A 144,179-nucleotide genomic window follows, 5' to 3' on the forward strand; every position below is an offset into this window, starting at 1 on the left:
AGATTTTAATGAATCTCTGGTGTTAAAATGGCCTTCACTAAAGAACATACAATCCTTACAGAGAGAGGACGCTCAATTTGACCAATCCAAAAATCACGGTAGGCTTCGAATAACCAAATTATCTTTTTGACTGTAACAAGGAAGATGAAAACAGCCTGAATAAAATGCAAAGGAGAATGATAGTACAACAGTAAAACTGCATGAGGTCATACTTTAACAAAATATTTTCTATTTTTCTAATTAATTAACACAATTTAGATGGTATTTCTAAAATTAAGCACAAACACACACACACACACATATATATATGCATGTTTGTGTGTGTGTGTATATAAACATTTAAGGTATGAAATGTTGATTAATATAAAATTGCCTCTATTCAGTAATATTGGGTATGGTCAATGATTATCCAAGCCCCAAGCATTGAGAAAGCGTCATGGACGGCCTAAGATACATGTAATTTTCATTGTTATTAGTATGTTATGATCTTTATCATCATTATTGTGGTTATTGGTTTAGTATAAGCTTGCACGAGTTTATTTGTATTCATCATATACATTCCATTACTATTGTATAAGGAAAGAGAATCCTCAAATATTAATTAATTAAAGTGAGAAACAATCAAATTGACAATTAGATTGACGTATATTTTTATTACTATTATTATTATCATTATTATCAGTAGTAGTAGTAGTAGTAGTAGTAGTGGTGGTGGTGGTGGTGGTGGTGGTGGTAGTATGCTTGTCAGCATTTGTCTATCATTATTCTTTTAAAATTAATTCGCTTTTATCAACGGGTATGTATGACATTTTTTGCTTCACTGAAACTTTTTATTAGTAGTAGTAGTATTTTTGTTATTGTAACTAGGAGTAGCAGCTTTTGCTTTCACATGTTCAACTCTGGAATGATGATAATAATTATAATATAAACAAATACATTTATTTTCTATTAAATTTCTATTTTATTTTTGTACATGAATATTATACATCGGTGTCCGCCAAAATATAAAATGCAAAATATTATATAGACAACGTATACCCATGCTAACTATACGTAGACCAATTCTGGTCTCATAACATACAGGTTAGCAATTGGTGATCGGGATGACTGAGAATCGAGGTCATCATTATGTGTGATCAATCGCAAAAACGAAACAATAATTAGCGCCATGATCAATTTCTAGGTTTTATGTTACAGGGTCATCCTGTACAATGAGAAACAAATTTGAATTCAACTGGTGTATCATTCGTGCTATTTACAGGTGTGTATGTTTGATGTTTTTTTTTAGATGTTCAAAATAAATATCAACGACCTCAAATCTCTTTGTCATTTGTTTATTTCTAATTGAAGAGATGCATGTATTGTACGTAAGGATGCTAAACTAATCATTACAGCGACGTCTCGGTTTAATTTGTGGCGTGCAGAGACTGAAGACAATCAATCTACTGTAGGTAATTTTATTCACAATCTTATGTCTGACAAAGCTGAGCTTATCCTGGCACATGATTGAAAATTATTATGGAAATATGAAGAATGAAGAAACCTTATTTTAAAAAATGTCCATCAATCCGATTGTCGCCAGTAGCCAATGCACTGGTCTAAATTAATAAAGCGTAATAATTATTCTAGACTTGCATATATAGTAGTCCAACCTCTGGAATGTAGTGGCCGAACCATGATTTTTAAACTAGGGGGAATTGAAGCAAACGAACATGTTTAGAGGGTTGGGCAAAGCCCACGAACAGGATGAAACATCGATTTTAACAGTTAAGATGAATGCAAATCGTTCAAGCCTTAAACAATTTAATGGGCAATGATGTTTATTCTTTCCGATTGTTGAAGTTATTTTAATTTAGTCTTCGTAATCTGTATGATGATATTTTATTGTAATATTTCCCCGCTTTCACTTTCGTCCTCTAGAAATTCTCGCGTAAATTTGAGATGATCAGCAGCCATAGTTTATCTCTGTCAGCAGCGAAGCGCAGAGGTGTGACTTCATAGGCTATCGATATCACGATTGGTATCGTTCCTCTATCCCCAGCTAGGTGTTATTTTAATTTGAACCTCATATTATCATAGAACAGTTTTTGTATAGCGCATTACATCTTACATAGGTCTCAATGCGCGTTAGGAAAAAGAAGGAAGAAAAGAAGAGGGGAAAGCTGCTGGTAATGCTATGAAGATATTATTATCAGTTAAATTAATATGTTTTCAATGTCCAATTGTATCAAATTGCTTTAAGTTGTGTTGGATACTATTCCAGAGTTCCGGCGCTGGGTGCGCAAACCCCCGTTTACCATAAGGTCTTAACAATCACAGGAACATTATATAAATCCCTATATACAATATTCAGGACCGAGTTATATGGAATAGCCTTCCTAGTAGCCTGAAATCTTGCCAAAGTCTTTCAACTTTTAAACGAACATTCTGAAATTTTCTTCTGAACACATATTAATTTGCCTTATCCGTTCCTCCCCCCCCCCCTTGGTTTCGTTTTGGTAGATCTTTTGTGTTATAGGGATTGACCTTTGAAAGGTCTTGAGGCCTATTGTTAATCCCACCACTTTCTGTTATTTACTCTATTTATAATGTGCCCTTTTGTATTCACGTTTGAATGTTTTTTAAATGTATTTTGATGTGTTTTTAATGCTATTGTACCTGTATTTTTATCAGATAGTGGAAAATAAATCTAAATCTATGAAGTGATCTAAGATTTCGAACAGGTTCGTATTTTACAAGTAACTCAGACATAAGATGGAACCATCTGACGAAATCTTGAACTTAATACTTTACCCGACCGATAACCAATACATTTCATTCACATTTTCAGATATTGAGCAGAATACGATTTGTTCTAAAATCGGATCATGAACCAGTCGTAAGCTCTGCGGTAGCCTTAATATGCTGGGTCTGCGATATTAATGATACTAGTTTGAATGTCTACATAATAAGAGAATAAATAAAATAAGGTCGGTGCATTGCGTTATTCAAAAAAAAATCAACGAAGACTGAAAATACATGAACATATTGCAAATATACATAGTTGCTATATGAAAGGATCAAGACACTGTCTATATGTCTTGACAATAAAGCAATCCTAAAACCATGAAGGTCTAATTAGATTCACCATTCCCTTCTTCAGCATTCTCTTCTCCAGCATTTACCTCTTCATTACTTGGCAATGGTGCAACCTTCTTCTTACCCCATTTCAGCTTCATCTTTGCCCATTTCTTTTCCCTCTTTTCCTTGTCTGCGAGACCAATCTTGAAGCCCAGTGCACCAAGCGCAATCCCTTCCGAGGTGTCCAAGCCGGTACTGAACAACTCTGCTTGTACACCCTGAGCGGTCCAGATCAGCTTTGTATCGAAAGTGAGACCAACTTTGCAAAGAATCTTCCCGAGCAGGTAGTTGGCACTGCATATCTCGAACGTGCAGTCGGTGATGACAGTTGGGAATTCAGAGCAATTCAAGACGCAGCCAACGTTGGGACCCACGTATTTGGCATTGACGGTTCCATCCCCATAGTCCTTGGATATGAAGCCGACTCCTGCCGATGCCGACACGCAACTCTCCATATTTGTAGGATCAATTTCGATCCCAACACTTGGGCCCTCCTTTTTGACACCTTCCTTGTCGTCTTTATCGTCGCTGGGACCAGCATTGTCGCTCTTCGGTTGTTGCGTCACGACACCCTTCTCGTCCTGTAAAAGGTGGAATATTTAGAATGAGAAGTATATAGTAGATTGAAAGTAACATGCAGAGAGGGGGAGGGAAATAGAAGAAGGAAACAACAACAAGAGAAAAAACAAGAGGAAGAGGGAGAAGAGGAAAAATAAGAAGACTAATAATAATAGTAAGAGGAAAGAACAACAATATTGGAAGAACAAGTGGAAGAAAAACGAGGAGAAAGAAGGAAAGAAGAAGGAGGAGGAGGAAAAAAGAATAAGAAATGGGAAAAGGAGAAGAAGAAGAAAAAGAAGAAGAAAAGGAAGACGAAGAAAATGAAAAAGGAAAAATACAAAAAGCAAGACAGTGATAAGAAAGTGAAAGGGGAGAATATATTCAAATAAATAGTATAAGACAGCGAGAGGATGTGTGTGAGGGTGCACGTGTGTGTTAGAAAGAGTGAGTGGGTGCTCGTGAGCGTGTGTATATCATAAAAAGAAGTTAAAGGGGAAGTTCACCCTGACAAAAAGTTTATTGTAAAAATAGCAGAAAAAATATCTAAAAATATTGTTGAAGGTTTGAGAAAAATTCATCAAATAATTAAAAAGTTATTAGAATTTCAATTACTTGATTTTTGACGTCATATGCGAGCAGCATTCCTACATAGCGAATGGTAAAAAAATCAATGAAATGTCATTTTCTCAGAAAATTGAAAATGGTTTTTACTGTAACTTTTTTATATCAATAGACAAATCATTTCACACCCGATCATGATAAGAAAACAAAATTAAGTCATCAGCATGATCAGGAACCATACAAAATTTGAAATTCATGCATTTTATATTACATAACACATGGGGCAGCTGCTTGTTTATGACGTCACAAATCCAAAATTTTGAACTCTAATAACTTTCTTACTCTTTAACAGATTTCCTCAAACCTTCACCAATATTTTTTTTTACTATTTTTTTCTGCTATTTTTACAACAAAGTTTTCTTCAGGGTGAACTTCCCCTTTAAGCATTTTGAAATTGAGTTTATTTTTTAAGTGAATCATGTAAGATACTTTATTAAGTTTGTAATAAGTATTTGAATTGGAAGAGTACATGTATAATTTGTACATTTGTACAATGTTTGTACATTGTAATTAAATATCATTTAAAACAATTTAAAACGAACGAAAATGTATTTTTCGTATGAGTGTTCTTCGTCGTCGTCGATCATCGCGTACTAGTCATAATCGTCCCATCTTCGTCATGTTCGTAGTCGTCGTTGTTTTTCGATCTCTTCTGTTCTCGAACTCCACATTTACCCGATTGAGGTTTGATCAAGCAATTGATAAACTCTCCAAGACTTTCGGTAACATGATTTATTTTCGGATCGATCTCCTCCCATAAACTTGGGACAATCAACGATGATTATACTCCTCTTATGCATATACGCCATTTTATGATTTCTATATGCAAAGAATTTGGCAATATACTTATGTTCTCAACGATTCAATGTTAATGACTTATTATATTTTGTGACATTAAATTGATCACTTCATTTATATCTTGAATATCCTTCGGTCTTTTATTCAGGGTGGTTAAGTAGCCTTTAGATTAATAAGTTAATTAGAGCAGTTTCGCTCGTGACAGCTGATATCGCTGCTGGTTTGTAATGATTAAGATTTAGGCCTATATCTCGTAAACGATATAACTTTTAATTCCTTTAATTTACTTGTCTTGCATATGGGATTTCTCTCACTTTAGACATGTCTACTAGTAATAATAGATATGAACAACAGACTCAAAGCATTATCAAATTGAATAATTATTCATCGCCATGATGCCACGTACACATTATGTTCATCTCTCATTATTTTCCTAACATTTTTTTGTGTGTGTGTCACGATTTGAAATTATCCTGATTTAATCATGGAAACTTGGAATCAAGCCAATATAGTTTTGTTGAATCTGCCCCCAATTTGTGTATATTTGTGCGAGAAATTTTATATCCTACGATGTAGAATGAGATAAGTGATTGTATTGAATCTCATTTATTTTCCGTCAGTCAAAAATACAGCAATGATACATATTTAAAATAACAAAAACGATCAATAAAAAGGAAGGATTACTCAGCATTGATATCATATCAGCGCTGTTTTACAAAGGGACTCCTAAAATAGCAACAAAGGAAAATCTCACATAATTGACTACAATAAAGACATTAACAAAATGTGAAACAGTTAAGAAGAAACATTTACTGTATATACACAAGATTTTTAAAAAGGACGAATGTACGTCTGAACTGAGATTTACAGAAAGTCTGGAAAAATGTTTTAAAGCTCTTTTTTGATACGTTGATATTTTTATGTGATGGGGCAGGATATTATAATGAGATGCACCTCTGTATTGGAAAGTATACTGAGAATCTTTTGTTTTTGGTTGGGGTAAGCAAATTTATAGGAATTACGGAGTAAATAATGATGAGAAGATGGTTGAAATATTTCGGACATGGTTGGAGACAACTTAAATCCGCATATTCGAAAATGGGCAAAATAATGGCTTTGTAAATCAAATTTTATTGTCTCATTAATGAAACAGCAGAGTCTTCCCAATTATTTGAATAATTAATCAACCTTTCTACATAGGTTTTCAATATGGACATCCCATTTCAGTTTGTTATCAGTTATAATCCCGAGATATTAACATTATTAGATTTTTGCAGTCACTGGTGTACTGCAATAGTACTAGTATTTACACTAATTGTTTTAATTAACATAAGTATGTCTTTAAACCTATTAGTAAAGATTCGGTTTCATCAAAATTTAATATCAACTTCTTATCGCACGTATTGACTCTATATCACGTATATAGTCAATGGTTTTAATTTTCAAAATAAAAATATCGAGGGCTCAGAGATCTGGAACGAGGGTAAACTGGTACACCACTTATAACTACATCACCAATACGTCTTTTCTAGAAATGTTAAGTCGACCGCCGATATATACAGTATAAAAGGCTCATTAGCATGATGAGGCCTGAAGACAAAAAAATCCCATATTTCGTAATTTCATAATTCTCCTTAAACAATACAACAGTTTAATGTAATAGTAAAAATTTATGATTTTTCACAAACAAAATTATATTCTTTGTATGGGTTATAATGGTTATATAACTTAGAAATCCTCCTCTTTCTCTATATCAATAATATTTTCAATAGTTGTCATTTTGTCCTAAATGCAAATGGTCCTATTTTGATACAGGATTTACAATTGAATTATAATATGTTTGTTTGAATTGAATTGAATTACTGCAAGGGGCAAACCCGGGAATACGAAAGAATGATGATGAATGATTCACGAACAACCTCATCAGAGACAATGAACAATGAGACTGAAGGAAAACAGAAAAGAGTGAATTATATTCTTCGACATAAGTGGTTAGCTACCGCAATTAAGGTGATACATTTATACACACGCTCACAATCAGACTGCACGCCGTCGAATCCCATATTCCCTTATCAAATTATTCGACAAACCTATATTAAACAGCTCAAATACAGAATCATGCCATTTACTTTGATTAATATTAATTGAATTGATGGTTTTGCTGATGGTGGATGCCATTGGAACGTAAACCTTTAGCAGTGTGCAGATCGAGTGCCAGTTATTATTTACGTATTTAGAGGCACATGAAACACTTGCCGGACCTCCGATCGAAATAAATTTTGAAATATTATTTGAACTTTTAAAATACATTTTGATTTTACATCCCTTGCATCATATAGCATCAGACTCAAGAGGGATTTACCTAAACTGAAGATTGGCTATTAAAAGTCCACTCTTTTCTCTTAAAAGATTACATCGACTCTGCTAGGGGAACATTTTCCCCTCTCTTACTCCCCCTCCCCCTCCTCCAAAAAAACCCCACCCTCACCCTTTCGGTGCTGCTTCTATGAAAATAATCAAAGTGAACATAATTATACATAACATACCTGTACATCTTCAGAAGTATCCTGATTTTCTTTGGATTGTGGTTCTCGGCCTGTTTCATCATCATTCATGGCGATGATTCCCTTCTTGTCTGCCATTCTCAAAGACTTGAATAGTTTACGGCTCTATTGATCTTTCTGAAATACTGAGGAAAGTTATAATTCATAATTATTATAGCTTGAACCATTAAAAGAATATAATTCTCTAATCAATGAATTCATAGATATTTATTTGATCGGTTGATTTTATGAATGTGTTCCCATAACCATGGTAACCGATAGAATAGGCCATGAAAATGTAATTGAGTGATGTAATATCCAACTAACGAGTAACAATAAAGCGGGAATATGTTTTTACATCGAGTGAAAATAACGACTAAAATTAAATCGTTATTGTAAAAATCTTTTTACAGTTACTAGTATATCTTTTTCTGAACTTTCATTAATCGTATAGCAATGCAATTAGAGTGAGCACAATGGCGAGAGTGGAGAGCACAACATGATATGTCTTATGGGGTTCGTTCGAAAAGCAAAGATCAATTCTTGAGAAAGTCAATGTCTTTTTTTGAGATATAATTGGTCCTCATCAGATTCTTAAAAAGTATAAGTTTAACTGTTAGTGAATCAACCGGATAGTATTATACATCAATGGATTTCAAGTATTGCTACTAACGTGATATATTTTCGACTTTGAAACATTATATATACATGGAATGGAATCCAAACAGCCAAAATATAAAAAGGGTTTGGCTATCGATCCCTTATTTACTATGGTCAAATTTGTTTGACGAGAGAAGAGAAAAGATTATTTTTTAAAAATTCAGAAATAAATCAAATGGACATTATTTTTTTATGATGCAACTTACTTTCAGTAAAGTGCATAATTATTGGATGGTGTATATCGATCAGTTTATCCTCGTCTTGATCGAGTTCAAAAGCATTAATGAAATATGTACGGCCTATTCTCTAGAATCAATCTATGAAATAAAATTTAGTTGCGGAAAATACAGAAACAGTAGAGAATAATCACTTACATAATTGAAAATAATCATAGGAATGAAAAAGAAATTACTCACTTGGATGAGGTGGAATTTGACGTTGCTCAAGAGTTCACGGTTTGTCTTCCTTCTCTATAGACGTCCAATAAGAGAAGGAAAATCAGTTTCAAATGAACGCATCCATATCATTCAATCAATGATAATCGAATGTATGACAATCATTTTGTCGCGGTTGACTAGACATCATTTGGCGAGAGCTCGGAATTTACCTTTCTATTTGATCCTCAACTACACTTTACTTCGGATTTATCTCAATATTCAAATTTATCAAAATTTACAGTAACTTGAAGTTGAATCAGTAAAAAATCAGAACCATTTTCGCATGATAATAACATATTTTCCCAATTTTTTTCTATCAGATTACCCCGAGTGCACCTTTCAGATGCATTTGTAAGAAAATTAATTTTAAAAAACAGTACCTCAATTCTCAGTATATTGTGATTACTTTATTAGATTGATTTGTGCCACTTGATATTATGGAAAAAGTGATATTTTCTGTTTGTGAACGAGAAAAACTCAGCGAGCGAAAAATTTCCACCTATTACATACAGTATATCATCATTGCGTTTCGAGGAGCTTTTCATTTTTCCTCTGTATTATTTTTCCTAATATGCATCGATGCCTTTCTAATAGTTGTTAAGAATATAATCTCTTTTTTATCAATGTTACTATTTTTTATAATATAAAATAAGAATTATTTTTCGAGAAAATGCACTTTGTAAATCAAAAGAAGTTTATATCAAAAAGGAATCATTATGTCATAGTTACTGTCTCCTAACTATTATATACCTCTTGGTTTTTGCATGTTTTTTGTGTATACGGAACTTAAATGGAATGTTCATTTTGATCATAAATCAAATATTGGTAATGGTTGGTTTCCTTGGCAGACTTAGACGATTGGTTAATGAATTCTTCGGTTATCATTCCACACTTTCATTATGCTGATATTGTTTGGCAATTTGCATCAAAAAAAAATATTTCACTTTATTGCAAAAGCTACGAGATCGAGCAAGAAGAATTATTCTAAAATAATTTTGCACCTGAATATATTAAAATGCAATTTTTCTCGTAAATTATACCTATACTCTCTGCGTACAGAAAATCACCTAAGTCTCCCAAAGTCAAATAGCTGTAAACAGACATTTTTGTATGGGGGCTACACTTTAAAACAAATTACCAATTCATTTGTCGTCTAGTTTAACGGTTCAGTCCTTTGAATATAATATTCTTGTCCCGATTCTTGTATCTCGGTTTTCCATATTTGTTTTTTGGCTATTGTTGCATTTTTTTTTAGGGGTATATGGGCTGGGGTGATTTTTTTGGTATTTTCTTTCTTGTAATGTATTCGATTAATTTTTCTGTATGTATTTGTAATTATATATATTTGTTTTATATGCATGTATTTACGTTTTAGAGGACCCCATGGGAGAACAGTGGTATTTTGTAAAACTGCTGAAATGGGTCATCATCAATATGATGTATACGATTTGTTATATTTGAACATATATATATTTAATTATTTTTATATAAAAACAAGAATTATAAAAAAAAACACATAATTATTTTACCAATAAAAAGAATGTGTATGGAGAAGGTATCAGCATGAAAATGATAGAGGGTTTTATTTTCTGCGATGATAAAACACGGGAAGGCATTACAATCCCGTCCACTATTATGACTATACGTGCAAATGGACTTATACAATATTTTGATGATAAATCCGTTTGCCTCCTTGAGCAATATCATGAGTAAAATATGTTTGTTTTATGATCACACTATTATATATATGTTTGTTCCCTTTTCAATATAAAGATGAGAGGCTGAATGTTGGCAATCCATGCACCGTATTTCAGTGTGTTTATACATGCGCTGTTATTTCACCTTTCTTGTCATATTCACTATCCTCTGATATATACCTACCGTGGCCCCCTCAAATCCATTTCCATAATTATACAAATATGCTAAATTTGTATACACTGTATAAGAAAGGGAGTGTAGCTGAATGTGACAGTTGTAAACCTGCAGGATTTAAGAAAAAAAATAAGGAAACGACAAAAAGTGGGCATCCACATTATTTTTGGTTTTATCGTATTTCTCGTTTAAGATTAAAAAAAAAGCAATACCGCACATAATACATTTGTGTTATTTAATGAGGATGTTATGCTCTTAATCTCATTCTAATCAACTTGTGAGATTTGTAATAAGACGTTACCTGCTCAAACCATGCGTGTGGTATTTTCACAAAAGCCTAGTAGCCATGGTAGTAAGATAACAATGTCACTGTGTTTATTCAGTTGTTTCTCCTTTTCTATTCTTTATTCTTACAAAACGAAAGAAATGTCGAAAAGAAAATGAAGATGGGGACTTGAATGCATGTACGTGCACAGTACCCTTAAAAAGCAACTCATTTTTCCTGAAGGCATCACAGGTGTGCTTTGTTTACAAGGACCAGCAACGCCCACAAGTACATGAGCCTATTCTGTTAAAGGTCAAGTCCACCCCAGAAGAATGTTGATTTGAATTCTTTGAAAAGAAAAAAAATCAAACTAACATAATGCTGAAAAATTCATCAAAATCCGATGTGAAAAAAGAAAGTTGATTTTGACATTTTAAAGTTTCGCTTATTAAAAAAAAAACAGTGATATGTACAGCTCAGTGACGTGTTAATAAGACAGTCGATGATGACCCTCACTCACTATTTCTTTTTTTATTATTATACAATATTTAACTTTTTACAGATTTGAAAATAAGGAAAAACTTGACTGAAACATATAGTTTTAAACATTCTAATTCCACATGTTCATGGAGGAATTAATTGTTGCTTCACTTGACAATGAGGAGAAAATTAGAGTATTTCATAAGATAAGATTCAGAAGAAATAATGAGTGGATGATGTCATCCGTTTCCTCATTTGCATACTGACCAGGGTGTGCATATAACTGTTTTCTGAAATTATGCGAAACTTTAAAATGTCATAACTTTCTTATGACATCCGATTTAGATGAAACTTTCAGTTTATGCCTCCCCCCCCCTTTATTCAAATAATCTTTTTGTTTGGGTGGACTTGTCCTTTATATTTGGATTAACCCATTAATTTATTGCCCTTTATTTTAAATTCTTGAACCCCCCCCCAAAAAAAAAAGACGTTTATTATGTTAAAACTGTCCAGTAGAAGCGGGGGTATGGGGATGCTAAAGCACTCATTTTGTCTGCTTGGGGATGCTGTGTATGTTATACACCATCAACACCCCCTTGAAATCAGGTTGGTATGCCTAAGATGTTGACTACATCATGATAAATTCACCCTAACTTCGAAGAGAAAACACTGTTTTACCTGTCGAGTTGTTTTTAAACCAACAACCCGGCCCTCTTCAAACACCTTTCCCAGGTTCCTGCTCAATAATACAACGTTTAACAAACAATGATACTCTCTTGCCCGGGGGCCGCTCCCTCGCAGAAAAAAAACTTGTTTTATTTTGTTGTAGGCATTGATGCTAGGGGTATCACAAACCTCCAGTCGTACGATATATTATTATGTACAAAATACTAATCCACTCACTTGAAAATATCTAAGTTTTCTCACAGCCAAGCAACTGAAAATAATTTTCAGGATGCGGTAATGCAGCCAAAAAATCCACAATTTACTGTTTATCTTTTACCCGATTTTATACGGTATTATAATTATATTGAGAATGCCAAGTTTCTCTCAGTCTGGAAGATGAGATCTTTTGCTTGCTCACAAAGGTCGATCCATGAATGGTTGAAACATATATTCAGACGTGGGATGTAACAGGCCCCAATTGGTTGAATCTCATCCTTCCGGTCATGAAGAGATATTTCCTAGGAAATTCTGATTCTCGCGAGCATAAAATCCCTTTCTCCATATATCATGGATGGTTTGGGGCCACTTGCCGACAAAACAAAGTTTCACTACCGAGTACCCCCCCCCCCGCCACCATGCCCCCTCCGGTAAAACCTTTGTCCTTCATTCACGGTGCCGCCACTATATAGATATTGTGATTTCTCTCTGTGCTCTTATTTTCTGCATTTGTTTTATTACTGTAGGATCGGTTCGGGGGTTACTGATAAGGGATTATTTTATCATTACTCTAATCAATTATTGTCACTAGCATTAGGAAAGGGCCTATTTTGTAATTATTGTTATTATCAAAATCATTATGATTATCTTCATTAGGATAATTATCATTGTAATTATTATCATCATCTCCATCATTACCATCATCGTCATCATCATCACTATCATCCACCTTCAACATAACTATTAGGCCAATGAAGTGGAGAAAGGAAATAAGTTGTGTTTGATTTGTTTCAAGCAATTAAAATGACTGTAAACATTAAACATTACAGAACAGTAATGAAGGTAGTATATAATTCAATGAAAAATGAACATTAATCATAAGCTACACACACAGAAAAGATATTGTTTGTAACAACGACAAATTTGAAGCCAGGGGGTCTTCATCATAAACTGGCTGTCGTGATTTTACACTTTTAACGTGTTAAAATGGTTTAGTTTTCGTTCAATGGATACCAGCTAAGATATCATTTTTAACACGTGACATGTTCATGGAGAAAACGAAATAATGAGTTTCATTGAGATCAATAAGAGTCACGAAGCATCCGTGATACCAACCCCATATACAATTCCTTCTGAGATCGGCATAGTGCCTTAGGATCGTTGTTTGCTTTTTTTAGTGGTCCCCCACGGTGAAATGATGGGGGAAACCCCCTCACAATCCCAATAATCTTGGCAAGGGTAATGTGGGAAACAAAAAGGATACCGGATCATATTTCATGTTAATTCAACTTGGAAAATAATAATAGAAGATTGAAGAAAAAAATCATTTGGAGCGGGACGCTTCCTTCTGAATAGTTTAATTTTGTCGTAGTCATTATTATTCAGTTCATAAGGGGCAAGTTCACCCCATCAAAACGATGAGTTGAATTAAAGGAGAAAATCTAAGAAGCATAACACTGGAAATTCATCAAAATCTGATGTAGAAAGTTGTGGTACTTCAGAGATTCGCTTAATTTATAAATACGGTATTAGGCCTAAATGCACATCTTGGTGATTATGCAAATGTAGGGACCGATGACATCACCCACTCATTTGTCATATTACCGTATATATGAAATATGACATTCAAGGCATGGTCATGTCAATCAAAGTTTTATTTCCCCTGAACATGTGGAGTTACCATTAAGAGGGTCCTTATTGTCAAATATGTGAATATTGGAATATTGTGTAATTCAAACGATAAAAAAAAGAAATAGTGAGTGAGGGGCGTCATCGACTTCTTATTTTTCTTCATCTTCTTCTCCTCCTTTGTTGGTTTGAGTGGCGATTGACTATTCGTCGTCATTGACTTTATCTTATAAATCTCACTTAAGTTTATTATAACAATATTCTCACATTTGCATCACTGATGATGTGAAAGTTAGTGTTCATCAATGGAGGCTGTCAGATATTATAAAATACACATGCAGTATTGAAATGTGGACACTGTGGGGATAGTGAAATTATAGTGGTATTTTTTTTTTATTTCAACTGAAAATGGTAGGAAAAGGGAAAGATAATGGTGTTTTAAGGTGAATATGAATGAATGGAGGGGAAGGGGCTGTGGGGGGCTATATATAATGAGTGAATCTGATCATGGACCTATGATCTGATTATGGGTCTTGCCAATGGGCAATGTTGGTTGATGCAAGATGTCAGATAAACAAACAGTATCGAAACGCGGATGACGGAGTGTGTAATAATGATGTCAAAATGCCATTGGATAATGTTAAGAAAAAGAAATGAGGTGCCAGAATTGATGAAAATGACCAAAACAATATATATGATGAAGATCATAATGATCACTGAAATGTGGATATAGGAATGTAGTTATAGTGATATGAAATAAGAATCAAAATGTTGTGGATAATACTAGGGATTAAAAAAAAGGAATGAAAATGATATAAATTGACAATAATGACAGTGATAATGAAGATGATGATCATAAAACTTATGGATGTAGGCCTATCAATCATGATGTTCATTGAAATGTGGAAAAAGAATGCGGTGATAGTGATCATGAAATGAATGTCTAAATATAACAGTAGTTATGACGAAACTGCATAATGATGTCAGTGACAATGATAATAAAGACGATGATCAGGATAATTACAAAGATAACTATCATGATGATCACTGAAATGTCAGTGGAAGGACTGTGTTGTGCACATGGAGATGTATACTAATTAGGCGTTATAAATTATAATCTCTCTGGTTGTGCATCGCTGTTTTACTCTACAGTGTGTATCAAAAAATGTTTACACTTTGAAAAAGCCCTGTGAATTAAAAAAATATGCAATGTGTGGATGATTTTTTCACATACAAACTTGGGTTTGGGTCTCATCTATCCAATAAAAGTAAAAGTTTTGACAGAATGTCACACTGGAGTGAGCACTGTCCATTTTTGTAAAGTTCGCAGAAATCTGTTTGCGCAGAAAGTGCTCGTTTTCACGCTCATTGTGTCAAGGGGAAATGGCGAATTCAAACTTACTCTGTGAAACATTTCTCTTACATTTCCCTTGCTCTTTTAGTCAATTGAAATAAATCAGATTCATTCAAGCATTTTGTAATACTTTTGCCACCCAAATTGAAATTACAACACTTTGTAAGCATAACCACCTGGGGGGCCACTTACATTGACGAGTGAATACCATGCGCGACCAAAAAAACACGTAAAAAGGATGTCTTTTTCACGATAGGGCACGTTACATACGTAACGTGATAAGGGTGTCAATAACACAAAAATAATGAAAAAAGGGTATCTATTTCGCTAGGAAAATTACGTGTTTAAGGTCGAATTTGCGGGGATGATAAAACAAAATTAAATGTTTTAGAAAGGATGTCCTTTTTGCCCCAACACTAAGTGTTTAGAGTCCGATTTGCGCGAGGTGTAGAAGGTGGGGTCGTACTAAACCAAATAAGGTAAAGCCGACGACCGAAGGACCCGTAACAATAAAACATTCCTGTACTTGATTAGGGGTTCATTTCAACAAGTCACTTATGTATAATTTTACAGGATATTTTCTAAGTGTAAACTTTTTTTGATACGCACTGTATAATACCGGTTTTCCGGTATGTCGCCAGCTACGGCTGAGAACGATACAACAACGCGCGTTCTTCAAAGATGAGAAGTTACTTGTGGTTGCCGTTCCGGATCCGATGGTGTATTCAACTAAAAGAGAATAATGAAGAGGTAAAAATCACACCCCATGATTAGATGGTTATACTCAGTTACCGATGTATTCAATCTAAAAGTCTGTGCGATCGTGAGTAATGTCATGAGTCTAAACAAACGTGAGGAGGCCATCTCTTTTTGCCATTTTGTCGTGTGCAATTTGTTATCATGGTTATGCACACATTTCTTAATGTTGTCACAAGTCTGTGTTTACGGGCACGGTACCATCAGACCATTTGGATTGTGAATAAATGTGATGGTGGGCTCCAAGTCTGCGCACCTAACAATTTGAGTTAAGATTTAACATGAATTTCTTCTTATTTCACAAAATCTTTTAGTTAATATTGTTCCTTATATTATTGAGAGTAAGTGTACCAAATTCCTCATTTTTCAGATTGAAAAAAAATGGTACCTCATCTCATGTCTGCGCACTCATTTACTTTGCACACAATTCAGCGATTTTGATGAAAAAGGCTTCACTTTGAGGCCCTCACATGGCCTAAATTAATTATTTTTCCACCATGTTGAGTCAGATTTTTTTATGAATATCTGTCTGAATTGCATGTGTAAAGTTTGTGCTCGTTGCGTATCTTCTTTTACTAGAAGAATCGCGCAGATACGTGGATGCGCAGACTTGGGAGACCACGCACATGGGGGAACTGATAGGAGCTAAATCCCTGGAAATAGTATTGGTAGTGAGTCCGTATGAACAATGTTATGATATAACCTTGTCCTCTGCTCCTACTCCCTGTTTGCTGAGCTGTGAGGTGAAGTAAGGTTGGCAATGTTTGGCATATTTTCTGTTTTTTTTTGGGGGGGACAAAGTCCGACAAATGCCTGTTTTTTTTTTCAGTGTCACTCGGTTTCCATTGGAGAACAATTTGTAGATCTAGATAGAAATCATTATGCAACAAATACTAAAATTTGATATGTGATTATGAATAATTATTAGTATTATAATTAATAATAATTTATGAATGTATTAGGTTAGTATTGAATTTTTCTTTCCTTCCTTTTTCTCCTTTGTTCTTTCTTACCTTCCTGATTTTTCTTTTTTTACTTTTTTTCCATTCCTTTTTCCTTCATCCAAAAACTTATATATTCCTTTTTCATTCCATCTATCTTTATTTCTTATCATTTCCTAGCATTCCTTCCTTTCTGTGCTCATTTATTTTCTTCATTCTTTCCTTCTTTAAGTCCTTCCTTTTTTTTTTTTTCCTTTTTATTTCCCTCATTCTTTCTTTCCTTATTTATTTTTGCTTCCGTCTCTCTCTTCCTGTCCCCTTTTTTTGTTTGTCTCTTTCCATTATTTTATACCATTCTCTCCTCCCTTCATTCTCCCCCCTCTCTTTCATTCTATCTTTTATTCTTATTTTTTTTTCACTTATTTGCTATTTCCTTCTACCCTTTCTGTTCATTTCTTTTTCTTTCAAAGAATGAAGGAAACATTTTTTCTCTTCATTCTTTCATCCTTGTTTTACTCTCTTTTTCCTCTTTTTCTTTCTTTTTCTTTTTTTTCTTTCAAACATTCATTTTCTCTTCCCTTCCTTTGTTTTCCTTTCCCATTTTCGATCTTTATTTCAAAGAATGACGGAAACCTTTTTTTCTTTCCTTTATTTTTTCTTTCACCCTTCTTTTATTTAAACTTTCTTTCTTTTCACATTTTTCTTTTTCCATTTCATTTTTCTTCACTTCATTTTTCCCTTTCAGTTTTTCTTTCTTTCTTTTCCAGTCATCTCTTTCCTTTCCTCTTTTCTTTCTCTCTTTCATTCTTTCTTTAAACCCATTTGTTCACACTCAATTTCCTTTTCTTTCTATTTTTCCCCATGTATTTTTCTTTCTTATTACTTTCAGTGATTCCCTATTTTATTTTGTGCCATGGTCACAAAAGTACATGAAAATGTATAATTGATATTAATTAATATGGCATATCAACACACTAATTTCTGTTATGGCTGGCAAGATAAAATCACTTTGAAAAAATTACAAATACAAGGTACATCAGTTCATGTTAATAAAAAAAAAGAGGAAAAGGGCAATGGTTCATGTATAGAACAGCACTACTTTCATTTGAAGCAGTAAAATCTTGTTTTGAAAGATTTTTGGGGGCAAGTGAAATAGATATTCTGGCAAGAATTTTTCAACTATTTTGAAATTCACTTGCCCATCTGGGCAAGTGCTTCTTAAAAGTTATGCAGCACCTTGTACAAGGGTCAGTACATTTAACATCTAAAAAATACTGCAAAAAATTGGCATTCGATGCCCTTGGGAAAAGATTTGGCCTAAATGGCCTTGATGCCTTTCTAAAAGGTATTTAAGGTATAAAGGTATTTCAAGTCCAGACTGGCCTTGCCCTAAAAATGACAAAATTTAAGGCCTGAGAACAGATTTCCATTACAGTGTGCATTTGTCAATCTAATGCATTTATGGTTGTAGCACGAAGGGAGCAATTTGTGTACAATTGGCTACATCCAGCATTACAAGATATTGTCTTCAGCTTGTTTCCGATGGTGTTTACTCCAAGAGGACTGTTAAAGTACCACAAAGATCCATCATTGGGAGGTTTTGGTTTGGGCCTTTGCCATAGCCAGTGGCAATTTCAGTTAAGTTTACTGACAAAGTTCTGGAATGAAGTTACAGGACATGATTTACTCCCTGGAATCTCATACGTGTGGCCACTGTTTGACACCTCATCCTGATCTTCTTTGTTACATGTATTCATTGAGAGACGGTCTTTCTTCTTGATGTGAGTCAGGCCACTGTTGATGTTCTTCTCAACTGTAAAGTCGTGAGGTTTCATTCCATGAATATTTTCCTGTCCACGGTTACAGAAGAAGGTTATGATGTCGACAAAAACTTTAGTTTGTTATCCGTATGGTGTTGTCATGTCAAGTTCCTCTGAATTCTGCATCGTTTGCATGTCCGTTGGGCTAATCACGGGTTTGTGCTGAACTGTACCCTTTCTTCCTTTCTTCAAACTAACCAATATGGCTTCGAACATGCGATTTGACTGAGGAAATTTCACTTTGTCACAGATATCTAAGCCGGTCTCCTCCAAATAGTGTCATTGAACTCCATAATTTAGAGTTTGCATAGTCCGTTTTTATTTTTATTTGTCCCATCTTCTTCGCTGATCCCAGCATAGAACTTACAAAGAAAGGAATCTAGATCAGACAGATTAGATTTAAGGCTCTCCAAATTTGTGTCGGAATACTTGGCAAATCCAATTTCTCTCTTGCAAATTTTAAGGACCTCTTGGTGTTGTCACTATCCACCTGTCCCATCAGGTCAGCGTGTTCTTTGTCCGTGGGGACATGAAACGGCGTACATGTATTCGCCATTTTGCACGATTATATCTCAGCAATCCATTTGCTTTCCGAATATTCCGGAAAATTTTTAGCGATATGGCTCTCCCGCTCATTTCTATTTGACTTGGCGTGCCAATGTTACTGGTACTCAAATTCTAGCTAAAATGAGTGCAATGTCAATTTTCATTGGGCGCCTGCTGCACAACATGCAGACTGCGAAAAAAAAACACCAGGTGAACGTCATGTGATGCATTTTGGCTGAAAAATACATAGTTTTTATGATAAATAAGACTGAACTTGTAACTTACCAATCTACTGATATAAATGAGCCAGGAACTTTCTCTTCGGTTCTGACACATATATGCAATTGTTATCATTCTGTCATGGAGCTGCAGCATGTGTTTTCCATTATTCAGTTTGGCAGCCTGTTGTGGTCCTTTCTTTTGAAAAGTTAGTTTTGTCAGTAACAGTGCCATCATACTATCTTGTTTCAGGCTTGTTGAAATCAATTTCAGTTGACTAAAGACTCTCTCCACTGATGCACTTGAGGAAGGAGAAGTCTAAAAGGATTACAGTACACAACTTGTCCTTTTTTCATCACTCAGACAGTATTCATTTTCAGACTGGTGCCTCTATATAGTTCTTTTACCTCTTTTTCCAATTTTATGGCCTTTGGCCAAAGCCACTCACACCAATGCAAATTTAATATGGTAGGGGAGACCGGAGTTAGTTGGAACATGGGGTAAGTTGAAACATTGTAAATTTCTTGAATGCCTGTAATGTAAATTTATGCAATTGTATTATTAATAACAATAAATTGAGGGCAGAATTGCATAAATATATTTTACAGGCGTTATAGAAAATTAGAATGTTTCAACTTACCCCATGTTCCAACTAACCCCGGTCTCCCTATACTACTGGACTATAAAGGTGGACAAATTATAGCACATCATTGGGTTGAATTCTTCATTAAGTATGGCAGTAGCTAGGAGTTTAGTTTTTCATGTCAAAATATGACACCAGCTGAAAAACTTTCAGAATAATGTCAATGTTATTGATTTCTCTTCCGATTGATAGATTGTATGATTCCATGAGCTACCTGTACAGTATATGTGCATAGATGTTTAGTCTGATGACTTTGATCAACATCCTGTGAAAGTATGGGCAAACCAACCAAGACAAGGCCACCCACAAAGGTAAATATTGGCCTACTAGTAACATCTATACTACTAAATACAATAGTTAAAGCAGCTGCCCAAAGTTTGCCTCTGCTCACCACAGGTGGGGCACCATGTGTAGGGATACAAGTAGTTTGTTACATGATTCACCAACTCTCATGTCAGATCACAAAGCCTGGCATGCCGTTGTTGATTCATTCTCAGGTGCGTCCAATTTCTAGTGTAGTAGTGTACAGGCATTGTGTTTTTGGTCCTCTTGTTGCCTATCCCGTTCCAGTTAATCTCAGCAATAAGCTACACATACCTTATGCCAAAGCTACCAGCAAGTTCTGCTGTTGCTCTGGTAAGTTTTGCAAAAGTCAAATTTGACAATTTTTCTTCGGTATAATCAAGAAAAATTGGATAGTTTGCTCTAGGAATGCTGTTATACCCATCATCTGCCTGTAAATCATGTCCTGTACATTTGAATATGATTTATATGCTGGCCCAAGCAGTGCTTACCTTGGGAACTTAATAATCACAATGATTTTTGTTTTTCTGTACACAATTTCCATTTCCATACTCATACTTTGTTATGGTATTCTTCTTATAGATATTTATCTTTTGAATGGTTTCCTCTTTATTCAACTGTAGGGGAATGGTCAGTCTACGCATGGACACCAGTCTTCATTGGATAACTTCTTCAAAAAGGTAAATGTACTATTCATGCTTATACATGTAGCATTCAATTAATAAATATAATGCAGAAAAAAACACATGTAATTAGAATTGGCTCAGTCTCTCCTGATACATGTATGTATTCAATATAGAGATGTCTTTGAGATGTTGATGTTATCTATTCATATTGGCATTCTGTTGGGGGGGTTAGATTAAAAAAGAAATAACATCCTTCATTGTCCAGTAGTTCTGATTGACTGATTCTCCCCTTTGAACCAAGGGTCATAGGTTCAAATCCCGGCCATGCAGAGTGTTACTGTCAATTATCAGTGAGACATTCAACCACATTGTCATGCACTCAACCCAGATAATGAATGGGTATCTAGCAGGATTTGAACAACTTTATGGGCTAACAGACATGCCAACAGTTCCCATTTTAGAGTATTTGTTCCTCTATTTATGCCCCCGCAGATGGAAGTCCGGAGGGTGCATTAAGCGTTGCCCCTGTCCGTCTGTCCCCCCCCCACTTGGTTTCTGCGCAATGACTCGAAAAACATTAAATGGATTTTAAAAAAAATTGGTGTATAGCTAGATGACACCAAAATACAGGCTAAGTTTGAATTTAGAGTCCGCAGGTCAAATGTCACAGCTCATTAAATATGTAAGTTGGTTTCTGCATGTTAACTTATAAATGAAATAGTAAACAGATACCGGTAAACAAAAAATTGGGTTGTGTAGGTTGTGCATTTTATATATATATTCATATTGATTTCTGCACGATCTTAAGTTCAATCATATTGAATGAATTTGGGTTCGCATTAAGCGGCGCATCTGTGTCCTTTGGACACGTCAAATTTCTAGTTTGCTATGAATACACCAATACTTTTTTGTATGATTTGTTACTTTTTTTTATTCCAATCATTGAGTATGTTTTGTACACAGCACTCGACACTAGTCCCAGACCAGTAAAAATCACTGTCAGGCCAGTAACTTTTTGCATGAAAAGAACAAATGAATTCTTGCCTTCGAGATGTTTAAAAGGGTGAATTATCAAGTTTTCAAGTAGAGTCATTTCACATGTTATTTCACTGATCTCACTTCAACAGGCTGGCGATTGTTACGTTGAGACAAATTCTTAAAATACTCTTTTTCGTCAAAAATACTTTTTTTCCTTCTAAGAATACTTTTTTTTGTCGAAATTGGAAGGTCTGGGCTAATCATGCCAGGGTAATGATTGTAATTTATTTGCCTGTGATTTGGAATAAGCAACTACCTAGAAAGCATGCTTAGAATATACTGATTATTATTGTTATTTTTTCTAGAAATCAGAGCTACCATCCCCTCTTTTTACTCAAGTTATATCGACTTCACAAAAAGGTAAGCGATGTATACATGGAGAGGTTTGTGATGAATCCCACTTTCTCAAATTTCTTGAATCTTTATCAATGAATAGCAAGATAATTGGATGTATCTTTTTTCTATAAACTTGTTCTTCTGTTCTACTTGATTATGGGTTTGTTTTCTTTTTAAGTTAAAGGCAATCAATGATAGACTGCACATGTAGATTAGTATGATAAATTTGACTTCCATGATGGCAGAAATATGAAGAAGAACATTCTTCTTTTTTAAAGGAAACCAAAACCCAAGAAGAGAAGCAATCTTATTGGAAAGAGTAAAATGAGAGGAACAATTTAAAAAAAGTTTCATCAAAATCGGTTATGAAATAAGCAAGTTATGGACGATTGAAAAGTCATGTTGTACTTACTATGTGGATCCTCAAATTTCAAACGTGCTTCAAAATGGCTGATTTTGTGGACAACTCTCCATTTATTTTGTACACATATTTTCAGATTTTCCCCTTTATTTTACATATTTCACATTATCTCCTCCTGACCTTGACATATATGATGTGGATTATATTTTCCCATGACATATGTTGTGCTCAGAAGGAGGCAAGATGCAATTTGAAAGATAATGAGGAAAATCTGAAAATTTGTGTACAAAACAAATGAAGAGTTGTCCACAAAATCAGCCATTTTGAAGCACGTTTGCCAATTTGAGGATGCCCATAGAAAGTACAACAAGAGTTTTCAAATTCCCATAACTTGCTTATTTTTTAACCGATTTTGATGAACTTTTTTTAAATTGTTTCTCTCATTTTACTCTTTCCAATAAGATTACTTCTCTTCTTGGGTTTGGTTTCCTTTAACCACCCCCTCCCTTACTGTATTGCTTTTTTTTTGTTATTCTAGCACTTGAAGTACCATCTAATCTTCATGATTTCATTTGAATGCAAAATGTAGTGGTTTTTATTTGCCTTCGCTTTATTCCTTTACTTTCGTGCCTTACATTTAGGTGTTCAAATTGTACCATTTGATTGGCTATAAAGCAACATTGCATGAGATTTTTGTCAATGAAGACAAAGAGATGATAAATCAAACTTAATCTATAGATATACATATTGGTCTGGGGTTTATTGAAACAAAAAATGTCTTTGTTAGCAAAATAATGAAGCAGTGCATATTTGTTGTACAAAAATGTTGTACCATTTATGGCAACCTTACTCCAACGCAACCCACGACATGTATGTTGGTAAGGCAAGATTTTTTCATCGTATTAAGATTAAATGGTAATTGGGAATCACTAATGAAAAAAAAGGATAGGATATGAGATTCTATTCTCCAACAAAACCTGTACATGTCCTTTGACATTTGTATCATGTATTTGTGTTTTATACCAAATATATAAATAAATTAAATAAATAATAAATGAATCCATGCATTTCAGCAATTCAGACAAACAACAGAAGTGAGAGCTTCCCTGGATGAACTGTATCTTGCCCAGTATGCACATGTCATGTTTGAGTAAAACACTTGACCCCTGACCTTGTTTTTTTCTTCCATGTTCATTGAATCACTTGAATCTATCCTTCAAAATATTTCAAATTGAATCAAGAAGTATTGTGTGTGTGTATTTGAGTTTTGTCAGACGTGTATCAATCAGATATGATTATTTACGTCTGGGACAGACCTTTAATGTCGCCATCCAAAAGACGTGACCAGGGCTCAAACCTCTGCATCAATTTGTAACCTTCCCACAGCTTGGATTACAGGCGCACGCCACAACGCCCAAGAAGTATTTTGTTTTAGTTAATCATTTTGTACAAGCATTGTGTGACTTTCAAAGCTTTTGATCTTTTTTTTTTCAATCTTTGTAAATGGAATTTATTATTAGTCGAATTGTTGCTTTTTACTCACAAAAATTTAAACTGCACCCATAAAAATGTATCATTATCATATTATGCACTTTAAAGACCTTTTCCTTCATGTAGGTTTTAAGAAGCAGAAAGACCCTAAATCCTCTGTATGTAAGAAGCCTGCTGCTATTGCACCTGCCAAGGAATTCAAACGACAGCCTGCTTCATCACTGCCTATAATAGACCCACAAGATGTTCTAGGTGTGTTTTGTTTGTAACTGATCAGGGAGAGAGAGAGAGAGACAACATGTTGATATTTGGATAAATAAGAAAAGAAAGAATTGATTCCCTGAAGACACTTCACTTTATCATTCTGTGCTTTGCAACATACTACACTTCACTTTACTGCATTACACTACACTACATTAGATGTATTTACAGGGTAATAATGACACAAAAGATGTTCAAACAATAACAAAAAATATAAAATCAATAATACAGAAAAAGTATGGTATTGAAACTACTTATGGTGTGGAATTCTAGAAAAGAATTTTACTGAAAGCAAATCACTTGTCTGGGAAATGACATATGTGAATGCCATTGCAGTATTACACTACACTACTGTATATTAACCCTAAATAGACTGAACTATTTCGACACTGAAGAAGACTGGGTGACTGAATCAGCCCCCCCCCCCCATGGTCTTGGCTGTCGATCACTACACCCATGGCATAAACTATAAAACTATAAGATCAAATTCTGTGGAAATCTCATAGTTAATTAATCCTGCTGATTTACGCATAAAATAACAAATCTGTTCTAGATAACTAAAATGCTAATGATTGGTTCACAGACTCTTTATAGGAACTTAATCTAAATTCTAATACACTTTTTTTTTAATTCAACATCAAATTTATTTTCTTATGTATATTATTTTTTTCTAAATTTCTTTTGTATTTCCTTTCTTTTGGACTTTTTGTTTTATTGTTTTTTTCAATGGTAATTGTTGGGAACTTTATTTTACCATAAACAAGATGAAATTGATTTTAATCAGTAAAAGGAAAAATCATGATACATTTATGAATTTTTGCTAAAAACACTATTTGTACACTTATTCATGTTTTTGAGCAATTTTGAGTCTGCATGCACTTACGAAATGTTGCATAATTTGGAATCGCATACCCGGGGGTCATGATTTTGGTCTCAAAAATTGCACGAGACTTGAAAATAAACACTAGCGAGGTGGTCAAAAAAATGTATACTATGCTGTAACGCCACAGTGTACACACTATGCTATCTCTTGTCTAAATACATTTAACCACATGTATGTAAAGTCCATTAAAAATGCATTAAATAACTATTGCTTTTAGTTGGGATATATTTGAAGAAAAAAAGTGGAGCAAGAACATGTATATTCTTCACCATTTAAAAGGCTTTTGTAATAATTTATTTGTCTCTGTTTTTTTTTATTTTTTTTGTGTGTGTTCTTTTTTTACTTGATTGAGCTCGTCTTATATTGTACATGTGTGAATACCCATTATTGGGTTTGCATGTACATGCTTAATATCTAATGTCCATCTTGATAAAGGAGAAATATCAGATCCAACATTTAACCATTTATGAATACTATCTTGGTTGATTCCCTTCAATGAATAGTTATGAAAGGCTACAGAAATATACTGAATTTGTTCAAATAAAATGCATTCATTAGGTTTTGCTTTATCTGTTTTCTCCATTTTTACTTAACTGTCAACAGTTATACCAGCAACCCCAGAATCTGTGCAGTCAAGTACAAGGGATTGCTTCCAGTCACCACCTGCAGTTAACAACCAAGATGATTCTCCTTTCTCACAAATCATCATTCCAGACACACCAGACAATGTTATTCCAAAGAAGAGGCCATTTACCAGTCTCCTCAATCACAGTAGCGATATCTCAGGAAGTACCTTCAAAGTAGATGATTTCAGCAAGAAGGACTCCTCAAACAAATCAAAATATGGAAGAGACATTGGGAGTTTCCCTGTACCCCTTCTCCGAGCCACCAATGCAGAACTGCCAAAGATGAAAGTGAATTTAAAAGGCTCTTTGGTAAAGAATGATAGAAAGATTGATCAAAACTGCTCAATAGGCAAAAAGGAATCAAGTGCTTCTGGAGAAGAGAATGTGATTGCTATTAGTGAAAGAGATATCAAAATAAAGCCATCAAACAAACTGAGCAGGTTGTCAAGAAAAGGCAACAAGTTAGCAAAGTCTAGTAAAGAGGTTTTACCAAAACCAACTACTGGACTAGAAAATGGAGAATGTAAGATAGAAGCAGTGGACAACCGAATGGAAGAACTTGAGGATCGTCATGTAAATAGGATGGAGATCAAACCAGCTGTGTGCAGGGTAAGGAACTCCTCAAAGAAGAATACATCACGGCTGAGTCTATCAAGGAAAGTCCAGAAGCAATTGCTGGATACAACTGTCAGAGCTGTCAAGAGATCACCTAGCAGAGGAAACTCCCCATATTCAAAGCGATTCCAGGATTCTGTATGCACCATCGATGACATGGATCATGACAGAAAAGACAGGGTTAAGAAATCTCTCCTTGAAGAGTATGGAGTTGACAGTCATCTTGCCAACGAAGTGCTACCCTGTCCTCCAAAAGAAGAGCCAGAAGAGTTCATCTCAGTCATTCCAGATTCCTGCCCAACACAACTGGCAAGTGAGCAAGATGCATTGATCATTCCAGACACCTGCCCCATGGTAGAAGATACTCCGGAAAAGATCAATCCTCAGGTTTCAGGGTCTCTGATCTCTGAGAAAGTAACTTTATCTGTAAAGAGCTCATGTTTACAAGTTTCATCGACTCAGGAAAAAGAACACAGAGTGCAATATGATTCCTACACTGCCAGTAAAAATGATTTAACTTCAGAACAACAGCGTATTCTGCAGGAGAATATAGAGTGTGGAGTAATTAATGATGATGTCAGTTTAGAGGAATCATTGTATAAACCTGCTCGTTCCAGTGAAGCTACCAGTACAATGGCAGCAAAGATACCCAAGGACCATGGTCAGACAGGACCTACATGTATAGATCATCTAGATGCCCATCAAATGGATAAAACAGCATCCAAGGCTATGGAAATAGACATCATGCAGGATACTAGTAGTTCTGTAGCATTTGATTCCAAGGATTTCAGTACTCCAAGTGAAACTCAAAGTGGAAAGATTGATCATGGAACTAACATCAGCAGTCCAGGAACAGCTGCCCTCTTAGAAGGACTGGATGACTCATTCCTGGATGGCATCAATTTAGATGAATTGGATAACGTGCAAGATGGCAAGGTCAGTGTTTTAACTCCTGGTTCGTCAACATCCCATAAAATTGTGTGTTGAATCTACTTCACAATTTCTTTGATAGACTACACAATTCATTTTCATAAATAACGAAAAGCCTAATATAAGTAGTATAACATAGATTATCATTCAGAGTCTAGCTCTGCATGAGAAGAGTGTACAAATATTTATTCAATGCCAAAATGATTGTTCGGAAATATTACAATAGAATTTTTTAAATGCAATTTAAACTTCAAATCTACACACTGGCAAATTGCATGTACTAAAGAGGGTCCGTGAAACGGTTTTCAAATTGGGGGAGAAGCTGACCATGCAAAAAATCACCATCATATGGTCATTTTTCCGATTTTGTTTATGGTTTTGGAAAGAAGTGGGGGGCTGAAGGCCCCAGCCGCTCCGCTTCTGCGGCCCGTGAAAGATACTTTTTCTTTAACTTCATTACCGGTAATCAATAATTGCAGCGATGAAAAAAAGTGTGGCTACTTTGAAGAATTCAAACTAATTTTAGGCTTCAAATGATTGATTTTTGTGGATGATCCACTGGTGGTATTTGTCTCAAGAGATAGTTTGACAACATTAACATAGAAATAGGTTCATGTCCATTATAATTTATCTTTAAATGATGACTTCATTTTAATTTTCTAGGTTGAAGGAAATGCAATTTCCAATATTGATAAGAAGTTTCGTGAGTTTTCACCATTCAAGATGAAACCTGGAGCAGACAGCATGCTCAATCAACCTCTTGTTGACCTTTGCCGATACGTGGTGACAGGTGTTCAGGACCACATCAAGTAAGGGCAGATGAAATGCAAATATCAGAACTTGTGCAACTAATCATTAGGGAAGGAGAGGCAGCCCTTTAAAATTATTGGGAAAAAATAAGAAATCGATTGTTTTGGGCATGTCAACTCATATTGAATACAGATAATGTGCCAATTTGCTCAATAATGATAATGTGCCAATTTGATCTGACCAAGATTATATTTTTTTAATATATTTGATTTACACAGATGTCTTGTGTTGAGAATGGAGACCAGGGCTCCAAAACACAAATGTTTTAGACGAATTGCAAATATGAAAAAAACGCACTGATTTGTTCATCATAATTATTTTAAACAGAGTGCGCATGCAAGGATGATCTTGATTGGTCATTCATATTTAGCAATTGATTGAAAACCTTTGTGTTGCAGAGCTCAGGTAATAAACTAAACAAAAATTGTAATCACTGGTACATGTACAAACTGACAATAATTATTTTCATTGTTCACTTTTAATGTAAAACAATTGCAATGTTGGGCCTGTAAAATTAGCATTTAATACTTTCCCAATTTTCTTGCTTACACTACCACTACATACAGAGATACGTTGCATTGTCATTTTGTGTTATTTTTTGATAGATGATTCATGTCAGTGTTTAATTATCATTTTATTAAAACCAGTAATAAGAAGCTGAGTGTAAGGAGTATGTCCGACCAAAGTGAGAAGTTCTGCATCCTCAAGGACACATGGTAAGATTATTAGATGGCTTGATGGATTTTAAACTGCCAACGATTTCGCTCCCGTAAGCTTCGGAATCGCGCTCGCAAACCCTATAGAGAGAGCGATCGGGAAAAAAGAAATCGCTCCCATGATCTTGTGAAGTTGTGTACGTGTACAGTAGATCTAGTGTCTTTGGTACAGATACTAGCTCGTCCATACGTCCGACTCCGCCATCTTCCCTTCGTGCGTGGGCCATAACGTGCACGTAATGTACCATTCACTTTCAAAAAGCTCAACGCAATGAGCGCTAGTATGCGATCAGTATGCGATGGATTGCTCGGGATTGTTTGCTAGTCGAATCGTTTTCCGGGCCGAATCGACTGAGCTGAGGCTAGGCAAGGCCGAGATGACGCGGAGATCGAGAAAACATGGAGCGCTTCCTAATAAAAAAAGCACCGGCTCCGGCCTCGTCGACGCCGCCAGATCACGTCGTACTCGCAGACAAATCTTCATCGAAAAAAATACTCGCAGGATGTAAAAGAAAGCCGTTCCAAAAGGAATCAACAATAAAATCATGGAAATTGGACTGGCTTAGCATCGAACGCAGTTCAGGATCCATAGTTGTCTTCTGTCAGGCCTGTCGTCGGTCGTATGCTGCTACCTCCGCCTCCGCCTCCGGTCCCCGTCGGAAAGGGGTAGTTGTAGGGGATCAGTTTGTTTCAGGCTCCTCTCATGTGAAGCAATTAGCATTTGTTCCTAAGGAAACTGCACACCAAATTATGCTTATTTATTAATCAAAATCCATGAGAAGTGTTCTCTTTTCTATTGGATACTGTACAAAAAAAAAAATTGAATACCAGCCTTTCATGTATTATTTTACATTTGTCTAGACATCTCTCATTATCTCTTCTTTCAAAGTTTCAGGATCACTCGCACAGCCATATTAAAAACTTGATGATCAGATTTTTCACAATAGCATTGAATAAAGACAAATGGCAATATATATCTATAAAGTATGTGATTCATTACTTTTATTAGTAAAAGAAATAGTACAGATGGCCCAATAAAACAAATGGCATTATTGCAATCATTACTTTTGTTGGTAAAACAGAACAAACAATGCTTTAAATTCAACATGTGTAAAATGAAAATTACAAATGACATATGTTTCCTTTTTTTTAATTTAAAAAATGGCTCTAGCAAATTAAAAAATGGCTCTTGGAAATTGAAAAATGGCTCCTTAAAAAAAAGTATTTTTTTCCCTGCTAACTTATATACTGAAATGTAGCATCAATTCTTGAAGTATAATGACAATAGCTCTTTTGATATTTTTGTTCAAATCTTGGCTGTTTGTTTTAAAATTGCAGTTTGAATTCCCAGTTGCATGTGGTTTATAATGATAACCACATTGGTCAGATTATGCAAAGGGAAATGTGTGCTACTATGTAATCTTCAATAATGATTACATGTTTGATTACACTATAATACTACATACATGTACACAGTAGCGCATCAGATTGTCAGTGAATGAGATTCATTACACATTGAAATTATCTAATAATAATACCAACATGCTTATATAGCGCATATCACTGCCGAATACGTCCCTATGCGCTTTTGAAGGAGACAGAAAAGGCAATGAAAAGATGAGAAATTTGCTGGAAATTGTGGCACTAACTCATATAAAAGTCTTTTTGAATAAATATGTCTTCAAAGTGGATTTAAACTTGGGTGGAGAAGAGTTCTTTACATATGATGGGGTGGTATTCCAAAGTGAAGAGGCAGCATGGGCAAAGGATCGTTCTCCAAAAAACTTGGTGTGAACACTAGGACAATTTAAAAGATCTTTCTGAGCTGATCGAAGATATCTATATCCAGTTCATCAGGGAAGGGAAATAGTGTAATGATGTCAAGTGCATCCATTTATTGTGACTTGACACCCCCCCCATGCTCACCCTTATACAGCCGTGCATCAGTTATGCAAAGCCAAAGAAGCCTGGGGGCCGTTTCATAAAGCTATTCGTAAGTTAAGAGCGACTTTAAGAACGACTGGTGAACCTTCATTACGCGCTAAACCATCGCCAATGAATATACCATTTGCCACTAGAAATGATCACCAGTCGTTCTTAAAGTCGCTCTTAACTTACGAACAGCTTTATGAAACACCCACCAGATTATGTCCCACATCTCTGCAGTTTAACAGCTCACTTGTTATGACAGTACAATACCCAAATACTCATTATCGAACAGTCCCATTTGTGATATACATGTCTGCTGTCATGGATTATTGGCCACTAATACTGTGTCAATGGTTATAGCACTTTATGCTATAAAGAGAATTGCTTCGAGTACTCTTGATCAAATGAAAATTGTTATTTTCATTAAAATACTGGTGCAAATTGCAGAACCTGCTAGTGAATTGCTGTATATTCTTGCTTGTATCTCAGGCAAGACTCCCTTGTTGAAGAGGGTATGGTGGTAGCTATACATGGGACGTTCAATGCTGATGGTATATGTGAGCTCAACAACCAATCAGGCTATCTTATTATCAACCCTGATCATTTACTCACTGGAACAGCAGTGTCAAACAGCATCAGGTGTATGAGAAGGTTAGTGGCATATGACACCTGTTTTACAGGTGTTTGTAATACATATTGGTAATAACAAGGGTTAATGCATTACTAGACAACACTGTTTGATGATTAGATAGTCATGACAATCTGGCTATAGGATTCATGATTTGAGAGGTCACTACCAACACTTGACTTTATGTAGCATTTAGTTTGGTAAGCTCACCTCTTACTCTGCGTGTGGCTGCGACTGGATTTTAAAAAATAAAATGTGATGTGTTTTTAATGCAATATTGATATGGGAGATTGAAAGTGCTATGGCCCATCTAGTTCTAGAAAATTGCAAAAAGGCCAAGAATCATTATGTTGTCACACCTGTTGCACCGACTGGTATTTTCTTTTGCTTTCCAACCTGAATCCCAAGAATTGAAAGCAATGTTAATGTTTATATTTGGATGTCCATATAGGATCTCTGTCAGGTACAATTTACAACTTGAACTCTTTATTCCTTCCTATATCAGTTTTCATTAAAATCCAGTCAGAGTCACAGTGTGAGGACGGCTTTAGATAATGAATCATTATCTCACATGTTTAATGTTAATGCACACCTGATGAGAATTCAGTTCAGGTGATGCATGTATCGGAAGAAAGATTATATTATTTTTAATGTCTTGGAGAAATGAACAGATTTTTAATCAGAAATCTAAGAAATTTTTTTTCATGAATTCTTGAAACTTGATGCACATGACAACAATTACGTGACATATTCACTGCAAAATGAGGAATTGACGGGTAATCTTTTTTCTTTCTTTCTTTCTTTATTGCAGATCTGTCTTGAGTGAAAATTTTAAGGTAAACACTCTTGTTCTTCCAGGATATATATGTCTGTGCATTAGGATAGTCGCTGGGCCATAAAAGTAGAGAAATTATTTTAGATTTGAGCACCTTGACTTTGTTGTGCTTCATGTTTTTAGCATTATTTTATTTTGACATCTAGTATCATACTGACATGCTACATGATGTACTGTGAGATTTTATTTCAAAAAATTCAAATAAGTTTGTGGGGGAAGGGGTTAATTGTATGAACTTAATCTAAAGTTTTATCAAATTTGTACTGTATTTGCCATACCCTTATAAAAAAAATGATACCAAAGTCCTCAATTTTGAAGATATGCGACTCCTAATACTCCTTATATGTATATCCATGTCACATTTCAAGTACATTTGTAATATTGATATATATATATGTGGTCACTGTTTTGATTGCTCAGGGACTGGAGAGAGGGAATCGTGCCATGCTTCTTGGGTCTCTGCTTCATGAAGTCTTTGATCAGGTCAGCTACAACTCATCTTTTCTTTATCTCTATTTACGAAAAGATTCGTGTCAATACCGTACTCTTCTTGTACATGCACATATTCTCTGTGTCATTCTTTTAATTTGGAATGGAAAAAAAAGATACTTGACTTTGAAAATAAATGTTATCAATTATCACCAGTCATATGAATAGAAATTTATACAGTGTAGGTCTTGGGTTTAAGGTTGTAAGTCACTTTATGTTAATAAACTTTTTACACTTACTTTCTTCTCTTAGTTTGTTTAATGCTCTATCACACATACTTATGTCTTTTGCACATTATCAGTTGTTCCCTTCTCTTTCCCTTTTTCCCCACTCTTATGCACCAGTTTATTATGCCTTTCTTTGTTACCTGTTTGACCCACCTCTCACTAATTCTCTTGTTATTCATATCTTCCTCATACCCTCTATCACTGTTTTGTTCCAGATCCTGTTTGATGTTGCCTGCCTCATTATCTTAATCCCTCTTGGCTTGAGGTCTTTCTTTGGCCTTACTCACACTAACTTCCCTTTGTGTCTGCCTACTCCTTTTCTTTCATCCCCTTCATTAACCTGATTGGTCATCTCTTCGCACTAATGCCCCTTGTCTCCTTGTTCCAGTGTTGCTGTTGAATGTCTGTGGTCTATATTGTGGTTGTTCCACCTTATATGTTTGTCATTTTGCCTCCGAAGAAGATTCTGCTAGGATCGAAAGCTTAGGCCCCTTTTGACTCTCTTAGTTAATAAACTTTGACAAAAATTCATAGTTTGTCATAATTAAAAAAGTTTAGGATTAAACCCTGTGAAATTTATACCTGTGAGTCACCAGTGATTTATGACGACAAAGATTACAATCATTTGTGATTAATAAACTTAATACCTTAAAATAACATACAAATTTTACTATGATGTAGAAATTACATTTTTCATATTCAAATCATTTTTTATGTTCATTGACATATATTCAATTTTTTTCAGTCTTGAGTATTCAACAATTAAAATCTATTTTCTTTCATTTTATATAGGCCATTTTGAAGAATCAGTTTCAAAAACCCCAACTAATGCAGATTGCCCGTGATATACTCAAGCAGCCTGCATTCCTCTGTGACATGTGAGTATTTGTGTGCACATTACTTCACTGCTCGACAATGTGTAACATTCAGTTTGCAAGATATGTTTCCACCTGACTATAGCTGTTGGAGCCTAATATTATTATTAAATGTAAAGATATTTCTCTTTAACAAAGTACTTCCCATAATTATTACAGTGCGAGACTTTCAAATATGCACTTATAATCTAATTAATTCACATATCTTGATACCATGTTAAAGATCAGAATGAGCTTTGTATGCCTCTGCTTATTGAAGGTGATTGCCAGAGGCATTTTGTCTTTGAGCTGTCCATCCGTCTCATTTTCAATTAGTGATAATGAGAGAACTGTTTTAGGAATCAATTGCAAATTAGTTTGTGTGTGGATATGGGAGGGACAATGGTCTGATTAAATTTGGGGGTCATGAGGTCAAAGGGCACAGAATTCATTGTATGCATTGTAATAATTTGTTCTTGCGATAACAACTAAAGGTTGAATCCCCAACTTGGTTCATGTTTGCATATTGGATCTTATTAGATTTTGGTCAAAATGTCAATAGCAAATACTCAATCAGGCCATATACTCAAAAATATCTTGTTCTCGTGATGACTGAAGTACCATTTGAGGGTTTAACTTCAATCTTATTCATTAATGCATATCTGAGCGATGATGAAGTGATTGATTTTTGTTTTTGGTTCAAGGACAGGTCACAGAAGTTACACTTTGAAGATTTTAGAGAATGGGTGTGTAATTCATGTATATTCTTGATCTGGAAATGGCGGAGGCATAAATTTGATTGCATGCAGTTGAGAATCCATTTAGTTTCCAATCTGAAATACAGTTATCCAATAACCTAAATCTAATTTTAATGGACAGGTACTCATTGAAAGTAGATGAGGAAAACCTGCTAGAGGAGGTAGAAGAATATGCTGATACTATTAAAAGATGGAGTGATTCCTATCTGGGATCAAAGCCTCGAGGCAATGTTGACATCAAATGGTAGGACTTTCCTTTTATGAGGCAGTGTTTGTAAGAGACGTCATAATATAGATCCTTTTCTTTTTAAAGAAACCGAGCTCTATTGGAAAATCTGTTATATTTCAAAGTGAGAATTAAGAAAAGTGATTTGGATAATAAAAGTAACATGATAATATGTTATAAAATGAGAAAGTTATGCAAATTTTGAAGTCTCAATTTACTTTCTGTTGCTATTAAGAGCAAGTACTGGTAACATTGCAGCTATTAAATCAAAATCTGGCATAACCATGGAAATTACAATTAATGATGAAGTTTATATTGTAGCTATTGCAGCTTATTAACATGCCAGAGTTGTATATTTGCACCATTTAATAAAGACATATTTATCCCATAGGTCTGTATTCTAGACTCTAGTTGAATTGAACTCTGGTCTTAAGTTGTGGTTTAACCCTAAAAAGACTGGGGCCCCTCGACATTTTTCGCGATAAATCTGCTGCGCGAATTTTTTTGACTGCGTCGCTTGCTGACTTTTTACTTTCAAGTCTCGCGCAACTTTTGAGACCAAAATTGTGACCCCCGGTACGCGGTTCCAAAATTACGCAACATTTCGTAAGTGCATGCAGACCCAAAATTACTCAAAAACGTGAATTTGTGTACAAATCCAATGCAAATAGTGTTCTTAACCAAAATTCATAAATGTTTCATTATTTTTCCTTTTACTGCTTAAAATCAATTAATTTTATCTCGTTTATGGTCAAAATAAAGTCCCCGACAATTTCCATTGAAAAAACAATAAAAAACAAAAAGTCGAAAAACAAAGAAATACATAAGAAATTTAGAAAACAATAGAATACATAAGAAAATAAATTTGATTTTGAAATTTTTTTAAAATCAATTTGATCAGATGCCTATCTAGAGTATGTGAAACAAAAATTAGCATTTCAGGGGCATTATCTTATTAATTAGAGCAAACTTATGATTTTACGCATAAATTAGCATAATTAATGAGACATGAGATTTTTTGCCGAATTTGATGTTATAGTTTTGTAGATAATGCCATGGGTAACGCGTGTGCCAATTTTCGTCGCGATCGCGCGATCAACGGCCGAGATCATAAGGGGGGGGCTGAATCAGCCCCCCCCCCCCCCCCCCCCCCCGTCTTTTTAGGCGTCGAAATAGCCCAGTCTATTTAGGGTTAACTGAGATAAGCAAAATGTGATGCAAACCCTAAACAGTAGAGGTTCAATTTAACATCATATTTACACTCGAATCAATAATATTAACTGCCTGGAAATCATTAAAAATAGTTTTCCTCACCATTATGGCATGAGGAAATAAATGGTTAACATAAGAAACATAAAATGTATACAAAGTATGGGCATTTTTAGCTGCCTATGAATTTAGCACAAAGACCATGACCTAGGTTAAAGTGAGATTCAGAATATGGGCCAGAGAGTTGAATATTTCTCAGGCATGTTTAGAGCTAATACCAAAGTGCACAGAAGCAACATATGTTTTATAAGACCTCATATGAAATATTTTCTTTCTGTTCATCACCGGTAGGCCTGGCTCCTTCAAGTCTGAGAATTGTAACATGAGTGTTAGTAAGGTCACAGACATTGAAGAGACTATCTGGTCCCCTAGATGGGGTGTAAAGGGAAAGGTCGATCTTACAGTAGAGGTCAAGGTAAGAATTAATAGATAGGATGTATCTGTGAAGGGTGATTTTCATGTTTAAATGTATCAGCTCGTTGATCACGATTAATTTGAATATAACGTACATTTTCCTAGAAAATATAACTAAAGGACTAAGGATACTTGTTTCTAAATTTTAGGTTATTTCATGCATTTTGATTTTAAGCAAGGTGCAAATTTATTTCAAATCATAGTTCAATCGATGTGAGGTCATTATAAGCCATTCTCATTAATTTGAACTTCAGTATTCATGTTATGATTAAGAACTAGGCACAATACAATATTTCATGTCTCAATGCTCACATCAAAACATATGTTTAATTTCAAATAGAGTCATTTACCAATCATATGTTTTGTGGTGGCCTTTGCTCTGCTTGATGATGGTCTTGAGCTCTCACCACAGATGCTAGGGTTCAACAATAAGATATTTTTCCCAACATGAATGCTATTAGAAAATCCTAGCAAGAGGTAGGAGGATGTCCTTGAAGATACAAATTTAGAATTAATCGGAGTTTACTTTTCAAAGTATTCAATTATACTGTCTGTATTGTTCATTCATCCTTATTTTTAGATTCACAGACCATCCTGTTCACAATCTGTTGAGCATGCTATGCCTCTAGAATTGAAAACAGGCAGGGAGACCAACTCTATTGAACATCGTAGCCAGGTAATTTTCAAGATTTGAGATTATTCTAATGACCCATGAAAGCAAGCATACAAATGAATCTAGCTTCCAATGGCTTTCAAATACATGCATAAGAGATGAGAAATACAATATATTATAAAATAGAAATCTGTACATAAACAAAATAACATAGCTTTTTTGCAATAACTTAATACTCTTTCGAATTCATAATTCAAGAGTTAAGATGTCTGCATGCTGCAACCCCCATTTGCGGCGGAAGCCAAAAATTTTAGGGGGGGCCACCACAATTTTTGGACAAGCAAAAAAAAATTTAGGGGGGATCTGCCTATGGCAACCCCCCCCCCAAAAAAAATGCGTATATAATGAATGTATTGGTGATAGATTAGAAGGATTATGAGGATGACGATGATGATTAAGATTTATACATTTGTTGCATTTTCATTATCTTCAGTTGATACTGTACAGTCTGATGCTAGGTGACCTTCAAACGACCTCTGACCTTGGGTTTCTTCTCTATCTAAAGACAGCAGCAATGAAATCTGTTCCTGCTAACCATATGGATAAAAGAGGTATTCAATATTAATCACTGGTATTTGACGTTAAATGTACATTCAGTTTAAGCACTCTGGTACAACTCATCTTCGCTAACTGCTTTGGTAATAAAAGTGTTTATTACATGTTAAACCAATAAGGTTTGCCAATCCATCTATTTGCCAACATTTGGACTGACATGCTTATTTCAAAGCAGATCCCATGATGCCCAACAGCCATATCTAAGACAGTACAAGGGATAGACCAAACACTTTGGCAATTATTTTGAAAGGCTCGATTTCGCTCATGGGGAAGGGCGCCCAACAGCATTGGTTGTGAACCATCGCACATCGGCATGCGGCTGTGTATAAAACATATGGGGAAAATGAGAAGGGTTTTCGGAGAGGGCACAAGGGCGGAGATAGAAATGATTCCCCCTTTTATTACTCAGAAACCCCTGAAATTTATTTGTTTCTAATGTGAGAAAAACAAATTTGAAAGATTTTTTTAAATGTAAAAATCGTCTATTCCTCCATCCATCAACCATTTCCCTTATATGTTTTGTACACGACCAAAAATGGCGATACGTGAAGGCTGGCGAAGGTTTACCTACTCCATGCTGTGAAATGCTCTACCCGAGCACTCCATTAAGTGCACTATTGATTATTCAGTCTTCCCTTTGTAGTGTCTTTGGCCATACTGATAACAGGGGAAATTCTCTCTATACTGTTAACATACTTTTTTTATTATACTGTATGTGATTGAAAATACATATCAACAGTATTTAGGCGAATAGTTACCTCAAAGACAATAGTGGAAGAGCCGTGGTGTAGTGGTTCTGACTCTCGCATTGTAAACAGAGGGTCGTGTGTTCGAATCCCACCGCGGTCTAGCGTCCTTTGGCAAGGCGTTAATCCACACTTTGCCACTCTCGACCCAGGTGCTAAATGGGTACCCCGTAGGATGCGAAAAATATTGTATGTTTGATTTTGCCAGCGCCATAATGTGGCTGCGATGTATGCAAGGAATGCTCCCCAGGGAGTGGAAATTGTGCACTTTTAGTGCTTGATTGAAATGAATCCAATGACCGGGGTAATAATATGCTGTAACGCGCTTTGGGCCATTCTGGCAAAAGCGCTTTATAAAAATTGGCTATTATTATTAGTAGTAGTAGAAGTCACAATGTACTTTTGCCAATTATTTAAGTAGACTAGAATTACCCCCATATTTTTTAGAGAAAAAAAATCACTAAATCTAATGAATGCATGTGTTTGCTGAAAATGATATTAATTAGTGGTGTTTTTGTTTTTTCCTATTCTAGGTTGCAATAATGATACCAATCCTAATTGTTTTCTTTAAAATGGAAACCTAAAAACTATAAAAAGTTTACTGTAGTTTTAATGATCTTTCTCTCCAAATCCCTTGGCTTTGTCTTCACAGAGCTCATCCATCTACGTAACCAGCTAGCCTTCTACCTCTCCCGGACTGCCAGGTCAATAACCACATCCACTGCCCCTTCCTCAGCTGACTGGCCATCCCAAACTAAACCTAATCTCATCCCTCCTGTCCTCCCAGAACCAATCCGTGATGATTTCTCCTGTAAGCGATGCGCCCATCTCCAAGCCTGTAGCAGCCTTCACAAGTATGTTGTACCAAATTTTCTTGCCCCACAGGTTTCTCTCTCTTCATCAATGCAGCCGCAAATTTTTGTCAATTATGTTTTGGCATTGCAAGATGAAGAGCTGTGAATATCAAAGAAAAATAATTCATCATGAACAGATATCTTGCAATTTAAATTTAGTTATCCTGTTATTTTTATTAAGTCATTCATGAAAATGAATATGAAATATTATACAGATATTGACTAATGGGGTGTGTAATATAAACATTCTTTGGACCGCTGGATTTATATTTTCCCGAGGGGTTATATTTTCCCCGAAGCGCGCAGCGCTGAGGGAAAATATGATCATGAGGGAAAATATTAATCCTTTAGGCGGTCCAAAGAATGTTTTTTTTTACACATCCCATCAGTCAATATCTGTTATATTAGATAGCCTTTAATGATGAAGATAAAAATGGCCTAACGATGCGTGCAGCCTATTGTTTACGATAGTCAGTGATTGATGGAACTGGTATAGATCTAGATGTAACTTTAGTCTACTACTACTACTTTAATGCAGTGAATGGCCCTTTTCTAATCAACTCAAGTTTGTTTTAGGCCTAGCCATAGATCTAAGTTAGAGTCCAGTCCAGATACTTAAGTCCCACATATTTTATTTCCGTGTAGTTGGTAACATCTAATCCACAAGAGGGCGCGATACACGTAGAAAAATATATTCACGGACCGGTTGGTCAATATATTCATCGAAGGTGGACCGGCTGGGAAAATACACGGATTTCGATCATATCACGTGACGCGCAATTGACCAATCGCGCTTGGCTATCTGTCTTGGCTATCTAATATTTATAAATATATTTGTTTGATAGTAGATTTTATTTTGTATAAAATGATCGCTCTTTATCAATTCAATTCATCAATTCAATTCATCTTTATTTCACAAGCCAATTAAAAAAGCTCTTTTTAAAAACAACATACATACAGTATAAACAGTTCAAAGATAAAAATATAACAATGAAAAGTAGCTCATCGCAGGATATATAAATGTTCCATAAGGCATTGTGGTAAAATACAATACATGTTGACTAATTATTAAAATATAAGGACGTGTTCAGAAAATAAAGGCTTGTGAGGCACACCTAAAAAGGCCTAGAGGCCTGCAGGCAAGGTAGCCTGAATAGGAAAAATTAGCTATTAATAAAAGAAGAGAACACATAGTTGGAGCAGGAAGCTTAGAAAAAAAAGAAGAAGAAAGGGGGTACAAAACAAGAGAAGAGATAAGAGAAGGGGGTAGATGTGGAAAGAAATAAGAAAAGAAAGAAAAGAGGAGAAGTGAAAAAAAAGTGAGCTCCAAAGTAGGGAAGATGAGCAGGAGAGATTGGATAGAGATATGCAAGTATATAGAGTAGACATTCCTTTAGACCAGACAAACCCAGCACAAAAACAAAAATACCTTGATGTAATGTCAGAGCTGCCAAGTAGTACTGATTTTCCGTATTTAGTACTGAAAATAGAGAAGAATACTGATGGTTTCATGCAAAATACTGATTTCTTAAGTTTCAGTTTATGTGTTGTCCTATGGTATTCCTGTGAAAATACTAATTTCCTCACCAAAATACTGATTTTCAGCCTTGAAAATACTGAAATGTTCTTGTTCAGGTTGGCAGCTCTGTAATGTACTTATGCTATTATTCGATGTGAGCTTGTAGAAAAGACTTGTAATATTTTTTGAAAGTATTTAATGAAGGTGAGTTCTTTAAGTAGGATGGCATATTATTCCACAGCTTTGAACCATTCACTGTGATCGAATTTGAAGAAAGTATGTTTGATTTCATGAATGGGGTGCTGAGATGTTTGTTATGTCTTGTGTAGTAAGAATGAAGGGAGTCTGCAGTGGAGAACATGTTGTCAAAAATATGGGGTAAAATTTGCTTGTGGTATTTATACATGAATAAAGCCGTTTGGTATTTAACAATGTCTGGAAGTCGTAGGATATTCAATTGCTTATATAGAGGGGGTGTGTGAGCACGGAAATCTGCATGCGTGAGGCTGCGAATGACCTTCTTTTGGAGGATCAGTGTATGGTTCAAAGCTGTGGGAGATGCTCTGCCCCATAATATGTTACCATAATTTAAGTATGGCAAAAACAAAGTATTATACAGTACATGAAGTGTTTTTAAAGGTAATACATGCGACAATTTATAGATTATACCACAATTTCTTGACAAGATTTGATTAAGACTGTCTATGTGACTTTTCCAATTTAAGTTTTGGTCAATAATCACACCAAGAAATTTAATACAATTGACTCTCTCAATAGTATTCGAATTAAAAGTTATATCATTATTTTTTATCAATTGTTGATGAAAGCCAAAATTCATGAATTTTGTTTTTTGAACATTAATAGAGAGTTTGTTAGCTTGAAGCCATTCTAATAAATTGGCAAGATTATTGTTAATATCCTCTGTGAGTTTTGCAGAATCTTTGTTACTAAATATTAAGTTTGTGTCATCTGCATATAAAACAGTGTCACAATGTGTTAAGGAATTATTAATATCGTTCACATATAAAAGAAAAAACAATGGGCCAAGAATTGACCCTTGCGGAATTCCGCACTTAACAGATAACAGAGGGGAGGAATAAGTATCGACACAAGTGAATTGTCTCCGCCCTTTAAGATAACGTTCTATAAGATACAGGGCGGTACCTCGAATACCATAGTAATACAATTTTTTCAACATGATACCAAAGTCTAGGGTGTCGAATGCCTTGGAGAGATCAATAAAAATGCTTGTACAAAGTTCTTTTTTGTTCAAGGCATCCGACACCCTATTTATGAAATATAAAAGTGCATGTTCAATGGAATGATTTTTACGAAAACCGAATTGGCTTGGATGTAATAACTTATTTTTTTCAATATAGAGTGATAATCTTTTATAAATAATTTTTTCAAGTATTTTGGAAAAGAATGGCAGGATAGAAACAGGTCTGTAGTTATTTACTTCATGTTTATCACCCTTTTTGAAAATTGGAATAATTTTAGAGACTTTTAATTTATCTGGAAAAATACCTTTCTTTAAGCAGTGATTGAAAATATAACATAGCCGGATCGGCTATGGAAAAAATTACATGCTTTATGACTTTTGACAATATACCATCAAAACCACTGGAATTGCTATTCTTCATGCTTTTCACATGTTGAATTATTTCACTGGGGCTAGTAGGGGAGAGGAATATTGAGTTGGGAAAATTTGTGTTCAAATAATCGTTAAAACATTTTTTTGGAATTGGAATATTTTTATTGAGTTCTGGACCAATATTCTGAAAGTGTACGTTGAATAAGTCGGAAATTTTTTGTTTATCCTGGGTTACATCACCATTACATTGAACATAACTAACATGTGAACCTGCATTTTTGTTGAGTGCATGGTTTATTATTTTCCAAGTCTTTGTTGTGTTACCACATGCAGTATTTAATGCATTATGATAATATTGGCGCTTACTGAGTCTAATAAGTGAGTTTAGTCTATTTCGGTATGATACATACTTCAACCGTTTCAGGGTGGTTGGCTTTTTCAAAACTTTGCGGTATAAATCATTCTTCTTATTAATTGATTTAATAATGCCCCTTGTAATCCACGGTTGTCGTGGACATTCACGATTTACAACATTCTGAAGGGGCAAATGTTTATCATATAGCTCCTGAAAATTAGAAAGAAAAATATTGTATGCTTCATTTGGGTCTTCAATTCCAAAAATACCAGACCAGTCATGCATGCTCAAAATTGACGAAAAGTGGTTAAGGTTGTCGATTGATAAATTTCGTTTTTGAAATTTTGTTTTGGGTTGATTTTGTAGTTTAGATTCTGAAATATGAAATAAAGGAAAATGGTCAGATATATCGGAGTATAAAACGCCATTGTTTGATTTTTTATTACAGAGATTGACAAAAATATTGTCAATACATGAAATTGAAGTAGCTGATACACGCGTTGGTTTCGTAATAAGCGGTCTGAATGAGAAAGACGCAAGTGTATCAGAAAAAGTTTGAGTGGATGCATGATGAGGTCTGAGTAAGTTGAAATTAAAATCACCCATGATATAGGCTGGTTTATTTTCCTGGGTTATATGGCATAGACATTGTTGTAAAGAATTAATAAAAACATCTGGATTACAGTCAGGAGCGCGATATATGATCCCTATAATACACGAAGTCTCTTCACATGTACCTGATAATATTTCTATAAATAAAGTATCAATTTTTTCAGAACTGAAATTCAGATCGTCACGTGTATTATAGACAAGTTGATCAGATACATATAAACAAACCCCTCCACCTCTTCGTGGTCTATATTTTTGTAAAAAAGAATAGTGAGGAATATTATACAAAGTGGAAACAGAGCTCTTGAACCAGGTTTCAGTGAAACCATATATTTGAAAATTATGTGATAAACTCTGTAATAAGTTCATGCAATAGGGGAATTTCTTGGCTAAGCTCTGGGCATTCATATAGAATATAGAAAAAGATGAAGTGTTCAAGTTAGATGTACTACATGCATTATTAAAAGAGTCAATCGAGTAGTATTTACAGCTATTGTCATCCCTAAAAGCTACGTCAAAATTTGACTCGTCAAGTAGAGGAGAAGAGAAAATCTCTAGGTTCTCAAAATGTCGAGTTTGTACAGGTAAGCATGAGGAACATGAGACTGCATTAACAAATTCTTGTTCATTTTTGATATTATAGAAAGGTAAGATAGAGGCAAGGCAAGATGGACATGGCGAATATGTATTGATACCGAGTCCTACTTTATTTAGACAAGTGATGTGTGCAATGGACTCACATATAGTACAGTTAGCAGTATCAGCTATGTCATTCACATCATTTTTGCAGATAGAGCAGGTGTATGACATAGGGAACACAAATACAATTAACAAGCAACAACAATTACACAGTAAAAAGAGAAAAATTAAGACTACAGTTGGGTAAAACAAAAATACCTGATATACTCTCAAGACATTAACAATGGAAGATCAATAAGTTCATCGTGTAAAGTACTAAAGTCCAGTCTTAGAGATTCAAGAGATCTTGTTCACATGTGATGAGTTTCTTCACAGTCTTTCCATTAGTGGAGGGTAGTGACACAAATACTCTGCCATCAGTGCTCCAACAAGATAGGATCTTGGAAGTTTCTCTCGATTTGAGGACCTTCTGATAGAGGATTTGGCGAACTTGTGTCAAATCTTCTTGGATACTCATTTTCTTCCTTTCAGAAGCTTTCTAGCACCAATGACCTTAGCTCGGACTCTGTAAGAACAGAACTTTACAAGCACTGGACGCGGGTGGCCATTGGAAGCTCGTTGCTTTACTCTGTGGCATCTGTCGATATCATCTTTGGATACATTGACTTGTAATTCCTTTTTAAACAGAGAGCACACAACATCGTCGACATTTTCTCCTGATTTTTCTGGAATCCCGAAGATACGTACGCTGTTACGCCTTGTATACTGCTCCAGATTATCAATGAGGGAGGTTGCCTTCTGCAGCTTGTTGTTTTGGGTTTCCAGTTGCTCTTGTAGTTTCTTGACCTCTGCGTGACAGGAGACCTGGGATGATTCTATATCCATAATTTTGGCTTGGTTAATCTCAATTTGATCGATCTGGGCCTGGAACTTGGAGATGGCATCTGAGACAGCATTGCTGACTAATGCTAGAAAATCTTCATTTTCTAGAAGATCCTTGAGTATCTGTGTAATTACACCAGTTGAATGGGAACGGGTCATCATGGCAGGTGACAGAAAGACAACATCCACTGAGAGGCTGGTACAATATATCAAGGTGATGTTTTTATCAATATAGCTCGAGTTCAGCTTAAGTTCAGCACTAGTGTCTTATTGGCATACAATAACAGCGGCGTGAAAATGAGATGTAACGTCAGACTGATTTCACAGATGTCTAGAATCTATGTGATAGGTCATGAGAGCTATCGGGCAAGAAGTACAAAATCAAAAAGAAATTACATGATCACAAGTCTAAACACAAAAGGTAAGAGCTATTGATGACGTGTCCCGGTGTTACCGACGCTACCACGAATATATCATAAACAAGGTCGGCACTACATCAAGATAGGCGGGTGGGACCAGCATTAAGATAGTTGAGTTTTACAGCGGTATTCACTTACAAGTGAAGGCTTTAAAAAGAAGGTCCGTGAAGCAAAACCGGAGTCCGGTAAGATGTTAAACCTGGCTTCAGATATTTTCAACACCAATCAGCAGACTTTAGTTCACAGATAAAGATACAAAATAGTATTTTACATTACTTTCTGAAGACTTGTTAGTAGGTATGTTGCAAAAGCGCCCTCAGCAGATACATGTGTTGAATGTCAACTTAAATTGAAATGGATGAAATCCGGAACCTCAAGAAGCGACTCGAATCAAAAATCAAGTCGATCACAAGCTTTCACAAACTGAAGCAAACAAAGTAGCAAGCTTTCACAAACTGAAGCAAACGAAGTAGCAAGCTTTAACAAACTGAAGCAAACGAAGTAGCTATAAATGAATTTCCGTATGTAATCGATAACCAACGCAGCGAGACGAATCTCGGGTCTGAAATTTATAGGAATCCTTGAGCATGTTTACAGCACCCAAATGTTTATAGCTTATCTCAGATTTCACATAAAGCTTGCATCTCAAGCTCATTCCCTCCCCAGTACCCTCCAATCACAAAATAATCCTAGAGCATTCAAATAGACCTCTCCCAATACTTATGCCATACATGTATGTAACTGATTAATGTCGGCAATGTTTAAGTGTTATTCTAAGTAATTCATTATGTTGTATCATTTTTATTTCTGTAAAGTGCATTGAGAGTCCTTTCAGGTCTGAAATGCAATATATAAGAACTGCATTATTATTATTATTATTCTTCATTGTTAGATTAAAAGTTGTTAAATAATGCTCTTCGGGAATAGAAGCAGATGCAGTTGTAACAAAGTAGCTTAGATGATTTATTCATTCCCTTCTGATTGTTTTATATTCTCCCTCTTTTGTTCAGATTGGAGGGTTCCCCCACCCAGCTACCTTCATCTGTTCAAGGTCTATTCAATGAAACCATTGAACATTTACAAGACTCGCATCTCCAGTATTTTGCTCACTGGTATCTCCTCTGCTGCCTGGAGCATGAGGCCACAAAGAAGAGGAACAATAGTAAAAACATCTGGTGCAAGGAGTCTATTGAGCGGTAGGTAATGTGTTGTGTGTGCTACACATTACACTCAGTATCTATTATTTACCTGGAACCAAAGTATCAAAAACTTGATTGGAGGATACCTATCGTAATGTATCATCAACAGATTAGAATCCTATATTGTCAATGAAAGCAAATAACACGTGCAACGAGACACGCTGAATTGAACTGAACTGAAACGTCCCCTGGAAAATCAGACATGCATTGGACGGAGGGGCAATTTATAAACCAATGCCATCTGTGTTTAATTTGTAGAGAGAAAGATGGTGAATGTTGGAGTAACATGGAGTTTGTGAGCTCAACACCCAAAGATCAACAGAATGGAGGATTTACACTGGTTTTTAGAAGAAAACAAGGAGTGAAAGGGTAAGTAATATTGTAGTACCTAAGTAGGTATTATCAGTACTGTTGGTAGTGGTGGTGATGATGGTGGTGGTGGTGGTGATGGTGGTGGTGGTGGTGATGGTAGTGGTGGTGGTGATGGTGGTGGTGGTGGTGGTGATGGTGGTGGTGGTGGTGATGGTAGTGGTGGTGGTGGTGGTGGTGGTGGTGGTGATGGTAGTGGTGGTGGTGAAGGTGGTGGTAGTGGTGATGGTGGTGGTGATGGTGGTGGTGGTGGTGATGGTGGTGGTGGTGGTGGCTAGAGCAGCATCAGGGGCTTTAGCAGCAGTAATGATAGAAGTGGAGTGGTAGAACCAGCAGCAACTGTAAACATAAAATGTCTTTGTAATATGTTTAATGTCATGTACACTACAATTTTTTGTTTTTCGAATCAAGTATGCAATCTAATTATTTGGTGTAAGCCAAAAATTCATTTGCATTGAAATTGTCTCTATTTGTAATTTAAAAAAATTGTGTCTATTTTATTTAATGCCTTTCTGACCATTGAAAAATAAATGGTAGTATTCTTAAAATTGATGTAGACACATTTCAATGTCAGTCAAATATATTACAATTTGATTTACCATCTTAACAGTGTGGAATCTTTGTAAAATGTTTCAATTTGACTGGTACTGGTTAAAAAAAAAATAATAATGCCTTGCTTATTCTTTTTTTCCAGATGTTCAACAGCCAGCTTGGGTAAATGCTTGATGAGAGATGGTGACAGGGTAGTCATTAGCATTGAAGGGAGTAGAAGAGTTGCTATCTGTGTGGGGTTCATTGATACAATTACTAAAACAGATATCAAGATTAGTTCAGACAGGTGGGTTCATAGATATATATATATAGATAGATAGATAGATAAAAAACACTTTCGTAAAACAGTAACTATGAATTAACTGAAATTTGCATGGATAAAAAAGAATTTTTCAGTTTAATGATATCACTATATTTTTTTCAAATTTCGAAAATAACTCATGAAGAACTGAAATGTTTGATTAATTGGACATACAATCATCAAGGATGCATGAATATTGATGCTATGAACTACTAATGATAATATAATTTGATAAGTTACATATGTGAATGATTTTGTTACTTTGTTTTACATCAGCCAATTGAAGAAGGATGGCAAAGAACCCACTCTTTATCGTATTGACAAGGATGATAGCTACAACAGCATGGCAGCTAGTATGGTCAATCTTACCAAACTCATGAAACCTGAACATACCAAGTAGGTATCAACTAACATGAAATTAATTGATGGGAAAATATGTGGAAAATCACCCAGTACTCACGCTTCACATCACAGGAAGTTTTTACTAATTTTGTGGATTGTCTTGAAGATATTAAAAAAATTGTGTGCTATAATGATGTTTATTAGATCTGTTAATTCAAACAAATTGCACAATTTTTTTGTAACTATTACAGGGTATAATATTTGATATGGGTGATATATACATAATTCATGGAAATCTAACATTCATATAGATGGTATTTCATTTTCAAGCGCTTTAAAGATGTTGAGCACATGTAATTTATTTTATAGTTTTGTTATAAAAACTTGTTAATTGAGATTTCTTTGCATTAAATATCATGTTTGATTGTTTTTAACCAACCAATTTCAGGTTACAAAACATTGTGATCAATAAACAGCCACCTACATCCATCAAGAAACCCAACCTGCCTTCTCGAGCCAGAGGTGAGGTAGCAATAATTATGAAAGACTTGAATGAAGACCAACGTGCTGCTATCAAGGCAGTCCTTCGAAGCCAAGACTATACTCTCATCATTGGCATGCCTGGCACAGGTTAGAATCTTTATCTCAAAATATTTTTTTATTTTAAGATAACTTGTGAGATGTACTAATCATTATGTGATTATTTTAGATAAAAAAATCTAGATGAGATTACTCCTGAAAGAAATTGTTTCCCACCCCTGTCAGGCAAGTTTTCATGAGTTGTAATGTTGTATTTTTTTAGTATTTTAGATAAAAATATAACAAAGTAATTCCTGAATAGGACTTTCATTATTAGCACAAAAAGAATAGAAGAGAATTAATGGAAATTCTAACATGATTTGTTCTATCTCGATATTCTAGAATAATATTTTAGAAGAAATATGCTCCTTCTCCTGCTAATCCAATCCTGTAGGAAGTGTAGAAAATCAGTAAACATCAGTTTATTTCTCAGTTAAGTATAAAGAGTATTTTTTGTGTTTGTCCAGGTAAAACAACCACCATAGTAGCGCTTGTGAGAATCCTTGTAGCATGCGGTATGTCTGTTCTTCTAACCAGCTACACTCACTCTGCTGTAGATAACATACTACTCAAACTACTCAAGGTAAGAATACAATCTGAGTTTTTTCCTACATTCATTCATTCACATTCTCTAATTTCACATCCCATGTGTTGTTAGGTTTCCTTACTGGAAATTTACTACCTACTTGTGTGGCAGCTCTTTTTTAATCCATTCAAACACCTAGTGGGAGACTTAGTGTATTTTCTGTGCAAATAATAACAAATTAATGCACCCCTCCCCCTCCCCCTTTAGGACAATACAGCTGGTTAATTAAAAGAGAGATCTAGAGAAAGAGAGAAAATCAATAATGCATACTCATGGGACAATACCCAGGAAGTTAAACCGAAAGAGAGAGAGGAAAAAGAAAATCAATAAATCCTTATCATGAGACAATACAGAAGGAGATCTTTGAAGCCTATAAAGTCATGTTCATTGTCAGGAGCTATGAGTTATAGAACCTTTGTGAAAAGGGGCTTTTCTCAAAGACACTGGGATCCTGATTCAAATTCCTTCTTTCTTTTGTATGGGCTATTTTAGTCAAATTTGAATGCTCTGGTACCAGTGGAAGCTTATGCAATCTGACCAAGTAAATACTTAGAAATCTACTATACAACACCAGTAGAATTTGAGTTGGGCAGTATTTGTTATCTTCATTAAATTCACCCAATACGGAATATTGTTATCCTCGTGGAAACAGCCAAAAACTTGCAATGTACCGCTCACTTTCATATGCGACTGCAATTAATAAAGTCATCCAGATGGTTTCTTACCCCTTTGGCTGAATGAAAAAAAATAAGTCTTTGCACCATGACCTTCCATCTTCTTCTTTTTCATCTTATTTGTAATGTGGTCTCTGTATGAGATGACAAGGTGTCTTCTAAATCTTCTCATCTCCAGGGACTGTACCTTTCTCTCAGTTTCTGTTTTCACTGTCATCGGGTCACATACAGAATATGGACATGCAGGACAAGGGACCGTAACAGTCTGATCTTTGATCTTAGGGCTTTAATAGTGCAATGCTGATGTCTGGGCTGTCCATGAGGGACTTATTTGCATTTTATTCTGTTTATTATAAAGCAGATTTCAGTTGAGACAATTTATTTGACTTCTATTCATTTGTTAGTTTGTTAACTTTAAATTGGTGACTCTCTCTCTCTCAGTATCAATACTGTTTTCATGAGCAGCCTGGTACATAAAATGATAAACAGAAAATTGAGCAAATTTATGATATTTACATGATTGACTGTTTGTCCCTTTTTAGGTTGTATCAATGGTACATGTAGGTGTTTGGGTGTATCATTCTAAATAGAGTAATTTAATAATCATTCTGATGTGATTTTCATTACTACCGAGTACAAGATTGATATCTTACGCCTTGGAGCACAGCATAACATCCATCCTGAATTGAGAGATTTCTCTGATAGCAAACTGATGAAAGAAGCATCCGGCGTATCACAACTGGCTACACAGATGGAGAGAAAGGTATGAAGTCATCCAGTGTCAGAGAGTTCTTTACATTTAGTATTGTCAGAAATGTGAACAGCCTGTGTTGGAGTGAAGTGAACAAGTGCAGTGTGGATGCGTGAGAGGTTGTTCGGGCCCTCTCCAACAGAATGTAACTTCTGCACATCTTACTTTTAGAAGATGCAATGTTAGCCATAATGTACTGCCTAATGCAACACTTATGCTTATAAGCTGAATTGATATGTTGATTTTGAGTAAGTTATCCATTAACTCTTAATCAGTTCTGGTAAAAATTACATTTAGGATCCAAATTCAAATTTGTAGGAAATCCAGGTTCACCATGTATATGAAATCAAAGTAGAATTGTCATTATGCATGTAATGGTATACATGGAAAGAAAAAAAGATTTGGGTTTCTGACTTAAATGTAGACATTTACTGCATTGAATATGCGTAGAGGCACTTCATTATGACACATGGCATAGCCAGTCTGTAGCACATGATCAAATACTCAGTTCATATACCGATTTGTGTCCTCCTATTATTAAGATTTTGAAACGAGGGTGCATGTCCTTGGGACAAGTTGCACTCTTTGATTCCTTCAGTAATCCCATTTGGATGAGACGGAGAGAAACATGCACTCATGGCTTGCACGTTATTATTATTATTATTATTTTATTCGGCATTTCACCAAAAAAGTTTACAATCAATTTACAGGAGAATATACAATTACAAAGTGAAAAGGGATGTTTACAGAACAAGTCCAGGTTGCCTGGAAAAGGAAAAAGTTAAATAAATTACTGTAGCCCAAGAATAAAAACATGTATATACAAACAATAATTCATATAGAAAAAGCATATTGAAATTGATGTATAAGAACAATCCAATATAGTGTGATTGAAACGTACATGTAATTACAGGACAACTTAAAGAAGTTGTAGTAAATTGGTATTTAGATATACATTTAAATTGGCCAGGTAAATAAAAACTTTAAAATGAAGTACATTGTATTGGGAAAAGATGTATAAGCAGTAAAAAAGGAAACCTAATAAGATTTGGAATTAATAACAAAAGAAAATATGAATGTTAGAATAATGTACCGGTAAATGAGTGTATATTTAAACTGAAATTTGTCAGGTTAACAGTTCACTTAGGAATTACAATATATATGTTTGTTTAACGTAATTCAAACTAAAAGTATATAAAAGCAAATGGATTAAAGAACATTAGATTTAATGCAGTGAGTATAGAAAAGAAAAAGCTGACCAATATTCCATTCTGTTGCTCATAGAGCCCCCCCCCCCCTGCAGTAATCATTATACATCTTATTCAAATAACTCAGTCCGTAAGCGACGTAGCCATGGATTTAAAGATCTACAGACCAGGACAAACTCGTTTCGTAGACTAGGCGTTAATTCCTCCCACACTCTTGGGAAATAGTGGATTGGGGAGCAGTGTAACCTTTGGGTCCTAGCCAGCAGGTGTCTGAACAGTAGATTTTCTTGATGACGGTCATTAATGATTGTTTTGGAGATTATGATAGTAGAATCAATTTGTCTGAACAGGGACTTGGCAAAAAACGAAATCAATAGAAATTTGCGTCTAGAAGCCAGTGTTGGCCATTCTGAAATACGAAGACGATCTTCATATGACATCTGTTGTTTTTTCTGCTTTAACACCATACGGGTGGCTCTCCTTTGCAGAGACTCAATTCTGTCGATCAGACACCTGTTGTGTAGGTACCACGTGGGCATGCCATATTCAATAATGGGGAGTACTAGGGCTTTATACAATGCAAATAAAGCCTTTGTAGATAAACCCTGTGACATAGTAGTGATGAGACCAAGCAGTCGATTTGCTTTGGATACTACATATTCTACATGGGAATGCCAGGTAAGTTTAGAGTTTAATATTAGCCCAAGATATTTGATTTGTGAGACAGAGTCCAGGGGCTTATTACTCATGTCATCCAACAATGCGCATGGTTTTTGTTTTACTAACATTTAGTACCATGCGATTTGCTGTAAACCATAAACATATCTTATCTAAATCGTCCTGCAATATCCATCATGTGGCACATCAATGCCATTTAGGGGTGCAGTTCCTATGCTTGATTTTTGTTTTTGTCTGTGAGAAATAAATTTCTGTCACATTCATTAGTGCTACATTGTAAGAACAGTCATCACTTTACTGAGAAGTTTGAATCTCCCAGCTTACTAGTCTGGAAGCACTTCTGATATATTCTCATCTCGTTGCTCTTCTCTTACTCTGTCAAGCAGATCATCCATGATGTAGAATGAACTCCCCTTGAATTCTGTGGCATTACCTAGAACCACAACCTTGTAATGGAGATAGCTTGCTTCTGATTGGGTGTTATTGTGAAGTTGCAGATATGTACTCACTGATGTTTATTATCCTCATTATCTATTCATTGGTCAGCACAAAAGAAAAAAATAAACGCCATAATATGACTGGAACCATAAAAAAGCAAATTGCTTGTAACAAATGGCCAAGAAGACAAAATAACAAGCTACAAACAATAAAATGTAAATTTCAAAATATGTCAAATTCCATCTGCAAACACACGCAAGCACACACACAAACCTGATAATGTTATAGATTTCTGAGTAAATAATTCCTACATCATTTAAAACAGGGTAGTGATGTACATTTTTGAGATAAGTTGGAAGCTGATTCCACATTTTTATAAAAAGCTAGAGAATTTAGAGAGGAAGAAAGTTTCATATGGGAACATGGAAATTATCTCTTTGTTGAGTAGCATATGAATGATTATTGGAATTGAGAGTAAACATTACAATATTTCAATGGAGAGTCCCATTCTTACTCTGAGGCAAGTTCATGCAGAGGCAAAATATTGTGTGAAAAGGGGTTTACTTGCACTTGCACTTTGCATATTGGACTTTGTAATTTATTTTTTTCTGTAGGTTATGTGAATTCTTGAAGTGAGATTTATAGGTATTGGCCAAAGTGTAGTTACAGTAGTTCAGATGTGGCAAGATAATGCCATAATATAGGATATTTAAAACATTAGCGGATAATATGAACTAATTAGAGATGCATAGTAAATATAACCATCAAGTGTAACCATTGTTTGAAGTGAATGGCATTTTCAATTTGATTTGAACTCAGGGCACATGTCTATTCCAAAGCTCTCTCAAACTTCAATGAGCCACTGACCAATCAAAATTATTCTCATTGCATCTCACAGAAAGTAGTTGCAACAACAAGCTTGGGTATGAAGCATGCCCTCTTCACCCGTCACAGCTTTGATGTGTGTATCGTAGATGAGGCATCTCAGATCAGTCAACCTGTATGTCTAGGACCACTCTTCTCTGCCTCCAAGTTTGTTCTTGTAGGAGACCAGTGCCAGCTACCACCTCTAGTACAAAGCTCCAGAGCAAGGTTATTGGTCATTCTTTCATCATAAGCTCACTATTTGTTTTGCCTCCAACAACCTTCTAAATAATGTTTTAATGGACCACTCTACCATTGTAAATTTTAATGGAAAAAAAATTTTATTTTTTTACCATTCTTGGCTCCTGTTTGCATATGATTTTCCTCTTTCTCTTTGCAACTTAATTGTAAAACCTTGTGGGAAGTACTGTTTCTATCTTATTTTCTGAGCAAAGTCATCCATATTTTCCAGTTACACGGGATGGGAAGTTTATTTTTATGTCCAAAACATCTGTGGATCATTGCTTCTTATGTTCCGTCTCAAAGATCTACAGCACAACAGGATGTGATAGGGAAGTGTATTATAAATATGCAGTAATATGATACAGTTGAATTATGAGTCTTGTCTCACCCTGTGGTAATGGTTGCTCAGTTCAGATGTACAGTGGAACAGGTTGTGTGTAATTAAAAGTTGCAGTAGAGGGCAAAAAGCCCATCCAAGAGGATAGGATTTTATAATTTCTATTGCTTCTTGCCATTGCCATTTACTTATAATCTCAATAAAAAATTTAAAAAAAAAGATAATAATAATGGTACACTCGAAAGTTTCTAAAAGGAACAAAAAACATAGGTTACTGTTATACATGTATGTCATTATTATTGTATTGCTAATATCAAAATATTATAACATTTTTTTTTTTTTAATACTATATCTTTTGGTACCATAGGGATCTTGGTATGGATGAAAGCCTCTTCCAGAGACTGGTGTCAGCACACAGCTCAAGTGCTATGAGCCTCAGTCTTCAATTCAGAATGAACTCTGAGATCATGGCTATATCTAATCACATGGTCTATGATGGAGCAATGAGATGTGGCAATGAGGCAGTTGCCAAGGGAACTGTCTCTTTGCCTTACTGGGATGCATGGTGTGAGGTAGGTTTTAAATCTTTTTTAGTTAATTTCTGAGATAATCTGTATTGCAAAGAAGGGGATATAATTATGAAAGAATTATTGCAAAACTAAACACCTAGGTATACCTAGCACCATATTGTTTTTATAGCAATGTACATGGAGACCTCAGGTCAAGGAAGTTTTTTACTTACCCTCATTACAGTCAGTATGCCCAGATTTGTGCAACACTTTTGATGTTAACTGTATTGTAAAACGGTTTCAAATTAAACTCTTTCTGGTATATGACCAATGGGAAAACAATATTCAACCAATAGTGGATTTCATGTTTTGTGTGAAATCTGATATTGGTGTCCGGGCTGACTTTTACACCAGCCACAGCTCTGAACTTGAATTGAAGCTTGTGCTGAGACTAATGTCACTAGGTGTTGAAATACATGTATCAATAGGGCTTATGCATATGACATCATATTCTCATAGCGCCCTCCCTCAGAGGATATAGGAATACACTTAAACAGAGTTGTTAGAGATGCGCCAGCTGCAGATCACCAACGCACACGAGGTAATCCGGTGACATCAGTGCATAAGGTCAATAGTATTATTAGTACCATTATTGTACAATTATATTCAGTGTTGGAGCTAGGCTAAGCATTCAGTTTCACACCCTTAACACCAACACTTTACTGGAAATTATCAATTAAACTGTCACACCCTACTTGACTCCAAATCCTTCCCTTGTGCTCTCCTATAGGAATCCTGTGAAGATGCTTGGTTAGAAGATGCAGTAGATCCCAAAACCGTTGTGTCCTTCCTCAATACTGATCAAGCCTGTGGTCCAACAGATGAAGCGTCTCCAAGCAACACCAATAGGCTTGAAGCCATCCTGGTCAGGAGTATTGTAAAGAGCCTCATGCAAGTATGTATAGCCTTTTGACAATAATTTGTGAAATTTCTCCACCTCCTAAAAATGGTGCCTGTTGCACATGCCCCCTATTAAAGAGTGATTAATTTTTAGCCCTGATTATGTTGTCAACCTTTTCTCTCGTCGAAGCTTCTGATTAAAACTGTAACTTAACTTAACCTAGAATGATTCCTTATTTTGCTATTATAAGGGTTAACAATGTTCTACTGAGAGTGTACAAAACTACAAGATGTGTAAGCCCAAGTGCAATTTTTTTTTGCAAATTGCAAGACAAAGTAATTCCAATAATATTTAAGTGTTAACCAGAGTTTAAACTTAAAGAAAACAATAGCCTAAAATCGTACCTTTATTTGAGGTATTGTATCTTTGTTCAGATGATTTTCTGCTACATACCATTACATGTATGATATAATATAAAGGAACCATTTTCAGCATGAGGTACCCCTTATTATGACTTGCATTGGTATCAGTACACATAATTGTATGTGTCAATCCATATTTCATTCAGGCTGGTTGCACTGCTACTCAAATTGGAGTCATCTCACCATACCGCAGGCAGTGTCAACTACTCACCTCTACACTCGCCGACCTAGGGTCAAAGGTCAAATCATTAGAGGTCAACACAGTGGACAAGTACCAAGGTCGTGATAAGGATGTCATTGTTGTGTCTTTCTCTCATAGCACGACTGATTCTCAGGTATAACTTTTCTTTATTCACTGCTAACACATGATAGCTAGTGCCTTGAGCACTTTTCAGAGTAGATAAAAGAACTAAAAGAGCTAAATTTCATTATCATTATTGCTTTTGCAATAATTATAATAATAATGTGCAACATTTATAGAGCACGTAATACAATGTTTGGAGGTACTGCATGCTATTACCCTTATCCTGAGCAGGTGCTTCTATTGTCGGATGTTTGGTACTTGAGATGGTGTATCAAACATAACTGTGGTAGCATCAAGAAGATGAAATTGTGTGCAAGGATGTGTCCAGAGTGCAAAAAATATAATTGATGAAAACCATACAATCAAAGTTATGTAGCTTCACAAAAGTCAGTGCAGCATTTCTTACTCAGGAATCCTGCAATTGCATATTAAAGGAGCAATAAGCTGATTGGATTTCAGGGTCATGTGGACAAAGGTCACAGGGTCAAATGTCACAGTGGTAAATACATACATGGAAGTATGTTCTTGAGAAAATTAAGAGGTTTTTTAGGAATTGACTTCAAATTAAATACATGTATGCATATTGGAGGAACAATCTGATTAGATTAGTGTGTAATCTTGATTTGACAAATTTCAATTGCATGCATTTGAGAATCCATCTAGTTTTGTCTAATCTCATACTGTACATGTAGAAGCAATATTTACAAACTTACTATGCAGGATTTTTATTCAAGACATGAAGTTAATATCTTATTGATTTTGTTTTTATTCTGTTCATGGAGGTCAGGTAATGTACATATTTGCGTGTTATAAGTTGCAACTAAAACTTTATGATTATTTTAATTCTTTTATCCCCTTGATGTTGCAGGGTGGATCTATTCTGAATGACCTTCGTCGACTCAATGTTGCCATGACGAGGGCCAAGCACAAGTTGCTTTTGATTGGTAGCCTGAAGTGCCTGTCACAGTTTCAACCTGTCCAGAAACTCATTGCTTTCATGCAACAGCATCAACTAATATCCTTGACAATCACTTAACATATGAACTATGCTTCCATAAAGAGTAGAGATTTTCCAAGTTACTCTACTCTTAATCGCATGCTATATTGGTATCTTACCAAGGAGCATCCCCCCCTCCCTGAATATTTAAGATATTAGCTTTTAAAATGGGAGTCATTGATTTAATGCCATATTCTCTCTACTAGCTATTTATTTTGTAGTCTTATTGACTGTGATTATGGGGATATTAATGAGGTTAATGATGATGACGGATATGATTTGGTTATGGTGGTGGTGGTGGTGGTGGTGATATGAAGATGAGGAGGAAGATGATTATGTGGTGCTGGGAATGGTGATCATGATGTTAATATATATGATAATGATGGGGATCATATCCATGATTAAGACAGCAAAATTATCGATATACATATCAACAGCTTGAACAATTCATTTTCTATGTCATTGATAAAAGCTGCAGTGCGGATGTTCGTCTGAAGTAGTCTTGCCAATTTACCAGACCTATTCCCCAGATTTTGTTCTTAGTGAAAGTAAGAAACCTTGACTTTCTTCTTTACATCAGAAATCTCCCTCATGATGCCGGAAAGCAGACAACCTGACAAGACTCCTGAGCATCTAACATGTGGTGATAGATGGTACTCCAGGAAAAGTTCAGGCAAGCAAGTCCCTTTCAGTTCATTATTTAATGTAAGAAATTATAGATGGTTTAATGATGAAAACTATTGTTTTATATGGTGTTTGTGAGTAACTTGGAAGACTTACAAAATCAGTCGTTAGACTGGTTCTATGGTACATGATGTGAAGATACAGCCATCAGAGAATTGGCTAGGTTTGTATGTCTTCTTAAAGGGCCCAGCAACTGACAAATAATGGGGAAATTGAAACAATACGAAATTTGCAAAAGGCCAATTGACTTGGATAATATAATCCGTCCGTCATGAGCGCCCGTCGGACTAATACGATAGAAGTTCGGACAGCACGAATTTGACCGAACTCGTGATGGTTATTTACTTCGGATCATCGAAGTTCCAGTTTCCAACAATCCCAATTCCTAGACTCATAGCAGGTCTCTTGATAGCTAAATCAATATAAATAACCACTGAAGTTACATGTTTCAGAGTGAAAACACACAGTTTACTTCTGGTTGGTTAGTCTACTAACTATTGCTCTCCTATAGACCTCCCAGACATGCCGGCGTCTATTACATAACATTCCCAGGCATGCAGCCGAGTGAAAGACTTGAATCCTCTGTTCTGATATAAGCCTTGATTTCTTTATGATTTGTCAATGAAAGGTCGCCTTAAGAGGAGCAAACTCTACAAAAGAATGGTGCTGATATCATACCTCTCTTACACCTTTATATTAAAATACATGAAAAGCATCATTATGAAAACATACCTACATAAAAATTATAGCACTAACCTTGATTAAATGACATTAGACATGTATCTAAATATATCATTATTGGCAAGTATAAAAGCTTTTTGGAGTACATTACCAGAAAGCATTAGATGGTATCAGATATTATCTTTTCTGTGTTTTCACCATTGTACCTCTTCATTTGTTACATGATTGCCAATACATGTAGTTCAAATACCAGTGTGTATCACAAAACATTGTTGCTATAATCTTAGCCATCGCAAATAAAAGTCACTTGTGGGAAAGGTGACAATACTTTATATATCAGTTTCTCATTTTACTTAGGAAGACCTTTTACCTTTAATTGTTAAAAATTGCACTTCAAATGTCCTCTAATATATAGTGACTTGTATGATGACCACAGCTGACTTGATTGGGACTACCACTAGTGTGTAGTCCCATATATATACATTTCTGTGCTCACTGTACGTGGCTGTCATCAGAATAGAGTCATTTTCTTATCATTTCAGTTGTTATTGGTGCACGGTGCACTTTGAAACCCTTTTTAAAAAGCACTTTATAAATATCAAGCAAAGCACTGTTGATGAAGCTGGTAGAAAAACTCACTTTCGAGGCAAGCAGGATAATTATCAATATGTTTCCAAGGGGAAACTGAGGAAAGATAGCAAGTACATCCAGCTTGCAGAAGAAGTAATAGTTTGCCTCATCACCTGAAATCAAGAGGTGATTATAAGCTTTATATGCCACATCTGGAACCACTTTAAAAAGAGAAATGAAATGGAGGTTTGATTTTACAAAATAAAGATTTTCTAAAAAAACACTCTGATATGCTTATTTTAGTGCTTGTGCATATTTAAACTACATGCAAATATTTAGATCTTTAGTCAAGTAAGGTGGTGACACAACATTTGCTCCTGTGACAAATGCTCGGGGCTTAATTTCATCTCAGATGTAGGATTAGGGTACGGGTTGCAGTAGGTTTATGTTGGATTTAGGGTAGAGTAAAGCGTTAGGTCCAGGGTTGAAGTTAATCATTAAATAAGTGTGTAAAATGTAGAGCCGACAATGCACGTTCATTTTGCGCAAAACTTTACTGCTTGTGCATACGTACACTTTGCACATGCATCTAGATCTTCCGAGATCATCACTACATGTGGAGAAAGATGGAACAAAAACCACTGCATGGCATTGACCTATTCATTTCTTGTGTACAATGTGTTATGACCCTTTGGGGTGAAGTGGTAAGCGAAACACAGAAGTTCCATCACCACGAGTGATGCTTGATAGGTAGGCTACATTTTATAATGTCATTGACTTTTGTCCAATCCTATATAGCAAGATTCTTAGTATCAGAATATTAAATGCATTATTATCATTTTGAATAGTACTACTATGTCACACCGCCAGTATTAGACATATTCTTCCATATTTCAGTATCTTGATCTTCTTGAATACTACACTATCTGATGCCCATTGTGTTTATGCAGGGACAGCTAGTTGCCTGTATTCACTAAGTTGATATTTATATGAGCAATAATTTATTCACGTGCATGTGTAATCATCCAGTACTTGAGCAGGTAATCTATGCAAATATGATCATTACATTGCACTCACATACTCTATGCAATGAGCTTGCACATGCAGACCTCAAGTATGGTTAACGTGTTATCATTGAGGTTTTTTTTTCTCTCTTTTTTGAGGTCAAATTTGACAACTTTTGGTTGGCAGCTCTGCTTTCGACGACTTGTGAATAGGAGAATAAGATTTTGACATGGATAAACTACATGTAATTCAATTGATAGAAAAGTAAAAAAAAATAATTGAAGTTGATAAATAGGAATGATGATAAGTAGAACGTTTAAATTTTCAAATGTGTGATAGAAAATTTAAATTATATTACTTATCAATGTGTGAGAAATAAAAAAAAATATTTATGTAGAAAGAGACTTTGTGAGATAAATTTTTTATTCAAATTACAGTATTTATTACCCAAATGATATTGTGTATTATAGATGTGAATGATTGGATCCTAGCACTGTGATAAGAAGGATATCATTTGTGATCTTGTTTGCATTACTGTTTCTTATTAATAGATCTTAGTGACAGTAATCATTATGGTGAAGAATTGGATAATTTAAGCAATCCATCCTTTAAGTGGCTGAGTTTTACCAAAGACTTTGAATCTTCTGCCTTCCTGCCAAGCTGTACTGTGAAGGGTAGTATGACATGTACATATTATGTTATGCAGTGCCCAATGGAAGATCAGCCTGTACTATTATTATTATTATTATAAATGATAATAGTCAGTTCTTGTATAACACATAATACATTAGGAATAACGTCTCTATGCGCTTCCAGAAAACTTGGATATTATTACCATGACTTTAGCTTGGCTATCTAGGCGCTCAAGCAATCGAGGAATTTCTTCCTACCGGGTACTTATTCACCTCACCTTGGTTGAGTGCAGCACAATGTAGATATATTTCTTGCTGAAGGAAATTCCGCCATGACTGGGATTCAAACCCATGACCCTCCGTTTCATAGTCAGAAGACTAATCCACTGAGCCACAACACTCCACATTGTTATAATCATCATCATTATTATTATCATTATCATTTTCATTATAATTATTATTACACTGATGATGAAGTTTAAAAACAGAATTTGAAAGTATTGTTTTTATCAGCAGAAATAAAGTTATGAAAACAATCATATTTACCTTTTTTTTCAATATTGATGTTTTATTAATATTTGATATGTTCTTAAGTGAATGTCACTTTTATTAGTGATATTTGTTTTGTCATGAACTAGATGACCACTTGAAACTTATATTCATAAGCATGACTAATTACTCTTCGTGTTCATTCCTTATGAAATTTGTAGTTCTCTATCTCTATTGTCTGCCATTTATTAAAATTATCCTATTTTAGAGAAAATTATGTTTCTGAATAACATTTTTTTTACTTAGACCTTGTGACATTATGGGTTGCTGTTGAATGTATAGTGAGGTATAATTTGAATGAATATGATAACTTTTATGATGATGATGATGATGATGATGATGATGACAATGACGACGATGATGATGGTGGTGCTCGTGGTGGTAATGATGATGATAACAATGAAAGATAGTGATTTCATAAACATTCATCATTATACATTTATTGCTTCAAGTGCAGTGACTTATCGTGATCCATGAATTACATTATATTAACAATCTTTAATTAACTACTTCATAGGCTACTGGTAGGCAAAATTTTGACCAAATAATCAATTTATCTGAAGGTTTTGACATTCAAACTTAAAAATCTATGTAGCAAAGCTTCTTTACCTATAAAATCATGAGAAATCAGCCAAGTAAACATCAAGTTAATATTGCAAACAGAGTTTTGAGATTTTAGAAAAGACTTATGCATGTTTTCAGTTAATTCAGATTTCGAATTGTAGGTCTTTCTAATCTGTTATAAAAATATAGTTGAAAAAGAAAATGGAGTTAGATATACATGTATATTCATTATCAAATGTGAGTGAGATCCAAGAGGTAAATGAGTGTACTTTTCAAGTTCGTATGGATATTGTTCAACTTTTCATGTTGATAAATGAAATGGTAAAACTGGCAAATAATAACATTTATGGTTAGGGTCAACAGCTTGCTAGATCTTGTGAAAAGGTCAATTCTAATCAATTTCACCTCTCCTCGTTTCGAGAAGGGCGCCATCTTATTGTCAAGTTGCAAGATTTAAGATGTGATTTTTTTTTTCTGGCACAAGTTGAACTTAGCAATAATGTGATTGTGGAATCGTGTGTGACCTCACTTGATCACTGTCTGAAAGTCTGACTCTTATTAAGGAGAAGTTCATCTGACAGATAGTTGGTTTTAATCAAAAATAACATCTCGCGAAATCCATCAAATATTAACAGAGTTATGGAATTTTTTTTAATATATATATTTCAAATTTTTAATTTTATAACATCACATGTGATTTGCTCCCTCATGTATTATGAAATATGTATATCGTTCACTGCCATTGTCCCAGAGAATTGGTAAAACTGGTAATACTTGTAAATTCATCATATAATAAATATACCCATATAATAGTATTTTGATTCCTAAACCATAAAAATCAAACTTTATGAAATTCATATTACATGCCCTGTTGGACAGATGCTTGAAGTCATAAATTCAAAACTGAAAAAAAAATTAACTCTTATTTTTGATAGGTTTTCATCAGACCTTGAATGTTCATCTTTATTTTCATATGTTTTATGATCTTTATTGTCAAGGTGAACTTTCTCTTTGTCCCTGAGGAATGAATTTCTGCTGCAGTATAAGTATGGGTACAAATGTCCTTTGATAAAGATACCAGTTACCAACCACTAAGAAGCACAAGGGTAATCTTGAACACTCCACCCCCCCCCCCCCCCATTTCCAAGTTCTTTGACTTTCATGCAAGACCGTTGGCACCTTAATGGTGAACATCTGGTTCAATCAGATTGATGATGCCGTAGGCCTATATGTTCAATCAATATTGTGATTTCGGAAGAGGAAAAAATAATAGTTAAAAAAAAGGAAAAATAAGGAGAAAGAGAAAAAAAATCGAACGGGAAAATGAACGATTACGTCAAATTATATTTCTTATAGAAATCGGTAGTAACTATTGATGAAGTCATAGGGATATAGTGAGGGGGCATATCCCCTTGGTAAAGAGTCACCATAATTTTGCCGAGTTTTTTCCCCTTCGAAATTAGACAATCGTGAGAATATTGCCTAATAGCGCCATCATACAACGAGAATGCGTGACCTCGACTCAAACCGAGGAAGAGAAAGACAATGACGTATCGCTTTCGTTCCCTCATTCCATATAAAGATGTTCGATGTGTATTTCCTCCAAGTTTATTCCAGGAGCGCCCATGACGAGTTTTCACGCCTCGTCCACCAAGAGAGGTTATCATGCGCGTAGGGTAAGAGAGCCGCGACGCCCCAAGTCGCCTTACCCGACCGCCCCGCCAAACGGAGCTTTGGTATACTCTCATCCCAATCACCAAAACCCATGTCGGTGAGAAGCATATGCTAAATCGCTCAAGCGCAGCACTACTGCTATCTGATTTTAACGACCCTGTCAAATTTTCCCAAATGAAATGTATGAAAATGAGTGGAAAATATTCCCCTGAGTATGATTGCATCGCCTAAAAGAAAAAGGAGATGCAAACGTTAAAGATGAAAAATAACGTGGCAATGTCTGCGGTAATGATGATTTGCTGGCTTTCACATTTCTCATATTGGCATGAGATTTTTTTTCTGATTTTGAGAGCGGGGTGAGGAAATGTAAATCTGTGTGATATGAGAAGTTGGGGAGTTAATGATTTAGTAATGGGAAGCTTCTCGTCTCGGCCCTCTTCTATAGTATGAGGATGAGGTAATTACTTCTTTTGACGCCTTCTGACGCGTAAGATTCGACCAAGCGAATCCAACTAGCCCATCGACATTTTGTGAGGAAACTTAAAGGCAATATGACGCGTTTTTAAACACAGTCTGTACTCATATTACTTTTCAATCAAACATGCTTGGTTTCAGCCATTTTTTATTCGTTTATAAGAAAGTGTGAATAATAAGCTTTGAATGCATTCATGTTTCAGCATGATGAAAACGTGCTCCAGACAGAGACACAACTCGCAAGAGAGATTGTATACACCATGAAGGAAGTATATTAAAAGGAATAACTGGTGATATAATTAACAATATGTTGTAGATAATTATAATTTTGCTAATGACCCATTTAGTATGATATCAGTCTTTAACATGGACTGATTTAAAACTAATATATGTTCTTTAAAAAAACAAATGTACGCATATTGCATGTATTGTGTAGAAAATGCCATTTTCGCTTCATAGCTCGTTCATTTAAATGTGTATTAACATGATCACCATCATCGTCACCACAACCATCGCCATCATCGTCCCCACAACCATCGCTATCATCATCACCACAACCATCGCCATCATCGTCCCCACAACCATCGCTATCATCATCACCACAACCATCGCCATCATCGTCCCACAACCATCGCTATCATCATCACCACAACCATCGCTATCATCGTCACCACAATCATCGCTATCATCATCATCACAATCATCACCACCATCGCTATCATCGTCATCACAATCATCGTCACCACAACCATCGCTATCATCATCATCATCACCATCATCACCACCACAACCATCGCTATCATCGTCACCACAATCATCGCTATCATCATCATCACAATCATCACCACCACCACCATCGCTATCATCGTCATCACAATCATCGTCACCACAACCATCGCTATCATCATCATCACCCCCACCATCGCCATCATCGTCATCACAATCATCGTCACCATAACCATCGCTATGAACATCACCATCGCCATTATCGTCAACACAACCATCGCTATCATCATCACCACAATCATCGCTATCATCGTCACCACAACCATCGCTATCATCATCACCACAATCATCGCTATCATCGTCACCACAATCATCGCTATCATCATCACCACAACCATCGCTATCATCATCACCACAACCATCGCTATCATCGTCACCACAACCATCGTTATCATCACCACAATCATCGCCATCATCACCACAATCATCGCCATCATCACCACAACCATCGCTATCATCGTCATCACAATCATCGCCATCATCGTCAACACAACCATCGCTATCATCGTAACCACAACCATCGCAATCATCGTCACCACAATCATCGCCATCATCACCACAACCATCGCTATCATCATCACCACAATCATCGCTATCATCATCACCACAATCATCGCCATCATCATCACCACAATCATCGCCATCATCGTCCCCACAACCATCGCCATCATCATCACCACAACCATCGCTATCATCATCACCACAATCATCGCTATCATCGTCACCACAACCATCGCTATCATCATCACCACAACCATCGCTATCATCGTCCCCACAACCATCGCTATCATCATCATCACAATCATCACCACCACCACCATCGCCATCATCGTCATCACAATCATCGTCACCATAACCATCGCTATGAACATCACCATCGCCATTATCGTCAACACAACCATCGCTATCATCATCACCACAATCATCGCTATCATCGTCCCCACAATCATCACCACCACAACCATCGCTATCATCATCACCACAATCATCGCTATCATCATCACCACAACCATCGCTATCATCATCACCACAACCATCGCCATCATCGTCACCACAACCATCGCTATCATCGTCCCCACAACCATCGCTATCATCATCACCACAACCATCGCTATCATCATCACCACAATCATCGCTATCATCATCACCACAACCATCGCCATCATCGTCCCCACAACCATCGCTATCATCATCACCACAACCATCGCTATCATCATCACCACAACCATCGCTATCATCATCACCACAACCATCGCCATCATCGTCACCACAACCATCGCTATCATCGTCCCACAACCATCGCTATCATCATCACCACAATCATCGCTATCATCATCACCACAACCATCGCCATCATCGTCCCCACAACCATCGCTATCATCACCACCACAACCATCGCTATCATCATCACCACAATCATCGCTATCATCATCACCACAACCATCGCTATCATCATCACCACAACCATCGCTATCATCATCACCACAACCATCGCTATCATCATCACCACAATCATCGCTATCATCATCACCACAATCATCGCAATCATCGTCACCACAATCATCGCTATCATCATCACCACAATCATCGCAATCATCGTCCCCACAACCATCGCTATCATCATCACCACAACCATCGCTATCATCATCACCACAACCATCGCTATCATCATCACCACAACCATCGCTATCATCATCACCACAACCATCGCTATCATCATCACCACAATCATCGCTATCATCATCACCACAACCATCGCCATCATCGTCATCACAATCATCACCACCACCACCATCGCTATCATCGTCATCACAATCATCGTCACCACAACCATCACTATCATCATCACCACCACCATCGCCATCATCGTCATCACAATCATCGTCACCATAACCACCGCTATGAAGATCACCATCGCCATCATCAACACAATCATCGCTATCATCATCACCACCACCATCGCCATCATCGTCACCACAATCATCACCACCACAACCATCGCTATCATCATCACCACCACCATCGCAATCATCGTCACCATAACTATCGCTATCATCATTACCATCGCCATCATCGTCACCACAAGCATCGCTATCATCGTCAGTACTGTCATCGCCACCACCTCCATGTTTCATTGCCACCACTTCTGGACCCCTCAGAAGAACAACCTGTAGCTGAAGAGGTCAATCCATCCAACGAGTGGAAAATAAATAAAGAAATAATTAAAACCTCCATGACTATCATCACCACTATCATCGCCATCATCACCGCTACCACCATCGCCATCATCACCGCTACCACCATCGCCATCATCACCAACACCATAACCACTTTTGCACTGGGTTTTAAGTAATCAGTGTCTATTGAAAAAAATTGCGACAAATACTAATTGATATATTCACAATTTTCAACTGGAACAATATATTATTACTTGAATAATTTTCTTCAATTTGTTGAATTTTAATCGTGTTTTTTATTAATATATATTGGATCTACATGTATCTATCGACTCAACAATTGTATCAATTTAAGCAAAATTACTGTCTGTCATCTTTATAGAAATATGTTTATTATTTTCATTTCCTGGCATGTATTACGTTGTATTTAGAATATATTATCAGCTCTTTTTTAAAGGTGAACTACTGTATCTTTTTATTTTATTTTTTTCATATATGAACCTTTTTAAACACAGATTTTCAGCCATTGGCTGCCGCATGTATATTGTTTCTGAAATAAATAAACCATGAAAACTATCATCGTCATCATCACCAACACCACCATCATCATTGCCATCACATCAGGGGCGGATCCAGGTTTTCCACAGGGGGGGGCACATTTTCTGAGGAAAAATTTGACAAGCAAAAAAAAGTCTTCACTTTCAAAAGGGGGCACACTTCTATTTAAACAGCATTTCTACATTAAAAAAAATAATTATGCCTCTCAAAGGGGGGGGTGGCGGTTTTGCCCCTTCCATAAATTTTCATTATCTGCTCTGTATTTTGGTAATAATCAAATCAAGTTTGGAATGAAGAATGCATAATGGAGTATAGGCCTACCATACTAAACTAGACTAATTTATTTGGGGAGGGTGCGTATGAATGACCATCATATTAACGGTGACCCGTTTGTAAAATTCTATGCAATATTCATACTTTTTTATGGAATTTTTTTTTTTATTTACGTCCTATTTCATTTATGTATAATGAAATAAAAAAAACATATATTGGCTTATTGCGTTAAGTTATGTTCAGTTTCTAAGTGACAATTGCTACGTCCCCTAATTGTACTTTGAAGATGATTTTTTTTTCTTACTGTTATTATTTGATGTGAATGAATAGTAGTCACGGTTTTTTCCCCCTTTTCTTCTTTCTCGATTTGTATTCTGATGGTTACTTGGTGCTAGACTAAAAACAAATAAAGAAGAGAAAACTCGTCAAACGTCTTGGAATTCATAGATCACTTTAAAAATTTACATGAGGAATGGGTTGAAGGCCGTCAGAATGTGCACCTGTTAATTAAAAGGGACATCACTTAAACAACTTCCCGTATTTTTCTCACTACCAAATGGCATTGCGCGGGCGCATCAGTTTTCGCTGCACGTATAATCCTACCCTTAAAATCTTAAGGTTGTTTCGGAGTTTTATTCAAAGTGTCATCTAGCGTGATCTATCATGGTATGGCGGTGGCTCATCATTTGATAAATCACCGTATTATTCAATGCGATAACGAGCCACTAAGATTCGTGATCTATCAACCCCATTAGATCCCCCCCCCCCCCCCCTTCCTGAAGATGTGTGTGCGCGGTGCTCGCCAACCCGTGGTGTGATCGTAGTGATGCAAGCGGGCTTAGCGAGGATATGAGAGCTTGTTGGGCCAGCTGACATGGGGAACGAGTGAAAGTGTTAACCGCACAGAGCACACTTGTCCGATCCGATAAGCTTTGCTCATGATTCATACTGTACGTGCTCATTGAAAAGAAAAAGAGGGGAATGGAAGTGTCAAAGAGATACGAAAATTGATCTTTTCATCTTTCAAAAGAACAAAGCATAGATATGATTTCGTCAAAAAAGTGTGTCTCAGTGGTGGTCGGAAAGGGGGGCGGGGCATACTTAAGAAGATACTTCAAGTCAATCAGATGGTGATACAGTATAGGGTCCAAACTTGTTTCAAAATTACTGAAATCTATCTTGAAAGAAAAATGGAATGGTTGTTCAAATTCAACAATAAATGAAATTACTGTCTTTAAATTCTAAAGAAATGCTAATAATGTTTCTAATTTCTACTCTAAATGTCTGCCTTTGAATTTCCCCGGGGTTCATTGGCGGGGTATTTGATAAGGAGACAAGGCGGTCTATTTATTTTCTCAATCAAACAACAGGGGACTGCACGACCCAGCCCTCTTTTTTTTATCCCGTATTTTTTTCTTATACTTCTTTGGTTCCTTTTTCTCGTTTTGTTTCCCTTTTCACCATTTTCTTGGAAAATCAAAGGGGGTAGTCACCCCACCCTGCATGTATAACCGCCCTGAAAAGAAAAAAAAAATATCCTGATTCCAATATATTTTCTTTATATGTTTTTTCCCTTTCAGTATCTCTTTTTTTTGGGGGGGGTGGTCTGTTTTGCAAAACAGCTTCATAATAGAATGTAAAAGACAACTTGACACGAATTATTATCTATTAAACATTTCTAGATGAACATCATCGTAATGTACATCGAAGACAGTGGAAACTGTGCTTCCTTGTCACAGTATATATACATCTTGACAAATCCCCACTTGACGTGGAAAATATCATTGGTGTACTTTGGAATGACCATACTACAACATAAGTAAATTTACCGGAGCGAATACGAAGCTCATGCAGAGAAAAACGTACCGAAGCGGACTCCAGATAAATGTTTTTTGAAATCATATTACTAACACGTTTTCTGTAGCCATGTCTTTCTCATATAGTCACATTTGAGGTTATTAAATGCTTGTAACATTAATGCAATATTATTATAAATGCTTTTGAGATACTTAGGCCTGTGGATTTCTTCTACATGCTGATCCAGTTTTAGTGTCGAAATTGTCGTGGCGAATTTTATATTAGTGTATTTGAAAGGGCCATCAAATGAAATTACAGTATAAATTAATGAATAAACTAATCATGAATACAATTATCATGATTATTGATAAATGCAATGATAATAATTTTGATGATAAACATTGATATATGATGGGCTTAGACAACGGTCTGTCCTTTACAACAACAAAAATGTGTGTAGTGAATTTTAAACAAATTTTTCCAAGTATTTCAGAATCTGTCCCAATATTTATTTATTTATTTTATTTCCAGGCAAAAGACATCAAGAATAAGTACAGGAAGAAGAAATTACCACCGACTAGTGCCTGAGGATGACTAAAAGAAAAACTAGTTTCTGTATTTTTCAGGTATACTGAAAACACGGTAATTATAGGAAAATATGAATCAAACGAGTTTCACTAACATATAGATATTAATTTAATGGGTAAATTTCGTGCTGAAGGAAAACACCTCATGTCTCGGATTCGAATCAACGATCTTCTGATTTCAATATGAGATTCAGACCACGAGACCTCGACGCACCAAATAGGGTCAAGATTTTTACATTGTGACACCAAGAGCTAATCATGTCTTTTTTTCTAACAATATTAACAGTTTCTTCCCCTTTGTCTTCGCTATCCTTGTTCTTTTTCAAAAACCCTTCACATTAAATGACTACTGACCATGTTGGAATAATGTAATGGAGCATGTCATGTACATCGAACGACCTTGATCCGGCGAGGGGCGAGTTTACGGGGGCAGATGGTATGATGGGTGAATATGAATATCAAGGGCACCGGACCGAGTAATGTATGTCTCACCTGTTAAATATATCGACGGCAAACGGAAAATGTTTCCATATTGATAGTCATTGGACCAATAGTTAGTGTAAATATTATTTCAGGTCCTAAAATCAAACCGTTTACTCTATTCATTTGCGATTATGGCAATAGAACTATAATTGGGGAAAATTATTCTACATGATTTTAAAAGTACCTTTACTCCTGCCCCTGAGTTTGGAAAGGTCTTATATCTACCAACAATGAAGACCGCGAAAATAGGACAGCATCATTGCTCAAAATTAACAGTCGGCTGAGACTAAGCAAGCTTGTAATAGCCTTTGACAAGGAGTGTGATATTAAGTATCCGATCGCTCAAGGAAAACGTTGAATTCAAGGAAGATTAAAAGACTCTTGAGGAGGGCAAGACCATGTTTATTAAGGATGAGACGAAATTAGGGTTTGAAGGAGGACCTAAACAGCCTGGATGAAGGAGGAGGCACCGGAGTGAATCGTGTAGAGTACGCCTCGTTAATGAGTCTCTGAAAGGACATGTCCATGATTCATTAAGCGTTGATGTGAACTAGGAGTATCTGTGTCTTAATTAGGATGACACGTCTTACCTTATAAATTATGGTTAAAATTGGAGAATGAAAAATTGCTTATGAAATTCTGACCTTGAAATTGAAACAAAAGAATTATAAGTTCAAGAACAAGAATAAAAAAAACGTGAGATACGCGTCTATATCTCTTGAAAAGTACGTCATCCATGACGAATAAAATTTAATTTCGAATACTGCATGTGCTTATCATTCATTTTTTTCCGTTGATAAACATTGGTTAAGGTGAAGATTAATCAACTACAGAAGACCATTGTAAACCATGATACACAAACATCTTACTGTGCTTAAAAATATTGTATTTTTAATATCTGTTTTCTTTGAAAAGTAAACCGCACGGTAAGGATTGCAACGATAAATCCATTCGTGAAATATAAAAAGCATTTTGTTATCCCTTAAAAAATCTTTAATTAATTCATCAATAAAACAATCAGATACATTAAAAAGGGGTTCTTATGGTCATATAAAGAAAAGGGAAAACGAATATTTGGGAAAAGAAAAGGGTAAGAGTTAGGAGGGAGAAAAGGGAAATTAGGTTAGCTGAGAATACGATGATACAAGTAGATGATTACCCATGGAGGAGGAAGAAAACGAGGGTGACGAAATGAATCTCGGAACGATTATTATTCAGCTTTGAAAGTTAAAGAAAGAAAAAATCGTCAGGCAGTTGAGGGGTCGTACTCTATTTTTGATCAAGGAAGAAGAGAAGGATACGCCTTACGCGGTTAACATATAGCCCACAGGAGGAATAGGAAAGGCTTTTGGCATCATGAATATATTAATATTGCATTAGGGCGGCGTGCACCGCGCGGAACCGTAGTCAAGATACGCTGACTTTTCAGCAATCCCAAAGGTGTAAAGGTGACGAGCGTTCTCTCATAACCGCTTTCATTCCTTCCTTCCATCCTTTTTTTACTTCTTTACTTTCTTTCCTCCTTTAATATATACTTCTCTTTCTTGTTTCCTTCATCCCTTCCTTTCCTCCATCCTAATCGTTCCTCAAATTTTATTTTATATTCATTCTTTAATAATTCCCCTTTTTATTACTTTGTCCTCTTTTTTATTTCACGCATTTTTTCTGCTATCTACTTTATGCCCCCTCAGTCTATTTTCTTCCTTTCTGTCTTTGTTTATTTTTCTTTCTTTTTTTTCTTTCTTTCTATCTTTCTTTCTTTCATTATTTCATTCATTCATTCTCTATGTCTTTCTTTTTTCTTCAGCCTTTCATTCTTTCTTCCTTTCATCTCTCTGTCATCTCGTTTAGTTTTATTAACCGTCTTCTGGAAATCCTCTTTCCTTTTCTATGTAAAATGAATTTTCTTTAGTAGGTGAGTCGTTAAGATGTGCAAGCAGATCGCTTTCTAAATAGATGAGCCAGAATACCATACAGAAAAATAACCGAGATCATGATTCGACACACTTTGGATTCCTTATTTTTATTCAACTTTTTTTTTCAGGTGGCTGCTCGTCTTAACAGTATATAGAAACATTTCAAAACTTTGTTTTGATTCAAGAAATATTCGACTCCTGTCCTGCCTATATATGTCGCAATTTCTTTCAAACAAGAACTATTACTGAGAGTAGCGACGACTTATCACATGAACGCCTTTTTAGGGACTTTTACATTAATGCATCTTCACTTTTAATAAACATATTAAATTTTCGCAGTTTCATTTCAGGGCCTATAATTATGAAACCATACAAATTTATTCGAATCTATTCAAGTTCAATGAGCATCTGTTCATTTTATTTTCTTTTTTTTTTTACTTTTAACTTTTTTCATAAATTGACTAAATTGATACCACCTTCACTCTTTAGTTTCTTCTCGAATAGTCCACCTAATACCTTTTTTCTCAATTCTCTTCTTCTAAATCATTTTAATCTTTCCACAAATATTCTTTTTTGAAAGTTATGGAGCATGATTATCTCCGAAGAGTGAATCCTTTACTGATGAACAATAAATGTAAATAACTTTAGATATAGCGAAATCAGGATTTTGATTATATCGAGGGAGAAAGGGTGGGATATTTTCCCTTTTTTCTTATTCATAGTCGTAATATCCATCTATTTTTTTTATAATTATATTGGTAACGATGAGGATGATGATGATGATGATGATTGTTAGGAGCATGGTGATTACTACTAGCATGTTCATCAATGCGCTTCAGTCGTGACAATATTACTGAAGTAAATTTTTTTCATTCATATAAAATATAAAGATCTCATTACGTGTTACTGTTATTACCAAACGAGATTAAAAAAAAAATTTGGATTTTTTTTTTTATGATAGCACTATGTTACTTAAAGAAAAGGAATTAAAGGAATAAAACACTGAATATTTAATACTTCATTCTCAGTTAATTAAAGCCCGTTTGTTTATAGATGTGTTGCCAAAACTGTTACAACTACTGTAAGGTCCATACAATTAACAACGTTGTTAAAGACTTTAAAGAGTTATTTTAGGGGAATTATCTCTGTCCACGTGGAAATGGGTTGCATATTTATTTATTTTTTTAAATGCTAAAAACAATCTAATTTTCAAGACCCAGACAGACATGTTATAAGATATCAACTTCCGACCTAAAGTAGCCTTTAAATAGAGTGATTTTTTTAAGACAGTTGGGATCTTCAAACCTGAGGCTATATAGAATAAACGGATAAGACACTATTTATGTATCTGATAAGCTCAATAGGACGAACGCCAGCCAAAACCACACAATGATATTAATTTTGTTTGCATTTGGAATCGGTATCGAATTACATTCGCAATGAATCGTTTTTTAATCGAATAATTCGTTGATTAAAGCCAATATTTGTCTCTGGGCCATTCGTTCTGGACGATAGATTTGGTCAAGACACGGACCATAGTGGTCAGAGGTCTGGGGCAGTGGTCAACCTGTGGTTTTAATCTAAATCTAATTAAATACTTATTCAGTATGTAACGGAGCCATCTTTTGAAGAGAATGATGGGAAAAGTGTTTCACGCCTCGCGCGCCGCCGCGACTGCTTGCAATTTTGTAAATAGTTGGCCGAAGGGGATGTAAGACGAAAGAAACTGTGTCTATCTATCATTAAGTGCTAATTACAGGATTGAACCAATGAAAGAAAATTTTGAGGAAACGAGCAATTTCGATTTAAATATTTGAAAATAAGTTTTAAATACAAATCAAGGTTGACGATCGGAGCACTACAATGGTGATTTTATGCTTTTGTTCTGTCAAGTACAAACAACTTAAAAGATGGATTTGTTTTTTATATTGTTGACGCATGTCTGATCAAGGTTCTTAAAGTAAATTCGCAGAATGTTATTTCAAAGACAATTTTGAAATTAGTCAATGAATTTGAATTTCGACTAGGCCCATTTATGAAGGTCATTCTTATTACTCCAATAAAACCAGAATATGCACTCGGTGTCTATATTTGCAAATATAAACCCTTTTTTCGTTTTTAGTCATAAAGGAATACATCTAAATCGAAGAGATTTTGTCTTTAAGAGACAGCTGAGCATCAAGCTTCGTGAACTGATGTGACCCGAAGCCTCCTACAGTCTCGCCCAATCCCAACTCAGGGGCACTTTATGGCGTATCAGACCCGCCGGCTAGCGCAGCCCCCATGGAACCGCCTCGCTAGCTATCGGTTTGCCTGTATTTTCCAAAAACCCGCTCGACTCGCGAACCGCATCGAGTGTGCATGCGATCGGACACGCATTGGTAGCTCTATGGCGTCCCGCGAGGAGTGGGGTGTGAAAACTAAGGGCCGCGCTGGGTCCCTAGCGGAGTTAACATGTCTCCACAAAATAGTCCCACGAGAAAATGCTGTGATTTTGGATTATTCAGGACAATTATTCTCCGTTTCCTCGCGTCTCGTTATTTATGAATAAACTCGTCAAATTCTCACACCTCATGATCTACGTCAGGCACTAGCACGTCTGTTCTTGGCTAAAACTCGATAAATAAAAGCGCATATGACATACATCAAAAGAGTATTTGGATGACTAGGCCTATATTATGCAGTAATTTTGTTCTCATTAATGAGTAAAATTAAAATGAATGCTTATTACGTTTCAGCATATCTTATTAACTAACGTTGCGAATCATTTATGATCGGAGAATAGGTTTAACTTTCCATCAACTACTAAACTGGAACACTAAGTTATGCTGCATTAAACGAATATAACCATGTTCCTTATACTTTATAAGATGTTTATACCATCTCTGATTCACAGGGTCTGCGCTTGTTCATAATACCTTGAATATTGATCGAGATTTCAATATGCTTGGATTATAGCCCGCTTACTTTCTAATTTTGTTTTACGGCCCTTTTGCTACCTGTTTCACTTATTTATGTTTCACTTAAATAAATTTGTTCCCTATTACGACTATATACGGATACAGTTAATTCATAATTATAATCCCCTCGTGAGTAGGCCTTCTATTCTGTACACAGATGACTAGTATATCGAATAGAGCATGTTCCAATATGAAGATTAGAAACAATATTCATCAAAAGTGGAAAGATGCGCTCAAGATTCGCAGGGGTACACCACACCGGGGTGTACATAAATCCTTTCCGTTTTGAATGTATCTGAGCAGGGGAAATTGGTTGAACCATATTTTATTTGCACTGTGGTGAATAATGTTTTTTCTCTAGTTGGGATATTATCATCGCTTTTTTTTTGGGGGGGGGTGGTAGTAATGAAGGAACATCAGGGATAAACTGAAAATCAATTTGCTACATGATGATAACAAAGTGTTGCAAAAAGCCATATTAAAGCATGGGGACGGGTTTACCAGCCTTGCTCAACCCCTCGATTTCCTTTGCCCTATTACGTCATAAAGTAATGTAATTCGTACTATAATCGATGTTTATCAATATCTCATTGAATGAGGCAATTAGCCGTTTTCATAGTTACAATTAAAATGAATAGTTCATTTATGGTCTACCCAAAAAGCGAGAGCCTGGCACTCGAAGAGTTTACAAAACTTTTCATCCAATAGTGCGAAAAATAGCAATTATCTTCCATTACATGATTTAGACCTTTGATTTTCTTTCTCTGGGGATTGGTGTAGATTTCAGCGTTTCATTCTGATCACAACTCCTGAAATACTTGGACAAGGCAAATTATTCAAATACACAATTACAGACAGAAAACCACATCTATGAAGCGTTTTCTTAAATAATGATATTGTAATAGCTTCCTTGGTTAAACCGCACACACCACGTCTTAAAGCATGCGCGGAGACTTCAAAGGAAATCACAGGACGATTAGAGTGGGAGAGTTAAAGATGTAATTATATCCCCTCTCTCTCTCGCCCATCCCAAATTTCTTTTTAAAAACACTTTCAGACAAGGGCCAAAACACCCCTCATAAAGATAGTGGTAAACACTATCATTAAAAGAAGTTTTAAAGTTGACCAAACTCGTATTATCCCAATAAAATCTCCCTCTTAGTCGAAATCCCTCGACACCTTTGGCAGGAAAATGAATTTCTATCGAACATCGAAAATGGGACGTAAATGAGATTGATGAAACGATAATAGACCATTAGTCAGGATAAGGCAAGATATTTGGATATCATTTGGGAATAAGGTACTTAAATATGCCCATTTAAGACCAAATTGGTCCGCCTGTAGAGTTGTAGCAGCAAATTGGGCTCCTTTTCGTTCTAGCAATTGGCGTTTGAATGGTGCGAGGTCGAATGGTTCAATCGCCTGCTATAATGGTCCCACACGTGTAATCTCCTGCTGGACAATAGAGTGAATAGGACTATTTATTTCACACAGACGATATTGAATACATGAAAACTGTTTAACAGGTAAACAACCTCTCACTTAATAAATATCTTCGTGTGTGTTTTGCCCAAAAATGAGAAAAGGAAAAGATTCATTAAATTTTATGTTAGCCTATTTTTTTTCTAAAAGCATGAATAGGTTTCGAAAGGCTTCATTTTCCTAATTAGATAAATGGTTTAGTGGTGATTGTCGTTAGATACAGTTGCATTTTTTCATCTAATAACAAAATATATATTTTTTATTATATCAAAAAGATGGGATTCGTTCTTTTCTTGATGGACCAGATTGGCCTAAAAACGTTACAAATGAAAAAATCGATCATTTGCCCCCAAAAAGAAAATAATTAAAAAAGATTGAATATATTTGCAGAAAAAAGAATATTGTGATATAAGATATGCTCCGTCGATGTTTATTTCATTTTGATTTTTTGTACATGTTACGAAGTACACGTCATGGTCTTAATTAAAATTCGAAATGAAACAAAATAACGAGCATTTACAACGGAAATGAATGATGGATGAACAAATTACGGCCCTATTGAACTAGAAACAGACATTAAAATGAAAAGAGCAAAATCAAAGAAGCATAATGGTGAAAATTTCATTATAATCGGATGTATGATAATAAAGTAATGTCACACACTATTTTGTTTGTATATATAACAATCTTAATTATTTCCATATTTTGCAAATGCATATTTGACAACAAAGAAGCTCTTGATTGAATCACAATAGGTTACAAAACGGTAATTCTACATATCTGTTAATGAATTAATCGGAAACTGGTTTGATGGCGTCTTAAGCTGGTCCTACTGTTATTTAGAGTGCACCTATTGAAATAAAAGACAAGTAAACATCAAAATTCTTTACACCATTAAATGCTACTTATTACATTGAAAAAGTAACGGCCCATTTTGGTAAAGAATAGGCCTAACCACCAGTTTTGTGTGATAGTTTAAATTTACTTGGTTACAAGTAATGTTGTAAATAAAGAGGCTTTAATAGGAGGAAATTATAATTAGAACAAAATCGGCATTACTCCTATGTGTTTAAGATCACATGTTCGATCTGTAATGAAAATCATAAGTCAGAAAAAAATGGAACCAGTGGGATTCGAACCTGTCATCTACTGCTTTCCGGGCAGCGACTTAACCACCGGCTATGCTGGTTCCCATTTTTTCTGACTTATGATTTTCTTACAGATCGATCTCAAACACATAGGAGTAGTGCCGAAAAAAATTGTTTACGAAATAAAATATTGTTTCCATAATGAAATGACCCGAACTGCAAATAACCATGTAGAAGTAAACAAAAACAAACAAAAGAGTCAACCGAATTCGATTCGGACAAATCTCCGCGATGTGATGTGTGAGAGGGTGTTTTGGCGGAAGGGTGTATGTGTGTGTGACCATGTATGTATGATGGTGTGTGCGTGAGGTTGGATTGTGTGGGCGAGCGTTTTTGTGCGGGTGTGGACGAATAGGTGTGAGCAGTGCATTTGCATGTGTGAGGATGTATGTGTGCGTGAAGAGGTGTGTGAGTGTGTGCGTCTAGAACGTCTATTATTGCTGCGGTGGATTGTGTGGGCGAGCGTTTTTGTGAGGGTGTGGACGAATAGGTGTGGGCAGTGCATTTGCATGTGTGAGGATGTATGTGCGCATGGAGAGGTATGTGAGTGTGTGCGTCTAGAACGTCTATTGCTGCGGATGTGATGAATATATGTATGTATTTAAAAACAAAAGATTTTTCATTTCCAGCGATATGTTTGGATCATAGTGAGCAAACCACATCTTTACTGAAAATATTAACAAGTTACAATTAAAAGTCTGATTAGGCATCGATTGCTTGATTTAATGATAAGACACATCGCATATTATGTGAAATGAACATGATTCCCTTTATCATAGAAAAATGAATAAAAATATAGGTAGGTATCTAAGAGGCTTGATTTTAACAACTTCTTTTGATTCATTTGTGATTAAATGTCGTTACACCTTGAATAAGCTTGCCTTATACTGATAGAAGTCTTTAATAATGATGATTATATCGTTTCTATCGTTATTGTGTGACTGTTTTGTCATTGTCATTTATTAATAGGGCTAATATTGTTCTCAAAATATTTTTTTGAATAGTATGTCTTTCAGTTAATATCCTGGACATCGAGACAAATCGTCTGCACAGCATCGAAAATAAAATGATAAAGGGCAACGGCAATAGACGCCAGACCAGTCGCGACAAGGCGAGAGGTAAAGAGAGAATGAAATCTTCTACCAATCAAATAGGTTTGATGCCATGATAAATGATGAAAAAGACAATTTCTGACGTGCAATAAACGCCAGAGTGACCCTTCAGAATACACACAATAGTAGTAGCCGAAAGCCCACCAATTAATATACTTTCTTGTACCGTGATGATGTGGTAATGGTTGTGGGGGCGCTACACTCATACAAAAGCTGTCTTTTAGTGACTCGAAGTTAAAAGGAGACAGAAAGACACGGAAAGAAGGAAAGAGAGAAAAGACTGAAAGGGCTGCTATTTAAATGCTCTTGAATAAAAGTTGGGAAAAATTACGCCTATGGGTGGGACCCTTTCACAATGCCCATTTCCCGGGTCAGTAGAAAAGAAAATAAACAAATAAAATACAAGGGCTCGTGTCCGATTAAGCGCAACAAGCGGATTTGGTGAAAAGTTTTGAAAGGGGACCCCCAAACACTGACGTGTGCAAACACAAGAAACCATAGTATGCCCTCCGCCGAACCAGGTTCTCAAATAGCAAGGTAAACTTAGAAGGTGGAAAGGTGGTGTTGGTTTTTATTATCGGGAAAGTATTTGAGAAAACCAAGATCAACTGTCCCCCGTCCTCATCCCCCATCTCTCCCCTCCCTCCTCGCAATCTTTCTCTATCTCACCCCCCCCCCCTCTCTCTCTCTCTCTCTGCCACTTGTTGATCTATAAAGCCTATCTTTTGTCAGATATACTGGTATACTATGTAGAGCACTTCAATATTTTAAGAATATCTGAATCGGATTTCCATATTCTCGAAAAGAAAAACAAAGCACCGAATTCAATGCTTTCAATGATTGCGTTTACTGTTGTAATTGCAACTTCATTTTCACATATTTCAGACATTGGAAACAATATTGCCATTATCTGTTTTCTCTTCAGTGTATATCTACCTTTATCCCCAATTGTTCGTGTTGCATTAATTTTCTTTACTATCGACTATTCATTCTTGGTTGATCAAAATTACTGATTATTGGCTTTTTTGCCCGACTTCCCTTTGCAACGTAACAAGGATGCATAATAATATGCGCTCGAGAAATGAATCACACGATATCCATAGCTTTATGTAACACTGTTACAGGGGTGGTCGTTTTGGGGAGTTTAATTGGGGGTAATGATCGTAATGCTTCCTTTTCTGATTTAAAACTGCTGATGAATAAACAGTGTAGACGTATAGATGGAATGAAATAGAAAGAAAGGAAACTCAGCCCTTATAAAAATGTCCTTTGCCCTTTTCCCCTTTTTATACTGGTATGTTGATGACTAATCGCTGGCTTTTTTAAAGTGAATAACAAAGCAGATGATCAATGCATCAGGAGTGAAGTGAAAAACATGTTTGTTAATCCCTGCCAACATATTCATCATGTTTTGTTCCGTACGCCTGCATTTTTGTGTTTTCATTCTTTCCTTTCGTGAAAGAAAAATTGGAGTTCAAGATCGCTATTTTGTGAAGTGCACTAACCGCCCGGGTACAGCACTTCGAACTCTCCAGTGCCTATTATCCACAGCTCATCTAAGGGGTTTCTTTTGCGATGATTTAATACAAGTTTTTGAAATTAAATTCATTAAAATAAAATGTTATTATTCTTCGTTTATGGGTGTACGGAAGCGGGGGCTCTTGCCATCCTATATCAATGATTCAAAAGCTTTTTTTGTTGCGAATAAAAAAAAAATCCACTCAAAGTAAGAACAATATTGTTTAGTTCAGAATAAAAGTTAAAAACGTAAAAAGAAAAACCTGGTAATCAAATCGATTGCTTCGCTTCCTTGCTTTGCAATGTAAATGCTTTATATTTTCTTGCCCCTTTGAAGAAAAATCTGCGTAGAGGCGTGTTTTCGTGAGATCGCTTTGTAAATTACGTAACTTTCAATATCAACTTGTCTCTTATCTGTGAAAGTGAGATTTTGTACATGGGGGGGTTACGATTTAATGTTTTACCCGTCTCTCCCTTTTTTATATCATTTGATGGTGTTCTATCTCAGTAACTTTCTCTTTTAATTTTTATCTCAATAACTATTCTCTTTTAATAATCTTTTTCTAATCCAGTAAAATATGTAACATAAGGTACAGAAAGAAAAAGAAGAGAAGTAGTTTTCTTGTGTAAATAGACACAATAACTGCTTTGTGGATAAAGACAAATTGACAGAGAGAGGGTGCAAAGGAAAGCACTCTTACAGGGCGAAATAAAGATGGAAGAAAGAGGGAGACAGGGGTATGTTGGGATTTTCTGGATTGTTGAGGGAGGGAAAGGGAAAAAAATAGAGCAGAAACCTGAACCGTTGGTGGTATGAAAATAACCCTTGTGGTCCCTCCCCCTGGGCGAGAAACTTAGCTTTTCACCCCACACCGTCGCCCTCCCATTCCATTCAAGAAAAGTTTTGACTCCACGCTGAATAATGCTCCTTCATATTGAGTGAGAAAAGGGAGAGGGAAAGGGGGAAAAGAAACACGCAAACCACGCACTTTGTGTTCTTAGTTTCCTCGTTCTGTGTATCTATGGTGAAAGGTGCGCGGGGTTGGACATACAAAACGTGGGGCAGGCTTTTGTAGTTATTCAGCAGAAAGGTCAGGGAAGGTGAAACCCGTCCCAGACATCACGGAAGAATTGAAAAAAAAGGGGGAGAGGAACTGTACTGAACAAATGTCAATGACCGTGCGTACAGCGCACTCTTCTGGTTCTATACGAAGAACACTGAGTGCTTTTGACGCATGGCGGTATAATAATGAGAGTTGAAGTCTCTTTGGGTGTGTGTGCGTGGGGGTGTTTGTGTGTGTGAGGGTGTGTATATGTCTTGATGACAGAGCGAAGGCAATGACCTTGCTCGTAATAATAAAAAATGATACAATTAAGCTTCGCTAAAGTCCTAAATGATTCTTAGCAAAGTGGGGTTTGGTGGTAGGTGGTTTGAGCCGGGTGTCTTTCGACTCGAGAGGGTCTGATTGATTCTGAAGATCAAGAGATTGTCATCTTATGAAGATATTAAAATGGCGATGGTAAAGATGACCCATTCCTATGGATATCCGATGTGGATTTGATCAGCCCTGTGATCTTTTTACGAAATCTTAATTAATTGCAAGCCTGCGTTAACATGAAATGAAATAATTATGCTGACGTTTCTACTTGTCTTTATCAAAATAAGAATATCAGGACAACATGGCAACTGTAAACACAATATATTATCCTTTAACATATGGATAATATAGATTATCATGCAAACAAAAAGAAATTCGAAAGCTGACTTTCGATACCAACATTGAATAAAGAAAAGACATAATGTGCTATATTACTTTAAATTTCTCTCTTATCAGTCGTCTTTTAATACTAGTGTTAGCAACCCTTAGAATTGATATGCCTCCAAAGTGCATCCCCTCGATTCACAATAGGGAAGGGGTAAAAAGCTGCACTCCTAAGAAAAAAGGGGGAATATCGTAATAGTAGGCTGCCCTAAGAAGGTCACTGATCGAGAGGTTATCGATCTCTCTTATTGTAAACTTAGGTCATTAATCTGGGTTGCAACGAACTCTATTTTAGCTTCATTAAAAAAAAACGATTCGCAGGTGGTGATATAGGCCTAAATAAAGCAGTCATTACCACTGGAGATTGTATCCCAATTTTGAAACATTGCATACCCCAAAAGTCGTCAAACTATATTTCTATTTCGACTTTTTGATCCCATAGACACTTTGTAGATGTTTTCGTCAAAGGAAAGTCAAATGTTATTGATGGATCTTTTAATTTCTGAGTACATGTAATGATCTAGAGGCTATTTCACCTCATGACCACCCTTTGCAATATCCCTGGAAGGTCAGACATTATTTTGGCGAAGTACACAAATGAATAAAAAGATAACATCTTTAAAAATTACAGCGCTTATGGACCAATTCATCATAAAAGATGAACAAAACAAATGAAAGCCTTAAAGAGAAGTCCAAACACACAATACATGAGTGTTTTATGTTGATATCTGTATTCAGTGGATCTGTTTTGCTCACAACTAATATGTATTTTTGAAGGGGCAAAACACTTTATTATTTTGGCAAGGGTGAATGACCTAGGATACAATTTGGTGGGAGCATGAACAATCAAACGTTTAAGCATGGATTTATATTAAGAGATCTCGAATAGGGTGATGCTGGATAGGATGTTGATGACGTCATAATTGGCGCCTGCTATGAATGAAGGTGCTACACGCCTTGAATGAATATGAGGGAGTTATATGATGCTTGGTGATATCGTTTGACTGGTGTTTATTTGGGCCGCTAAGCAGCATCGATTTTCTATTCATTAGGCACACGCCTTGTGATGTAAGTATTACGTTCGAAATGACCGTTGCACCACGTGTCCAAACGGTCGCCATCATTGTAGCCCCTCCCTAGGAAGTGGGTGGGAAAAGGGCCTACCAGTTAAGGGTGGCACGTAATCTTGAAGTACTCCTATTGTTCAAAAGGATTCATTTTCCATTTCCTGGTTTTATGGACAAAAGCACCATCCTCGTCGTTTAGGCATGGTGACGATTTTAATTTCGAAAGCTGAAAAGCGAATTTACTTCGATGTCACAGGTGCGTCACCCTAACGTCACAGAATAGAATGAAACCGCCTTGGTTGCTGATACTTGGGGGGGTCTTGGGTGACCGTGAGCCGGTTGTCTCAAGTAAAAGGACGTTGAGTTGTTAGGGGTCCATTCCATCTCGTTGCTTTGTTCTCTTCACCAGTCCATTACACATCCAAACACGCGACATGGGTGCCTTGTTATTGTTTCCCGCAAGCAGGTTTTAACCCTACGAAAGTACTGGGGTTCAAGACCCTCCAAATTAGTTTAGGGAAAGGGAAAACCTATCGAGATGCTAACCAATTGCCTACTAATGCTATAATGTTGAACTCAATCTACACCCTTCTCCTATTGCCTTACTTGGGATGCTTCAGTTCTATCACTTTTTGAGGCGCCAGAGTCCACTGGTAGAGTAACCCCGATAGAGCGTTTTTAGCCTGAAATTGAACGCAGTAACTTTTTTATTGACTGATAGAAGCTCCTACCATTTGGCTTGGAGATGATTTATCGAGCTTAGAGTGGCATTGAAATAAAGTCTAAGTCATGGAAAGGCCAGACATTGATGATTGGGTCTCGACCCATGCTTGTACCAGTTGTCCCATACATATAGTTTGTAAATAAGTTTACAATTACTGAAGACTTAACTGAATTTGTATTGATCCGTCCTCCAAGAATAACTAGAATTTGTCGGTCATGCCGAAAAGGAAGGAAGTGATGTTTTTCCAAAAGATCCGCACGGCCCATTTTAAACAAATAATGCATTTTAGCTAATCAAAGAAAAAATGTGGTGGTGTTTAGTTAGGACAAAAATACATTGCTGCTTAACTTTTACGTACTGAATAAGCATAGTCAATAGAATTCTCAGTCATCAAAATGTCTTATAATGCTTTAAAATAACTTGTAAGTTTTCATTGCCGATTTATCTCCAGTCGTTATTTGTTTTTAAGGAACAAATTTACCGGGCAATCTTTTCACTCACCTTGGTCTAATGCAGAGTAATACGATTCCTTTCTGAAGAAATCCTATTATTGAATATTTGAAAGATTTAAGTAAAGGCTATGATGGTTCGCCGGATGTTCAAACATGCAGAATGTACATGAACATCCGAAATGTGCAGATGCGCGTAGATTGGCGTGGGTCTTTGCGTGGGTTCCTAGGCGCGCGGTGTGTGTAGATTAGATATGGTTGGATTCGTGTGGTATCCTTTTCTACGTGTGGGTGTACTTATGGGTGACTTAAGCCGACCGCACACCTTCCGACTGGTCTGCGACCCGATTTCAGAATAAAATGTAGTAGAATTTGTGTTAATATTGCGACTTGGATATTCTTACTGTGTACTGTTCTAAATCATCGTGCGAATATCTATGTTCAAATCTGTGACTATGCTGTCATCCTTCTTATAATAAAAGCGAATTTAATATCTAGTCGTAATGACGTCATAGCAGTCGTACGATTGGCTAAGATTTGAAACTAATTTGGCCCTTACTCCAAAATAATGCCTTGCAATCTTTCAAAATTGTTATATTAGCATTCTTTCAATTAATTTTAACCTCAAATAAAATGATATGTTCCATTCACTTTTTCAGAAAATGAGCAAAATGCGATTTGTTCCAAAATCGGATCGCGAACAAACATAAGGTGTGCGGTGGCCTTTAGGATAGGTATGTGTTGGAAGGGTGGGCGTGTGTCTGTGTGTATTTAGGCGTGGATATTTGTGATTCATGTGAGTAACTGAATGTGATGTGCGTGTGGATTCGTATTGCTAATTTGGAGTCGCTGTACATGTGGATTCGCGTTGGTGACTCTGTCTAGGTTTGCTTGCGTGGATTCGTGCTGGTTACTCAAAGCTATGCGTGTAGTTATGTGCGTGTGAAATTAGTGGTGCACTGTAAATAAAATCAGTTGAAATTACTCAATAAAATTGCCTTAATTCTTTCAAGTGTTTATGAATTTGGCAGTTTTAAGCAAAATTTACTTATTTTCTTTGCATCCATTTTACTCAAGAAAATTAAGTTACAATAACTTCATTCAATTAACTAAACCAGTCACTAAAATATTTCAAAATAATCGAATTGGGGAGTTGCTTTTCTTGATTCGAAAGTCTGCACCCCAAACGTTCCACTTTTAGTGGCATGATTTTCATCTTAGACATGTTTTATCCAAATATTAGACTTTGTTCATTGTCACTTACCTGTACATGTACAGGTACTGACATTGATATTTACACGCGATCATTTCATTCTTACAAATAAAACAGTGAGAATAATATTTAAAAAATTCCGAAAACCTAAAACGAAATCTGAAATTTTCTGCTAAATGACTATTTAATGAAATAGTTAGCACACCCTTATCCAAAACAATTTCAAACAGAAATAGATATGGCAGTTATTAAAAAAAAACATTTACTTGCTCTAATGAATATTCATGCGTCATTCAATTAAGGCGTTAATATTTAAAAATATAAGTACAGTCAACATGATTTTATAAGTAATAATCATCTTTGCCTAATTGAGTTAGATTTACTCAATCAAAGCAAGCTAGCAATACGAGAATTTTCTTAAAGGTATATTGAACCCAAATAAATCAAGTGAATTAAAAGACAAGTTAATTTTAAAACTAGTTTAAAAAACGAAAAATAATTGCAAAATTATAAATTCTACTTATATACTTTAAGTATTAACTACTGATTCAGATTTTTTTACAGTGTGTGCGTGTGAAAGATGTGGATCATGGGCGCCGTGGCCGAGTGGACTAAGTGCACCTTATTCGAAACTGGAACTTTTTGGTAAACAATTCTCTTCCAAGTTACCAAAAAGAATAAATTGAAATGTTATGGATACATTATGTGTGCACGAATACTTTTGTTGTTGTTGTTTTTGGTCACAATTGGCATGACTATCAATACTTGTGTGAGAGGGAGAGGACAACATTAGTATAAAGATAGTGAATAAAAGGGGTTGTTGAAATAAAAGCTTGGTAAAGATAACATCTAAAAAAAATGAGCACAATAAAGATTGTATGAGAAATATCTTGAAAAGAAATTAATGGGTAAGGAGAAGTTGAAGAGTCATAAAATCAGATTTGTTGTTAAAGATTTTCTATTGCCATCCCTCCAGATGTTGGAGTGCATTATTCCTCTTTGTGATGATATGGGATACTTATTACGCTTTTGGAAGTCATCATGAAGACTGATTGTAGCTTGAAAGTCATCATCAAAGTATAATTTAGATGCATTGCACTTCTTTCAACACCTACTTTTAAGCTCATATTTTTCTCATTTTAAGCTCACATTTTCTCCCCCAAGGTTTTCAACCTCTTTTCTCCACCGTTAACAATCATAAAACATATGACAAAACAAATGACCTCCTTCGTTTTATTTGCTGTAATGACCAATTAAGCATTTTGACAATAGAAACACATGCAGAAAGTTACAATCATCATTTGGTGGTAAATTAGCTCGTTCACGAATCAAAAACTAATGGTTTCTCCACCTGAATCAGAAGAGGTCGGACGAAGGTTATCATTTATCATTTTGCTCATCGCTTTCCTAAGTGGTGTATTCGTGCCATGTAGAGCTTTGTAAAAACAAACATTCTCTTGCGTTTAGAGGAATAATAATCCAAGAGTGGCTCTCTTTTCCATGTTTTACAACCATGTTCTAGGATTAAGATTTAACCAATAATTCCAAATGAATGTATAGTTACATTTGAATTAATAAATATTTCATGAATTGATTATGAATTGTGATGAAAAAAAGATCCTCAATAACCTGATAACTAATGAATCGATGCCATTGATATTTAGATAGATGTTGGAATTATGTGGCCGAACAGAAGGGTGACATCAATTTAATCAAAATGAATTAATTTTCCACTAATCAATAAAAAAATCACATCAAAATTGCACAATCATCAATCAAAGAACAATGAAACAATAAATGGAAATGCTATACTATACTATACAACGGTAAACAAAGCACGCAACAGTAAACAAAATATTAAATAAGTGAAGGGATAAACAAAGGCCTGAGGTCTATCAATGGCTTGTCCCCAATATGTAAATCAGTCTGTAATTATTAGTTAAGAGTACATTTCATTATTCAAAAGAATTTAATTTGAACGCATCTGAAAGAAAAACACCTTCGCGTTGACATAGATGCCCATTTTTTCTATCAAACCTTAGTGCCATCTCTCACTGAACTAATGAACTGATATTCTTTGTTTAGTAATAAGCCGTTTCTCTACTCAATGCCTTAAATCTCATTTCTCATAACGAATGTAGTTCGTCATTACTTGAATAAACAGAGAAACTCAAATACTAAAGCAAAACATATAGTCGTAGAAAATGTTAGGAAAATAGAAGACAATTTGACCCCATCTGTGATCAAGAATATGGAGGAAAGCGGTCAATTCATCTACCAGATCTCGGGCAAGGTGTCAATATTTTGCTTCCAAATTTACAGAGGACTGAGCTGAAGACCTCCTTAAGTAGGTCACATTCACTTTCCATCAGCCATGATAAAGTGATATACAAATTACTAGGTCACAATTCCCAATAAAATGAAAACTAATTATACAGTAAGGATAGGAATATAAATAGAGAGTCTTTATTACTATGGTAAATGGTGGTGATTTTTTTTTTAACTGATTGCTATAAATCGTGAATGCTTATAAGCAAGCAACCAGAGGACCGACGGATTATGATCCTCTCCGAGGGACCTGGTAATAAGGATAAAATGCCTTACCAAAGGACATTAGCACACCTAGGGCCTGTTGCATAAAACTTTTTACCTGAGAAAACTATGGTAAAAACTGAAAACTAAGGATAGTCTGATTTCTGTCATTGACTTTAACACAGGGCAAAAACTCCGGTAAAAACAACTTGAGTTTTCTCAGGTAAAAAGTTTTATGCAACGGGCCCCTAGTGGGAATCGAACCTGGGGTCACCGGAATCCGAAACCCCCGCTCTACCGACTAAGCTAATGCGCCTCCCATTTTCATTAATTTTAGCACAGCAACAATATGCTATATGGGAAAAAAATTAATGTTCACTTAAAGTAAATGCTAAATTGATTTGCCTATACAACTATATCATCGATTAAATCCGCAAAATAAGGCCTAAATCTGGTCATTTACTATAGTTTTTTGTAAGTCGGTGATATAACTATTTGGTGAAACAGAAAATAAATACCTTGGGCCCTACTTCTTTGTTTTAATAAAACTGTTGGCATGGGAATTATAAAACTGTTTTATCAAGCAAGTGGGTATGCAGCAAAGAATATGACCTTCACCATTATGCAAAATTATTATTATAAGATATGGAATGAATTCATCGGAAAACTCCTATCTGAAGTATATATCAATAAAAGTCTTGGAGTCTGAAAAGTAAGCATATAGCAAGGAGAGGAGGAGCGGTTATACGAGGGGTTGACCCCGGGCCATCCCTACCCTCCCTGCTCTAATGGTCACTGCCGGTCAACATGGTCAAGTTGACCAAAGACAGCGGTATACTACCCCTAACTGATCACTATCGCAGATATTTAACAATTACCAATGAAGATTAGAAGTAATAACAACGCTTAATTGCTCTGTTTGTGTGATTTTTCGCCAGTTATTGACCTTCTGTGACCTACATCCAAGTTTCTTGAGAAAATTGGTCTCTCCATCTCCCTGAGGTCGATTGTCGATGATAATTTGGATAACCACTTAGTAGTTTTCCTCACCTAATATGCCGGCCGTGCTGTAATTACGCTAATGTAGAAAGTCAATCCAATTACCTTTGTTCCTAAGTAACTGAACATCAATCACATCTGCATCTATTTTAATCGTCTCTATTATGTATTCAGTTTATATCATTTCATTCATATATTGAGATATCGATCATAATTCAAGATGTCTAATATGAATGAAAAAGTAATACCCCAATCGATGAGAGGTGTCATAGATTAGTCAACAATGATTTGGAAAGTTGTGGACCTACTCAAGTATACAAAAAAAATGTTTGGTAATAAGAACATAAATTCTCTTATCATTGAAACAAAGTATAAAAGATGATATATACGGTTCTCAGTCTGTAAAAATAATAACTTTATGATGGCACTTCACCTCAAGATAAAATATTTCATTAGAAAAATTGTTCATACTATATGAGTGAGATCACGCCTGAAATTAAATCAAAAGCAAAATAAAAGAATATAACCTGACAAGGTAAAGGGAATAGAGTAATGGAGAGGGTCATTGCGATAACGAATAGAGCTTTCTTAATACATTAGATGTGAAATCGTAGTGGAATTACAATAACGTTTTAATTTTAATCCTGACTATTTTAGGTAATAATCAGATAATGATTTGGGGGAGGGGCATTCGAAGAAGGATCCGTAGTTTGGGCAGTGCAAGCATCTTCAAAAGACTGCTGTTGGATAGTCAGTCGGTATCAGTATTGCTCCTTGCATTCTCCTTCCAAATGGCTGCCTCGTTTTGGAAAGACATTATTTTCGCCCAAATCTACCCGATTAATGATTGTTCGGAAAAGGTGTGACGTGGACCCTTATGATTGTAATCGCGATAGAAAAAGGAAAGCGTCTTACAATCGTATCAGTTCGACCATCTTTTCAAGGTGTGATAAAGAAACTTCCGAAACGAGCCCTAGTGTCTGGTGTTCACCCCTCCTATCATTTTGAATTCAACCCATTCTCTGAAAATCCAATCTTTCATGATTGACTATCTTCACATACGTAGAGGCAAATCATTTCCTGAGTTTAACATTAAACGTTGATACTACGATCAGACGTCAGTGAAAGTAAAAGTGATTGCCTTCTGTGTTCATGGTTTCATGTCCGTCATGAGTTCCCCCTACCCACAAGACAATAGCCCAATCCGCCACCTGACACCAAGCTGTAGTTGAAAACATGTTATGATTTTCCATTCAAAATCGGATTTTTAAACATTGTTTTCTGATAAGGCAAGTAAATGTGAGGTTACTGACACCAAAGATTTATATACATGTATCGTTTAAAATAAACTCTTTGAAATCTACATTTTATATAGCGCATAGGTAATAATATAATAATATAGGTATATTTACCCAGGGAAGCCACTTCAGTTCTGAAAACTGTTCTCCCAGCGGGCCCTGCTATTATTGGTGACAGACGATTTATAGTTCATTGTTTAGTTTACCAGCTTTCCTTTTGAATGAAGATTTATACAAATTACATTACATTGTATTTCGAATTACAAGGGCAGGGTGGGTCGATTAATACTTACATTTTTTTAAATTCTAAACGGGAACAGTTCTTGTATCGTCATTGTTCTCTTCACTAATATATTTGTAAACACTGATTAAATGTAAGTATTCTGTCATGGTGTACGTCATTAATATCGACGCAAGTTTCTTCCAATGAGTTTTACCTTCATTACTACCATGACTTCGAAAAGAAAGAAATAATGAGAAACCGTAACAGAGCCGGAATCGTGGTTTCACTTTGAATATTCCACCGGTTTCTTTACAAACCATATATGTTATTAATGATTATTTCTTCGAAGTATGGTTAAAAGTATCCACCAATTTAACAGTTTTGAGGTATGGACATAATTAAGTATGACTATTGGAATATGGAATAATCTATCCGTTCAAATAAGAACATGGACATCGCTCTCTATGTTGGAAAGAATCTTAGATCCTTATTTTTTTAAAGATCGTCTTGAAAAAAAAAGTGGAAAAGAAATAACTTACTTATCAGCTGTCTTTAAAATCACAAAAAACAAAAATAGGCATTTTTTAACGAAGTAGAAAAATAAAGAAAAAAAAAGAAAGCAGAAAGTAAACAATAAAAATATTTATATGACGACTAAAAGATTGTGAAGAGAAATTCCAACCGAAGGATTACTATTAATCTGGGCAGGTGACAATCTTATGAATCCTATTCTTTTCACTACCCAACCTGAAGATCACTGAATTATCACTTAAGACCATCACCAGTATAGCATGATGAACAGTATGGTATCCGCAAAGATTACGTTTGAAATGACTGTCAATGTTTTGATCCCATACCATTCATCATTATATTCCATTATCATTCTCCTAGACGAATTTTAGAAATCTTTTATGGCTGATATTAGGAGATATTACTCGGGGCAGTTTGGGGATAAGCAAGAACATTCATATACCAAACTTTCTGATTCCTCCATTAGGATGTACGTAATTCCATCCTGTCGGAAAGATGAAAGTTACTCCATCGAGAGAGGAATCAACGTTGTGACAAAGTCATAAAAATCTGCTTATTGGCTGATTGAGAGATATACTAATAACCCCCTAAAACAATGGCCTCTTTGATTCTTCAGCACCAAACCCAAAGATACTTTACACGACTCAGATACAGATTCAATACATGAATAAGCCTGCCTGCTTCCTGATGCTCCCAAATTCCTCTTTTCTTCCCTCGCGAGCACCTCTTCAATTTTTCCCTCCAGAAAATCCCACCTCGACGGGGGTTTTTGGCGCCCAATGTCGCATCGTCTGGCAACTGTTTCCTTTCCGATTTCATTTCAAGCAAACCGATCCTAGTATTGTCGCTTTTCCCTCACTAGCTCTTTATCCGCCACTGCAATTTGCTGAAATAATCGCTCCTACGAACTAAATGAGTTCAAATCTTGCAGTGCTTGGAGCGATTTATCACGAATATTCCTCCCCGAGATGGAAAGGATGTGCTATCATATATATTTTTTTCTAGCATCTCTTGGTGAATTCTTCTCGGATTCCTCTACCACCTGCCCAGAATCCATTTAATGGTGAAACAGTAAGCTCCTCAGATAGACGAGGGACCTCCGCGAGGATAGCTGGGGGTAATTGGACTAGTTTGCTAGTTCTTTGATTTGAAGTCCATTACCACCAAATCACCAAATTACTATGTATGACAAAAGTCATTAAGTTGGGAGCAAAGGGCACAATTAAGTGTTGCATTTCTCTTGAAAACAACAAGCTAGAAAATATTCAAAATACGAAATGGATTTTGAAATAATGTAATCTTATTGGAAGATTTAGACGGGCAATTCCAGCTTTATTTCTCCACATTTTTTCAGCGAAATACTATACAAATTACATTAATCAGCACAGATCAAACAAAATAGTTAATCACAGGAGGTATTCTTGACAGCTTTCATTGTCTTTCCGATATAACTCTTCCGATTATTAATTCATATCTATAAAAAATGTCTTCTTTGTATCCAAAAAGATATTTTTATTTTTAAGTCATGGTAATAATGTTAATGATAAAATTAAAAGATGACAGAATTATATCTTTATTTCTTCTAAAACACACAATACTTTTTTTCTTTTTATGCGTTTCAAAACAACCCGCTGGTTTCCGATCTGAACAATCCAGCAATCTTTTGTTCAGTATGTGACAAAAAATACAAGGCTCATTGGATGGTAATGACATTAATTTCATTTCATCTATTGCTATTTTGTCGTCCGCGCAATAACGATTTTTTTCTAAAAGTGTGAACTGAATCTCTATAAGTGTTAACTGGAACAATTTTGATGAATTTTCAACTATGTTCTAATAAGAAAGATTGATTTCTTAATACTGGTAAGTTGGAATAGTAAATACATAATAAAAGATTTATCTTATTGTTACTAAACATCAAAACCCTAAAGGAGAAATTTCACTTTTTTAAAACAACGTCCATGATTATTCCATTTTGATTTACACGCGACTTGGACAATTTAACACACAATTTAGAGAAAACTACAACCTCTAATTATTCGATTACATCTATGGCCGACGAGAATTGATTAGTACATGTAATTACATCTTGCTTTGCGTGTTTCTCTGACCCCCGGGGCCGCACCTGATTTTGGCGGGAAATCCTTGCCTTGTGTCTACGGTGTCGTTTTGCAAGAAACAGAGAAAACAAGTCGATTTCATGTCTTAATTAGGGAGAGTAACCATTGTTTGTTATATTGTGTTTCTAAACTTGTGTCGTCTTAGTTGAATCCATTTCCACTGGTATCTCATCATCACCTATAGGATTACATTACCGTGTTGTTGAACTCCCAGTTGGATTCGTTGAAATTTGTTTTCATTATTGAAAACATTATTGAATGCGTTGGAACTCTCAATTGAATTGGTTGAAATTTGTTTTCACCCTTGAAAATATAATTTAATGTGTTTGCATATCTGGAGTATTCAATAACTGCTTTAAAATTGGTAAATGATATTGTGGTCCTTTATCAGATAAATGAAGTAGGATTTCATGAAGTCGCTTTTCATGTGGTAGAGGTCTCAATGGCTTTCTTCACAGATTGTCTTGATGAATATGCCACTGTCTTATTCATTCCTGTCATGCAGTCTTGCTGGCCTCTCGATTTCTGGTACGTTCTCATGTGCAGATGGTACCGTAAGTTGTTTCATGTAACTGTTCTTTTATATGAAATAAATAATTTTTACTATGCTTCCCGGAGAGGACCTTAAATTGGGATATCGTCTGGTGTATCAATAACAGGTATTAATGCCAGTATTCTGATAGAACCGTACACCGTAACACCGCTAACCATAGACCTTCCCAGATAGACAGCCATCGAAGGATCGAACCCACTGTTTTAAGAGATATCTTATGAAAAGGCATAAGAACTAAACCAGATCCGTGTTTGCCTTTTTATAAATAATAAAAACGACTGAACGATATCAAAGAAGATATGCAACACAAAGTTGCGAATTAGCCAGGTCCTAGTGGAATATATAAAGAAGCGTAGTTGTTATAGAAAGCTAGGCTACATCCACCTGTTTCTTCCCTCAGCCGGATGTATGGGGATGAGGTTAAGAGACAAGACTGGACATCCCGGATGAGCCACGCCCTAATCCTTCTTTTCCGACAAGACAAATTAAAGGCCGGCGACGGTATTTGAGAAACGGAAAGAGAGTACCATATTCTTCTCATGTTTCTCTTACTGTTCTTCTTTTTGTTTGTATTTTTGTATCGTTGTTAAAGACGTGCCTTAACGAAGGGAATGATGGTTCTTTCATTCAACTTGGTCAATAAGATATAGAAAATCAAACTTAAGAGAAGGCAGAACACAAAAAAATTCACTTTACCCATTTTGTTGAACACGCTATTTTCGTTATTGTTACCGTTGAATTTTTAAGTCATTATTTAGTGAAGGTAGAAATACTCCGGTAAACATTGTTTTGTCTAGACTTTTTTTGTAAAAAAGAAGTTCAGATATTTGAAAAAAAAGTTTACTTTTAAGTGTGATGTTTGGACTCCGAGGACCATGCATTAAATTTGACCCTCCCATTCCTCCCATTTTCACACCTCACCTCAGTCATTAACCTCAAGGTATTATTTTATTGTCAAACTATGGCTCTTCAGCGCATTTTGCTCTACCCTTAATATTATGATTTTGTGAACGTAAGTGTTGAATAACTGTAATATTAGAATATAGCCTTGAAATAATTGATGGTATTACAGTATATCATATTCCTATCCGAAATCAATATTGTTTTACAACACATTATTGAATAGTGCGGTATGTTTTTTTTATCTATCAAGATAAAAGGTTATGTGAACTATTATAATTAATCAGAAGTCTTTATAATTTCCATCAACAAATATGATAGATATGCATGTAGATCTATGCAAGCTATTATGATTTACATGATTTATATCAATATGTGTATGTGTGTGTGTGAGGATGTGTGTATATACATAATCATAAATGGTTAAGTAAATGCCGTAGAAATAAAATCGTGAAAAATCGGCACTCCGAAGTGCAGTCATGCACTATACACGTTCTATAAGAGCTGAATTAGCTCCTCGTGTACGTATATATATATATATATAAAAGTGTGTGTGTGTGTGTGTGTAAAGCTTTACATGTACAACAGCTTTTGGCAACTCTTTTTTATTTAAATATTGTAAAGAAATGGTTGAAGAGAACAATGGTAGGTGTAGCTTAAATCAAGGTTCCCCAGAGCTATCTACCCTATCACCAATCAGCTATCACCAATTTTTCCAAAGGGTAGATAGCTCTGGGGAACCTTGATTTAAGCTACGCCTACCATTGTTCTCTTCAACCATTTCTTTACAATATATATATATGATAAAGAATGGTAAAGGATGATAAAGAAATGGATATATATATATATATATAAATGTGTAAAGTTATACATGTACAACAGCTTTTGGCAACTCTTTTTTATTTAAATATTGTAAAGAATTGGATGACGAGAACAATGGTAGGCGTACATGTAGCTTAAAACAAGGTTCCCCAGAGCTATCTACCCTTTGGAAAAATTGGTGATGCCGAAAAAATGTCTCTGCCGGGAATCGAACCCGGGCCCCCAGCTTTGAACGCCGGTGCCTTAACCACTAGACCACAGAGACGGGTTAATGGCTAGGGCGAACGGATTGGGATCGGATTGGGTTCGCCCTAGCCATTAACCCGTCTCTGTGGTCTTTATTGTTCCTGGCGCTCGCATTGTCTGTTTATGAGATTTATAATCCTGTTCTCCTAAAACCTCCCGTTTTCAAGTCAAGATACACCAAATATATTTCCTCGCACTTCTGTTTTATGTAGTGACATATTCTTCTTTTTCATGACTACTTAAAGTGATTGCCCCATGTTAAGGTCTTAATATAAAGCATTTCCTGTCCGTGATCACGTTCGCATTAGTGGATTAATGAGATTTGTCTGCTCTCCATGAATTCTTTAAATCAGTCCTAGAAATGTCCCTTTTTCTGATCTGAACATCAAAACTTTTCAGCTCGCGCTTCGCGCTCGCATCATTTTGGTTAGTGGGATACGTATGGTCTTAGTTAATCCCTACAAATAAGCCTAAAATGCCCCACTTCAGGTCTGAACTATATAAATTTTCAGCTCGCGCTTCGCGCTCGCAATATTTGATTAGCGACATACGTATGATGCATGATTAGAATGACTACAAAAGTGCTTCATGTATTCAGATGTAATTCTAATAAAATCAGCAAGCGCTTGGCACTCGCACTACATGACTATGGTGAGATATATATTCTCTTAATGGATTCCTTAAAAAATAGTCCTTAAAATATTCCTGTTTAGGGTCAATACAAAAATTTACGCTCGCATCATTTTGGTTAGTGAAATAATTATGGCTTCGTGAATTTCTACATACAAGCCTTAAAATGCCCCTCTTCAGGTCTGAATTTCAAAAATTTTCGCGCTCGCAATATTTGATTAGTGAGATGCGTATGTTATTCATAATTACAATGACCACAAGTGCTTCATGTGTTTAGATGTAATTCTAACATAATTGGCACTCGCATTAGATGACTATGGTTAGATATGTATACTCTTTATTGATTCCTAAAATATAGTCCTTAAAAATCTCCCTGTTTGGGGACAATATGTAAAAAAAATCAGCTCGCGCTTCGCGCTCGTATTGTTTAGCGAGATAGGTACGTATCATGAATACAAAAATGTCATTATAATCTCCCTTTTTAGGTATGAATATCAAAAATTTTGATATTCAGCTTCGTGCTCGTATTATTTCATCAGTGAGATATATCCGTTTAATGGCATTGTCCTTAGAATGTATCTATTAGGTCAGTATACCTGCAACTGCAATACCCGCTCACTAAGTGACTCAAAAATTTTGCTGGTGCCCACCCCCCCCCCCCTCCAACGCCGTGACCCATGGTATGCCACTGGTGAGAAGGGTTCGGATGACATCACGGGGTACATCGAGGGAGATAGTGAGCTGTCCGCCAACACATCTCGAGATGTAACAGAGCCAATAGGAAAGGATTAGCGGGGTAACTCCCTGTGGTGTCACCATCAACTTCTGGTGCCAAATTGACAAGAAAAGAGCAGTCGTTTCAAAAGTTGAACCCAAAAGTGAACCGTTTTCTTGATTTGTATGAATTCTAAATGTACATTTCCCTCTGTACATCATGCCAAATAGTTGTACTCCTTTCCTATTATTCTACTTCATATTTTAATGACGCTTATTTATCTCATTCTTTCTTCTTCTTATTCTTCTTCTTCTTCTTTTATACTTCTACTCCTAGTTCAAATTCTATGCTCTTTCATGTCTTAGTTCAACTGTTAGTTTTTCTTATTTCCACTTCTATTTATTTTACTTCTTCTCCTTTACTTCGATTACAACTTTTTAATTTATTTTCTTCTCATACCCCTACTTTTACTTTAACTATGTCTTCTTCTCTATTTTGCTGTGTGTGCTTTTATTTTTCTACTTCTTCTCTCCTTCTTCTTTTACTCCTTTCTACTTGTACTACTACTTGTACTCTGTTATACTTATAAACTAATACTCATAAATATACTTATAACTTCGTTATGCTAATACCCATGTCTATATTTGTACTTATACTTGTATCGTAACTTCTACTACGAGCTTCTATTTTCATTCTACTTTGATTCTACTTATTTACTACTACTACTACTTTTACGATTACATTAAGCAACATCTATAAAATAAGCAATCAACTTAAGTACTTGTGTGCACTGCATATATGCAAGTCGAATTCATTTATCTTGTTTATTGTCTCTCGACTGCAGCTGTTCTCTTGGTTCCTATGAAACAAGAAAATCAAGAAGGACGACTGGGAGAGAGTCTAGTCCACGCCCTATCACCGTGTACTTCCGTCTCTCATGTCGCCAATTTCCTCCAATTTTTAAACACGTCTTATAAACGCGTAAGATATAAGGAGAAAGAAAATAAAATGTAGGTGAACCTAAGCTAAAGAATATAAAAATACAACTGTAGAGAATTTCATACTGTAATCATTTTACAAAATTCAAGAAATCACCAATGAAATTTGGGTGCCTGTTATATTTACATTTATTCTACAGTTGGATTCATACAAAATAGAAAAGGTAACAGCTTTCCGAGTAGGGAATGTTTGGGAGTTAAGTAATTGAATAACAAAGGACTGATACCCGTCTATCAATACGTTATCAATCTGTGCCAATGTTACTTTTTTTCAATGTTTCTATTCAATAATGCAAATTAAACCAGAATGATATTTTTGATCCTTTTGGAAAGTTCAGGACAGAATTTATCTTTGTATTTCAGAATCTTATAACTCCAATCTCAGGCTGATTCTATCACATAAATCTTGCATATATACATGTGTTAATGTCTCAACCAATCGACTGTTTTACTTTCAAAATGTAGATAACTTTGATAAACAATCTTTGAATGTAAATCATATTCTTATGTAAGCATTGCACAATTACTCCTCGGAATACTGCGTTGTATTATTTTCATATTTCTATATGACTAAACCGAAATTGAATTGAAGTGATTTGTATTGCCTTTTTAAACAAATAGATAAAAATAACAGTTTACCAAAACGCTATGAACGGAAAGAAGAGCATAAAATAGAGTAAGGTGTGGGAAACGTCTAAACGAAATGCCAAAGGTTATATCGGATGAGATAATCAGAGCCAATCTTCCCTTAATCCCTTATATTCACTCGAGAATATGATAGAGAGGAAGAATTAAAAAACAAATTTGTCAAAAGAAGTGAAGATGACAAGAACGAGGGGAGGGTAGGATTAGATGGTGAACCCTCTTTCACCCATCCCTGTCCCTCTGCATGAATAATGGCGTATCAAGTAAGGGGTGCCTTTACAATTGGAGGGGGCAGTTTTATGAGAGCTATGTAAATGGGAATTTTGAAAAAAAATACTGAGCTATATGATGACGGAGTGGGAGGTTGGTCCTGATTTTTTTTTCGGTAAGGCTGTTCTTTATTTGGTATGTAAAATTTAAAAAAAATAAATAAATAAAATCACCATTCAATCACAGGAGAATGCTTCCCAGTTCCCCCATCTTAACCAAGAGCACTCAGCTATCGTATTACTTAACGAATCGATGTGGGTTTAGAACTCAACTTCCGACTGAATCTCCCTGCTCCTGTCTGCCAGTCGGGCTCAATCAAACCTGAGTAATTTGAAGTCCATAACAAACTAGCATGGGAAGACGAAAACAGGGGAAGCAACTTAGATAAAGATCCCCTTTTTAAGGAGATCGTGCGGAGATTTGCTGGCTCGTTTGGAGCTTGTAAAACTCGGATTGAAATGCAATTTGTCGAAATCATTCGGTTATTAAGGAAGTAAAGCATCTCGACGTGTTCCACTTTTAGAGGATAAGGAGGGCTGATACGAGCAGGCATTCAGCGGAAGGTGCACGAGGGGAATTGGGCACGCCCTTACCAAAATCTTTTTCCGTCTCTTTATCCTATATGTGAAAAGGTTTTTTGGCACATATCTTTGATTCAACAGGTTTGTACATATCTAGTTGTGATACATGCATACGATCAGGGGCGGATCCAGCCTTCGTCTATGGGTGGGGCGGATTTTTTTTTGCCATATTTTCCCCGATCGGCCGCTCGAAGATGAGTTTGGTTTGTTTCTTTGAAGGGGTAGTCCTTATAGTCAGTTCTTAGCTTTATTCTTATAAATCAGCATAAATATGTATCATAATCATTATTTATATAATTCGAATGCGAAGCGCGAGCTTTTTGTAAATGTATTTTTCCTGAAATTTGAACATTCTCGGCAACTAAATAAATACTGACTGCTTCCAGTTAGCCATGAAGACGTTACATATTTCAAAAATCAAATAGTACGAGCGCGAAGCGCGAGCTGACATTTTTTGACATTTTTACCTAAAGAATGGAAATTCTATATAATCACTTTTTTAACTTAAACAGAATAGGTATATAACTAAATGATGCGAGCGGAAAAAATCGAGATTTAGACCTAAAAACGGGACACTTAAATCGTGTTTTGCTAATCATGAAAAAGGATGATCAATATGGGATCCTCCTGCATTAATGATGCGAGCACAAAGCACGAGCAGAACATTTTTTATATAATGATCTGAAACTGGATAATGATTTAAATAGAGAAAAATTGGAGTATGTGAATAAACTTGCGCGTGCGTGCTTCATATTTAGACCAAGAATCTAGCTGGGCATTCTAAATACATCTTTTATCATAAAAATCTAAGCGAGTGCGAAGCGCGATCTTAAACTATTTGAAATTCCGATCTGAAAAAAAGAGTAGACTTCAGCTCTATTTTCAAGCACTTTGTAGGAACATTGTGAGGTGGATTTGGATCGCACTTAATAAAGAGCTAATATTTTTTCATTATAATTACTTTGAGTTTTGACATAGGACCAGTACACCCTTACGACATGTCATCATATGAAAATGATGACTATCTTCCGAGGTGAAATATGCTCCATATTGAACAAGATATGTAAATGACCTAACATGCAATGCGAGCGGATATTTCATATAGTGACATGGAAGACTCTTTATTTTCCAAGTGTTCCCCTCAACTTATTTTGTTCACTCGTCTTTCTCCTCTTCTTTTTTCTCCTCTCTTTTCCCTCCCTTTTTTTCTTTTCTTTCTTTCCTTTTTTTTCTGCTCCGCCAGTGACCAGGCTCCATGCCCCCTCCCTGGATCCGCATATGATTATGATTCTTGACAAGATCTTGAAAACTTGTAATTTAGACATTAAATATAAATATGCTATCTCAGCATTGATAAAACGGTTAATGAATACATAAAACCAGTTGCAATTTTCGAAATAACCGGATATTGCGCCCATACTTTTTAAAATGGCTAGAATACCCTTGTTTTCCACGTTTTCAATCATTTCAAAAGATAGTATTACCAAATTTATTCATGATATTTATGACATAATCAATCATTTATGTTGACAGTTTATTTCACATATCAATCATGGCCGGTACTAACTTCCAATTTTAGAGTATATAAATGTCAGGTTAACAAGTAAAAGGGCGAATGAGCTTGGAAAGGTGAACATGAAACTAGTTTTACGAGTTTAACTGCTTTTATCACTCTTTGTCATATATTTAAAGAGAGGGGCGTTTGGATAGTGTTGTTGCCGAGACATAGAGGCGGGCTAATGGACTCGGAACAATGGGTTCACCCTCCATTAACATATCTCTAGCCGAAGTAATAAAAGATTGAACAGTGGAAAGATAGTGGACTGTAGATCATTCACCCACACATCACAATACGCATAAATTCAAAGTCACTGTACATGTATACAATATTTAATTACAGTATAGCTGAATGAAATCGAATACCTTATTTATTTTCATATCATAAATGATACGATTCACAATGTAACAGAGAAAAGGTAAAACGAAATTCATGAAGAGTAATAATCTTTGTATACACATTTTTCATCTGTAGGTGTCGCCCGTCACCCCTTCTGACACTCACTACTCACCCCCCCCCCCCATGCACCCTCTTTCCTCTTACTGACTCGCATATACCAAGATTTACATACAACACTAAACACATCACACATTTTCACATTCACATCCTTCACATTTCATTAAAAAGTCTCCTATCTCATTCTAAGTCGTTTGAATATAATGTTTATACTGTATTCACATCCGTGAATAAAACATGGCATTGAGCCCTAATGAAAAAATAAAGTTAACATAATCAGAGATTATATACATTTATTCTTATTCAAGCAAATCTGTGAATACTATCCCCCGTTTCATACATTTTTTTTATCCAACCAAACGTTCATCCATTTCATAAGTAAATGAAGGTAAGACTTGGTCTCTCTCTTTCATCCCCCGCACCACACTTTTCTGGGGTTTTTGTGTGTGTGTTTTAACAATTGCACACCTAGATAAAAAAAAACAATAGCATTTTCAATTATTTGAATGCAGGATAAAAGAGCATTGTCAATTAACTGCCTTGCTCACGGGCATAGGTGCCGCGGCCGGGGATCGAACCCCGGACTTTCTATGTGTAGTCGGCGCCTAAGAGCACTCGGCAACGACACCTCCACATACCCACCCATCACACACAAAGAGTAAAATCGGGGACTCACTCATGATTAATCGTCAAAGTAGGGACATATGTATAATATCAATGTAGATGTATATATACACACACACACACACAGGTGTGTGTGTGTGTATATCAGCCCATGTCAGCACCCCCACTGAAAAAAAATCGTTCCCAGGGCCGTGCTGGGGAGGTCCCCAGAAGTACGTCATTACAAACTCACAAATGAAGATTCAGAGATTGACATTGTCAGTTTGGGACAATATTAAAAATATATATATATATATTGTTGACGTTGGCATTTACAACAAGGATGTTAAAAAAAGGAAAATGTGAACAAAGAACCGAAAATCATGTTATACAAGCAAAAAGCAGAGGAAACAAAAGAATAATAAGTCGTAGATGTAGAGAGAGAGAGACAGAAAGAAAGGGGGAGAGGGAGAGTAGTTGAGTGGCTTACGGTTTAGCGGTACTAAGCCTGTCATTCCCGCCTGCTCCTTCCCATTGTAACCACGATAACAGCCTGCTAACAACAAAACCTCAGCAGCTGTCTGAGTATAGATGTCATTAGAATTATGGTTTTAGACAAATCTCCCTTAATCTCGAAGGAAATTTACCTGCTACCTGTGCGTAAGGGATCCTAAATGTGGCTGGTGTCACACTCCCAATCATCAACCCTATAATATGCGTAGATTTTTCTTTTAATTGTATGGAATTATAAGGCCTGAGACCGATATGCGAATTTGTATCAACATCAAAATGAGGGTTCTTTTTTTACTATGCGCTGATATGCAAGAGCACATAGTTTTGGCATGGAGCTATTACAGAGATAGCTCTATTACAGTGTATATGGTTTTGGAGTGTTCGCGATGGGATCAGGTACGTCCTCAGTCTGCAATGTGTCCTCGGTTTACATGTGAAGTTCGTGTGGGTGTGTGTAGGGCGTGGGGATATCCTACCTTTCACCAGTGTGTGTTCCTTCACACCTCACACACACACACATACATATATATTTATATATATATATATATATATATTTACATATATATATATATATATATATATATATATACGTTCACTCGAAAAAAAACGAAGAGTTAATTTAGCTCTTATAGAACGTGTATAGTGCATGATTGCACTTCGGAGTGCCGATTTTTCACGATTTTATTTCTACGGCATTTCCTAAACCATTTATAATTATGTATATACACATACACCCCCCACACGTATTACCCCGGTCTACCAATTCTTCATTTTACATAAGATTGTGTAAGGAGAATCAAAGAACAATGATTATGAATGTGCAGAATTTTAATTATTAGGTGGGGGAATCCATTGAGCGTGACCTCTCCATAAAAATTAAGTGTTATGGAGAGCTGTAAAGGCAGAACATTAGTTTTAAAAGCTTCCACACCTATTTGTAATTGATAGGAATACAGTGTCCTTGAATGGCGTTTGTTATACTGTTCAGCTAGACCTATGATTTTTATGGGCCATGGAATAAGACGAATTGCGTCATGATGAGGGTATCATTAAATTATGAAAGTGATATATAAGAAAGATATCGGGTTGATTTTCACTGAAAACAGTTATGGGGTCAAGTAAACAACAGGATGCATTTATGATATTTTTTACGGTGCAACAGTAAATTATAATGGTCTTTTTTATTTGAATAAATAGCTTTCATGGGATACTAGACAATTTTAACACTGAGTTTGAAATGATCACAATAACTGTTAAACCATTCGTCTGTACTGTGTGCCCGCACTCTTAAAAATTTGAATGTTAAATCAACATTTGAAAGGTTGGAGGAGTGACAACCTTTTCCAAATGTTACAACTAACCTTGTATAAAGCTGAATCCAACATTTTAAGTGTTGGGTAGAACCATTTATAGTGGTAAATGCAACATTTAGAAAATGTTGTCACTTAACCTTTCAAATGTTAGGTTAACATTTCTTGTTTTTAGAGTGCGTCCGCGTTTTATTTTAGGGCTATTTCAAAAGTGCCAACTCCCGGCATATGAAATGTCTATTAATGAGGTAAATAAATATATTCAATTTACTTTTAAAGGACAAGTCCACCCCAACAAAAACTTGATTTGAATAAAAAAGAGAAAAATTCAACAAGAATAACACTGAAAATTTCATCAAAATCGGATGTAAAATAAGAAAGTTATGGCATTTTAAAGTTTCGCTTATTTTCCACAAAATAGTTATATGAACGAGCCAGTTACATCCAAATGAGAGAGTTGATGACATCACTCACTCACTATTTCTTTTGTAATTTATTATATGAAATATGAATTATTTTTATTTTCTCGTCATTGTCATGTGAAATGAAGTTTCATTCCTCACTGAACACATGTAATTCCATTATTTTAACATTTTGTGCTTCAGGCAAGGAGGTCCTAATCGTCAAATTCGTAAAAATTGAAATATTGTATAATTCAAACAATAAAAAACAAAAGAAATAGTGAGTGAGAAATCATCGACTCTCTCAATTGGATGTAACTGGCTCGTTCATATAACTATTTTGTTGAAAATAAGCAAAACTTTGAAATGTCATAACTTTCTTATTTTACATCCGATTTTGATGAAATTTTCAGCATTGTGCTTGTCTGATTTTTCTCTATTGATTAAAATCAACATTTTCTGAGGTGGACTTGACCTTTAAGTATTTCGAAATTTTTAACGCACACTTTACCAGATATATTGGACTTGAAGTTTATGATACTGACATGATTTCCAGGTAAAATCAAAATTACTTGATGAGACATGATAACCCAACAAGATTAACATGATACATTTATATAGAGTACATTATACAGTTCGTTTTTAGATTCTCCTTGAAATAAGGAAAGATAATTAATCTTTTTGTATGATCAGGACTGTTACAAAATAGAGCATCCGATACGAAAATAGATCTTGTTAACCTATAGTACTTTAATTGGAGGTGCATCCCTAAAATACACCATTTTTTTAAATAAAAGTGCGCTCATCTTAGTTTCATTTTCATTTTATCTATTCACATTTACAACATTTACAATAATTATGTTTTGTTCCATACATCTTGATTCATAATCAATAGAACAAGGAAAATTTATATAACAATAATGTAGATAACTATTTAAACAGAATAGAAATAGAGGAGGCTGCTGAAAAGCGGAGCTTGTAGAGTGCTGCCTCTCCTATGTTACACTTTGCTCTTTCTTGACACCTGGGGAGCGTTTCATCAACATTTTCGTCCGACCTGACAACTTTCCTTGATGATTGGCTGAGAGGCAATGTTACCATAGTAACTGTCCGATAAAACAGTACTTGTCGGATAAAACGTCTGACAAATCCTTTCATGAAACGCTCCCCTGGATCCATTCTATCAGTAACTTAACAGCTGAGTATAATTCTTATCAAAGTGAAATTATAAAGTCTATAAACTTTACTTTGTAATTTTCCATGAATTAAATTTCGGAAAATAACGTTGCAAAAGGACACACTGTAGCTTTTTGTCATGCACTAATCAGATTAAAATCGCATGCATGAACAGAAAGCTATATCGAATTAAATTCATAATAAAATCATCAAAATTATTTAATTGGCAGACCACACACCGGCCTATTGTCATTCTCATGCATCCTTTGCTCAAAAATCTCTCCTGATTGTTTTGTACCTCCTTGTCAGATTATTTTAAGGGTACCTTTTTCAAGTTGTGGAACAAACAACCTTCTTGAATTGATTTGAATAATAAAATGATGTTCGTACATTTTTCAACGAAATATTATTTTTGTATTCATCACTATTACTAAATATACAATAAAGCACTATGCATTTCAAATAGCATTTTCATGTATTTATTTATTTCTACCATCAAACATAACATAATTAGCTCTTGCTATGATGTACTTTTAGCATGATTAGTTCTATTTTCTTAGAAGAAAATGCCATTATTACCGAATTCCAATTTTCTCCAATTGGGTATGTCCATTTAAAATGTCTAGTCAATATAAACTAATGACTTCCTCTGAGAAGATATTGTAACTTCGGAATCTCATAATTATATAAAATTATAAGTACATGTAGTAGGTGAAGGTTGCAATAATCAAATAACCAGGATGACATTCATACTGGTTGTATTATTATCACATTTCATGAAGTATTGAAACCAAATGATCATTCTGAAACATTATCATATAATAATAACCAGCAATCCACGGACCATGCTGATAATGTGTCGTTTATTTTAATTGATCCTGGCAGTTGATGATGAGTTGATTAAACTTTCTTATAAAATGCGTCTATAAGAGATTTATTTATAACATGCATGTATAAATATTATAACATGATATTCCATCCATACTATTAAGTAATTAACTCTTTCAATTTCGAATGTGTATAAAAATTTCCCAATTTTTAAATCAAGCCACGTACTAAATCCTATTTACTCTGGTTATCTTTCTTTTGTTAAAACTTTATTTTCAAGCGCTAACTAATCTGCAATGAAGAAGGTCAAACCACACAGTCTTCATATAATTGAGATTTTATATATAATCCCTGTAACATAATATTATTCCTTTCCCATTATTAAGTTTTGATCATTTGCTAATTTCTATATTTGTGATGATTATTAAACTAATATGAGCAGGCTTATGATTTAATAAGCTAATACAAAGTTTAATCTGAAAACTTATCCCGGATTTTGTGAGCTCATTTGATTTCGCCTTATCCCCGAAATACTAAAAGAAATGAACTGTTTAATCATTGTAATGATGACTTATGAATATGTTTGATTGGTGTGTCAGCTGTATACAATATTGATACCTTATCCCGTTGTAAAAACAACTAACCACAGTATCATGAAGAGATTAATTTCTAACATTTTGTAAGAGGAAACGATCATTACAATGATTAGAAAAATTCAACTCGCATGAAGAGATTTCTATGTATAACTATTGCGGTGTGGCGATAGTTTTGAAAATAACCTACTCAGTTTTGAGAAAGACAAATACAAAAAAGGGGAAATATATTCCGGCCCATCGATTAAGCCTCTGTGTTTAAAACTTTAATTGATGAACTCAAGATTAACATTGATTCACGTTACTCTTTTTACAAGCTAAGGTCCGCAGTCCCGTTCCTTCATTTACAATATAACATAAGTTACCACTGCAGACTGTTTAAGGGTTATTGGGCTTGGAGTTGAGACGATTCAAAATCTTAGGGACATTAAAAGAAACATATAATAGACGCAAAAATATATAAGCTTTCCATCCTAATAACTAAAGTTAACATTTATTGTGTTTTTCAAATGCCAACCTATAATTATTGTAACAGTTATCGCACATTACCTAACCTTGTTTTAATAAATGCCAGAGCTATCTGTGTTCCTGCCATTGATAAAGAGAACGACAATGTTCAGGTAGCAAGTAGAATATTCCCGCCATTTGTTAGACCATGGGCATCAAAACCATGAAAACGGACTTATTGCCAAGCAAATATTCGTCAATGACTTCCAGGACGATTCCGGTTGTCACGAGAAAGGAAAAGGAGGATGAGTTCGATATCGGCCTCCTTTTCTTTTATAAAACAAAGGCGGTTCCCGTTCGATGTTTCCTCCGATTTCAGCTGTCTGCGTATTTGCTATATTCTCCATACGCTTCCCGCCTTTGCGAGATGTAACTGGATATTGATGCCTTAATCCCACCTTAATAGATATCAAATTTTATTTTTTTCGAACTTCGCGAAGAAGAAAGAATTGTCTGTTCCCATGACTATAAGAGTGTCATACTGTGGAGGCGGGTGACAGACTATGTGTCAGAATTGAGGGTCTTTTCCCAAGGCTATTGAGTTCAAAATGGTCATTTTAGTTGTCAGACTGAATGTTTGTGACAACTTTAAAGCATTTTACCAACAGCAATATTGACTACACTATTTTCAACGTAGGAATGATGTATCTTGCCCAAATGTATCGTATGGAATGATAAAACTAGAATATGTGTTCTCGAGATCTTTGATATAAATATATCGTCTCGATATTGAACTTGTTGATTAATTATCTGCTCACAGAACTACTGTTTTTTCTACACAATCGATTGATAAGCAATCTAAAATCCAATGGATAGCAGATAATGCACTGATGCAGTAACAGTTTCTACCACTACAAACAATGCCGTTACGAAATTTCGTGGCTCTATGGGGGGGGGGGCAAACGACCATCTCCCATATATGTTGCCATAAAGAAAAATCGAAATTTTAGGGTGACACTTCCCTGCACCCCCTATACGAAATTAAATTGGCATATATACCTTGGGGGAAATACTCATGACGTATCAACAAAGGATGTAAATACACAAGGCCCCTTCTTACTTCATATAACATAATCCCAGTATATAACATAAGTATTAGTATAAAAATATAAGTATAAAAACAAAAGTAATCATTATAACAAAGGAAATTTGGAAAGAAAATTACAGAAAAATCAAGAAGGGGGAATCCAGTGCTTCTTTTGAAGCAGTTGTAAATTATTTTTTGCTAGAAATAAAAATGGGGAAGAGAATTGTAAATTGAACATCAAAGAGATGAAAACATAGAAATGTACATAAAAGAGCGCTCGTAATGACACTATTCTCCAAAGCACTTTGGCAACTATATAATATCAGCCAAAGTGGTTTGGAGACTAGTGTCATTGAACCATATAATAGTTAGACCCCTTGATTAATATACTAAATGTCTATTAGACCGAAATATAATTCAAAGTTATGAAAGAACAACTGAAGTTGGACTATGTAGCACATGGACCAAAATTGTTTGATGATGGATCAATAGGCGGAGCCATGATATTTGATAGGGGCAGGAGTCGCAGGACACGCCAAAGGTGACGCCTTTCGATTTTTTTAAGTATACGCGTGCTGCCCCCCCACCCCGTGAAAAATTTCTGCGTATACGGCCATGTATTGAATAATGATGATGATAGGGGTGTTATAGAGGTAAATCACTTTCTCATATGCTCTTTCCCCTCTTATTGTGTCCTCTCTTACCTTCTTTTTATTTTCACTACCTGAAAAATAAAGTGAGTACGATTGCAATTGTCCATCTTAGCACTTCCCCTGGATGGTCTAGATTGGTCTAGATGGTCATTGGACAAGTTACAAAGTGGCAGTTGAGCCACTCGATTTATGGCCAGATTTAGTTTGACGCAGGATAATATCCCATTGGTTATAAGACCAAAGGAACATGTTTACTCTTGGAGTACCTTCATATTATCCCGAGTTGCCCAGTTCACGTTATGGTTAAATAAAATTCTTTCAACAACGTCACATGTATATTCTAAAGATTTTGACTATTGTTCTGTATCCACCAATAGATTTTTATTCCCATCAGGGAAGGCCGACGTAAAACGAAATTCTAAGAATAAATAGTAAAAGGGTAATATTCTCCTTAATAATATGCACAAACAGTGGTAGAAAATTCATATAGTCATAAATCTAAAGTTGCAATTAATTTTCATTGTCCGTATCAACCAATATTTTTAGGCAAGGTATCATTTTCATGGTGACAATCTTGATGATTTCTATCATTACTCTTGACTTGTGCTGCATTTTCTAATCACCCTCAAGTCCTCTGATTTATTAAGCTCGAGATCCCCCGTTTAAATTTCTTAATTTCCCGAAATGAGAAGAATAAATAGGAGAAATTATATTCATTTCAACATCTGGTAGAAATGGAATCTCCTTTCAAAGTCAGGCAAAAGATGGAATTTGTAGAAAGGGAAACTAAACACAAATGTTTTGGGGAAAAGTGACTCTGCACATTCTATTAAGTTTCAAATTCTCATTTTCATTTTCTGTCTCGGATCTCTTGCTGGATGAAGAGCATAGTTTTGCAGGGAACCTCCCGCTTACAATTTCATCCTAATTGCAGCAATGATTTGTGTATTCAAGGCAAACGTTGCCTTAATAAAAGCCAAATTTAGTTAAAATGTCGAGTTTGTGTAAGTAAAAACCGCGTTAGTTCTTTTCTCATGCATGCTCGGGGGTTTGTATGAAGAAAAGACATCATGTATTGCCGCAGTGACCGTAGACGCCGTGTTTGCATGTGCACGTACCCATCTCGAATTTCCCGATGTTGCGTTTCTCGCGCTAGAAATAAGCTCAATTTCTTAAATCGTCTGAAAAGGTTGGCGGTAGGCCTTCGTTTTCTCCTCCCTGCTCGCGGCAGAATTTTCCCCTCCACCTTTCGAGTGAGGCAAAAAAAGAGATCTACCATGACTCATTATCCCGCTATTAATCCGCTTTTCTGTTTCAATTATTAGAGCTAGTATTACATACAACAGCGACTGTTAAGAGTTTTCTTTTCTGTTGTATATGTATTGTTTTTTATGAAGTTGTGAATAAAAGCGTGTTATGTTTAATGAAACAGCAATTAGTGTTTAGATTTTCCTCTCTATTACTCGAATAGCTATTCGGGAGAATAATTTCTACGTTTCATCTACCCATATTGTTTTCATTTTATATAAGGTTTAAGTGAAGGGACATTGGCTAAATCTGTCCAGTTATCACAATTTCTATGATTATGATTAAAGATAGATTTATTGGTCATACTCAGCATTTTTTATTGTACATGATGACAATTGTGAGAAAATTATTTGCAATGTTTTCCTTCATTATGAATTCTTCTTTCAATTTTTGATAGAGCAGTGGTCCAGTTTCTAGTTAGGCCTTGTTGAATTGATATTCTTCTGGCTCTTTAGATTTGTTATGTATTTGTTTGATTTTCAGAGTTCTTGTTTATTTCATGCCTGTTTATAGCTGTAACTTTACCTGTTAAAGAATAATCATTTTCCTCAAATATTTCATGTTATTCAGAACAAGTGTTCTAGTGACATTTCAGTCCTCACTGAAAGTTGTCTTTCTGAAATTATTTACGTTATGCAGAGAAAGTATTCCATTGTCATTTTGGTCCTCACTGGAAGACGTGAAAGTTGTCTTTCTGATTAATCATACTACATAATTATGTTTTGAAATGACATTGGCATTGATTATTTAATGCCACTTTCTTGTATTGGCGAAGTAAGTTCTACTTAGTTAATATTTTAATGATACAATAAGATAAGTGTTATGTTTCAGAATTACACTCAGAGGGTCTTGGGTCTGCTTTTGAAATTACTCCCTACCGTTTAAGACAAACTGGAGTTGAATGAGAACTGATATAAATTACCGTTCTTTGTGAGTTCTACTCGTCAAACCGGTGTCACAAAGAAATATGATAGACGGTAGGAGAGACAGTGGTTACTTATTTTTCTTTTCGAAAGAAATCAGGAGAGGGTCAAAATTTAAGATCAATGTGCATGACTTGACTTGGCGTCGAAACTTGAGGTAACTCCCTAAAGAACCGTTCTTAAAAGCATCTCCGAGCTTTCAAAGTGATCTGAAGATACAGTGATGGAAGGAAGAAAACAGGGAATGGGGATAAGCCGGGAAAGTTTGAACAAACGGAGTTGTGTACATACGAGCGAATTCGGGGAGCAATTCGTTACCCCCTTTTCTGGAGTCAAGAGGGTGCAGTTTCCTTCCCCGCGGGACCACCAGTCACCAGGAGTAGTCCTTGCTCGCACCCCTCTTAAGGAGCCGTGTCAATATAATCAGCGTCCCCCAGCACACAAACACACTTTCCATCATAGTTGATTTTCATCTATTCGTATCATTCTAAAAAAAGCTCCAAATCCACCACTGCAATTTTAAATGAGAAATTCATGTAATCCCTACAGCTGTTTACCAAAGTTTGTGGTGAGAAACCAGTGTGGCAATTGGAGTGCACCTCCTCGGTGAACACGACGAGGATTCTGCAATGTGCGAACATCATCAATGTTTGATCGATAAGTAGACCGTTCAAACACAAGAGCAATTTTAAATCTCACCCCGGTGCCCGGAAGCAAAGAGTTAAGTAGAAGAAAAAGAAACTCTCACGCACATATTATGGAATCGATATTTTCTTTGCTTTTTCACTTTTGTTAATTTTTCATATTTAATCATATTTGTGTGGATTGATGGCAGGTAACACGTGCAAAAATCCCGCTTTAAACTGCGTCTATGAAACGATAGTTTGGCTTTTGACAATCTTATCAGAATGCATTAATTGAAATTGACATTATCTATATTCGATCGATATTAATCGTGGACACACCATTCCTGATATTTATTTCTCCGTTGACAAGGGTATTACAATCTTGTATTATCTGTCTTTACAAATACCAAGTGCATAAATTAGTTATGTGATTACACAATAACTGGTCAGACGTATGGGACACTTAAATCTCTCAGAAAGATGACATAATATTTTATTTTTTTATAGCAAATGTTGCTGATGTTCCATCTAATTGTTCACATTTAAAATCTATCAAAAGATTGCCGTAGTTCGAGGTAAATCCCACGTCATATTATTCTATTCTTAGTTATGATCAGATATAGATCTAAATGAAATTTTGCTTTCAAAACTATACATAATACCTTCAGGGTAATTTCGAATATAGAAAATATAGAGTATCAATTAAATACTTTGTTCCCATCTACCGGAGATAATAAGGGTGCTGTAGCTGAGTCTATTGCGACGCACGGATAAAAAAAATCGTTTGTCGTTTTCCTTCTGTAGTTAAATTAAAAGCTTTGAGTGGACTGAAAAATCACTACTTCCCAATTTAGTGTTTTCAAAGAAAATATATTGCTTTCCGAATTGAACGGGGCTAGTGGATGGTTGGTAGGGGATATGAGGTTGGCGCCTTACGGGTAGGTTTGCCATAAACGTTTTCTCGCTTTTGCTCTCCAAAGTAGGGCCCCTGAGCATAGCGTTATAAGAAGAGAGAAAGAATTGAAAAATCGAATATTCATCCACATCCATCCATTCTTAGACGCCACTTTACCTACCCATCTTTTAAATCACCTCCTTCCTCCATCCTCTCCCCTTCATTTCAGAACTCTTCCTTCTTTTAACGCCCTTATCTCCTTACCCCTCTCCTCAATAATATGTCCTGGCTTCCCCTCTCCTCCTCTCCTCGGATTTCTACCCCCTAACGGCCCGCGTGAAAAGAACTGGGACGATGGTGGCGATTTTCTCGCGGCGCACTATAGAAAAGTTGTGATCTTGAATAATTAGCGGCTGTTTATACAGATGTATTTCCTACTTAGTAGCCAGCGAGTAGCGCAAGAAGGAAACCTGGCCCCCTGAGCTATCGGGCAGCTAAACCGAGGCTGCACCGTGCTCGCCACGTTGTAAAGTCTTACACACCTTTACTTCACAGTTTGCAATTAAAGGATGATTGTGCTAGCTGTATCATAAAATTGAATTCTTTATTGTCAAAATCAGTGAATGATTAAATGAATTTTTGAAACCTTACAAATATATAAAGTTATTTGGAATTATTTACCTAAAATAGTTGCTTGAAATACTTTCATCGTGCGTTTGCCCTGTTCTTGTAGCTTTTGGAACAAATTATTTTATGATAATAATATGTGGACCACTTCTTACAAACTGGACTTTGCAAGTAAAAGATTAAATAGATCGATATGGACATTGATGAAATAAGTGATGTATATATAGGGCTTGTATGCAATCTTGGTGATTTCGTTGTCTTTAATGTCTTTTTTTTTCTTTTTTAATCCAACATGGAACTGTTATGACATTACTTTGAATCCAAATATATTTTCAGATGTATCTATTCTAATAGAATTCAATTTAAAACGTTGTATGAGAAAGTACTATAAGGATATTGGGATACGAGTAGTCGCTTTATCAATATCAATCACTGATGATATACTGAAATGTATTTCAAAGGAAATAGGAATAAGCATTTCTGAACAAATAAAAAAAGTGGAATTCTTAAAAAGAAATTACAATGTCAATTATTTCCCCTCGTTGAATTTCATATAAAAGGATTTAGAGACCATAATGATCATTATTATTGCATTTCAGAATCCATTTTTATAAACCATTCTCATGTTCATTGCTACTATATGAGTACTACTTTGTGGTTTTGTTTGTCATCGTTACCGTAATTATGAAATTATTTTTTTCATATCACTAAAGGCTTTAAATAACAAGCAATAATGAAAAGGATTCAATTCGTTTAGGGGTTTTTTACATTTCGTTTCTGTCTGATATTCGTCATACAGTGACATTTTGAATAAACTTACAAATTTCTTTGAAAGTATTTTTGTGAATGTGGTGTTATCATAGGTAACATAATATCATAATAGATTAGTATTATAAAATGTATCAATGTTTTTGGCTATTATCATTATTATCATCATCATTATTATCATCATCATTATTAACAGTATTATTTACATTAACATCATCATTACTATTCAATCATAAATGAATGATTATTTTGTTCGAAAACGTTGATAACATCAGACTGTTACGAGTAATTCATCGTTGTTTAATATAAACAGTTAGAATTCCTTCAATTTCATAATAAAATAATGCGGAAGATCTGGTCTTCCACATCTTTTGAAAAGGTATGAGAATAGGCCTTTAAGCAGACGACTGTTTCATCGTTGGCGCGCGCGCGCAAAGGCCCTGAAGTAGTGGTAACCAATATCACTCTAACCAATCGATACTACGACTAGTACGGACAAGGTGTTTGTAACGTAAGATCCCCGATTTAGCGCCTTTTTTGCATTTCAGGGGGTAAGAAATGGAGAAGAAAGGAAAGATAGGCACTCGAAGAGGGTAAAATAGAGCAGGAAAGAGGGGAGAAAAGGGCTGACTCGGCTGGGAGCCGGGACGATCATTTAATTAGCCAGATACATGCTAGTAAGTGTGTACAGCTGTAGATTAGGCTACAAACACACGTAGAAAGATGATCGCTCAAAATCTAGGGTCAGTTTAGACTGACGTGATCGTCCGCCCGAGGTGTAGAGGATGCGCGTAGTATCCAGCAGTATCGATCGAGCCTAGATTGGCCGATAGTTTGGTAGTTTGAAGTGACCCGTGATTGCTCCACAATAAGTTAATCAATTGTCTATTGAGTTGGTGTAACACGCGTGCGCGCTTGTATCTCATAAAGTGAAAGGCAATTATTCTCCCGTTTCCGCTTAACTATAATCAATGTACAACAAACAATGTCTCAATTTGTTACTTAACTTTTCTTCTTTGTATTAAATTCAAAATTAATCTTTAATCCGAATGCCGACTATCTCTTTGTACGATTGATTTAAATCGTGATTTTAATCTTAATTCTTAAACATTTCAAATCAGAAAAATAAAATTTTCTGTTCATGGAGTATTGATCTATAGTCGATTAAGAAAACAACCATGTTCAAGCGATGGAAAAGATGACTGATAGTTTAAGAGTTTATTTTGTATTTATAGTCAGTATTGAATGAATGATTAACACATCCATCCTTTTTGTTCAATTTGAATGATTTCGATTATATTGTACTTCTGATTACTTGTAATGATGTTTTTATTATTATTCTTTGTATTCGGCCATAAGAACGTACAAATCTTACAATTGACATTCATATATTCATATTGTTTGTTCTTTTCTACATATCCCTGAAGTGTTTCATTCTAATCATACCTCTAATTTTATTCTTCTTAACACTTTGAAACATTTGTATAAAGTGCTTTTGATTTTTTTCTATTATTTTATTTTTATAATTATTACTGTTTACTTTGTTTTTTACATGCTCATACATCTTTATTAATGGTTCGTAATTAGACTCATTCAATTCCATAAAGTAAAGACGACCGTTGTATAATGTATGACTGTTAAACGTTCAATCAAAACAACTCCGACTGGGTGAGCGGGTGGGAAAATTCATGACGTCACGAAATGTCGTCCATCACTAAAGTTGTCTTCGCTGGTGACAGGATATGAGTGGAAACAAGTTCAATCGCTTACAAATAAGGTGGAAGCATTGAATCATCGAAACGAGCTCCTATAAATTGGATTGCAATCTCTCCGATATGTTAGCTTCCCTCCCCCCTCTCTCCTTGGTTTGGTTTTCAGCCAATAGAATGAAAATATACTGTAGTCCCTTCCATCCTCTAACACCCCTTCTCTTCCTTTTTTGATACAGAAGAATATGGTCTCTTTGCACTTGGGAGTCTGTAACCATGTATGTGCTTCTATACAGTATATTCTTTTTTAATTACTGAGATTATATTCATTTTTGTTAATCAATAAACAAAAATGACCGTACATAGTTTGTATTTTTTAAAGGCGTTAGGATTATAGAAAGAATGTGACCAGTAAAAAATGCACCCATTTCCTAAATCATCACTTATGTTATTTTTATCGATCTTTTAAGAAAACTCAAGTGAAATGTTTTCATACTGGTTCACCAACCAATTGAATAATTTTGCACCTAAACAGAGTATAGAAAGTTTAGAAAAGTTTAGAAAGTAATCTTGTAAAGTATTCGTATCAACTTTTGAACGTTATCGATTCTTACACATATACGTTAGACTTCAATGTTACAAGGGGAAAACGATTTAAACGAAAGTTTCATTACATAGTACTCTGATGTAGAGCACATTCAATGACAATCTTAACATTTTCTATTAAAAAAAACATCTGTTGAGGCAAATCCATCTCGTTCATTTTGTATGGTGATATGTAAAAATACACAGAGATTAGAAGGAATACCACATTGTCATATTTGCTAAATCAATTGATACTAGCTCAAAGGTTTATTGGTGAAATGAAATAAAGAGATTGAGCAGAAATATGCTGAAATGAAATAAGTCAGGTTCAAAGGCTTAGAGTTAGAAATGAACCTGAATTGATCCGTCAAAGCACTTTCAAGAACATGAATTAGTATGTGTTTGCATCAGCACATGACAAAAATGACAACAGAACGGAGGAAAAGAAAGAAGAAGGATGATTTAATTTTCGACCCTCGAGAGATGCTGCAAGCTGAATCTGTTGTGGAGATAAACATTTGTTCTCAATTTTCTGCTCGAAGAATGCTTAGGGCAATCGGAAAGCCGGGTCTGTCCCGGAATCTCTTACCCCTCTCTCAACGGGTGAAAAATGCCACCTCAAAAACCCGATTAGTACCCCTCATGGGACATGCGCACCAATTAGATAAGAGTCTCTCTTACAATTCGAGACAATTCCTTTCGCCAACAAAAAAATACAATATAATAGGTAAAGATTGTCTTCTTCTTTTCTTCTTCGTTCTCAAGTATCTTTCCTTTAAATGAAAACCTTATTCTAAACGCGATATCAGAGTCATTTGAAGGAATCTGAGAAGAGAAGGCGATCCATTTACACCTTTATCAAATCGTTATTGTTTTTGCTGCGTCTATGAAGATAATAAGTGTGATTTCAATGATTTTCAATTAAGTAGAGATATTCTCATCGGCGGAAATATTATCCCTGTAATGATTGCCAAACTGTCTAATCAACCATTCAACATGCCTAAAAGGGCAAGGGTAAAATGGATATATTTTATTATTTCAAGCAATAATGAGAGAAACAAAATGGATAAAGTTTGCTGAGAATTTGATTAAGTTCCTTTAGGCTGGTATAACTCTACCGTGGGAGTACGACTTAGAAAGAAATTATGGCTAGATTTTCTGGACTTGTTATTGTTGTAGCTGAAATAATTTATCGCAATTTGACGAAATGGAATACCCAATATCCTGCTCGTCGTACGTGCATTGTTTAAAAGTCTTTCCTACATAAATAAGTTATCCTCCTAAATTCTTTTTCAGGTGGGAATGGATTTTCCCTAGAATCTCTTTTTAATTTTTCTCTCTTTTTGGGTTTAGGTACCTTTATAAGAAAATTTAAAAATTTAATCTCCTTAAATGAAATTTAAAAGAACGGAAAAAAAGGGAGAAAATTCTGAAAAGTGGTAGAGTCAGAGAAAAAAACCAAGACACATCATGAAGTGATAAGCAAAGCAAAGTTTAGTTTAATATTCTCCAAGGTGTTGACTTTGTTCAAAACCAAACTTTATGAATGTGAATAAAACTTTTTAAGCAGATTTCTGTTCACGCCTAGATTACAATGACACTATTGATTGGTGAAAATATATATAAATATTGACACATTTATTGCTACTTCGTGATAGTCTTCATCAGTATAAGTGATAACGCTTTGATGGACGTAATCTTACCATTCAGCCATGTATCAAACCGGCACCCCTTTCCGTTGAACTCTAGTCCCATAGGCTCACCCTACTTCAATAAAACATTTGAATACCTCCCAGGCCTATTTCCGAACTGCACCGAAACTTACGTTTTCTCCGCAACTACTGCGTTCGCGTTGATATGTTTCAGTATTTGAACATTTCACAAATAATTACAATATATCCATCAGGTCTTTTGTATTCCCAGCAACATTTCTAATGTTTTATGGACGTATGTGCGGGGGCTACTTAGTTTCGAGCGCCACTATTTGCGTCACGGATAACGTAACGCATTTAAGGGAAGGCGGAAACTTATCCTTCGACAGAAGCGCGTGAACACACTCACACACATCCGCACGCACATGCTCACAATACGCACACAAGCATATAAGGCAAACTTTGCACGCCTTCTGTCTGTATTATTTATCAAAAAGAAAATTATATTACACATCAGGATACCAAAATCCTCCTTCGTATGAATGTTTTCAAACGCAAATGTTATTAAAATGTACTCATTTTTATAAAGAATAAACTATTGTTTTGCTTCTTTTTCTTACAAAACTATATAATTCTGTCCAAATGATTTAAGAATGTGGCATTTATCACAGTAAATTTTATGATATCAATGAAAGACTGAAATTATTCCGAAGTATATTCTTACTCTTGTTTAATTTTTCTTCCAGTCTTACAAGTGCCCAGTAAACATTATCATGAAGAATCTTTCAAGACCTTAAATACAAAAAAGAAGAAGAATTTCATTCAAGTCATTAACGAATGATTAGCAGTTGTCAATGATAATGAATAGGCTTGCTGATCAAAACAATATCTTTGCGATTTACATCAACATATGAGATGTAATGTTACTACCTTGACAGAACAAGGCAAGTCATATTTCCTTTACCTTTCCATGCAGCCTGTGCCTCTCTTCCTCCATTTCTGAGGAAGGCATAACCTTTATCCCGTTCAGTATACCCGCTTTCATTGCTTTTCGATTTACCAGAGTAATTTCATTTCGAGTTTATCGAAAATTAATTTTAAAAATAATAATAATAATCTAGTAATCTAAAAATAATCTAGACCTCCTTAGGCACATTTCTTTGTCCGCTAAAAAGGGTGTATTACATACTTAAAATCACAGGAGACTCAGGAACTCACAAACAATCGATATTGACAGCAAAAATTCCACACAATATTCATCTGTCACATTATAGATTTATATATTCAGTAGGAGGATATCGATAAATTTATATCTGTCAACATGATAATAACAATCACCATTCTCGTAGGATTGATTCTCTTTTGCTGATGCATCACTTTCACTTGTTGCTTTACTTTGCCCGAGTGTTATCCATTCTACCGACTGTCTTACAGATTGTGGAACAACCTTAACCACATAACTTGTTGTCTTCTGCTCTTCAATCAATGTCAGTAATTGAAAGATGGTGGGGTGACGATAAGGTTACTATAAGGTTCAAAAAGGGGGAATGGGTACAACTGGGCGGTTGATAGCTCTACTAACTATTAATCATACCACCTATAATCTCCTGTATCATTGTTTGTTGAACAAGATTATGTTTTCTTCAAGAGGGAAACAAGTGTTTGAGTTCATGCTGGTGTTTAAGACCTTTTTTGTTTTGGATTTTAAGAAATAAACCTACACTGATTGAATAAAGAAAATCAAAGAGAAATTAAAAGAGAATTAAGAGAAGGGGAAGAACAAGGTATAGATATCTCATATCAAGAAGACCTGCTTCTATAGTTAAAGGGGAAGTTCGTACTGACGATAATTTGCCTTTAATAAAAAAAAAACAGAGAAAAATATTGGCTAAGGTTCGATCAAAGTCCATCAAAGACAAAGAGTTATAAATTTTTAAGTGTGACGTCATTATGCGAGCAGCTCCCTATATTTATCATTAATTCCATTTTTTAAGTGCACATGATAGAATAAACAATATTTTTTTTCGTTTCTGCTTTTATTAAAACCAACTTATCTTCGGGATTAATTTTCCCTCAATATACAATAAGTATTGGGTTGTGAAGAATTTGTCTAAAACGATTTAGAACTGTTGCTAATTATTGATTACACATGACAAATTTGTATGTTTTCTTATATTTTTTAAATCAAGACTAATAACATTAGTCTATATACATTCACTGATATCTTGTTTTGATTCTTCAAGGTGTATCTCACATTTCAAAGACTAACTTCCTTCTCTGCGCTGATGAAGCAGTAAAACCCATCAAGACTCTTTTTATGAAATCATGGTGAGGGTCCTATAGGACGCTGGTTAGCAATGTGGATTTACTTGTTGGTGTTTGCGAATAATGGTTATTAATCATTCCAAGATGTTGTTGTGACAGTTTGGGGGCCTTCACTTGGTCCGTATGGTAGGACAATATATGCATCTGTTCAAGATGTTGCGTGACATCCTCAGGAAAATACGTCACAGGGATAAGTAAAGAAGCAAATGTAGAATTAGATATATATAATAAAGACTTGAGCAATGCTCTTTATAATTCTACAGCCAAAGTAAAATAACAATAAAATATAATATTGATATTTATAAAAATAATGATAAAAACATTAAACAATACCAAAGTAAAAAATATATACTTCTTATTAGTATGGTCATGTGCATGAATTTGTAATAATCAATTTTGTATAAATTTCACATCTGACGCTGGCCGACTGTTACAGTGAATCTAGAAATATTCATCTCTAAATGAAACTAACAAAATGATCTTTACTAAAGAGGAAACATTAAACAAACAATGTTACAGATAATTATTAGAGAATAGGGAAATGGCCTCTGACTTAATCCAATATGAAGTTCATTTTCTATTCAGAGTGAATTTTAGGGGTATTATGTTATGGCTTTTTACCTCAGGTAGACCGTTACAAGGTAAACTGAGAAAATGAAATAACTGTAAGTATTGATGAAAAACTATGCAAATTGTGAATGTATTATAGTCTGGATCATAATCATGTGTAATGCTTAAGTGTACAACAACAGAAAGCATATCAGTATCAAGTAGTTCAGAGCGGACTCGACTGGGACGAACCCTAAAGGAAAGGGCTGTTTTATCCACGACTTTGGTAAGGAGTTTCGCAGATCATTTGTCTCCTCCTCTGTTTGAGTTTTGGTGATGATTCATACTAATGGCTGGCCAACCGCAAGGAGACAGGCGATTGTGAAGACGGAGGGCTAGGGTAAGGGGCAGGGTATAGAAGGCAAAGAACAAGGCCAAGATACTGCCAACCCCTCCCTACGTCCCTCCCAAGCATAACTCGTCTAATGATGATGACAAAGTCAAGTATTACAGAGATGTTAAGTGCATTAACATACCCAGTTGAACCCCGTTAATCTTTTTTTTTCAAATGATGGTACAGGCCGAGGCTCGATGATTCCCTGTTCCAACAGGGTAACATGCCTTCTCTACTGCCCAAATCTAGACAGTCCGAAAAAAGTCACGGCTGACCACTGTTTAGACCTAATTTACTGTACATATAATACACCTAAGCATAGGCCTACATGCATGCCGAACAGGCCTCACAAAGACACAAACCTCGTAAAAGCTAGCATTTATTTATTTATTTATTTATTGATAAATTCATATTCCACAATCATCAAAGTACATTTCGTGATAAATCATGTTTACAATGAAAAAAATGCATAACACATGCAGGACTGAAACGTACAATGAAAAGAAAAAAGTGGAGGGGCCTACTAAAAAGCAGTGCTTGTAAAATGTAGACCCCCTATTAAAACTTTATACAAGGGTAATATGACACAAATAGAGTAAAATAATCAGCAAAATTCTATACAATTATATAGATATAAACACTGTAACACAAATGTATATACACTATATACAAAATTAAATATTGACTTTAAAATAATCAATACTACCGTGGATAAGTATGAAGTTCACAAATATTTGATTGAATCAATAAGAATTCAGAAGAAATTTTTTGATGAGTAATTTAAATCGGTTAAGATTAGCTGCCTCTTTCATTTCTCTGTCCAGAGAATTCCAGAGTTTTGGTCCTGTGAAAAATATAGTTTTGCTAGAAAATACTGTTCTACTTTTAGGTAGGTGATAGTCGTTTGATTGTCTCGTATTATATGAATGTAAAGTATTGTTTCTCATAAATTTCTTTTGTAAGACATTAGGTACACTATTTCTATCTAGCTGATACATGAATTGGAATAGTTGCAAGCGGTACAGGTCATTGACTTTAAGGATACGTTTCTGACGAAACAATTCATCCGTATGAGATCTAAAGGACATATTGCATATTATTCTCATTACTTTTTTCTGAAGTAGCAAGACTTTATTTAGTCTCGTTTGAGAGGCATTACCCCATGCCAGAATTCCATAATTAAGATACGGTAGGATTAATGCACAATACAACATGGATAGCGCCTGTGCTGGAAGAACGTTTTTAAGCTTATTGATGACTCCAATATTTCGTGACACAGTTTTGCAAATATTGTTGATATGAGCATTCCACGTGAGCTTGTTATCAATAGTAAGACCTAAGAATTTTGTTGTTTGCACTTCTTTGATTTCAGTATTATCTAAAAGTATTTGATGCGGTAGATGTTTCAATAAATGACTAAAAAGCATATAATTAGTTTTTTGCAGATTCAGTGACAGTTTGTTGGCTTTAATCCAGTTTGTTACTTTTTTAAATTCTGCATTCATAGTTCTCACAAGTACATGTGGATCATGATGTGTATAGAAAATATTGGAATCATCAGCAAAGAGAATAAATGAGAGAACATGAGATGAATTTTTCATATCATTAACATAAAGTATAAATAACAAAGGGCCAAGAATACTACCTTGTGGAATTCCACAGGAAACTGGCCTTGTTGGAGATTCTGATTCATTTACTGTAACAAACTGAATTCTATCAGTAAGATAACTCCTAAACCATTGTAAAGCTGTCCCTCTGATACCGTAATTTGATAGCTTATATAACAGTATTTCATGATCTATTGTGTCAAACGCTTTTGAGAAGTCGAGGAATAATCCTACGGTATGATCAGAATTGTCAAAAGAAGTAGATATTTTATTTATTAATGTCAATATAGCATGAGTTGTATTATGTTTTTCTCTAAAACCGAATTGATTATCACATATAATACTATATTTCTTAAGGAAAGCAACTGTCCTTTTATAAATTATCCTTTCAAGAATTTTTGAGAACGAAGTTAACAAGGATATTGGGCGATAATTACTAGTAATCAATTGGTCTCCCTTTTTGAAAATGGGTATAACTTTAGCTATTTTCATCTTCTTTGGGACCTGACCAAGCTGCAATGATAAATTAAATATATGAAGCAGAGGATCAGCAAGAGAATGTATAATGTTTTTCACAACTCTATTTGTAATACCATCATAACCGGGTGTCTTTTCTGCTTTCAAATTAGATACAATCTCAAGTAATTCTTTTCTATTAACTGGAGTAAGAAATATTGAACTATCATTTTGTTTATCCAAAAAGTCCTTAAACGAATTTTCTACAGGTATAATATTTCCAGCTAACTTCGGTCCAATTTGAGAGAAATATGAATTAAATTCATTTGCTATAGAATGAGTATCTTCAACCATATTTCCATCTACACTTAATTTATTAACAGCACTAGATTTGTTAATTTTGTTTAGAGCCCCATTTATTGTTTTCCATGTATTTTTAAGGTCGTTTTTATATGATTGTAATTTTTCTGAATAAAACCTCTTTTTTGCTATTCGGAGAGTAGTTGTTAAGGTATTCTTATAAGACGTGTATCTATTCCGTGAAATATCATTTGGATTTGATATATAAGAAACATACAGATTATTTTTCCGATTGATGGACCTTAATATCAATTTTGAAACCCATGGTAGCTTTGGAACACGTTTATAGTCGTAATTTCGATATTTCTTCAGAGGAACACAAGAATCTAAGCAATCATTAAAATATTTCAAAAATATGTCAAACGAGTCATCGACATTCTCTTTCGAGTTATAAACGTCAGACCAATCAACAGAGCTTAAATTTTCTTGGAGGCGTTCAATATTTTTGTCACTAAAGTTGCGACAGATCCTATATTTCTTTTCCATTTTTGCGAATGATTGCATTGTTTGGATATGGGTAAAAATAAGAAAATGATCGGATATGTCTGTCGTTACAATGCCAGCTTTCGGAAGAGGATGAGAGTTACAGAATATATTATCTATAAGCGTAGCAGAATGATCAGTAATACGGGTTGGTCTAGAAATAATCGGCAAAAAAGTAGAAGTTAACATTAATTCAAGGAAATCGTTTGTTAAAGAGTGATTACTGGTCAAGAGATTAATATTGAAATCACCAGTGATGATACAATTGTTATTTATCAATTCGCCGTTTTGCAAAAGTTCATTAGTAGCAAATAAAAAATCTTCTATACAAGAAGTTTGAGGAGGTCTGTAAATGACACCTATAAGAGTTTTCTTATCTTTTTGAATTTTTACTTCTACAAATAAGGATTCAATGATATCATTCATAAATTCAAATTTATGTCTAATTGCATAATCAAATGAAGACGGAATATATAATGCTAATCCACCTCCAATTTTATTTTTCCTATTGTTTATAACAATATCATAATTCGGGAGGGTGCATAAGGAATTCGGTGTTTCCGTGAACCAAGTTTCAGTAAGAGCAATGATTGGGGGATTGGCAAACTGTGTATTTTCTAATAATAATCGTAATTTCTCGAAGTTTTGGTTAGCGCTTCTTATATTCAAATGCAAAATAAAAACATCTTCTTCTCCAATCGATTTAGCATAGTCTTTGAATGAATTTTCTGTATAATATGGAGATGAGGAGAGATTGTATGCTTTATCATGAATATCGAATTCAACTTGAAGCTCATCAAACTTACTTGTAAGAATATCGGTAGAAAATCTATCAAATGGAGTATGATGATTTGAGATAATATTGCTTTTATCCTGATGATTTAGTAATAAGAAATCATCATTATTCAGATGATAAAATGGGAAATCACGCATATTATCCACCATTTTGAAATAGAATATATTGCCATTTTAAAACAAAATCTTTGTAAGCTGAGCATGTAAAGCATCTTTTAGATTTGATACCAACATGACCCCAAATTCGAGCTGGAAAAATAATGCAGTAGTAATAGTTAACAAAATAAAGATTATCAAATACAATTATTAACGGTCGGTGAAGAATATTTGCACACAAAAATAAGTAAAATGACCTCCATGAAATGCTTGGTATTGAAAAATTATTGAAAGGGCAGTGAAAAAATGCAAAATATACCACGGAAAATAACACAGATGTTGATCGATGCGAAAATTTTTGTGACGAGAATTTCATAAGAAATGAAAAGAATACTGGAAAATGGAATAACATGGATAGTCCTTCTACAGCTTAGAAAAGTCCTCTCTGGAATGAATGATGATGGGTTGACATTTCTCATCCTTCCTTACATAGATTCGGCCATTCTGGGTCCACAGGAACTTGTATCCGGCATCTCGGCGGGCCTTGTTGACATCTTTCATTAGTTCCTTAGTGGAAGCGATCAAGTTTTCATTGAGGTAGATCTTGCCATCGCTGTTGTATCCTAGATCCTTTGTGGAGAGGGTCTTCAGTTTCCTTCTCCCATCATACATGATGTTCCGAGCTCGTCTTGTGGTGAATCGCACGATGATTGGGCGGGCTTTGTTATCAGCTTGGCGTTTGGAACCCAGCCGATGAACCACATCGAAGTCGGATGCTGCAAGCTCAGGGCTGATGTGTTTCGCGATATTAAGTACGATCCTTTCAGGAACCTCGCCCTGTCGTTCTGGTACACCTGCCACCTCCAAGTTGACCCTCCTGTGGTACTGGTCAAGATCGTTAAGCTGGAAGGTCAATTCACTGAATCTCTTCTGAAGACAGATATTCTGCTCCTTTAGTTCTCTGTTCTCCTTTTCAATCTTCTCGGCCTTCAACTTCATTTCCTCAAATTTCTCGTTGAGGAACGACAGCGAGTTCACAATGCTACTTTGTCCCTCTCGTACACTGTCGATAGACTTCTCCAAGACGGTCAACTTAGCACTCAAGGAATTGGAAAGTTTCCCTAGCTCATTCTTGATCAATGATAGAAAATAGCTCTCATTTGTCTCTTCGTTATCACCAGAGTTGTTTTTCGACGACTTTTTCTTCCCTGACATCGTGACGTCACAATTACATGAAACAATCAGAATTAAGCGCACAAAGAATGGTTGCGCAAAGAGATACCAGTGATGCGTTCCATCCAGGCCAGTATGCGTTTAATGATGCGTTGCTAGGCAATGCATGGATAGGTCAGGAGAGCTAGATCACAACTTATGTTTTACAGTAGACTTGAATACTGCAATTCCAATCACTCGGTTAAGGCTGCAACCCTCATTGACCACCTACAACCGTAGAAGTATAATTTTCTGAAAAGCAAAACGGAAAACAAGATCATCAGATATGTCTTTTAGTACTGGTACGGAGAACTTTTTGCATAACATTGACACCAACGATTGATCTTATCAGTATTTTGGGTAGTATCTATATTTTTCGAGAAAGTTATTGCGGTACGATTTTTTATAATTGCTGGGCATGGTGTATCTTGGCCTAAGTTTACCTTAAATATTATGCCACTTTACATTCTAAAATTGGTACTTTGTTTCTCTCGGGCGGAGATCGGCGCTCGAAAACAACACTGGATCCAGGTCTTCCACAATCAGTTGAAGAAATAAGATGTAGAAGGAGTTATTCACATCAACAATCCAAAGACTTGTTATCGTTTCCTTCGATTTAAAACTATCTGATCCTTGAATTTTCCACTATGCAGTGCCTTTGAAAATACTTAAACCCCAACAAATCAGAATTGTTTTACTTCGGGAACTAAACTGCGTATACAACGCTGTTAAAATTCATGCGAATGTTGCATGAAATCGATTTGCAGATTAAGCAAATTCATGTTCATTTTCGGAGTGTTTTCTATAGAAAACGCATACCGGTGAGGTGGTTGTACGAGTATATCATATCCTTGCAGCTTTCCACTGGATCAGATGGGAAGAAAACAGATGGATAAATGAGCATATTCCAAAATAGATGCGACATTATTGCTGTGAAAATTGGGCATTATAAGGCTAACACACAATCAGATAGCATACCATCACTATTCCACCACATGGTTTCTGGAGTAAGGAAGTCACTGTCATTGCATGGAAGGTCGTGACTCAGGTTATCTCATTTCACCTCGGATGGGCCCAAGATCGTAAAATATCTCATGTAAGTCACAGATAAATTATATTCTTTTGTATTCTTAGAGTTAACACAGTTTAGTATCTATTCGGGCTAAGAATATTGGTACTACATAGTTTTGAGTTTATGCACTCCAAATTTCATGGATTTGAAGTAAATCCAGAATGGCTGCTGGAAAACAATTGGGATTTCAATCGACGTAACAGCTTGTTGTTATTCAGCAGAAAGCTGTCATGTAGGGTTCCAATGGAAATGCCGTATTAGAATTACAAACAGAAATATGGGTTGATTTCCATCGTTTAATTTTGGTGTTTTGGTGAAGATGATGTCCTATTATAAACGTCCTCCTCATAAAACGTTCATGAAACGTTGCAAATACGTTATTTCATTTCTAAAACTATTATTTATTTTGTGTTTTCTCAATGTGTAATTTATTTTGATAACCTTTAGTTGTAGGTATGCAGTTGACAGACATTCAGCAACTGACTAAATTGTTAGAACGGTCGGGGATGTATTTTTCAGACGTGTAAATCGCTGAGGGAAAATATAACCCCGTTGGATGCTCCATAGAATTTTGAATTTCCTAGCCTTTATCTCTTATGTTACATAGCTTTTGTATCTTGGCAAGATTACTTCACAGATACCACAGCGAAATAAATTTATGAATCCGAGTAATGATCTACATTTGTTTGACCTTAAAGTCAAATACATCAACCATCAGAGGTAACCGGGTGTAAAAATATATAAAAATGGTTGCCGTTAAATATCATGTGACCAGTTATTTATCAATCACACTTTAGTTTCTGTACATGTACATCTAAAATAAATTTTGATGAAAGCTGGACACACGACACCTTGTTACGGCACATTTTTGGTAAATTGGATTTTGTTAAATTACCAAATTGTGCCGTAATTCTGTAACGGCAAATTTTGGTAACTGCACATTTTTGGTAACTTCTGGCATTATTAGCTCGGTTGTCTGTACTCATTAATTGCATTGAAACCATACAAAATACCCTGTAACTACAGACGAGGAGGGCATTTCAGTTGGTCCATAATTTCTGAAACCACTTTAATTTAGTCTAATGTCGAGTTGGACTAAGATCTAAATGGTCTAATGCACACTACGTCCAATGCCATTTTGTCTGATGACCATGACTTCTAATGCTGTTTAGTAAAATATCATTTTGTCCGATAGCCAGTTAGTCTCAAGCCCCAGTCACATATAGACCCGGACCATCCCGGATCTGATCCGGGGTGGTCCGGGGAGAGATCCGTGTTGGCGCCTTGGGCATCCTTGGACGTCCGGGGTGGTCCGTGTTGGTCCTTGAACGTCCGGGAGGCCAACACGGCAGTTTTTGACTGTCAAAAACATCCGGCGTCATCCGTGGACTGCCGGGTTGGCAAGGCCATCCGGGATGGTCCGTGTAGCTACCGTGTGGCTGCCGTGTAGGTCCGTGTAGCTGCCGTGTGGCTGCCTGGAGTATCCTTGGCAGTCCGTGTTCTTTTTTCCCCTTTATTAACATTTCAGTAGTTGTTAAACAGATGGCACAAACATGCTTGATTTATTTATGATTAAATGGATAATTAAATGATTCAGGATATTTTCTTACGCTTTGGAGATTCGCCCCAACCTATTATTTGTAAACTAAGTGCATGTATGAATAATTCTTTTTCACCCTTTTTTCTAATATTACCCCAACTTTGTCTTATTATTTAAAATTTCATTTTTGTTTAAATATGTTATATGTATATGTTATGTACCTGTTACATCGAAATTGTACATTAATTTTTTATACTACTGCCCTGCATCGACAGTTATGCGTCATGACCTGGGCCTATCTTAAATTTTATTATGTTTTATATTGACTTTGTAGTTTTCTTTCCTTCATTGTGATTTCAATAAAGTGATATCAAATCAAATCGAAATAAAATTTGTCGTTCAAGATTTAACGTACTTAACAACTACTGCTAAAACAGTAAACTCTGTTGTATAAAAAAAACAGCGTTTTTACTGGTTAAGGAAGTTTGGAGTTTTGATATCTTTTTTAAAAAAAACATATATAATGTTGCGACAACAATGAGGGAAAAAAATTAAAAATCAATAAATAGATAAATAAATAAATAAATAAATATCGGCTCATTATTATGAACAGATTTTCATTTGCCGTGCTGGTCAATATAGCTGCCGTGTTGGTCCTTGAGCTGATGTGTTGGTCCGTGTAGCTGACGTGTTGGTCCGTGTAGCTGACATGTTTGTCCGTGTTCACGACGTGCTCTGCCGGCATGGTCCGTGTACATCCGGATGAAGATGCCGTGTTTACAGTCATCAACGCTCAATCCGGGGTAAAACGATCCCGGACATCCCCAGATCATGCCGGCATTGCCGTGTTGATCCGTTAGGATCCGTGTCTATATGTGACTGGGGCTTAAGAGTCACTCCCTCCAAAAGCCACTTCGTCTAAGTGTCACTTCGTCCAAAAGCCTATTCGTGTAAGATTCACTCCGTCCAAAAGCCATGCACTTCGTGTAAGATTCACTTCGTACAAAAGTCATTTTGTCTAAGAGTCAATTCATCCAATAGCCATTCTAAGAGCTTCATCTTAATGCCACTTCGTCCAATAAATATTTTTTCCAATAGCCAGATAGCCGAAAGCCATTTCGTCCAATGGCCACTTCGTCTAAGAGCTACTTCATGCAAATGCCACTTTGTTCAATAAAAATTTGCCCAATAGACAAATAGCCAGTTGGGCCAAAAACCACTTCGTCCAATAGCCATTTGGTGTAATGTCCTTTGGTTCTGTTCGATCCAACATCCACTTGGTCCAATTGACAGTTGGTCCAATACCCACTTGATCTAACGCCCATTCGGTCTAATGTGTATAAGTCTACGAAATCGCGTGGTAATAACAGATGCGAACACTCTCGGATCTTGCCTTTCACGCCCCTTACTTTCCCATCTCAGATAACAATGTGGATAAGTTTTCTCTTCAGATCTCAAAATTGCAAATTTAATTGTTTTCATAAAAAAGCAAGAGGTCCGGTTTCACATTTGTTGGACAAATTTCACATGCTTTTATATTTATGATGAGAACAATTTGCAACACCAACAAAGATTAAATTAGAGAAAACTGGGCATAAGCTGAATGCGTCGCTAAGACGGCTATCAAAATCAGGCTAAAAAATCGCTATTTGTGTCTAAATAATAGGTGTTTATCCTATATTGTTGTATGTTTCTTTTTCTTCCACCATTTTTTTTATCGGGGTAGAGGCATTTACCCTGGATCCACGCCTGCCCGTAGTAACGGTTAATAGACCAAGTTGGAATTGGACCAAATGGGCATTGGACCAAGTGGATCCGAGATTGGACGAACTGTCATTTGGACCAAGTGGGTATTGGACCAAATGGTAATTAGACCAACTTGCAATGAAGTTAGATGAAATGGCTATTGGATGGAGTGTCTTTTAAACGAAGTGGCGTTAAGACAAAAATGGCTCTTAGAGGATGTGGCTATTGGACGAAATTGCTCTTAGACGGAGTGGCTTTGTACAAAATGGCTCTTAGATGAAGTGGCTTTTGGACGAAGTGATATTAGACCAAACGGCATTAAACGTCATTGGATGAAATGGCAGTGGACGAAGAGGCAAATCACCCACACACCAAAAAAAACCTGATGTGCTTGTGCAGGCCCATTACGTTTTAACGTTATATCTTTAAACAGATATAATCATAATTTTCAAAAGTATAAAAGGCGTCTTTAAAATGTTATTAGTATTATTATTATTATTATTATCATTATTGTTATTATTATTATTATCGATCATTTATGGCTCGCCATCTTATCCGACTCTACTTAAGTGGGGGTGCCGCAAGGTTCGGTCATCGGGCCTGTACTCTTTACATGCTACACGGCACCGTTGGAAGATCTTATTCATTCTTATGGTTTCTCGTCAATGATATATGCTGATGACACACAATTATACATCTCATTCAAGTCTGGACAAGCTCTCCAAATGTTGCATAAACTGGAAGATTGTCTTGGTGCCATTCGTTCCTGCATGACTGTGAAATATCTACTCCTTAACGAAAACAAGAAGGAAGTCCTGCATCTGTCCTCCCGTCGTAAACATACCCTTGAGCTACATCTAATTCAAATTGCAAATGTTCATATACATCCCTCTAAAATAGTTACTAACTTACGTGTTTTGTTTCATAAAAACCTTTCAATGCGTCCCCATGTCAACAGCATCTGTCGTAAAGCACCCTTCGCCCTAAGAAAGATTAGTAAAATTCGTAAATATCTCTCTAAGTCATCTACTGAAGTCCTCATTCATGCATTTATTTTTAGTTCACTTCTTGACAGTTGCAATAGCCTTCTCCATAGAATTCTAGATAAGGATATTTTCAAGCTGCATAGAATAGAAAACTCTGCAGCCGTCTAGTTTCCCTCACTAAAAAAACATGACCATATAACACCTACTCTTAAACAATTGCACTGGTTCATATACAATTCAAAATTCTACTCCTAACATTAAAATCTCTTCATTGACATGCTCCAAAATTACTCTCTGAATTAGTCCAGGCATACACTCCCTGGAGGTCCCTTCGTTCTGCAAATGAATTTTTTTCAACAGTCAAAAAGGCAACTACTAAACTTTTTGGTGATAGGTCCTTTTCGAGCTCTGCCCACGTCTTTGGAATACTCTTCATTAATTAACAAAAGTTGACGATGAAATAAAAAGGATATCCAATCCAGAAGGAATCATGGAAGTTTCTATATAGCGATGATGCTGAAAAACTCAAGTGACTGTCTTGTGATACCTACCTGCCTAAAGTGATTCTCAAGTGAAAGGCAAAATAAGTACTATAGTTTCCTAAAATTGGACCCAGGGTTTATTTTTATGTACATTTGATCTATATGTTCATATTATGAATATTCACTATTTCATTATTAATTTGCTGCAAGGTTATTTCTTGTTTTGATTATTTGACTGTTCGGGTTGTTCTTTATTATACATTTACTTCTTGATTCATATCTCTTTATTATCTTTAAAAGTTTAGTTTTCAATCATATATTTCCTGTTCATTTATTCAGTGTTTTCCCACTTGGTTGGTGGTTTCGATTTAAAAAAATACGTGACCCATATAAATCCTTAAAGGGAGCTTATAAAATACAACAACTGAATACCTTACCACCTTAAATGTCCTTGTAACCGCCAAGGTATGTATCGCTATGGCTTGTTAGCCAATTTAGGCGCTAGAAAAGCCAGATATGGGCCGTAGTTATGGGATATAAGGGAGTGAGATGAAGAGACAGGTAAGAGAAAACAAGAAAAGGGCAAGAGAGTGGGTCTGAAATATTCATCTGCCCTGTCGTCAGAAATCGCCTCCAATTAGGAGCAAAGCTTGAAGATGATGCGAGATGATTGGTTATATCTCCTCACCCGATGTTCAGGGAGAAAGGGAAAGAGAGAAGATTAAGAGAGAAGAAGGTAGCAGGCTCACAGATTGAGGGTACCCTGTATCTCATTGTACACCCATCATGCTAATGATATAGCTTTGACCAGAAAGGTTTTTGTAATAATGCAAATCGTTCTTTTCCTTGACAAATTTTGTTGTAACTGAAAGATGCATATATTTGATTTTTTGTATAATGCTTTGCGGACCTGTGCCACATTTCCATTTGCATATTCTGTGTCTGCCTTTTGGCTGGAACGGGGATGTCTATGGACGGAAACACTCTCCCCCCCCCAAAAAAAAAAAATAATAATAAACAAATAAATAAATAAATGTATATATATATATATATAATAATAAAATAAATAAATAGATAAATAAAATAAATTAATAAATAAATAATTTTTTAAAAACTAAGAGTTGGTGATATGATGGAAGACAGAAGGAAAAATATAAAACTAAAAACTTTCCTTATTCATTTTGTTTGATAAAAGTTCTACCTATTCTACAAATGTCTATAAATAAAACAATTTTATATCTAAAATTCCACTCTGAACTGTTTAATTCATGGTCATAATCACAGGAATGCTCAAAATACCCACCTTCCTCTTAACCATACATCGATAAAACAAAAACTAGATTTTCTTTAATATTCCAATGCTTTGGAACAACCTTCAATTCCATTTTAGGAATACTCAGACTGTAAAAACAAAATCAAACCTATTTATAAACGACACCTGTTTTATGCAGATATAACTCATGTATGTTTTTTTTTTCTTTCCTTACCTATCGGCCATGGCCTTTTTATTTCGTTTTATTTATTTTAATTGTTGTCTTTGTAATGTTATCTTATTATGAAATGTTATTCTTAATAAGTGATAGTTGTGCTTATTATGATTCCTTTCTACCTCCCCCCTCCTCTCCTCCCTCTCTCTCTCTCTCCAACTCTCCATCCCTCTCCGTCTTTCTCTTTCAATTCTTACCATTTTATTGTGTTTTCTCACTTTGATTCTTATACTGACAATCAATTTATTTTTTGGTTTTGCTTTGCTTTTGATTCTTATAATGATTTTTTTGGGGTTTTGTTTTCTTCACGTTTTGCATTTTATGTAGATGTATTGAACTAAAGATACAGATCTATGTGAAATGAAAAAATGGTTTTCTTTCATTGAACATTTGAGTTATTTAATATATTTTTTCATAGAACTCAACAGGCTCCTCTAGATTAGGATTTGCTATGATATATAAATAAATTAATGATTAGTCATGCGAAATTCATTTAAATGATACAAAATATTTCCCATCTCTTCAGAAATTTCTATTGAATTATTTTGTCATAGGTGGATAAGGGGAAGAACAGAGAAATTATATTGAAAAAAAGAGAATAAAAAATAAAGTGGAACATGCAACTGTGATTTGATGGATAGAGACAATGGCGTCATCCGCAGGTCATTTCGCCCTTATACCCTGACGTTGCCCTCTGGTTAATTGAAACCGTATTAATATGATGACAAATGTACTTCTGTAGTGTATATTTATCAAATCTATAGTACTAACTTCTGTAAGGAATAACGTCAATGTTCAAGAAAAGTTCTTTTCTCGAGTGCCGATCTCGTATTATGCACATTAGTCGTGTTTAGCACTTAAGATAGTAGTGAAAAGCAGGCAAGTGAGAAACTATGTGATACCACCTGGCGTCCTTTTCTGTAAGTATAGGCCTTACAATTGTCTATTCTCATTATTCGTTAATTTATATTTATCGTTTTTTTACAAACACAGTTGGGAATGACCGTACGCAGCGAGAAAGGGGGCAAGGGGCAGTTACCCCCTCCCTGAAATTTTGAAAACTTACATTATTTTACTGAAAATTTTCGCTAAATTCACCCGAAAGTATGCACGATATCCTATAAATACAAAATGCAAAAGCGCCCCATCGACAAGCTTCGTCGCTTTCGATTTTGTTTTGGGGAGTTAACTCGTCCTGCCCCCCCCCCCCCCATCAACAACAAAAAAAAATCGTATGGCCAAGCAACTGAGATACATATAATTTTGACATTATGTTCCACTGGGTTCAGAATCATGGTTTCCTTTTCTTTTCTTTTAATCCCTGCTTTTAACGACGAATATAACCCAGCATGCTAACTTCTGTATATACATCTCCTCTCCTGCAATGACAAATCGTGGAAAAAGTTTTGGAACACCTTGTACAAGCTACACATGAACCGTAAATTGCAATGGACACCCTTGTTCTCCTTATTCTTCTTCTCCTTATAGGGAAGACCAATTGACATGCAGTCATTAGAAATCCTACCCATCACGCCTAGACCATCTCGGAGACCATGACCGCATTCTCCTGTTTTTTTTTACAAGTCGAAACCCAAACGAGACTGGTTGATTAATCCTGACTTAAAACATTACGCCAGAAACAAAAGCAAGGTCGTCTCTTGGACTGGCGGATCCATTCATATGCTGTCTTCACCCGACATTTCATCGCCTCTTCTCATCACTTCACCCCTTATTCCATCTTGGTAGTACATGGTGACCGTATTTTTAATCTCATGTTAGCCTCTGGGTGAGAGAACTCGACCAGTTAGGTATGGGATCTTGTAATTAAACTTGACTCAAGACCGCATTGCATACAAATACAGCTAAGGTCGTAGTGTAGAGAGGGCTGGGAAATCTATCCATCATGATCTCGCCCTCTAGAATTATTAACCCTCATTTTAAATCAGAGTTTTTATGTGTCTTTGTCGAAATATCTAACCTTATCCTTTCAGTCCAACTAATCTCATTCTCCATTTTTCTTATTCCTTATTTTCACGAAGCTGTGTATGATACAAGTAACGGCCCTGGGAAGCGGGGTTGCCATAGTTACATACCATAGGCAGCCCCCTCCCCCTTTGAAATGTGGTTGATAGCACAAATCTTTTTTTTCCAACCCAGCATCCCCTCTTCAAAAATTCCGAACTAAGCCCCTTGGTACCAGTGTATGATTGGTTATTAGGGTGGGCTCATATACTTTTTTAACGGTTTTCAACCATCCCCTCCCCACCACATTTTTTCCATCCACTCAAGTTTTCTATGTCGATTTATATATTTATTTAATCCATCTATCATGCTGTCTATATTTATTTACTTCTTGTTTTTTTATTTCCCATTTGTGTTTTCTTTTTTTTCTTTCAGCGCTTTATTAACATTTTGCTTCTTTCTCACATTATTCTTGTTTTTTATTTCCCATTTGTGTTTTCTTTTTTTTCTTTCAGCGCTTTATTAACATTTTGCTTCTTTCTCAGATTATTCTTGTTTTTTATTTCCCATTTGTGTTTTCTTTTTTTTCTTTCAGCGCTTTACTAACATTTTGCTTCTTTCTCAGATTGTTGTCTCTCTCTCCTTCATTTATGTCAGTGAAGTTGAACTCCATCCCTCTCCCCCATTTCTCGCTATCTTTCTCTCTCTCCCCTCTTTTCCTGTTTCCCACTATCTCATTCACCCTCTTAATACTTTCATCATGTGTCTTCTTCCCTTTCTGGCTCTCTTCACATGAACAATGATGGTAATTCCTTCTCACAATTCTTAGCCTTGAACTTCTTGCCGGTGGACGTGGCTTGTCTCTACCCCGTCACGTTAGATAACTCTCCGCCGACGCTACTGGCCTGGTTAACTCATACAAGTCTCGCTTCGCGGCCATTCCTATACCCTTATTGGAAGTGACCAAGAGGGTGAAAAAGAACAGCCTTATAATGAATCTGGTTCTTGAAGGAAGTGATGCCTTTCGCCTTCCCTCTGGAAGGTGGTTAATCACTATGCAGTCAGGTAGCTTCTCTTATCTCTGAACTGATTAACCTAATATAACGGAATTTTTTTAATCGTCTACCAATGGAACAGACTTTGGGTATAGCAAGTCAACACCGAGATCCCTCAGATATATTGCATATTATGCTAGATGGATAAAAGGCCAATGGTGAGATGTGTCATCCATGAAATTTACAAATAGATCTTAAATTATCTGATAAAATACATGTAACTGCAGATACAAATTTTTCTTCTCCAGTTCTCCTACATCATCTTTCTGTTCATTGAATTAGGCGCCATTTTGACTGAGAGTATAAAAGAGTGTAGCTGTAACTGAGATCTGACGAAGTAAAACGGAAATGGATAATTCCAAAATTCATTTTGTATCAACATGATCAAATTGGAAACAACTTGACAATGCACGTTTTCGATGTGATAACTCTCTCCAGACCTTCGGGGTTATTTCGGAAGTAATTCATTTTTGAGCTTTTTTATTGCTATATAAGCAAAAGATTAGCTAAATATCACCAAGGATTATGAGTCAAAACTCTCAAGTATTCTATATTTGCTTCCGATCCAGTCTCTTGTCAAATCATTCAAGGTCAAGGTTATTTTCCACTATAGGGAAAGTGATATTCCAGTGATCCGTATCCTATGGTGAACATTACCCCCCCCCCCCCCGACATAAGATGATATGAAATAGATACATGTATAATCATCGTGCACTCCAAAAACACTGAGTAAAATTTACCCAATATTGGGTAGAAAGGGAATATGCATGTTTGCTGGGGGTTTTACCATATATTGGGCTGTTTCAACGCAATATTGTGTAAAATTTACAAAATATTTTACCCAACCAACATGCATGTTCCCATTTTATCAAATATTGGGTAAACCCATGAGTGTGGGGCATTGATGCTATGCTGTATTCTTCTTTCATGTTTTTATAGGGGTTATGAAAAAATGAGTATGTAAATACGTATAAAAAAAAACCAGACCGGAACCAATTGTGAAATTGCCTAATCATATACCAATAGAAAGTTGATAAACTACTAAATACATTAATGCTAGCTTTATGCATTTTCATTACCTACCAGTTGAGTATTTTGCTTCGGAATAGTTCCAATTAATCCGGCTACGAAAACAGGCTTTCTAGCTTTTCACCGGCGCCAAGACCTTGACGTCATCACGGTCATGTTTGTGTTAGAAGCAATGTAATTTTTAGGTTTGTATACAGGTAAGCAGTAGGATTTTTTCTGCTTTTCAGATTACACGTTTTAAGTTCATCACTTCTATCCCGTAGAGAATATATTTTGCTGCAAACTTAAATTGATGAAATCTACAACTTTGAACTAGATTTGGCCATATTTTATTTCCTGCTTATTTAGCTTATGTATGAAAAAATCCTGACATAGCAATTTAGGTCCAAGAAGAGCCAAATAAAAAAATCACAAAATTTTAATGATTCTAATTTGTGCACTACATAACAGTCACTGCCATTTTCATCTGCAAAAAAACGAATTCATTCCATGCAAATTCTTAGACCGTCCGACTTAAAATTTTGTATTTCACAATATTCATTGAACCCCAAATTGCAGCTTTGTGGAAACGTCGTAGTGTAGCGGTTCTGACTGTCACCTTTTAATCAGAGGGTCGGGTGTTCGAACCCCCGGGCGGCCTAGCGTCATTTGGCAAGGCGTCAAGCTACACTTTGCCACTCTCCCGCCAGGTGTTAGATGGGTATGCGAAATAGAGTCTTGGAACGCTTGTTGAAAAAGTTAATCTTACTCTCTAAATTGCATGGATTTAAATTAAATCCAGGTGGACTGTAGTAAGAGACCAATCGGATTCTGGAATTAGATTAAATCCTTCAAAAATATTTTTAAATCACAAAGGATTTAAATTCAAATGCCTACAGATTTAAAACTAATTCTTAGAAGGATTAAAACTCAAATCCCTCCAGATTTATTTTTAGGATTAAAATCAAATTAAGAGTCTGATTGGTCCCTAAACTCAGTTCATCTGCATTTATTTTAAATCCTTGCAATTTAGAATGTACAGTTACTATTCATTTGAGAAAAGATAATCATTATCAATGTTATTTGCATTAACAAGTTTAAAATCTGCCCTATTCCTCCTCAATAATTCGTCACTATTTTTACGATGGCGTGTCCCCCTATTTTGTATTTGTACGTCATTGAAATCATTGACACTTCATCGAGGCCTATGCATTTACCTTGCGTAAAATGTAGGAGTGTATTCGTCATATTTTCCTTTCATTTTAGTCAGGCCTTTCTGTCACTTCGTGCCATGTCATATGGAATCGTATGTTACTACCTGTCATAACGGTGAGCTTTGGCCGAAGGACAAAAGGCTTTAGCTTCCCCAGGTAAGAGTGAAATCAAATCACGAACGGAGAAATCCTTACCGACGATAGCAGGTAGGAATAAGGGTAGGAATTACGGGGACCGACACTGTACCTCACTTTCTAATCTGGATTTTAACGATACAGAATAATGAAAATGAAAAGCAGAATTACTTGCAATGAACCTCCCATATACATTAAATACCTTGGATGATACTTCATTGGCGTCGAAGTCGTCTCCGTTATGTCCGTGAAAGGGTCTTGTATGGGGCACAATACAATAATACGTTGGAGCGCGGGTTCGAACCCTCGATCAAGTCATACCAATTTGTCGAAAATGGGACCACCTTTTTTTTAGTCAACCTGCGTAAACCTTCAAGAATACACTGTCAAATGTAGAAGGACTTAAAGAAACGGGTAATAAACATCCGATTTAGGAACTTTGGGATTTCATAATGCACACTATACCTTCATATTTTTCTTTTTGATACATCCTGTAATCACAACATGGCTATTTCGTGAGCTCGACAAATTTGCCACTTTTGTATTTTTTACAACAAGTTTGAATATATTACTTTTTCTATGATTATAACGATTTTTTTTATGAGGCAGCTTTTACTCTGTTATATTTATGTTGTATTTTAGGCACAAAATGCTTGTGGAAATAATCAAAGGTCTTCCTAAGCGGAAATCTAATAATAGGCAAAAGAAAACACTTGTGACGGGGCTTCACACTATGTATCGGCATTACAAATGATAAGATAAAAAGCCTACATATCGATCTCCCCTTTCCGAGGATTGGAAAGGAATCTTTTGGTAATTTAAGTCACTAGCTGTCGAAATCTTCTTGCTAATTAGAATCGCCGCACTGAGTCCCGGGCGCGAATCCTCGTGATATGCTAACACCGATGACAAATGGGCCCATGTTTAATAACATTTGTCTTTTAGTCATAATCTGTTTGCTTTGGCTCTTAAATTTGATTTGTAGGAAAGGATTGACGGCTCTCATTCGCGGTGGATGTGGTTGGAAAGAAGGACTAAATCGATTTAAAGCATAAAGACGAAAAACAGTTGGTACCTTTACTCTGGAGGAGAGGTAAAAGCTTGATAGAGGGAATTATTATTTCCATTTACGGTTTTATATCGTTTTATCGTATTTCATATGATTTTATTTGAACAAGTTTCGTTAATGTTTGAATATTATTTCATATCGATCGGTTGTTAAATTTAGTGTTTCACATAAATTTGATTACGCACATGATCAAGTTATCATTATTATCTATATTTTATTAACCATCATTATCGTTCATATTATTATTATAATATTTTTTAGCAGTATTTTTATATTATTTTTATATTATTTTCATTAGTGATTATAATTATTTTCATTATCATCATCATTATCATCACTATCATTAAAATGATTATGAATTATTATCGATCTGATTCAACTTATAAATAAATGCAGACAATGTAGATCCCTTGTTCTTAATGTGTGTGTGCGCGCGCTTGTTTGTGTGTCATAGACTTATGACTAGGATATGTGTGTAAGTTGTGTATGTAGGTTTGTGGGTGGGGGGAAGATGTTAGTGTGGGTGTGTGTTGGCTCAAGGACGATTCGATGATCTGTATTACCAAAAGGAAAAAAAATACCCCGGAGAGGGGAATTGAATATATTAATGAAAATTGACAAGAGAAACGATACGAATACACGTACACACACACCTGCACACGGAGGACTATTCTGTCTGGTGCTGCCAAATGAACGAAGTGAGTGGTTTAGTTTCACGATTTAGTCATCTCCCGTTAGGGGAACGAAAATGTGTACTCATTAAAAAACATTTGACCAATCAGCTAACAGCAACCGTATCGTACCCTCAATTTTCAATTAATTATCTTCTTATCTATTCTGTGTCTTGTATATTTTAATAATCTCTTCTTGAATTCCTTTACATTTGCCACCCCCCCCCCCCTTCCATTCTCGCTGATTTTCCACTCTACTTCAATATATTCTCTTCTAGGTTCATTAAACTACTAAGCATAATTGATTAGGACTTTCGAATGTGATAGGTCAAATTTCGTGCCTCATTGACATGAAATAATATTTACCTGGTACTCATAAGTCATGCCATGAGCAATCTGAGAAAATATGGACTAAAAAATAAATCTATGCAAGCGACACTTTGAATCATTTCCCTTTTATCATTTCCAGCTCGTTTAAGAAGGACCAGCAATCACGTAGTAAATACAAATAATTGGTAGGTTTTTATTCAAGAATAAAAATGCATAAATATAAACAAAATAAACATTACATGATCAAATAATTAAAAACAATATAACAATGTAACAATAATCAAACTTAACAATGCATGTAATACAACATCGTAGGGAATTCATATCGTTAAAATGATATCGTATTATGACTTTGAGGGTTGCAATAGTCCAACGAATCGGGTACAATTCTTTGGACGGAAACGACCTTTACTATTGAAATTCAAGTATGTCATCTCCCCACAAGCTTCCATCCAAAATGTTAACCTAAATTCAAGCAGCTTTATATGAACAATCCAAGGCAATTCTGTTCCAGTGATAATTAGCAAAGATGACAATTGAATGTAGGCCAAGCTAAACCACATACTCCTTTACCCTGTCATCATCTTTGATACTGAAATTTGTGTGCATCACCGATTCGTGCCATCAAAGTGTCGTCTGCTGGAACATAACGTCATCTTCAGGCCCACAAGTTGGCATCTGTGTCTAAAAAAGGTAAGGACAAGAGGCGTACGATTAACACGATTCTAACAATGCTTTCGCGATAATCAGTTGGTGGGACTGTAGTAATCCTCGACACCCCCCCCCCCCTTCACTCTCTCTCTTTCTCTCTCTCTCTTTCTCTTTCTTTTTCTAATGTTCTCTATTCTGAATGCACGATGGAGGGCGAATTGACTTTCATTTTTCGAAGTGGTTGTGAAAAGCGTTTACAAATCATCACCCAATCTGGTAGATGAAATCTAATTTGTGTGGTATGACATTGCTATGAGTTCCAACGCCATTTTACAGATGCGCTGGCCTTGACTAGGTGTAAACTTTAATATGAGTTCAAGTGATGTGGACGATATCGGTACACGCCCGAAACGAACGTGATCAAGAAACTAGCTCCCCTTCCTGGTTAAGGGATGAGGCGATTGACCTGGTCAGTTACAAGATTTTGGACATTATATTTCATAGATTTGAGTCCTCTCTCTCTCTCCCTCTCTCTCTGCACTCTTTAAAGAAGAGTTATAAAGTCATCGACATTCATATTTACCTCACAAATCAAAAAGCTCTACAGTATAACAACTGAATTACAGCTAGGCATTAGTTAATGAATGGAATATTTTTAGTCAAAATCAAACATTTTTAAACTCAGCTTACGAATGGTTTTGAATGAATGATTTATATATAATTCCTGTTCTACCGGCCAATTGTAATTATTTGTTAATTATGCCATTGGAAAGGCCCAAAAGATTGTTTCTGTATTAGAAATGCCCACGAAAAAAATGAAGACATTCCAATTGGCTCAATTTTTACAGTTTACCCAATCGCCAGGATGTAATCCGAAGGGCATTTTCTCACCTCGAATAACTCGCTTGTCACAGAATTCAGACATCTAGACGTAAATATAATATGAACTTGTACTTGTCTGCTGACCAGTAGGCATGGTCAACAACCTCCACTTAC

General features: G+C 35.6%; 3 protein-coding genes across 5 annotated transcripts; 1 reads left to right on the top strand and 2 right to left on the bottom strand.

Moving 5' to 3' along the window:
- Positions 1 to 723: 723 nt before the first annotated feature.
- LOC121406549 lies at positions 724 to 7,770 on the bottom strand. Its single transcript, XM_041597560.1, has 2 exons — positions 7,647 to 7,770; positions 724 to 3,701 (listed from the first exon to the last, which is right to left on the bottom strand). The coding sequence occupies exons 1-2, from the start codon at positions 7,740 to 7,742 to the stop codon at positions 3,114 to 3,116; spliced, it is 684 nt and encodes a 227-aa protein (XP_041453494.1). The 5' UTR covers positions 7,743 to 7,770; the 3' UTR covers positions 724 to 3,113.
- Positions 7,771 to 15,887: 8,117 nt separating this feature from the next.
- Positions 15,888 to 60,209, top strand: LOC121422899 (DNA replication ATP-dependent helicase/nuclease DNA2-like). 3 transcript variants are annotated; one of them, XM_041618149.1, is made up of 30 exons: positions 15,888 to 15,972; positions 20,340 to 20,458; positions 21,074 to 21,130; positions 22,420 to 22,474; positions 24,429 to 24,554; positions 26,050 to 27,623; positions 28,281 to 28,426; positions 29,075 to 29,143; positions 31,562 to 31,723; positions 32,512 to 32,536; positions 32,956 to 33,018; positions 34,044 to 34,129; positions 34,985 to 35,107; positions 36,650 to 36,773; positions 37,353 to 37,448; positions 37,879 to 37,996; positions 39,399 to 39,600; positions 46,628 to 46,813; positions 47,075 to 47,185; positions 47,880 to 48,023; positions 48,315 to 48,434; positions 48,829 to 49,010; positions 49,427 to 49,542; positions 50,854 to 50,982; positions 54,193 to 54,386; positions 55,106 to 55,310; positions 56,038 to 56,202; positions 56,717 to 56,905; positions 57,743 to 57,889; positions 58,447 to 60,209. In XM_041618149.1, exons 2-30 carry the CDS (start codon positions 20,423 to 20,425, stop codon positions 58,486 to 58,488), a joined length of 4,992 nt encoding a protein of 1,663 aa, XP_041474083.1. In that variant the 5' UTR covers positions 15,888 to 15,972; positions 20,340 to 20,422; the 3' UTR covers positions 58,489 to 60,209. The 3 variants fall into 3 exon arrangements, with proteins under 3 accessions (XP_041474083.1, XP_041474091.1, XP_041474076.1); XM_041618157.1 differs by lacking the exon at positions 15,888 to 15,972 and adding an exon at positions 15,991 to 16,045; XM_041618142.1 differs by lacking the exon at positions 15,888 to 15,972 and adding an exon at positions 16,002 to 16,073.
- A 66,777-nt stretch (positions 60,210 to 126,986) lies between these two features.
- On the bottom strand, positions 126,987 to 127,778 carry LOC121431888. Its single transcript, XM_041629671.1, has one exon. The coding sequence runs from the start codon at positions 127,776 to 127,778 to the stop codon at positions 126,987 to 126,989; it is 792 nt and encodes a 263-aa protein (XP_041485605.1).
- Positions 127,779 to 144,179: the final 16,401 nt, after the last annotated feature.

Source organism: Lytechinus variegatus, chromosome 1 (genome assembly GCF_018143015.1).
Source record: "Lytechinus variegatus isolate NC3 chromosome 1, Lvar_3.0, whole genome shotgun sequence".
NCBI classification, from domain to species: domain Eukaryota; kingdom Metazoa; phylum Echinodermata; class Echinoidea; order Temnopleuroida; family Toxopneustidae; genus Lytechinus; species Lytechinus variegatus.

Coding starts and splice junctions, on each gene's coding strand:
- LOC121406549 (XM_041597560.1), bottom strand. CDS start 7,742: ATGGCAGACAAGAAGGGAATCATCGCCATGAATGATGATGAAACAGGC. Junction 3,702..7,646: donor ATACTTCTGAAGATGTACAG/GTATGTTATGTA, acceptor CACCTTTTACAG/GACGAGAAGGGTGTCGTGAC.
- LOC121422899 (XM_041618149.1), top strand. CDS start 20,423: ATGGGCAAACCAACCAAGACAAGGCCACCCACAAAG. Junction 47,186..47,879: donor AGAAAACAAGGAGTGAAAGG/GTAAGTAATATT, acceptor CTTTTTTTCCAG/ATGTTCAACAGCCAGCTTGG. Junction 48,024..48,314: donor ATCAAGATTAGTTCAGACAG/GTGGGTTCATAG, acceptor GTTTTACATCAG/CCAATTGAAGAAGGATGGCA.
- LOC121431888 (XM_041629671.1), bottom strand. CDS start 127,778: ATGTCAGGGAAGAAAAAGTCGTCGAAAAACAACTCTGGTGATAACGAA.